Genomic DNA, 144179 nt, shown 5'->3' on the forward strand with positions numbered 1-144179 from the left:
CGCCCCCTAGCACCGGCTTAAGCAGTATTCAATCTTCAAATCTAAATGAGTTGAAATCAATGATCCCGAAGGACCAGAAAATATAACAACACTGAGATGAAAACAAAGAAAATTATCAAACAGGGAGTGCCACGCACCAAAAGCGCAGCCTCCTCAAAACGAACCCCCCAGCACGCAAACGCGTGCACCACACACACACTCAAAGCTTACACATTAGGACAAAACGAACAACACACACACACACACACACACACACACCCACACACACCCACACCCAAAGCCAACACATGAGGACAAGACGAACAATAAGCATACACACACGCGCGCACACAAAGTCAACACACAAGGACAAAACGAACAAACAAAGGAACACAGTGGGGCACCACCTTGGAACGGTCAGTGGCAAAAACACCACTGGGAGCTTAAACCGGTTTATGGTGCGCACCCAACCTCACTCTTACCCCCACCATGTTCCAAAGACATGGGACAGTGTAAATAAAAGTAATCCCCTCTAGGTGAATCTCTAACACACGTAATGGAAACAAAAAGGCATGGCATGTAAAACACAAAAATGCTCGTGTATAAATATATAAAAAGCAAACCTTAAGAACCAAAAACGTATGTACTCAATGCCTTTTCAGAAGACAGAGCAACAAGAGAAACACCCTTAAGGGCCCGACGAAACAGGCCAGAAGACAAATATCAAAACAGTTCAGTCCTGGTAGGATTTAAAAACTGCTCATCATAGAGTCCTCCCCCTCTTCCGTCAGACGCAATCAAAGAGGGAAGCGTAGTGTCCAACTGTAAACGGGTTGAACACTAAACATGCGTTATGTCTCAAAACAGTTGGGTCGTAACCTCTTTTAATAAAACGTTTGATAATCTTTTCAAATACATTTGGAAAATTACCATGACCCAAGATCTTACGATGTTTGTAACCCACATCCCCATAAAAAAAGGGTTTAGAAATACCTTCTCGCAGAAGTGTCTTTAAATTACTATTGAATTTTAAAACTAAATCAGAATTACGATAATAAAATTTAGTAAAATATTTACGCCATTTGTAATAATGGTAGCCTTGCTGAAGAAGTTTACTTGTAATATATTGATTACGTTCATTGAAATGCTTGACATGACTACACGCTCTGGCAAACCGAATTAATTGAGAAATATATACCCCATAAGATGTAGCCTGAGGTACATCCCCATCCAAATGGGGAAAATTTACAATACTAAAATTAAAATCATCCCTCTTGTCATAAATTTTGGTATGTATAATATTGTCATAAATAGAGAGATGTAAATCTGAAAATGAAGCATCAGTATCCGAATTGTTAGTTTTAATTAACTGAAGCTCCCTAGGATAAATAGTACCCACCAAATGACCAAAAAACGGATTATCCATATTAAGAATATCATCCAGATAGCGTGATGTATTATTAAATGCAGTTATAATATCTGCTTGCGTATCTGGAGAAAGGCTCAACATAAAGTCTCTTTCATAACAATATAAATAAAATCTGGAAAGTAGATCCCTCGGAAGCGCCGAAAACAATGCAAACAGTGAAAATTGCAGACTCGGTTTGATTGAGTCTGTTCATGAGCAGTAATGGAAAATGCAACACTGCCCACGCCAAATCTGCGACAAGGGGTGCACAATTTGTTCCCCTGGGAATACCAACAACTTGTCTAAAAACTGCACTCCCAAACCTGATGTAAATGTTGTTCAATAAAAAGGAAAGGGCTTTACAAACTTCGTCACAGGTCCACATAGTATAATGTTTAATAATATTGCTAGTAAAGAAAGCTTTATCAAAATTGCAAGCGATAAGTGTAGCATTCTCTCTGGCAAAAGTCTTTTGAATTAGGGCAGTTAATTTGTCATTTATTAAGTCATGTGGTAAAGTGGTATACAAAGTAGAAAAATCGTATGTACTCACTGACTGTAGATACCTTGTAATTATTAATTTTCAACTTATCCAGGATTTCGCCAGAATTTTTAATCGACCAAAATAAGTGTTTACCAGAGTTTTCGTATACTTTATCGCAGTATCTTTCCACGTGGGCTTTCACAGCAGTTAGACATGATGTTAATAGTTTTGAAATATTTGTAGTTGTACAAAAGCTTGAATTAGCGATAAAGCGAGCTTTATATGGTTGTTTATGCAATTTAGGAATCCAGTACATGGTCGATAGTTTAATTTGTTGATCGTCTATACGAACTTTTAAATTAGAAACTTCAGTGATGTGATCAGTAACCAATTTGTTTTCAACAGAAGGACCCAATGTATAAAAGGGGCGACTTTTTACGGCCGCCACACAGCACTTAACACCCGCTGTTGTGAAGTAAATAAAATCTGGAAAGTAGATCCCTCGGATTCACACCACACAGATTCTGAAAATCTTCCATATACAGTAGTCTGCTGGTATAGCGTCTTTCACGAATATTGCTACTCCCCTAGCCGTATCACTCACTTGTCCCATGAAATATTGATGTTCATAAATTTTGTATTCTTGGCTATCTCATTCTGTCATAGTAGGTTTAACGATTTTTGAAAACACTTCAGTCAATATAATGATATCTGGGTTTAATAACTCTATTGTAACTTATGGTTCATTCATTTTGTTTAATAAACAATCAGCGTTTGTGTTTACTTTCAAAATTGCATTGTTAACGTATACATGTGTACATTTTTTGTCACTACTATTATCAAAGTTACTGGTTGGCGGCCCAGATTCGGTCAATTTTACAACCTTTTCAGCTGTCATATTTTCATTTTTAATGCAAGATCCATGAAATGTTACCTGAATCAAGTTCAATTCTGCGGTTTAGCTCAGTAGGTAGAGTGTCGGTCTACGGATCGCGGGGTCGTGAGTTCGATCCTCGGGCGGGGCGTATGTTCTCCGTGACTATTTGATAAACGACACTGTGTCTGAAATCATTAGTCCTCCTCTTCTGATTCATGTAGGGAAGCTGGCAGTTACTTGCAGAGAACAGGTTTGTACTGGTACAGAATCCAGGAACACTGATTAGGTTAACTGCCCGCCGTTACATGACTGAAATACTGTTGCAAAACGGCGTTAAACCCAAAACAAACAAAAACAATTCTGCGGTGTCACAAAACGCGAATTTGTTTGTATTTAAAACTAAACTGAACACGTCACTGAGGCCCGAAAGAGGGTACGTAAATTTAACGTTTTTAGTGTGTTGCAGGACCTAGAAATAGTAGGAAAAACGCTACTGTGTAATTCTCGCAGAATCACTTTTAGGTCGGTGTTAATGATAAAAAGCCGTTTTACCTCGTTTACATTCAACTATTAATGTTTGATATAAGGCTGTCGAGAGTTTCAGCTGGCCTATATACGACACAAAATTTTGAAATGAATAATGGCTCTTATCTTCTGGAAAGCTTTATTTAAACCTAGTACTATCTACCCATTTCGATAATTTCAAAATGCAATTTTCTCGTCTGCATTTAGCAGATTGTAGATAAGCACCCCTTGAATAATGTAGGGGCCTCAAAACAAGTATGCGCATGCGCACTAAAATCACATGCATCTTCCCCCAGCGAGAGCAGTCACAACATTTCGTAAAAAATGTAAATATTCCAATTGTGTAGGTTTATTAAAAGAGGTTATGACCCAACTGTTTTGAGGCACACCGCATGTTTGGTGTTCAGTCCTTTAACAGTTGGACGCTACGCTTTCCTCTTTGATTGTGTCTGACAGAACAGTTGGAGGACTAGTAATTTTTAAATCCCACCAGGACTGAGCTATTATGATTTCCGTCTTTTGGCCTTTTTTCGTCGGGCCCTTTAGGGTGTTTCCCTTGTTGCTCTGTCTTCTGCAAAGGCATTGAGTACATGCGTTTTAGGTTCTTAAGGATTGCATATATATATATATATATATATATATATATATATATATATATATATATATATATATATATGAGCATTTTTGTGTTTTACATTACATGCCTTCTGTTGCCTTTGTGTATGTTAACCTGGCGGGGATAACTTTTATTTACACTGTCTTGTGACTTTGCAACATGGTGGGGGTAAGAGTGAGGTTAGGTGCACCATAAACCGGTTTAAACTCCCCAGTGGTGGTTTTGCCACTGACCGTTCCCCTGTGGTGTGCGTGTGTTGATCGTGTGTGCCTTTCGGGAGGCTGCGGTTTTGGAACTTGACTTTACCTGTTGGATATTCTTCCTTGTTTGTTTTTGTTTTTACTTTTTACTTACCGATTTGCAACTGTCGCAGTGGATGTTGCACATAAAATAGAAAAAGTGGAAACTCCGCAGGTCGCTCAACTCAACAAAAACGAAAATGTTGCAGGCTCGGTTTGTTTGAGCCTGTTCATGGACGGTAGTGGAAATGCATGCTACCGTCCACGCCCTCTAGCCCCGGGTTGAGCAGAACTTGACATTTACACATGCTAAAAGTACAAAAAACAATTTAGAGACATCCACAGATGTGTTAATACGGCGATACACATGGAATTTTCAATGCTACACTAGTGTGTAATACCATGAAAAGCGGCGTATGGTCCCCAGTTAAAATAATGGGGTTGCCCTAAACGAGAAAACAATGGGCAGAACTAAACAAACTGGAATTTAGAAAGGGGATCTGAGGTTATGGAGCCTGCATATCACAGGAACTGCCAAAAGACAAAATTAAAAAGCAGGCACCATATCCAAGGGGTGATTATACAATACTTAAAGCTGTGAAAGCGGGAGTTGTGAAACCACCCAGGCCGAAATGTTCATGCTGAGAAACTAAACAGTACCAATAACACGACATAAAAGTCGTGCTGAACGATCTGAGAAGATCGAAATATAACAGCCCTGATTGAATGTACGGGGAGACTTTTTATGGCCGCCACACGGCACAAACAACGCTGCTGTGATAATAAAATAGAAAAAGTGAAAACTCCACAGGTCGTTCAACACAACAAAAACCGAAAATGTTGCAGGCTCGGTTTGTTTGAGCCTGTTCATGGACGGTAGTGGAAATGCATGCTACCGTCCACTCCCTCTAGCCCCGGGTTGAGCAGAACTCAACATTTACACATGCTAAAAGTACAAAAACAATTTAGAGACATCCGGAGATGTGTTCATACGGCGATGCACATGGGACCTTCAATGCTACACTAGTGTGTAATTCCATGAAAAGCGGCATATGGTCCCCAGTTAAAATAATGGGTTTGGCCTGAACGAGAAAACAATGGGCAGAACCAAACAAACTGGAATTTAGAAAGGGGATCTGATGTTAAGCAAGCATCTATGTACTTGACAACAAATGATCGAAAAGAACGCCGAAGTAAGCGTTTACGCCAGTCCGGGTTTCTGGGTCGTCCGAAATTCTGGGTCGCCAACCAGTAGTGAAAAGAGCCCCTACCCTTGCCGCCGAAAAGCTGGGGAAAACCTCCGCCGCTACCTCTAACCCTAGGACTACCACTATCCAAGGGCGTACCCAGGGTGATATGAAATATACACACAGGAAAGTGGGTGAGTGTGGAAGGGTGTGTCCCCGTCCCGCCAATTGGGGTACGGGGGACCTCCCCGGAAATTGTTTGAAATATTGACTATAAGCTGGTTCCTATTGTGTGTAATAGTAGTTACGCCCTTGCGTGCCTCTAGCACATAGACTAGGACTATGCGACCGTGCATTCTGTCTTGTTGCTCTGGGACATACCAAATCTCGAACCGTTAAGCATTCCGCATTAGTTCTGATTATGAAAACAAAGTATGGTGGAATATGATCCCAATGGCATTTCCAAATCCTATTATTGTAGTTACTGATTACTTAGATGATGTGATAGAAGGTACTCTTGAATGGCCACAGACAATATAAGGAGGAACATGCTCAGTTTGAATACATTTTTCCTCAATGTTATAGATACATTCTGGCCTGTCCATTAAATTATTGGCCCCAAGAACGGCTTGAAAATTAGTGAAATAATCACTGACTGCTGCTTGGCTTATAGATGCAGTCCTGTAGTTAGTGAGGGCTCTAGATTTAATAACACATATTTCTTACTCAGATACACTGCACAGTTGCAGGCCTTATCTACTACTTCACTGATTGTAAGCCATAACCTAGCTGAGCCATGGTTTTGATGTGATCTACAAATTTGACCTCTTCTCCCTGACTGAAGACTGGAGCAGGACAAGGTTTTAAAGTTTAAGGGTTAATGTGTCCCTTAACACGATCACGCAAGGTAGAATGTGGAATACCCTACTGTCTAGCAGCAGTTTTTTTTATGGGTATGCCAGTTTCCTCTACAAACTTGTAGGCGTTGTACAGGGCTGTAGGCGAATATCTACCATTCTTCAAGACTCTATTTTTTACAGTATGAGGCTTCATTTAAAGTAGGAAAGAATAATGAGAAAACAGAATGTTTACAAGAAATGCACATTGCAAATTTTGTAGAACGTAAGACATGAACTGGACTGTAAATACACTACGGAGCTATAAATATGATGTTACATGATTGTCACGTGACTTTTAAGCAGCAGATAGCAGGCTGTCAGCCAACACCCCTCCCACTAATGGTTTTTTTTTGTTTTGTTTTGTTTTTCAAAAATTTATATTCTTGGTCAGAAAAACAAACAGGGTTAATAGGGATGTAGAAGTAATAGTTATCTTCAGATTTTTTTCATAACAAAATAAATAATCCGTTCGTACTGCTCGGGAGCCTCACTGGCCAGTTAAGGAGGAACCACACTATAACTTTTTCAGAGCCCACGTTATTGACTGGTACCAACAAAAACTGGAAGATATTTCTGATTTAGATCTGTGTATATTTTTACGTTTAATGACCACTTCGCGCACTTTTGACGTCAGATATACGGGGACAAAATCTGCCTTGAAATTATTGTACCGGCAATGTTTTTTAACGTAAACCCATAAATTATATAGTTTTCGCGTGATAAAATGGAGCCTAAAAACGAGTTTTCTTTTTACTTAAATTTTCCACAGAAAAATAGCTTCGCTCATGCTAAACAAATAGGGTAGGTAGCTAAAGTGCAGCCAGTTTTTATTTACAAATTTACAATAAAATGAGAGCCAAAAAACGAGTTTTCTTTTTACTTAAAATTTCCACAAAAAATAGCTTCGTTCAGCATTAAAAAAATATCCATTCGTAATTTTTTGGTTAAAACTGAATATGTTTTAGTATGTTTTCTGAATAACAGTCAGAATTTAGAAAGTTCTGCGGTGTCATTTTTAGGTAATTAGCTGTTATGCGTTGATTCTAGGTCAACAAATTTACGTTTTCTCGACGTCACCGTTTCAAATTGTTTTTGAAGAATTGACAATTTACGCAACGCTCAGATAAATGTGAAATTGCATTAGTTATCCCATTATTTAGTAATTGTGGTAGCTTTTATGGAATGTGTAATCACACAGACGGTAACACTATCATTAGTTAACATACTGCCAGATCCGAATATCTACCGTTCATACCCGAAATACGGAAATATTATGTTTCTGCGAGGATAAGTACTAATTAAAGATTAGGCTGAGACTATGGCATTCGTTTATAGTGATAAGAATAATTATCACATCAGTGGAAACACTACTTTAGGTTCCTTTTAGTGACCTCATTATCTGCGTGGTCATATTCGAAGTTATGGAAGATAATAAACATGTATTATTTGAAACTCTTCTAACATATACAAAATTATTGCTAATACATTTTCCGCAAAAGAGAGTTATAGACCTGAGTCTATTTAACAACGCAAATAGTTAACATATTTTATATACTTTGTATAAAGCGTACCATATTTATGTAGTAATTTTACAGAAATGACCGAATTTGTATATAATAGCATAAAATATTTCACATTTGTTCAGAGCAAATTGGCCGATCAAATTGGTCAATGACGTGGGCTCTGAAAAAAAGTTATAGTGTGGTTCCTCCTTAATTGTCTGTTTTCGTATTAAGACATCCTACTGTATGTCAAAATATGTATTTATATGTGCTGCTAGCCTTCAAATGCTGCGGGACTTGTTTTGTTTTCAATGACTGCAGACATGGCAGGATTATCTCAATACGAGTCTGTCGTTTGTTAAATGTGTAACGGATTTATTTTTCAGAATTCATTAATTCCCTTGTTTCAATATTTCAGGTCGTACCCACATGCTATTGTTATGCTGAGTATCCTTGTGTCCTTGACAAACCCTTTTCTTGCACCTGCCGTAATTTACTTTATTCTACGTTCAAGAAGAAGTTGGTCAAAGTGCCTATATACCATGACGTACAGACATGTGAACAAAGCTGCTGGATTGGCATTAGTCGGAATAGTTGTAGCGGGGATAGCGTTGGTGACTTTTGTTCTTTTCTGTGTCATAATTCCGATAAACAATAAAACTCCGAACACTCCGAAGACTGTTGCTGTAAATGTAACGGAATCTGCTTCAACTGCAATAGACGACATAATGAAAGAGGTGGATAAGGTGCTTCAGCATATGACATTAGATTATGGTACAGGTGTTGTGTATGAAATCGATATTTGGAATGTATCAGAGCACGTAACTAAACACTATCTGAATGATACACACGTGCTTTTAAAAGATGGAACAACTAATACAGAAACAATAGTAAGTTTTCTTGAACGATTGACTAAATGGGTTTAACACCAACGAAGCTTGATCAAAACATCAAACACATGATGTTGAACATTTATTATTGTTTTAGACAATATTATAAACAGCTTATAAAACAACAGGTTTGTGAAGCGCCAGAGTGAGAAAAAAGGTCCTTATCACCTATCATTTGCGTCTCAATATATAAACAACGATACATGTACCATAGTTTTTCATTCAGAATTAACCCGTAGTAATGCTGTGATTTTTAAAAGATTTTATTGTTTACTAATGTCTATGTATAATGCAATTTAAAACATCATTAAATATTGTGTACAAAATTACATTGCCACTCTAAGCCGAGTTATGAGACAATATGATATCACAGACATAATTCATCTACATACACCAACATAGATAAGCGTTTTAAAATTATCTAGATTATCTATATCGCTCCCTTAAAGACCCACCACAACCTAATGACCTACTATTTTGTCCCGAATGAATTTCGTGAAAATGATTCTAATAATACTGATATACAACAACCATATTACAAGATTTAGGCCCTCCCTGAATTAATGTGTTTTCACAACTTCATCTGCAAACTAATTCAGCCAATCTCTTTTCAGTATAGTATTTATACATATATACTGTGCATACTGCTAGATAAATCTGATACAATGTTTAAACATTTTAACACGATGTCTTGGCCTCATATATGTCACAGTCAATTTATAAGTAGATACTTGTATTTCTCAATTTCTTTTCATGCAAATCGTATATAATTGTCATCGTGGAAATACAGTGGAAAACGATATTCTATGGCGCATTTAGTTAAGGATCGTGGTACACGCTCTTAGAATTCAGACAGGGAGATCAGAAATAGAATACTTAAATATGAAAGATATTGTCAATGCTGACACTCTGTAGACTTTAGAAAATGAATTTCATTGTATCATTATACGCCCTTGCTATTTAGAATCACGCAATAACATTATAATATCACTGACATATAAGTTGTGAAATATATAAACATGTTATTGATTATGTGGATTTTTTGTATTTGTAAATACAATTTATGCTACCTATGTATGTATTGCCGATGATGTACCTTTTGCAAGTCACCATAAATTATATTCTGTTCTTTTACCTTGAAGTTGCTTGAAGTTATTCCGCTGAAATCAGTCAAAGCACAAAGGTTTTTTAAGCCAAGGCAATCAGCCGGAAGGTCTTTAAGGTAATTTAGGTTAATGATGTTCTTTGTCGTTAAAGAACGTAAATGATACAGAAAATAATATTCCAGCAAAGTTTATGTATACATGCTCCTTAGATGCCAGACAGGTGACATAACTTTGTGCTAAGTGAACCTTTTGAATGTCATACATTTTGTATTAGCAAAAACTGCTTTATGATCATATTTTATTATTGATAATTCTTTAAATTTCACCACATGAAATCACGTATTATTGTTACCTGAAGAACCCCGGAACGCGAATTAATCATATCATACGAAGTGACGACTGGATTGATTAAAAATAAAATCTGCAAGGTTCAAAAGGTGCACCTGATATTATAATGCAAGGTTATGAGACTTTGCTTGTGGTGAAATGTACTTTTCATGAAAAATCCCCATATGAAAGTGTGAGAAAAGTTTGATTAAGATTTTAGGAAAAATAAAAGAAATAGACAGTGGAATTGTTTATTCAAATACATGCTTGATATCATTTTAATGCCAGTTTTATGTATGTCGTTTGCATTTTGCTCATGATAAAGATCAAATTTATATCATTCATTTTGTATACTAGTATGCTATCGTTATAAAAAGTGCACTCGTTTTTTTGCGGAATAATATTGCACTCCTAAAGTCGCGCAGTATTTTCGCGGCAGGACTCTTGAATATATCTCAATACAAATCAAATAACCTACAACGATTGTTTTCCAAAGTCGCATCGAGACTACTTTGATCATAATCTTTGGATTCAGTACACGGGGGAGGGGATGAACTCACGCGCTCTAAATAACGATACAGTGCATGTTTGACTGGCGAGTTGAACATGATATCTTGCTATAAGTAATTAAAATGTGTTTGCTTTTCTCTATTGATTGACCATAACACAAAACAGATAAAGAGGCATCAGTAATATTCTCGGGACACGATCAGGCTGGTTTTACCCTCCCGCATATAATAAAGCGTTCGTTCATTATACTGCCACTCCTACTACTAGGTCAGACATGCTTGACTGATGAGACATCTACAGATATTAAACTGCATTACTTCCCGATTCCTTTTTATGCCAGACATTATGCTGACCGTTACATAACTAGCTGGCGACTCACAAACAAGTCTGTCTTCAAAAATAAGGTAAAAATACCTGCTTCTGGCAAGACTCAAACTTCGCCCACATGATTGCGGGACAGGCGCCTTATACATTATGTCACTGCAGCTGTATATATCAAATACCCGTGTGTCCATACCTTATCTTCTGTGTAATATATTACACATTGAAAGAGATACGGGTTATTTGTTTATATATATTAGTTAAAGGTCAATTACTAAAACCCGAACGAGTATTATATGAAAACCAGAGTTTGTAGCTGAGACTTCCTATTTACTGAAAATATGGCCCACTGCATCGGTTCTGACCAAATAGTCATGAATATGTTCAAGAATAACTAACAAATAAACAAAAACTGTTGCCTATGTCAAACCGGAAGTATGCTTTCCGACTGCTTACGAACCCGTCGAGCATCTTCGGACTTTTTCGGAAAAATCCTCCGAAACGAGGCTATAATTTATAAATAGATGCAAAATATATCATATGCCCAAACGATTACGTGATTTTTACAAACTTAGCACATGGAATTCAACAATTTCGTAACTCACAAAAACTTCATGAAAATCATTCTTATAATACAGGTAATATACAGCTATACTACAAGTTTTCATAAGGACAATTCAGGCCCTTCCCAAATAAGTGTTTTTACAACTTCGTCTATAAACTTTTTCAGTTAATCTCTTTTCAGTATAATTCTAAGAATATAAATGAGTAACTGTCTTACACTGCAGAAACAAAGTATGATTGAAATTTACCTAGATACACTTATTTATGTACACATGGCTACATTAATTTAATAAGATTTTAGACATTAAACACATTGTCTTGGCCTAATATATGTCACTGTCAATTTTAAATTTAAATTTTATACATCTCATATTTTTCGTGCAAGTCGTGCATAATTACCATCATGGAAATACAGTTATTTTGTTGCGCGTCTTAAAGCCCTGCTCCCGCCCTACCTTTTAACCTTGAATTGTCACTGAAAAAGCATGAAAACTCTGACTATGAACAGTGACACTTGTTAAAATAGAGTCTATTTTATACTAAAATTCTATATGAAATACCTGTGGTTTTGCATGCTAAAGTGTGGCACGTGGCCGTTAACTGTTACCTATTGTAATCATGGGTTGCATACACACGAAAGAATTTGAATAGCCGGGGAGCAGGGCTTTAAATGGATATTCGTTTGAAACAATTTTAAAATCACGTGATCCCGAAGAATTTCCGACCGATTACGGAAAAGCGATAAACACGAAAGTAGGACAAAATGACCCCCCCCCCCCCACCCATGTCAGTCTAAGAAAATACAGAAACAATCATTTGTTTCTCTGTACATGTGTTGATTTCAAGGGAATATTGCACGGCTATCGTAATGTTTAGTACTATATTTCAAAATGTGTAGTCTTTTTTTAAGATTCATGTCTATTCATTTGTCTTTATTTTGCACCTTTAAGTACACAACCAATATACAGACATCAGACAGTAAAACAAATTAATTTTAGCAACGTTTAAAAATGGATGTGTTCTTCTGTATTGCATATAAAGAACTAAATTTTTCCATTTGATTAAAACAACAAAGTGTTAAATCAACAGTTACCGTTCTTAAAGTAACAAAAGCAAAACGGAACGAACAGAAAAAAGGCAAGAACACCAACTCGAAATTATTTTCTGTATATTCTCGTTATGGCGACATCCGACGAAGTTCATGAGGTTGCAAATATTTAATGTTTATCTACGATTGTGAATATTCGTGTTCATTTTTTATAGATTGTCTGAGTATATATGAAAATCATAATAGTATCTGATTCTTTGGGAGTACACATAAAATAAGGCTCATGATCTTTCCAAACAAAACACGAATGATATTAACACTATCTGCGTACTTTGCCTAATCAGGAGGATTTTACTTTTTATTTTAATGTTTTTGCATTTTTCCCTGAACGTTCGCAAACTTACGCAATGGAGAGAGTGCATGTCTATGGATCGTCGGGTCAATCGTTCGGTTCTCAGACGAGGCATAATTATGTTCTCCATGACAGTTTGATTGAAGACATTGTAAAACCATTCTTCCTCCACTAAGAACTCTTGTAGGTTTAACTGCCCAACGACTCGTAAGGAGATTAAATCAAGTGTTCAAAAATAACGCTACGCCCAACACAGACTAACAAAATTTCCCTGAAACTGGTGAAATTAAGTATTTCTAGTCATGCAATCATCGGTTTACATATCTTAGCCATTTGTTAAAGGATTGTTAATGATCTGAATCTACATGTAATTCAACACTAGTTTCAAAATTACCATAATACAATTATTGTATGTCTTTTTAAATGAGGTAGATACGACCTTTGTCAATTGTCATTATATCAATCATCTATTATATCTAGCATTTCCATGTTATTTGTGAACAGAGTTATCATTTTCTTTGTAAATTTGCCCCGTGGTTTAGTCTTCACATATTATGTAAGATGTGACACTGTCACAACGTCCCGCTGTTTTTATACCATAGCAAGTTCGCATCTGAGGATTTCAAACCGCTCAGCTAACAAGTTAATACGATGTTTGATTAGTGCGCATGGGACTACTTTAGAACAATGGAAAGATATTGCTGTAAATTTAATACGTTACGGCTTTTTCTGTTTACTTGTCAAAAATCAGGTAATCGTATGCAAAATTATGTAAGCTTAATTTTGAGCATTTTGTCCATTGCTTAAAGAGAATTCCTATAATTTTTTTCCTTTCATAGACTTTTTTTTTCAAATTCACATATATGATAGGAAAATTTGTGCTGAAAACAATGAACAAATAAAAACAATGGATCACCAGGCTTGTTTTCATGACAAATTGTTTTGAACACATCCACTGTTGCTGAAACTGTCAGCGATTTTTCAACATTTTCATAATTTTCTGCTTTTTTATAAATACCAACTCAAACAGCACAATAAAGTTTATTCTTTTACATATTTTATTATATACTTATTTGATATCATAGTCATATTTGTTATACTATATCCTAACAATAATTGGTACAAATGAAAAAAAAAAATCTTGTTTCTGAAATTCATATTCACTTTTGTGAACTTTTTTTTAATGAAAAATACCCATAGTGAAGAACATATTTTTAAATTTTGAAAAAACTGTTTCATAGATTTTTCCCTGTTTTTCTTGTGTATAAATAATTGTATTGTGAGCATAAAAATGGCTAAAAATGTATGGGTCACCAGGCTAAATTTTATGTTAAGACCGCTTGAACACAACACCCGTTCGTGCGAAAAATGGCGCGATCCTGACCAAATTGATTACATGTATATCTGCTAGAAGTTAAAAAAAGTTTTAAAAATTCTTAATTCTTTAATAGTACAGAAGTGGTGGGAGCTATATCCTCAATTTTGGAGCCAGTATCCTCAATTTTGGAGCCACTATCCTCAATTGAGGTTAAAATGTAGAACGTTAGCAAACTGTTGTAATGGGAGATTACTACAAAGAATATTTTCATACTATAATCAAGGGGTTGTTTCCCTTCGTCTATAGATAATATTAACCCGGGTGGGGAGGGTTTACTGAAATTGAACCTTTGCTGCGCAAGTTATGGAGACATACTTTATCTTCTGAGTATGTCCTTAAATGTGATAGTGTGTGTAGTCTTACATTCATTCAATTGAAATCAGTCAGCATGAATACGTCTGAAAAAGAGAAGCTATTGAATAAATACTATTACAATGCGAAAAATCCAGCATCTTATAGTGGTGTAGCTAAATTGTTTTATGCACTGAAGAATGATTATCCTGGCGAATTCAGTCTTCAGTTTATTAAAGACTGGTTGAACAAGCAGGACTCTTACTCCCTTCAGAAACAAGTTCCTCATCAAATCAAGAGGGCTCAAGTTCGTGTGAGTCATATAAATGAAATGTGGGATATAGATCTGCTTAGCATGGAGAATTTGTCTAAAGAAAATGATGGCGTGCGCTTTCTACTATTCTGTATTGATGTGTTTTCCAGAAAGCTACGGGTTAAACCTTTAAAAGACAAAACTGCGAAGTCAGTGACAAAAGCGATGAAAGAAATTGTTAAGGATGTGAAACCATTAAAAATTCGTTCAGACAAAGAGTCTGAATTTGTAAATCAATGGTTTAAAAAGCTCATGAAAGAGAAGGATATATATTTTTTTACTACGCAAAATTCACCAAAAGCTAACTTCGTTAAACGCAGTCAGAGAAGCATAAAAACCCGGCTGTACAGAATGATGAGACAAAGACGTTCCTATCACTATATAAGTGATCTGAATAAAATAATAGCCAGCTATAATGACACGCCTCATAGGAGCTTAAACAATTTAACGCCCAATCAAGTCAATAAAGAAAATGAAGCTGATGTGTGGGCTTACATGTACTTGAAAAAATCTGGTGTTCATAAAAAGGCGAAGCCAGTATACAGCTTTAAAACAGGTGATCTAGTGCGTATATCTTTTGCTAAGCATCCATTTCGCAGGGCCTATCAAGAACAGTATACTGCGGAAGTCTTCAAAATAAGTAGAAGATTTCTACTGCAGGGCATTCCTATGTATAAGTTGAAGGACTTGAATGATGAATCAATCAAGGGTAATTTTTACACGTCCGAATTAAAAAAGTAGACAAAGACATTGACAGTCTATGGTTTATTGAAAAACTATTAAAACGTAAAAGAAAAAACAAGAGGCTTTATTTTTTCGTGCAGTGGGAGGGCTTTCCAAAGACATTTAATAGCTGGATTCTGGCGGATGAAGTCAAAGATACCACAGGAACCTCGGCATAAACACAATGGATCGTTATGTTTATATTAAAAGTGATGAAAGTAACGACTACTTTCCAGATAATGAAGTGTATAAATTTAAGATTGTTTTACCAGCTAGAATGTCCTTGCAGGGTATGTGGAAAGTAGCACTCGTGGAATTTCAAGCGAGTCAAAACTCTAAAGCGAAGGGAGTTATAGATGATCAGGCCCTTTACATTTATATAGATATATGTGCTGAAAGTGTAGTCCATGGACATAGACTTCCTTTATTGAGACGACTTGAAAAGACAAAAAAATCGTTATGGCAATATCAGATTGATTCACCATTCTACCTTCCTATTAAAAAGAAGGACTTCAAAGAGATCGAAGTGAATATAAAACTGGCGAGTGATAAAACTCCATCAGATTTGATTTCACCTTTGTATATGACACTTCATTTTAAACAGTATCCTTTCTTCAGTGATTATGAATTATTCTAAACCATATGTACCAAATCCACAAAAGCGGGTCTCATTTTTTGATAAAGTGAGTAAGGGCCTAACATCAGTTAACCAATCAGGAGGCGCCAGACGGGCACGAGTGATATCAGTGGAGTCTTCAAGTGGGAAACAAAGTACTACTCAATTGCCTATAAAAGTAGTATCACCCTCAGAACAAACTGTACAACAAGCCAAAAGTGAACTAGAGAGAGAGAATATAAAACCATCTGCTGTAGTAGATATGATTCAGAAACCAAAAAACCGTCGACAGCGAAGTACTGCTAAGAAAATCAAAAAGATTGGCAGACTACAAACAGGAGGTGCTAAAAAGTGGAAACAGAGGACAATTAAAAAGAAAAATAAGACAAAAAAGAGTGGTAGGAAATCTACAACAAAAAAGAATAAAAAGCACAAAACAAACCGGAAGATTAAAAACTCAACTATCAGAAAGAAGGATATCTTTGGAAATTAAAATTGATAAAAACAGCAGTAAAATAATACGAAAGAATCATGTCAGTGTTTAATCCTGAAAGTTTTCACGAGGGACTTGTGTCAGAACTGGCTTTGTTTGATTTACCCAGTACACAGACTGGTGTCACAGATATCTACTATGAAGAAATTCGGCCCATCTCCCAAGTATCAGACAGCATAAGTCCCATTGAGTTTAGAATAAGTGGACAAAACTCTATGGACTATTTAGACATGAAAGGCACACAGCTGCATGTAAAGTTAAGAGTAAAAACGGCTGCAAATGCTGCCTTAGTGGCTGAAAAAGTAGGACCTGTGAATTTATTTCTCCAGGCCCTGTTTTCATCCACTGAAGTCACCTTACAGAATAAGGCCACAATCACATCAAACTACAATCCCTATAGGGCCTACATTCAAACGATTCTGAATTATGGACAAGGTGCCAAGTCCCAGCTTCAGTCTCAAATCTTTTTCATGGACACTGTTGGAACCTATGGTGTCACAAATCCTGGCGGGGCAAATAAAGGTCTTTTTGAAAGGGCTAAACGTATAGCCACTTCGAAAGTATTGGATCTTCAAGGGCCAATATTTCACGATATGTTTTCCATGTCACGCTATATGTTAAATCAAGTGGACGTCAAATTAAAGTTCTATAGAAGTTCGCCAGAGTTTTGTTTAATTAGTGATGAAGCATCACCAGCCTTCAAAATAGAGATAAAGGACATTTACATTTTAGCCAAGAAAATACGCGTGAATCCTGCTGTCATTTACGGTCATGCAGAAATTCTAAAAACACAGAATGCAAAATACCCGTTCAACAGAGTAGAATGTCGTACTCAAAGCATACCTAGCGGAAGCTCTAGTTTCAACTATGAGAACATGTTCCCAGATCAAAGACCTAATAAGGTCGTTGTAGGCTTTGTAAATTCAAAAGCTCTGTCTGGTGATTATAAGCAGAATCCTTTTAACTTTCTAAACTGTAACATTCGAAGCATATGTCTATACTGTGACGGTTTACCAGTTAATGGAGCTCCTCTGAAACTTGACTTCAACTCAACCACTGGCGTGACGGATGTGCGGGCCTATGTAAACGCATTTACATCTACGGGGAAATGGAGAGAGGATGAGGGTAGTATGCTAACAAGAGAAGGATTTAGCTCTGGTGTAACACTATTCGTTTTTCAGTTGGAACCAAACTTCTCCCATCACGGGGAGTATTTGACACTAGCAAAGACTGGTACTGTGAAATTGGATGTTCAATTTGCCAGCCCCCTTTCAGGTGAGAAAATTATCAAAACATTATTTTTCTTTATTTTTTTAAAAAAAGATATTAAAAAAAAGATATAACACTTCACACACACACACACACAGACACACACACACACACATTGAAAAAATAGCTGCTTTATTTAAAGTTTTTAAGTGTACTACTTAAACAGTTATGTTTTTATAAAGATATTACCTGTCTTATATTTGTAAAAGGAATATTATTTTGTTTGTATTGATAGATATTGTTTTCATTTATATTTTCCAGACACTGTCAGCTGTGTGGTCTTAAGCGAAATTCCTTCTTTTTTTCAAGTGGATTCTTCCAGAGATATTGTATTGGAATAAACATTTAAAAAGCAATGGATACATCAGAGCTTCAGTGTTGTATTAGTTGTGATCCTGTTATAAGTGTAAATGTACTAGGTGTATATGCCGCTGATCAATTACCTGTGGGCTTTTCTACTTTACCAACTGCGTTTATAGCTAATAGTGATATACATAGCAGAGAAGGGACACATTGGTCTGCATTTTATATAGACAAAAATAGACAAGTGGAATTTTTTGATTCTTATGGTAAAAGTCCAGTCTACAATTCTTCTTATTTTGATAAGTGGATAAAGGACAATGCATCGAGTATAAGATACAATGCCATGCAAATACAAAGCAGTTATTCCAATGTTTGTGGACTATATTGTTTATTTTATCTTCGTAATAAATTCAATGGCATGTCATTAACAAATATACTAAACATTTTTAGCCATACTTATTTTTCTCTTAATGATTATTTTGTATATAATCATATGTCACGCATATATTCAGATTGTTCAAAAAATAATTGTGTGTATAATCAAGTGTGTAAACCGCTAATAAAAATTATATAAACTTAAATGTTTTTTTGTTAATTTATTGTTTATTTAAATCCCTATTTACATAAGCTGTGGAAAAGAAAACAAAGAAAAAAGACTATTCATTTTCTATCCTTTTAATATAGTAATAAACTGTACTCTGTTCTTTTACAGAAAAATATTTTATATTAGCATACATTCAGTTTATGATATTTTATTTAAATGTCACGGGAGTAACACTACAATCTGCTATAAAAGATCTCTCGTCTTCAAGCAATGTGGGAGTACTTGTCAAATGTTCCAATTTGTATGTCAAAGGTGTGACCTTACAATTGTCTATAAATAAACTTCCTTCCTTTGGTAATATTGAAGGAGTTCTTGCCCTTTCCTCCTCTACCTGTGACTGTCTCAAAGAATAATGACCATAAGCAAGACTGTCTGTAGCATTAAGCAGATACCGTTTGTCATCAAACGAGGACAGTCCAATTTTTGTCATTTCATTACAGTACAACTCGTGATTTTCATTTCTAATTGACGCTATTGTTACAACATTCTGACCTTCTGAAAACAAGATATCTTTATAGTTTGTGAATCTAAGGTCTCTTTTCAATGTGGCTTTTGCAATTCCTTTTGCTCTTTTCTCTTCTTTGTTATTATCACACTTAAAACTGTACACTTTACTTCTAAGACAGACAAAAGCAGAGATCGGAATTCCAGACATTTCATCCTTCATACTACCCACTTTTTTCTTATTCTCCTCACTATATAGGAAATGATTTTGTGGATAGTCCGACGTATCAAACAAGTGAATGTTTTCTTTCATGTACTGGTATACGTCAAATGATTCCACATAACATAAAATACTGTCTGTATCTGTAAGCAACAAGGTCATCTGATCACCAAATGTGTTTTTCAGTTTGTTGTAATAGAAGTCATGCATGGCCCATTTACTCAAGTCTATAACATAAAAAGATAACACATAGATAGCTCTGCTCTTTTTTTTTCTCAAAAAATGATACATTTTTAAATGATAAATATAAACGTTATTAATTCGAGGGTGAGTTAATTTAATCTTGTGTAGATTATGAAATTTAAGAAAAAAAATCAATTAAAACTATTTACCTAATATACACATGCCACTGTAGATTGGTTTATTCATTAACACCCTCACTCTATAAAGTTCAACGGCTGTAAGGTCTTCGTTGAATATTGTTGTTGGCTTTTAGGTTGATTTTGAACTCAGTTTCAAAAGACGTCTTTCATTATGCACGAGCTCAATGTTTTTGTGTTTTCTGACATTTTCCATCGTCTGTTAAAAGAGGGGGAAGAAAAAGATAAATAAGAAGCTTAATATTATATATTAAGTGTGATAAAAATTAATATTTATTAGCGAAAGTCTGTTTTTATATCTATCATCCTCTCTTTGAATATCTAAATATAAACACAATGTTACATGTTGCTACAAACTTTAACTTACTGAGGTAAGATCATTGCACTAATCCCTCAATGTTTTAATCATTCTAGTTAAACACTTTTCGAAGAAATGAAAAGACGAATAAATATACAAACCTTGCCAAAACAGCTGTTATTCATGAGCTTGTAGAAGTTTTTGGCAAAGGCAGACTTAGCTTTCTTTCTTTGTGCAGTGTTGAAGTCAATGTATGGTCTCATCCAAGCATATTGCGTAAATTCAAGTACTCTATGAATTTCCATTATCTCCAACCCCAGCTCTAGGTAAAGCTGAAGATTTCTGTAGTGTACCACGTACTTCTCTTTATCCTCTAACGATGTAATCAGTTTTTCAACTTTAACTCTCGGTGGTAATGCTTCATTTTCTGTCTTGTTATGCAGTTTTTTCCATAAGTATTGTGCATATGGGGAAAGCATATCATCTGAGATAGCTTTTCTTTCCGGTGCTAGTGGATAGTCGTTGTGTTTGTCATGAAGTTCAGGGGGATACCTCAAATTGACTTCAAATATGTAACCTTTCTTCCCCTCCGCTGGAATATTCCTAATGTCTAATTGATTTATTTCTCGTTTCTTTAAAAATTGAAAATCTGATGTTGGAAGTGGTTGTTGCATGGCGAATCCATACAAATTGCACATATCTAAATATAGAATGTGTGACAATTTCTTTTCACTATCATAATCTGAGAGAAGCGGATTATTTGCTTGTTTATATCTATTCGAAATTTGTGATATTCCACCTCGTATGCCTTTTTCAATGAATAGCACTTGATCTATGTCCGTCATCAGCTCTAGTTGCACACCCGTCATCTTCAAACAACTAGCCCAACTTAAGCCAGGACTGGTATAAAAATGACATGGATCCAAACCATATTGCTCCATACACATACTTCTAAACGTTTCAAATACGCAACATAGAAGTATTACATCACATTTCAAGTAAAGGTCGTGATAAGACCCCATGCTTGTCATTTCAAAATGGGCAAACACATCACACGCGTGCTCGTAATCCTGCTCAGATATATGTTGTTTGGTTAAAGCGTTATAAAATGCTTCTGCTGGTGGTAAACAATGTTCATCAAATTTACTTTCACAGTCCATATAATCATATGGATACACCCCTTTTTGTAATAGCAACTTGACATCATCAGAATTTGGGAATTCCTCAATAAGGTGTTCAAAGGCATCCTGTCCATCACACTTTAAATTTTCCACCAAACTTTGCAATGAAGAGGGTAGAAACTGTAAGCTGTCAATGAATCTCAAGTTACCGAGGGAAAAACTCACATAGTTTTCTGTACTTTGAGCAATACATTTAAGATTTTCACCCTTAAACTCACCAATACTTTGACAGATGATGTGCGCATCAAACTTCTTCAAGTTGTGAAAAATGACGCACGTATGTTTCGCCTGCTTGCATTTCAAATTGCATTGGTTGTGAGCCATTCCAATAAAGTCTCCCGTTAAATGATCATGATGTCTTACTATAGTGGAGTGCACTTTTTCATAAGGAGTGAAGTCCTTTTGACATAAACAACACTGCGAAGCGCGACTTATTTGCTCAAAATCGTCACTCGTAATGATCATTGGTTCTATATTAGAGAGAATATTTTCAATTTATTTTTGCTCTCGCAGTAAGCTTGTCATAAATTTTTGTGATGCATCACTCCCCCTATACACCACCGTTGGTTTAGTATATCTATTGTCCGCACAAACTACCTTGTACGCGAAACCGCAAACTTCAAGTTTTGTGGTAGACATGGTGCTCGAGTGTGTAGGTTCTGGAAGACATGTTGAAACCCGTCTATTTAAAGTTTCAAAATCTGCATAAATCGTGAATGAAACTTTAAGTTCTTTTTCAAAGTCCTTAAATTCCAGTATAGCACTGTCACCAACTGCAGGTAGTTCTACCTTTTGAGCTTCATTTGTACAACAGTATGTGATATGATTTTGTAGAGACTCATTACCTACAAAACCATGCAAACAGTATGGGCAGAAAAACATTCTTTGGTTATGTGACTTGCTTCTAAAAAGAAAAGTATTCAAGTCTCTTATGAGAACGTAATGAGAGACTTGACCATATTTGATCCATAGCAAATTCACATGATGTAATCTACGTGGATTTGATGTGATTTTCAATGGAACAATTTCATTTTCTTGAAAGGTGAATACGTTTATTGAAATATTTTCGTTTTGTTTTTCAAATCTATCGATTTGTGCTAAAGATACTGGATACTGTAAACCACTCATGCTCAATTCATTTGTAAAGGGACAATAAGTTTCAACTTTTACAGCATTCCTTTCTGAGGGATGTAAAGAAGGGAGTTTTTAAAGAACCACCAGTGATGATTTATTACTGCTATGGCGTTTACCAGCCTATGTATGATCAAATGAAAGAAGCTATTTCAAATATAGAATTTTATGAAGAATTGCCCACAATTGAAAGTTTGGTGGAAAATTTAAAGTGTGATGGACAGGATGCCTTTGAACACCTTATTGAGGAATTCCCAAATTCTGATGATGTCAAGTTGCTATTACGAAAAGGGGTGTATCCATATGATTATATGGACTGTGAAAGTAAATTTGATGAACATTGTTTACCACCAGCAGAAGCATTTTATAACGCTTTAACCAAACAGCATATATCTGAGCAGGATTACAAGCACGCGTGTGATGTGTTTGCCCATTTTGAAATGACAAGCATGGGGTCTTATCACGACCTTTACTTGAAATGTGATGTAATACTTCTATGTTGCGTATTTGAAACGTTTAGAAGTATGTGTATGGAGCAATATGGTTTGGATCCATGTCATTTTTATACCAGTCCTGGCTTAAGTTGGGCTAGTTGTTTGAAGATGACGGGTGTGCAACTAGAGCTGATGACGGACATAGATCAAGTGCTATTCATTGAAAAAGGCATACGAGGTGGAATATCACAAATTTCGAATAGATATAAACAAGCAAATAATCCGCTTCTCTCAGATTATGATAGTGAAAAGAAATTGTCACACATTCTATATTTAGATATGTGCAATTTGTATGGATTCGCCATGCAACAACCACTTCCAACATCAGATTTTCAATTTTTAAAGAAACGAGAAATAAATCAATTAGACATTAGGAATATTCCAGCGGATGGGGAGAAAGGTTACATACTTGAAGTCAATTTGAGGTATCACCCTGAACTTCATGACACAAAAACAAAGACTATCCACTAGCACCGGAAAGAAAAGCTATCTCAGATGATATGCTTTCCCCATATGCACAATACTTATGGAAAAAACTGCATAACAAGACAGAAAATGAAGCATTACCACCGAGAGTTAAAGTTGAAAAACTGATTACATCGTTAGAGGATAAAGAGAAGTACGTGGTACACTACAGAAATCTTCAGCTTTACCTAGAGCTGGGGTTGGAGATAATGGAAATTCATAGAGTACTTGAATTTACGCAATATGCTTGGATGAGACCATACATTGACTTCAACACTGCACAAAGAAAGAAAGCTAAGTCTGCCTTTGCCAAGAACTTCTACAAGCTCATGAATAACAGCTGTTTTGGCAAGGTTTGTATATTTATTCGTCTTTTCATTTCTTCGAAAAGTGTTTAACTAGAATGATTAAAACAATGAGGGATTAGTGCAATGATCTTACCTCAGTAACTTAAAGTTTGTAGCAACATGTAACATTGTGTTTATATTTAGATATTCAAAGAGAGGATGAAAGATATAAAAACAGACTTTCGCTAATAAATATTAATTTTATCACACTTAATATATAACTATTAAGCTTCTTATTTATCTTTTTCTTCCCCCTCTTTTAACAGACGATGGAAAATGTCAGAAAACACAAAAACATTGAGCTCGTGCATAATGAAAGACGTCTTTTGAAACTGAGTTCAAAATCAACCTATAAAACTACAACAATATTCAACGAAGACCTTACAGCCGTTGAACTTTATAGAGTGAGGGTGTTAATGAATAAACCAATCTACAGTGGCATGTGTATATTAGGTAAATAGTTTTAATTGATTTTTTTTTCTTAAATTTCATAATCTACACAAGATTAAGTTAACTCACCCTCGAATTAATAACGTTTATATTTATCATTTAAAAATGTATCATTTTTTGAGAAAAAAAAAGAGCAGAGCTATCTATGTGTTATCTTTTTATGTTATAGACTTGAGTAAATGGGCCATGTATGACTTCTATTAAAACAAACTGAAAAACACATTTGGTGATCAGATGACCTTGTTGCTTACAGACACAGACAGTATTTTATGTTATGTGGAATCATTTGACGTATACCAGTACATGAAAGAAAACATTCACTTGTTTGATACGTCGGACTATCCACAAAATCATTTCCTATATAGTGAGGAGAATACGAAAAAGTGGGTAGTATGAAGGATGAAATGTCTGGAATTCCGATCTCTGCTTTTGTCTGTCTTAGAAGTAAAGTGTACAGTTTTAAGTGTGATAATAACAAAGAAGAGAAAAGAGCAAAAGGAATTGCAAAAGCCACTTTGAAAAGAGACCTTAGATTCACAAACTATAAAGATATCTTGTTTTCAGAAGGTCAGAATGTTGTAACAATAACGTCAATTAGAAATGAAAATCACGAGTTGTACTGTAATGAAATGACAAAAATTGGACTGTCCTCGTTTGATGACAAACGGTATCTGCTTAATGCTACAGACAGTCTTGCTTATGGTCATTATTCTTTGAGACAGTCACAGGTAGAGGAGGAAAGGGCAAGAACTCCTTCAATATTACCAGAAGAAGGAAGTTTATTTATAGACAATTGTAAGGTCACAACTTTGACATACAAATTGGAACATTTGACAAGTACTCCCACATTGCTTAAAGACGAGAGATCTTTTATAGCAGATTGTAGTGTTACACCCGTGACATTTAGATAAAATATCATAAACTGAATGTATGCTAATATAAAATATTTTTCTGTAAAAGAACAGAGTACAGTTTATTACTATATTAAAAGGATAGAAAATGAATAGTCTTTTTTTCTTTGTTTTCTTTTCCACAGCTTATGTAAATAGGGATTTAAATAAACAATAAATTAACAAAAAAAACCATTTAAGTTTATATAATTTTTATTAGCGGTTTACACAATTGATTATACACACAATTATTTTTTGAACAATCTGAATATATGCGTGACATATGATTATATACAAAATAATCATTAAGAGAAAAATTAGTATGGCTAAAAAAGTTTAGTATATTTGTTAATGACATGCCATTGAATTTATTACGAAGATAAAATAAACAATATAGTCCAAAAACATTGGAATAATTGCTTTGTATTTGCATGGCATTGTACCTTATACTCGATGCATTGTCTTTTATCCACTTATCAAAATAAGAAGAATTGTAGACTGGACTTTTACCATAAGAATCAAAAAATTCCACTTGTCTATTTTTGTCTGTATAAAATGCAGACCAATGTGTCCCTTCTCTGCTATGTATATCACTATTAGCTATAAACGCAGTTGGTAAAGTAGAATAGCCCACAGGTAATTGATCAGCGGCATATACACCTAGTACATTTACACTTATAACAGGATCACAACTAATACAACACTGAAGCTCTGATGTATCCATTGCTTTTTAAATGTTTATTCCAATGCAATATCTCTGGAAGAATCCACTTGAAAAAAAAGAAGGAATTTCGCTTAAGACCACACAGCTGACAGTGTCTGGAAAATATAAATGAAAACAATATCTATCAATACAAAAATAATATTCCTTTTACAAATATAAGACAGGTAATATCTTTATAAAAACATAACTGTTTAAGTAGTACACTTAAAAACTTTAAATAAAGCAGCTATTTTTTCAATGTGTGTGTGTGTGTGTGTGTGTGTGTGTGTGTGTGTGTGTGAAGTGTTATATCTTTTTTTTAATATCTTTCTTTTAAAAAAAATAAAGATAAATAATGTTTTGATAATTTTCTCACCTGAAAGGGGGCTGGCAAATTGAACATCCAATTTCACAGTACCAGTCTTTGCTAGTGTCAAATACTCCCGTGATGGGAGAAGTTTGGTTCCAACTGAAAAACGAATAGTGTTACACCAGAGCTAAATCCTTCTCTTGTTAGCATACTACCCTCATCCTCTCTCCATTTCCCCGTAGATGTAAATGCGTTTACATAGGCCCGCACATCTGTCAAGCAAGTGGTTGAGTTGAAGTCAAGTTTCAGAGGAGCTCCATTAACTGGTAAACCGTCACAGTATAGACATATGCTTCGAATGTTACAGTTTAGAAAGTTAAAAGGATTCTGCTTATAATCACCAGACAGAGCTTTTGAATTTACAAAGCCTACAACGACCTTATTAGGTCTTTGACCTGGGAACATGTTCTCATAGTTGAAACTAGAGCTTCCGCTAGGTATGCTTTGAGTACGACATTCTACTCTGTTGAACGGGTATTTTGCATTCTGTGTTTTTAGAATTTCTGCATGACCGTAAATGACAGCAGGATTCACGCGTATTTTCTTGGCTAAAATGTAAATGTCCTCTATCTCTATTTTGAAGGCTGGTGATGCTTCATCACTAATTAAACAAAACTCTGGCGAACTTCTATAGAACTTTAATTTGACGTCCACTTGATTTAACATATAGCGTGACATGGAAGACATATCGTGAAATATTGGCCCTTGAAGATCCAATACTTTCGAAGTGGCTATACGTTTAGCCCTTTCAAAAAGACCTTTATTTGCCCCGCCAAGATTTGTGACACCATAGGTTCCAACAGTGTCCATGAAAAAGAGTTGAGACTGAAGCTGGGACTTGGCACCTTGTCCATAATTTAGAATCGTTTGAATGTAGGCCCTATAGGGATTGTAGTTTGATGTGATTGTGGCCTTATTCTGTAAGGTGACTTCAGTGGATGAAAACAGGGCCTGGAGAAATAAATTCACAGGTCCTACTTTTTCAGCCACTAAGGCAGCATTTGCAGCTGTTTTTACTCTTAACTTTACATGCAGCTGTGTGCCTTTCATGTCTAAATAGTCCATAGAGTTTTGTCCACTTATTCTAAACTCAATGGGACTTATGCTGTCTGATACTTGAGAGATGGGCCGAATTTCTTCATAGTAGATATCTGTGACACCAGTCTGTGTACTGGGTAAATCAAACAAAGCCAGTTCTGACACAAGTCCCTCGTGAAAACTTTCAGGATTAAACACTGACATGATTCTTTTGTATTATTTTACTGCTGTTTTTACCAATTTTAATTTCCAAAGATGTCCTTCTTTCTGATAGTTGAGTTTTTAATCTTCCGGTTTGTTTTGTGCTTTTTATTCTTTTTTTGTTGTAGATTTCCTACCACTTTTTTGTCTTATTTTTCTTTTTAATTGTCCTCTGTTTCCACTTTTTAGCACCTCCTGTTTGTAGTCTGCCAATCTTTTTGATTTTCTTAGCAGTCCTTCGCTGTCGACGGTTTTTTGGTTTCTGAATCATATCTACTACAGCAGATGGTTTTATATTCTCTCTCTCTAGTTCACTTTTGGCTTGTTGTACAGTTTGTTCTGAGGGTGATACTACTTTTATAGGCAATTGAGTAGTACCTTGTTTCCCACTTGAAGACTCCACTGATATCACTCGTGCTCGTCTGGCGCCTCCTGATTGGTTAACTGATGTTAGGCCCTTACTCACTTTATCAAAAAATGAGACCCACTTTTGTGGATTTGGTACATATAGTTTAGAAGGATTCATAATCACTGAAGAAAGGATACTGTTTAAAATGAAGTGTCATATACAAAGGTGAAATCAAATCTGATGGAGTTTTATCACTCGCCAGTTTTATATTCACTTCGATCTCTTTGAAGTCCTTCTTTTTAATAGGAAGGTAGAATGGTGAATCAATCTGATATTGCCATAACGATTTTTTTGTCTTTTCAAGTCGTCTCAATAAAGGAAGTCTATGTCCATGGACTACACTTTCAGCACATATATCTATATAAATGTAAAGGGCCTGATCATCTATAACTCCCTTCGCTTTAGAGTTTTGACTCGCTTGAAATTCCACGAGTGCTACTTTCCACAAACCCTGCAAGGACATTCTAGCTGGTAAAACAATCTTAAATTTATACACTTCATTATCTGGAAAGTAGTCGTTACTTTCATCACTTTTAATATAAACATAACGATCCATTGTGTTTATGCCGAGGTTCCTGCAGTATCTTTGACTTCATCCGCCAGAATCCAGCTATTAAATGTCTTTGGAAAGCCCTCCCACTGCACGAAAAAATAAAGCTCCTTGTTTTTTCTTTACGTTTTAATAGTTTTTTCAATAAACCATAGACTGTCAATGTCTTTGTCTACTTTTGTTAATTCGGACGTGTAAAAATTACCCTTGATTGATTCATCATTCAAGTCCTTCAACTTATACATAGGAATGCCCTGCAGTAGAAATCTTCTACTTATTTTGAAGACTTCCGCAGTATACTGTTCTTGATAGGCCCTGCGAAATGGATGCTTAGCAAAAGATATACGCACTAGATCACCTGTTTTAAATCTGTATACTGGCTTCGCCTTTTTATGAACACCAGATTTTTTCAAGTACATGTAAGCCCACACATCAGCTTCATTTTCTTTATTGACTTGATTGGGCGTTAAATTGTTTAAGCTCCTATGAGGCGTGTCATTATAGCTGGCTATTATTTTATTCAGATCACTTATATAGTGATAGGAACGTCTTTGTCTCATCATTCTGTACAGCCGGGTTTTTATGCTTCTCTGACTGCGTTTAACGAAGTTAGCTTTTGGTGAATTTTGCGTAGTAAAAATATATATATCCTTCTCTTTCATGAGCTTTTTAAACCATTGATTTACAAATTCAGACCCTTTGTCTGAACGAATTTTTAATGGTTTCACATCCTTAAGAATTTCTTTCATCGCTTTTGTCACTGACTTCGCAGTTTTGTCTTTTAAAGGTTTAACCTGTAGCTTTCTGGAAAACACATCAATACAGAATAGTAGAAAGCGCACGCCATCATTTTCTTTAGACAAATTCTCCATGCTAAGCAGATCTATATCCCACATTTCATTTATATGACTCACACGAACTTGAGCCCTCTTGATTTGATGAGGAACTTGTTTCTGAAGGGAGTAAGAGTCCTGCTTATCTAACCAGTCTTTAATAAACTGAAGACTGAATTCGCCAGGATAATCATTCTTCAGTGCATAAAACAATTTAGCTACACCACTATAAGATGCTGGATTTTTCGCATTGTAATAGTATTTCTTTAATAGCTTCTCTTTTTCAGACGTATTCATGCTGACTGATTTAAATTGAATGAATGTAAGACTACACACACTATCATATTTAAGGACATACTCAGAAGATAAAGTATGGCTCCATAGCTTGCGCATCAAAGGTTCAATTTCAGTAAACCCTCCCCACCCGGGTTAATATTATCTATAGACGAAGGGAAACAACCCCTTGATTATAGTATGAAAATATTCTATGTAGTAATCTCCCATTACAACAGTTTGCTAACGTTCTACATTTTAACCTCAATTGAGGATAGTGGCTCCAAAATTGAGGATACTGGCTCCAAAATTGAGGATATAGCTCCCACCACTTCTGTACTACTTTCTTTCTATAATTGAATGCTAAATAATCTGAAAGGAGATATTGTCTTACCAGTACACAGTCAATTGTCTGACATTATATGAACAACACTGTCTTTGTACTAAAATGTGATGTGAAAACACAGCCACAAAAATGGCAAGATACATGCATGTCAGGCATGATACATGTCAATATAACATAAACCAGTATCAACATTTTGATTACTGATAAAACTTATTAAAAACGTTATTTTATTCAAGATTCCTCATATTTAAGATTGTCTGTCACATGTTTCAACAAATGTTGACTTCACTTCATTTTTTCCATAGAAAGTGTCGGCTGCGCAGAAAGATGCGCATAAAAAACTATAGGAATTCCCTTTAAGAGAATCCCAAATCAGACAGTGACAGTTTAAGGATTTAGGAAACTGTTCGTAACCAAACAATCAAAATAATAGCAGTCTGGGTTTGATATTGTATGTTCATGAGTGCTTATGCAATGTACAACACCCCTTACGCCTGCTAGCAATACTAAAGCGGAATTATATTACTATAGCGAAATTGAATGATACCAATGTCCTAGAAAATAAAACAACACCAAATGAATTAAAGGTAAAGGTAGATTTCCTGGAAGCACAGAGCACCCCAAAAACAGCCATATAGAAATCCATTGCAAATTAGTCCTGTAACGGAAAAATATAGCAGACGGGTTAGCAAACTATGTCAAACAACGGGGAGACATGATACTTAAAGAGTTAAAAAATATGTGAAAAGATCCTTTGGAAGCAAAGAACGCATCAAAGCAGCATAATAGCAGACTCGGTTAGACTGAATATTTGATGGGGATAGTCTGCATTTAAAGTCATCATCAGGAAGAAATAAACTACTTTAGAAGCCTCAGCGGCCGGATGGTAAATGTTGCTGACTTGTGAGGAAGCTATCCAACGGGCTTACGGAAGGCCGATAGTTCTACCCATGTGCCCGCCCGTTATGATATAATGTCTGGAGGGCACATAGGGTCTTCCTCCTCAATTAAAAGCTTGAAAGTTGCCATATGACCTATAGTGTGTTTGTGTGACGTTAAACTTAGCCAAACAATAAACTACTATGGAGAAAGTTGCGCAATGGTTATCTTGAAACAACATCAGTTATTTCCATACAATATATTTATAGGCTTGTCAGAAGAATATACTTTTACCCTGCTCTTAAGTGTTTCTTGTTTTAACGTTTTCTATGTGTCCGTGTGTCCGTGTAGATGTCAGTTATTTAGACTGATTTTCATGATATTTCGCATTATGGAATTATGGGGAGGCTGCATTTTTGGACCGTGTTATGTTGTTTCAGTTATTTGTCCTTTTATACGAAAAAGAAGACGAGCGTTTTGGGAATAAACAGATATTATTTCACATGATAATGATGGAAACTGTTAAATTAGACTTGAAGTAGTTGTAAAAGAATAAGATTTACGATAGCTGGATAATAGCTGTTGGAATCGAATGCGCTGACTTTAAGAATTTGTTATTTCTTTGCTAAAGCTTGTGACGAGACTGGGTTTTTTTCTACAACATGACTGTTGCGTTATGTCTTCTCATTTTTTTCTTACCCACGTGTAAGTAATTTTTACTGATAAATCGAAATGTTATTATCAACTGCAACATGCTACAGATATTAGACACAAAACAGAAATCGAAATATAATTCGCACGGCTAGTTGTAGTTATCCAGTTTTTTTTACATCCATAAAAAGATATTGACCTTTAAAAACACTGAATTTGACATTCAACGGTTCTAAATGTAGTTCAACAGTTTCATGGCTTTCTAATAAAAAAACAGAGAATGTCAGTAATGGATTATACGTAATAAAGTGCTATTTCGGGTCCAGTGCCCTATATTATCTTGAATTTGTATGAAATATATCAAGGTTTAAACCAATTTTTCAATCCAACATTTATTTCTTACAAATGTTTCTTGTTTTCGTCTTGTTATATAACTTTCGCCTGTCGTGACACATATATGATAAATTTATCTACCGAAACGGAATAGGATATAATGTAAATATAAGAAATAAATAATTTCTAGTGTTCATTTTTTTCATCATGAAAAGGGCGCTATACAAATCTGGTAAAATAATATAATAATAAATAATATTAAAACACGATTATTTTGCGACATGGCGGGACGGGGTTTCGCGATGGTCCATTGCATAATTTTGCAGGATATGTAGTATATTCGGCTTTCAGTGGTCATCTTCCTTACATTGTAACCAATGTAGTGTTAAATGTTAGTCGTTGGTTACCGAAAGATAACGGAATTAAAGACCCACCACGACCTAGTGACCTACTTTTTTCACCCACAAAATCTTCATGAAAATTATTCTTATAATACAGGTAATATACAGCTCTACTACAAGTTTTCAGGTGGACAATTTAGATCCTTCCTGAATAAATGCGTTTTCACATCTTCATCTGCAAACTTATTCAGTCAATCTCTCTTTCATGATAGTTTCAAAAATATAGGTTAATAACTATCTTACCCTGTAGAAACAAACTATGATTGAAATTTAACAAAATACACTGATTTCTGTTCATATTGCTACAATAATTCAATACAATGTTAAGACATTAAACACATTGTCTTGGCCTAATATATGTCACTGTCAATTTGTAACTAAATACTTGTATATCTCTTTTTTCATGCAAATCATGTATGATTACCATCATGGAAATACAAAAGAATACAGTTATTTTGTGGTGTTTCTTTAAACAATTATATTGATCTACCTATTTTAGATTACCATTATTTGCATAAGTCAGAGATTAACTCCGCCCCGCAAGGTCGAATAAAACGCACAATAACATGTCTGGTTGGCGACAGTTATGTACTTTTTTCATTGATATTAGAACAACAGCTAAAGCTAACAATGAAAAGTAAATTTTTCATGTTAGAAATACATCTTTACAGATATGTATTAGATATAAGTAGTAAAATATTAGAACAGTCGAATGTTTATTACTTTAAGCATTTCTTAAACAGAATTACTACAAATATGTTGTTGTTGTTGTTTTGGGTTTAACGCTGTTTTTCAACAGTATTTCAGTCATGTAACTGCGGGCAGTTAACCTTACCAGTGTTCCTGGATTCTGTACCAGTACAAACCTGTTCTCCGCAAGTAACTGCCAACTTCCCTACATGAATTATCAGAGGTGAAAGACGAATGATTTCAGACACAATGTCTTTTATCAAATCGTCACGGAGAACATACGTCCCGTCCGGGGATCGAACTCGTTACCCCGCGATCTGTAGACCAATCCCTACTGAGCTTAGCGGGAGGGCTACTTCAAATATGAATTCCACACCAGTTTTTTTGCTGTTGATTATATTAAATCGTCAAAAAAAAGCTCAATATTACTGTTAAGTTGTTGGTTTCGCTTGTAAGACTTCTCAAAGCATCAACTGAACTTTGTCGTTGAGTATGTTGATATTACTCGTCTTTGGTTTCTTTCGCTCTTGCTGTCTCTGCGTGTGCCAACTAGAGATGATAAGCGGTATATCAACATAGATGCTGTGCTTTTAGTAAATCTTTTAATTGAGAGTCGTACCATTTATTTCTGAAATGATTCTGCTTTTAAGAAAAAACGTAGAATACAGAATTGTTCTCTTAAGAAAACATGATAGTTAAACTATTGAAATTTCAGCCCTTGAACAAAAATGGATGATTCATTTTCTGTAGATATAATGTATCAAATTTTATGTCCGAACCTTTAATTTGCAGCTTTTCCCAGGTGTTGGTTATTCATCTATAGGAGATATGAGTAATAAAAGTTAACAACTATCCCATTGTTAAATACCAGTTAGCGCCTGCATTTTCACAACTGCATTTATTCTCGGGTGTGAAGGGCTAAACCTTCATACAAATGCTGATCATTAGTAATTTTACTACCACCAGCTTTCTGAATTGCGTTGTGTTCGTATTTTATTATCTTTTCTAATTATATTTACAGATTCTTATTCTGTGATTTAAAACTCAACACGATCTGCGTATAAGCAGAACCAATAAAAACATTTGGCATTTCATCCGTAAGGACCTTTTGTGAGTTTCTGCACAAAATGTACATTATTTCTTATTTGGATGACGTTTATCTCATTTTTATGTAATGCATTTAGCTGAGGACATAAATACCGAAAGAACAGAGTTTGATTTTACTGAATTAAAAGAGATCGCATATAATTGGTTTATCAAGGAAAACAATAATTTCAGTAATGAATAAATAACACGAATATAAATGAAACAACTGAGGTTTTGACTATTCAAAATACTTTTCATAACAATTTAAATGTATGCGTTTGAATCTTGAAGATAAAGCCATGGACATACTCATTGATCAAGTATTGTACAAATATGTTTTACAATGCAAGATTAAACATTTGCAACGATTTGCGAAAAAGATGTGTATCTCACTTAGCTAATTAGATATCTGAGGATCGCGGAGTTATAAGTTCGTTCCACGGGCGAGGGATATGTTCTCCACGCCAACTGATTAATGAAAATTGTGTTTGAAATCATTCATCCTCCACCTCTGCTCGTTGTGATAAAGTTAGTACAGGTTAGTACTGGCACAAAATCCAGGAACATTGGTTAGGTTAACTGCCTTCCGTTACATAACTGAAATACTGTTAAAAACGGTGCTAAAGCTTTAGCAAATGAGCATATTAAGGATAGCTTAATTTATACTCTGCTTAAGAGTTTCCAACTTTAGTAAACATTTTTTTTCAGTGTTCATACAGATATACAAAAAACATAAAATAAATACATATATTGTGATATAAGGAACAAAATTATATACCGTCACATTAACGATGAGGGCTACATTACGAATATATATCAAATCAAATACAAACCATCAGCTTTGTCAAAAGTAATTGTTTACACAAACAATATGTTGTTGGCAGAAATACTAGACTTAGTAAGTTGATTCAGATCACTACCTTAGTCTAGACGTAAGTGGAATCAGACCACTACCTTTGTCTAGACGTAAGTGGATTCATATCACTAGCTTTGTCTAGACGTAAGTGGATTCAGATCACTACCATTGTCTAGACGTAAGTGGATTCATATCATTATCTTGTCTAGACATGTGGATTCAGATCACTAGCTTGGTCTAGACGTAAGTGGATTCAGATCACTATCTTTGTCTAGACGTAAGTGGATTCATACCACTAGCTTTGTCTAGACGTAAGTGGATTCATATCACTAGCTTTGTCTAGACGTAAGTGAATTGAGATCACTAGCTTTGTCTAGACGTAAGTGGATTCGGATTAATACCTTTGTCTAGACTAAGTGGATTTGAACATATAAATACCGAAAGAATAAAAAACGGCTTTGAAAATTGAAAGAGCTCGCATATAATTGGCATATCAAAGGAAAGGTAATTTCAGTAATAAATAACACGAATACAAATGAATCAACTGAGGTTTTGACTACATCAATGTAGGCGTTTGAATCTTGAAGTTAAAACCATGCTAGCGCTCACTGACCAAGTATTTTACAAACTTTGAATATTGCATAGTTACAATTAAAAGTGTTTTACAATGAAAGATTAAACATTTGCAACAATTCGTGAAAAAGGTGTATATCTCACTTAGCTAGGACCGCGATGTTGTGAGTTCGGGCGAGGGATATGTTCTACACGTCAACTGATTAATGACACTGTGTTTGAAAGCATTCATCCTCAAAATCTGCTCGATGTGGTGAAGTTGGCGGAGAACATGTTACTACTGCTACAGAATCCAGGAAAACTGCCCGTATATTCAATCAGGGCTGTTACGTTTCGCTCTTCTCAGATCGTTCAGCACGACTTTTTGTCGTGTTATTGTACTGTTTGGTTTCTCAGCTTAAACATTTCGGCCTGGGTGGTTTCAATACTCCCGCTTTCATAGCTTTGGGTATTGTATAATCACCCCTTGAATATGGTGCCTGCTTTTTAATTTTGTCTTTTTGCAGTTCCTTGTTATATGCAGGCTCCATAACCTCAGATCCCCTTTCTGTTTGTTTAGTTCTGCTCATTGTTTTCTCGTTTAGGGCAAACCCATTATTTTAATTGGGGACTATACGCCGCTTTTCATGGAATTACATGCAAGTGTGTCATTGAAGGTTCCATGTGCACCGCCGTATTAACACATCTGCGGATGTCTCTAAATTATTTTTTTACTAAGTCTTGTAGCATGTGTAAATGCTGAGTTCTGCTCAACCCGGGCTAGAGGGCGCGGACGGCAGCATGTATTTTCACTACCGTCCATGAACAGGCTCAATCAAACCGAGCCTGCAACAGTGTTGAGCGACCTGTGGAGTTTCCACTTTTTCTATTTTACTTAAAGACACCGATTCTGGTATGCGAGGTATGTGGCCTATAGGGATGATACAGGCGGTAAGGACCAATATACAAGACTGGACCATCGGTAGACTAGCTTCTGTTTATCATAATAAGCTACTGTATAGCTACTGTGCAGTACATAGATTGCATGTGATATTTCTCCCCTTTATAGCAAACCAGTTCTCATCTTTATAACGAGTTTAGAAAGCCTGATTAAATTAGGGATAAACAAACAAAGTGATAAGATACAAAATTAAATAATTTTATTTTTTAATAAATCAAATTTTATTACAATAATATCTCATTATTGCAGGATTTGTATTAAAAATAAAAGAAAATGCATTCAGACACCTTTTATAAATAATAAATCATGTGTATTTTGAACAATGATATCTCTTTATTGCTGGATTTTATTATAAATAAAAAATAAATGTAGGCCACACACGATGAACTGTTATTCCCAAATCACAGTTCTTGTACTATAATCAGACTATATAAATTCCTTCTGCATATTTCTTTTTTATTTATTAAAAATGCAACTGAACGCTTCTTTGATTTCTTATTAAATCCAACATTGATCAATTTTTCTGGTTTAATTTTGTTACTTAGATAAAAAAAAAAAAAGATCATAATAATTGAATAAAAAATACTTGTCATTTCTCTTATTCAGTCAGTTTAAATAATTATTTTATTTTTTATTAAATAAAGGTGAGAGTTTTTTTTAAAAGGGTGAGAATTGCTTTGCTGTAAGAGTTACAATTTAACTGTTTTGTGTGTGTGTTGGGGGGAGGGGGGGGGGGGGAGAGAATTGCTTTGCTGTAAGAGTTACAATTTAACTGTTTTGTGTGTGTGTGAGGGGGGGGGGGGAAGGGGGAGTGGTCACTTTTATTGGAGATTTTCTTTGCCATTAAAAACAACAGGATAAGCAAACAATTCACTTTATTTTTTTTAAAGAACAACAGCAAAAGCAATGTCAAGTAAATTGCAATTTAGAAATTATTTTTGTATGGGTAAACGTCGCACCGACACAATTATAGGTCCTGCTTCGAGGGTAGAGGAAGACCGCTGTTGCCCCTCCGTGCATTATTTCATCACGAGCGGGCACTTGGGTAGAAACGCCGACTTCCCCCAAGCTGGCTGGATGGCCTCCTCACGTGAAGTATTCAACGCCCAGAGTGAGGCTCTTAGAAATACATACGTGCATGCATACATTACATATATACAGTAGTATAATATTAGAACAGTCGTTTGTTTCTTACCTTAAGTATGTCTTAAAAATAATTACTATAATCATAAATCCAACACTAGTTTTGTTGCTGTTTACTTAAGTAAATTATCAAAACAAAAAGTTCTTTGTACGAGTGTTGTAAGGTTCGCCGCAAAACTCTAACATGAGATATGTCACTACTTGAGATGTTTTCTGTGTACTTCACCATTGTTTTTGTACCGTCCACTGCCCCCCCCCCCCCCTCCAGGCACGTGTCCAGGTGGGGGGCCAGGGGGCCCGGGCCCCCCCAGCTGGCTGCCTAGTTACGATTTTTATTACTATGGGCCCCTCAATTAACAAATTTATACACCAGCGCAACTGGCTTGATTTGACAGCAATACACAGGCTAAAGAGCCATAAAACCGTGTCCGGTAGAGGAAATTAGCCCCAGGCATGTCACAGGTAAAAGTTTATCTGTACATGCTTCATTGACCGGTACTTGATTGGGTAGTGGAGAAACTATTATGTTGTTTACTCTTTGGAAGTGTTATAAAATGATCAGAACATTGTTAGTTTTGTTAAGTAAATCTTAAAATGAATCTGAAAATTGAAACATTATGATGGTTGTATTTTGTTTCTACATTAAGGCACATTCCCCAAATTTATTAAATTGATAGATATTTATCCTATCTTTTTATTTTACGACAATTATGAATTTGAAACTACTGTATCAATTTTACTCTTTTGGGTCCAATAACCTTACTTAAAAACACCCATAGTTTTAAAAGTAGTTTCTCAGTAAATCTCACAAAACGCATCTAAAACTCGTTACTTATGAGGGGTTTTATACATAAAAATATCATTTAATATGTGCTGTGATGTTATAGTTTGTACAGTCAAAGAAGTATAAAATACACATCTATTTATTTTTATAGATCTTTGGTACAGTTAAGAGTTCATTGTCATTTGAAATCTATGATGTAAATAGTAATTGTCATAATACTTCGTTTGTTTTGTTGGAAATCTAAAAACATTTGGCCATTTTGCAAATAGGATACCCTTAATAATTAGACTAGCCACTAGACTGATAATTACGATATTTCTATGATTTTTTTTCTTTTTTATGTGCATAGAGACAAAAGCCAGTCTATTCTAGAGATTTTCTAAGAGGACTGATGTTAAAATTGTAATATTAGACATAGTATATAGACTGACTCAGTTCACTACATGAAATCATAAAAATGTGGAAAAAAATTATCATAGTCTAGGAGCTAGTCTTCTTAATAATCATCTTAAAACTTCAACATTTTTTTTCAACTGGGTATCATACAGAAAAATAAGTCCATACACTGTGACTGTACAATCATACATACATTGAAAAAGGCTTGATGAAATGATTAAAAAGTAGACTTTTCCTTAAATATATGATACATTCATGCATCCATAAAGGTGTTTCAGGTAGCAGGAAAATGCATCTATTCATGTGCCATATTAAAAAAAATTCGCAATCGGGAGGGGATACCCCTCCCGAACCCCCCCCAGGTTGGGCCCCCCCCCCCCAGCAAACAAATCCTGCACACGGGCCTGCCCTCCCCCCATCGTATTACAACTATATTTGACTTATCTGTCTACTAAAGTTTCCAGTAGCTTGTACTCCACAACTATTATTTTTCCAACGGCTTTAAATGTGTTGCTCTATAACGAACAATAAATTGTGTTCTTGAATTGATATTTGTATCATTGTTTATTTTTGCATTGGCCTGAACAGTTCGTTGCCTTGTCTCCTTCCATTTTCTTAAAGCATCAACTGAACTTTGTCGTTGTGTATGTTGATATTTCTTTTCATAATAAATTCTTCTTTGGTTACTTTTGCTCTTGCTGCCCGTGCTTGTGTCAAATAGAGATGATAAGCGGTATATCAACAAAGATGCTGTGCGTTTAGTCCTTTGTACGTAATTGTCAACCGTACTCATTATTTCTGACATGTCTGCTTTTAAGTAAAACGTAGAAAACAGATAATGTTCTCTCCAGAAAACATTATAGCTGTACTATTCAAATTCAATCTCCAGTTCCGACCTTAAATAGCAACTGATTTTTAATTTCCATGGACAATATGTACAAATTTGATATCCAAGTATTTATTTGCAGCTTTGGTTATCCATATATTTGATATGGTCAAATGATTCTAGCTATTATTCCATTATTAATATCATGTAGCGCCCACATTTTCACAACTGCGTTTATTTACGGGGCGTTGAGGGTGCAACTTTCTTACAAAGTGCGAATAGTAACTGCCGAAGGTAACAGACATTTGGAACATAGGTGGCTCTACGAAGTTGTTAGCTTGCTAATTGTTTGTGATTTTATCCAGTAGTTAACTTTCGGAACTTTTGTGGTTCAACCTAGATATAAACTTGAGGAGCGTAAGTGCTTCTACTCAGGTGTTAGCTTGCGGAACGTTTGGTGGGTCTACATAGCTGTTAATTGACGGAACATTGGTGACACTACCCAGGTGTTTGCATGCGGAACGTCTATGGCTTCTGCTCAACCCGGGGCTTGAGGGCGTGGACGGTAGCATGCATTTCCACTACCGTCCATAACAGGCTCAATCAAACCGAGCCTGCAACATTTTCGTTTTTGTCGTATTGGGCGACCTGGGAAGCTTCAACCTTTCTCTATTTTACCAAAGTGTTGCTTGAAGAACGTTGATGGCTTTATCCAGGTGTTAGTCAGTGGTCAGTTCTCCATTCAGTGTCAGGTGACCAGATAATCACTTCAGCATAGCAACTTTGGTCACAACTTTTGCACATGATTTCTCCATTTGCTTCCCAACGGATAAGCAGATGGGATGCTTAGACATTGGGTAAAAATGTATCTTATAGTACAAACTCGATCGACAGTGGATAAATTGCAGAAGATATTAGTACATGAAATCAATCATTCATTTATTAAATGATGTGCCAGCCAATAGTAAAAATTGTTGCCCGAGGTCTGAATAATTTCAGCTATCAAAATAGAAAAGTGGAAAACACAGGTCACCCAACATGACATAAATGAAAATGTTGCAGGCTTGGTTTGATCGAGCATGTTCCTGGACGGGAGTGGAAATGCACGATACCGTCCACGCCCTCTAGCCCCAGGCTGAGCAGAACGCAATATTGCAAATGTTATAAATACGAGCTTGAGACATCTGCAGATGTTTATACTTAGTATACGAGAGTTCACACACAACCTTCAATGATATCCAAGGGGTGATTAAACTATACCCAAAGCTATTAAAGCGGGAGTATTGGAAAACACACAAGCCGAACTGTTCAAGCTGAAATAATAATCAGTGCACAAACAGCACAATTGTCGTGCTGAAGATCTAAAGAGATCAAAATATTAAACCTAGAAGGTTGTATGCCAAAAACGTATTGATAGAAGAGAGTTTTGGCTTTACGTGTCGTAAAAATGCCATATTCCCAACGAAAAGACAAGTAAAACAAGACTTTGACAGGCTAAGATTGTCAATAGAGTAACGTTGTCATCTGCTTATTGTTTTGTTTATAGTTTGGTTGCCATTGAAGGTGGTCAATCACATTTGAGCAGAATTGTATGACATTTTTCAATTTTCATACATTATATTACAGATTTATTTAAGGAACAAAAAGACCCGTTACATATAGTTAGATCGCTACCGGAATTGTATATTTTATATTTTTTTATGAAAATTTGTAATTACCTCTCTTTAATATAAAAGTATTTAAGTTTGCAGTTCTTTTATCCGCCTAAAAGAAAAATAGCCATATAAAAGCCTTACGGACTGAGTAAATGTACAGTTACCTATTGTTCCTACAGCCACCGAAGTATGCAAATGCTGGTTCGGGAGGACGGACGGACGGGCAGGCGGACAGACAGGGGCTACTCTAAGTGCCCCCCTCTCCCAACACTAAAAAATGGGAGAGAGGGTACAAGAAAATAAGACAATACCTTATCTTTAAGCCCTGGCAGCTCCTAAAAAGGACCAAGCCATATCATTTCAACAAATAGAATAGGGGAGCATACAAGGGCATTCCATTAAGTTTCTCCTTCTATTTTAAGCTCCGACAGACCCTTAAAGAGGCGAAGATGAACCTTTTGATCATATTTCAAAGAGGTCCTAGCCAGGATGCTACTGACCAAGTATGGTGCACTTCTGAACAGCAGTTTCAGAGGAACATATGTTTATTAAGTTCAGTAGTTTCAGAGGAAAAGATGTTTAAGTAAAAATGTTGCTGCTGGATGACTGACTCAGGACCCTGGACGCTAGATCATCCACCTATACAAATGAGCTAAAAAGATCTTGAACATGTGGTGGTATACAGTATTTCTTTGTTCTAGTTTGAAATTATACTGTATAGGAGGGCCTAACTACAGTTTAACTTGTACTCCGTGTCACTGTTAGCAGTTTACTGATACATATAGTAAAGGCCATTTATGGCCAAAATGCCAAATAAAGGAAAAAACTCGCAAAGAATTGATTTTTCGTATAAGTATTATACAAGGTGTATGCAACAACATATAAAAAGTGTAGAAAAGTATCATGATGCAAAATGTCTATTTTTGGGGTTAAAATGTTTAAAATATTAATGAAACTGTGGATTTCTGGAATCGGCTCATAACAACAGATTTATGCATATAACGAGGTCCAACTTTTGCACTACATTAGATTACTATATTTTGCAAAATGTTAACTAATTACAAATTTAGAAGAAAACAAAATGGCGTCCTAAATCCAATATGGCCGCCATAAAAACTACATTTAAACCAGAATTGTTGTCGATTTTATGCCAAATTGTCTCATATCATTGCTTTTACATTATAATAACCTGATTATTGTTAGTAACAGTATGCAGTTTACCTAAGATGGAAAACATACTTCCAGCAGAATCAATATGGGGCAATAGTGAAGTATACAGACAAAATTGCCGAGTCATTCGGCAGTAGAAATTGTCGTAAAGCAGCGATAACTTCCTTATTTATTAACAAAATATATGAGTATGGTGGGTACTTTTCTTTCTTAGTAAGATCATTTCCCACCTGATAATCATGGTTTTGAGGCAAAATTACATTAAAAGGTGTTTTCAGTTACATTTTGTAATTTTCTTTTTCATTTAATAGGAAAATGGCACGAAAAATATGGTAAGTTCAAATAGTCCTTAGCCTTTTTCTTCCCTTTTTTTTTTTTTTTGCTGATTTTGCAATTTGTGTGTTTGACTGAAAATATTTTTTCTTGCATCAAACATAACCCCCGCTTTTCTTTTGATTTTTATTCAGCACTGATAATATTCTTCAAGAAAATGTACAGACATTCTAAATTGGTCCTGATGTGTGCAGCGGCCATTGGAAATATGTCAATTTTATATAGTATAAAGACGAACAGCTATTCAGTGTGTTATAACCTTATGAACGACTTGGGTTAATAACAGCCATAGCTGGATCTCAGCATCACACATTATGTTCTATACAATCGTATAGTAAAAGAGAACAAACTATTTGTTAGATCAAGTACTCGTGTATTCAATGTAAAATATGTTCGACTTTGGACCAATTAGAAACAGGAATCATACATAGCACCAGTCAAAGCACACCTCTGCTAGGGTATAGATAAGTAGATGAATTACAATGAAGTCATTCTGTATCCACACATCAAGGATGCAACTTATTATTTATCCCAGTACCTTGAAAAAAGAGCTGTTGTAGCTATACTGTCAGGGCAGATAAATTATATAAAAAAGACGTTTGAGACTAAAGAAGAGTTGCAGTATTGTTACTAGGTTTCGAGCGTTAAGGCCAGCGCATGGAAATTAAACCTTTACAGGATAGACGAGAGCAAATACAGGCTGATCATTGGAAATCTGAGACAGAGACGTTTGGTTTGGTAATCTTCTGAGTCAGTAAGACAACAAAGTTCAACGTTATCGGTGAAGTACAGCCAAGGCATTCGGGTCATTTTAAGGCTATATTTTATAGCATATAAGCGCTGAGCATCCAGGAGTTAGGGCAATCATACTGAGTTGCAGCTTCATGTAAGAGAATACCTGCTGAACATCTATGCGAAAGGATACTCGTATGTTGTCGATACAAAGACATTAGCTGACAGGAACTTCAAAAAAAAAAAAAAAAAAAAAAAAAAAAAAAGTCAAACACAGTATTCCCAGCCTATAGGAGTTTGAGCTGATTATCATTAGTTGAAGGTTGTTAGTTTGAAACATTGAGTGATTCGCCTGATCCCTGAAATCATTACAGCCATGAATCATTTAGGCGAGGTAACCAGAGAATCATTTATATGGTCTCACCAGCTCTACGTTTTAACACAGGACAGTCACCACAGTGACTGGACCCATTACATTGTTCAAGGTACTAAAGGCGTAAGCATTTTCCTGTGTCATAGAACTCGTATCCTGATATTTACATATGTTATGTGGAAGTGTTGTTATGATATAGATTACTATGCTATTGAGAATTGTACTTTAGTAAAATGTATTCAATTAATGTTTTTGTTAAAGGTTATGACACACTTAATAGCTGTTCTTTTTTTATTCTTTATGAAATTCACATATTCCCAGTGACTGCAGCGCACATCAGGACATATTTTAAATGTCTGTAACTTATATTTTCTTGCAGAATATTGTCAATACTGAATAAAATGAAAAAGGAAAGCAGGGGTCATGCCTGATGCAGAAAAAATATGTTCAGTTCAAACACAAACTGCAAAATTAGCTAAACAATGAGATCCCAAACTATAGTGGTAGTGTATGATCTAAGTCAACATGACACATTCTGTAGTGTTATTATTTTATTATGAAAATGCTGCCTACATGTCAAGCATAGATCTATCATTTGATTTCAGCAAATATTGCAAAGAAAATAAGGTAAATAGCTCTCAAGAGCAAACAATGAGGACTATGTGAATCAGTCATTATGCGGCTACGATTTTTTGACCATTTTCCTATTAAGTGTCTGTATGCCTATAGGAAAAACTTTTTCTCTATGATTGTGCCAGTTTCATTTAAAATGTACAAAAACCTAAATACAAGGTTTTAGTTTATACCAACAATTTCTAAGGTTTTATGGCAATTTCAGTAATGTGTGACAACTCGTCAAATTTTGGCAAAAATAGCTGTCACAGCATAATTTTCAATCAGTTATCATAACTGTAGCCTACTTTTGCCCTGTTTTGTCATTTTCTACTGTGATCTGCTTCACTGTCAGGGTAACTTACACATTTAAACTGTAAAATATGTTCAACTGTACCTCTAACTACTAGAAATTAGCAATCGTTAGGATACCAAAATGCAGTTTTGAGAAAAATTACTGTGCATGCACACAAATACATTGAAAATGTGGTCTTTTTGTGTTTATTAATATTAAATTTTAAAGCAAAAGTGCAATAAATTTGTCATCTTCTATCAAATTCTAGTTTAAGTAGACATTTTCCATCCTCATCTGGCCAGATTTCAATTTTTACCAATGTTCCCTTGTATGTTATAGCACAATAAATAGCTGTTCTTCATTATTCTATATAAAATTGTCATATTTCCAATGGCTGCAGCACACATCAGGACCTACTTTAAATGTCTGAATCTTACATTCTCTTGACGAATATTGTCAGTGCTGAATAAAAATCAGAAAACATGGGGGTCATGTTTGATGCAAGAAAAATATTTTCAGTCAAACCATTTTACCGCCATTTTCTTATTCGGGTCTGTATTGTCTAAATGACCCTGTGGCGGCCATTTTGGAATTGAGAAGCCATCTTGAATTTGTTTAAGACTGAAGTTTGTGTGTTTTTAAATAAAATGTGTGTATCTTCTATGATGCTGGTCATTTTTCACACTATTTGAACTTTGTGAAATACTTAAACGGTTTTCCTGTGTAATGAGAATTTAATGGCGGCCATCTTGAATTTTGACGGCCATCTTGGATTTTTTTTAAAATAGTCAAGAGCTTAATTTGTTTGTGTTATAATTCTCTACTACCATGCAAAATTTCGCTTTCTTAATAAAAAATATTAACATCATTATGGGCTGATTCCAGAAATTCACAGTTTCAATTATATTTTTAAACATTTTACCCCAAAAAATGCATTTTGCACCATAATAACAGTCTATACTTTTAGTATGCTGTTACATGCATATTGTATAATGCTTTCACCAAAAATCAATTCTTTGCGAGTTTTTCCCCCTTTTTTCATAAAGGGCCTTTACTAATATTGCAATGCTTCAGATTAAGATGCTACCTTCATTCTCATCTCTATTTATCTTTCATCTGACTTATAAGAATAGTTTGATTTAAAGTTGTCAATCCAATCAATGAACAGCGATCTAGGAAAGTAGGGGTCTTTCCATTGTTTTACTGATAAAGGGCAAGAAGTATTTGTTTTGTTCATTTAAAGATTACTGACATATTTCAGGTGATATCGCAATAATTAGTCCTTAACCTGCTAAACTTCGATAATGAACTTGTCTTGTCTATCTTTCAATTTGGACTGTACCTTTAAGTATTAAAAGGGATGCTTACCAAAAGGATACTGACTGAATGGCAAACAGTGCAGATCGTGATCAGACTGCATGGATGTGCAGGCTGATCATGATCTACACTGGTTACAAAGGCAGAATCAGTCATGTTCAGCATGACATATATCAGGTGATATTGCAAAAACACATTAGGAGTAACTCTGGTCATTATTTTATGCATTTGCGTAAAACCACTGACCTTCTAAAAGCCAGTTTGAAAGTTGGTGTAGTTTTCATGCCCTCTGTCTGATCCCTTACAACTGACCTGCTATGTCATTCTTTCAAGACATTGCATTTAATTCGGAAGAGATACTTTAAAAATAAATACTAGTAGATTTTATGAAGTTCCCACAAAACCATGTAGAGAAATGACATAATTCAAACACTGAGCACACACCATATGTATAGTATATAATAAAATGTGTATAGATCTATATACAGAAATAAGCCTTTGTTTTTGAGTGGAAAAAAATATTTCTCTCCTATAGTTATTCTGCAGAACTTGTTTATACTTTTCTATACAAAACTTGTTATCTATAATTGGTGGATATATCTAGTTAGCAAAGCCTTTCAACATTAAATAATTCACAGTTTATTAAGTGTATAAAGGTAAACAACTTTATCACTACATGGGCGCATCAGAGTAAATTACCGGGCAAGGTCAAACCTTGTAATAATATCTGTAAGACTGGTGCTCAAATCTACTGTAAAAGCACATATTTTCGCTCGGTCAAAATTTCGCGAATTTGAAATTTTGAGTATGTTCACAAGGTTTAATATTCGCGAAGTTGTTAAAATGGTATCCTACTTTAATCTGAATTATACTAATGGTAAATATTTACACGAGGATTAATTTTCACAAGATTTTGGGCCTCACGAAAATTAAACCCTCATGAAAATTTCTGTTTTTACAGTATTCACATCATTGTATTTTTAATGGAATTTTATAAAGCAGAAATTATAAAGAACTGACATAGAATGAAATACAATCCAACCTGTCTGAAGCAGCCAGCTCATGAAGTGACATAATCTTACTGTTTAAGGCAGATGGTTGCTTAAGACAGGTGATTACAGCAATGCTTAAGACAAGTTGAAAGTAGAGCAATATGTCAATTTGAGAAGTCAGCGGATTGGCTGCTTCAGGCAAGTGACTGCCAGATACAGGTGTCCAGTAAGGCGGGTTTAAGTGTACATGATTAGTACTGAGTACCTCCTGTTATCTAAAACTATTCCACTGAAACGTTCTTTTGCATCATGAAATTATATCTAATTAATTACTTGACAGAACTAACTTGCATTTTACAAGCATTGACTTTTTATGGTAACAAGAGATCACAGAGTGATCTTGGCGCCCACCAATGTGTCATTTTTGTGTGTTCCAAATTTCAAGACTTACTGACTAGCTCAAGGTCAAATTTCATTTCCGTACACAACACTGTGCATGTGGTCTAAATTCGAAAGCTGTAACTTGAGAAATGTGAAAGACGGTCACTAGATCAATTTCAAGGACAAAGTTCTTTGTACACAAAACTATGCATGTGCATCAATTTTGAAGACTGTAGTTTGAGAAATTTGAAAGTAGGTCACTAGGTCAATCTTAAGGTCAAAGTTTATTTCGGTACACAAAACTATGCAAGTGGTCCAAATTTGAAGGCTGTAGCTTGAGAAATGAGAAAGTAGGTCACTAGGTCAAAATCAAGGTCAAATTTCACTTCACAACACAAATCTATGCATGTGGTCCAAATTTGAAGCCTGTTCCTTCAAAAATGTGAACGTAGGTCACTAGGTCAATATCAAGGTCAAAGTTTGTTTCGGTACACAATCCTATTCATGTGGTCTAAATTTGAAGCCTATAGCTACAGAAATCTGAAAGTAGGTCACTAGGTCAATCTTAAGGTCAAAGTTCATTTCGGTACACAAAACTATGCAAGTGGTCCAAATTTGAAGGCTGTAGCTTGAGAAATGTGAAAGTAGGTCACTAGGTCAAAATCAAGGTCAAATTTTATTTCGGAATACAAAACTATGCATGTGGTCCAAATTTGAAGCCTGTACCTTCAAAAATGTGAAAGTAGGTCACTAGGTCAATGTAAAGGTCAAAGTTTGTTTCGGTACACAAAACCATGCATGTGGTCCAAATTTGAAGGCTGTAGCTTGAGAAATGTGAAAGTAGGTCACTAGGTCAAAATCAAGGTCAAATTTTATTTCGGAATACAGAACTATGCATGTGGTCCAAATTTGAAGCCTGTACCTTCAAAAATGTGAAAGTAGGTCACTAGGTCGATGTAAAGGTCAAAGTTTGTTTCGGTACAATTACCATGCAGGCAGTCCAAATTTGAAGGCTGTAGCTTGAGAAATGTGAAAGTAGGTCACTGGGTCAAAATCAAGGTCAAATTTCATTTCGAAACACGAAATTATGCATGTGGTCCAAATTTGAAGCATGTACCTTCAAAAATGTGAAAGTAGGTCACTAGGTCAATGTCAAGGTCAAAGTTTATTTCAATGCACAAAACTATGCATGTGATCCAAATTTGAAGGTTGTAGCTACAGAAATGTGAAAGTAGGTCACTAGGTCAAAATCAAGGTCAACTCATGTCAAGGTTCATCTTGCCACTCAAAACCATACATGTGGTCCAAATCTGAATGTTGTAGGTTATTGACAAGAAGTTTTTATAAGCTTTTCCCTATATAAGTCTATATGAACCATGTGACCCCCAGGGCGGGGCCATATTTGACCCTAGGGGGATAATTTTAACAAACTTGGTAGAGAACCACTAGACGATGCTACATTACAAATATCAAAGCCCTAGGCTTTGTGGTTTGGACAAGAAGATTTTCAAAGTTTTTCCCTATATAAGTCTATGTAAACCATGTGACCCCGCGGCGGGGCCATATTTGACCCTAGGGGGATAATTTGAACAATCTTAGTTGAAGACCACAAGATGATGTCACATACAAAATATCAAAGCCCTAGGCCCTGTGGTTTTGGACAAGAGGTTTTTCAAAGTTTTTCCTTATATAAGTCTATATAAACCATGTGACCCCCGGGGCGGGGCCATATTACACCCCAGGGAAATAATTTGAATCATATTGGTAGAAGACCACTAGATGATACTTCATACCAAATATCAAAGCCCTAGGCTCTGTGGTTTGGGGCAAGAAGATTTTCAAAGTTTTTCCCTATATAAATCTATGTAAATTATAGAAATAAACAAAGGGCCATAACTTACTAAATATTTGTTGAACCAAATCTGATTTTCAGGGGGACACAACTAGGGTACCAATACATCATTCTGACAAAGTTTGGTCAAAATCCCCCTGGTAGTTTCTGAGGAGATGCGATAACGAGAAATTGTTAACGGAAGGACGGACGGAATGACGGACGGACGGACGGACGGACGGACAGAAGGACGACGGACCACGGACGCAGAGTAATTTGAATAGCCCACCATCTGATGATGGTGGGCTAAAAATAACTTCTGTTTATACATCAATTACATAAAGATGAACGAAATGTTGTATATCTTAATATATTGTGAAATCATAAATATTTGTTCAGGACCAATTTTTGTTGATTTTACAGCTGAATCAACAAACCACATTATTGTCTTTAATTTAAATTTCTGATGGACACATTAGTCTGACACTTAACACTAGTCCTCAAAAAAGTCCATCTATTGAAATAAAAACTGTTTCATGATCACTTGAAAGCTGCTGTGTGTGGTTACTCGTTGTTATATGCGAATATTTCAAGGCTGGTATTCAAATATAGCTGCTGCTCCCATACCAGTTCCCATACACATAGACACCACTCCTAGCGACCTGAAATATATACCAATACATAATGATTGTTCTTTTAATTAGATACACATAGATACCACTCCTAGTGACCTGAAATATATACCAACACATAATGGTTGTTCTTTTAATTAGATACACATAGATACACCCCTAGCGACCTGAAATATATACCAATACATAATGGTTGTTCTTTTAATTAGATACACATAGATACCACCCCTAGCGACCTGAAATATATACCAATATATAATGGTTGTTCTTTAAATTAGATATACCTAGATACCACTCCCAGTGACCTGAAATATATACCAATACATAATGGTTGTTCTTTTAGTTAGATACACATAGATACCACCCCTAGTGACCTGAAATATATACCAATACATAATGGTTGTTCTTTTAGTTAGATACACATAGATACCACCCCTAGTGACCTGAAATATATACCAATACATAATGGTTGTTCTTTTAATTAGATACATATAGATACCACCCCTAGCGACCTGAAATATATACCAATATATAATGGTTGTTCTTTAAATTAGATATACCTAGATACCACTCCCAGTGACCTGAAATATATACCAATACATAATGGTTGTTCTTTTAATTAGATACACATAGATACCACTCCTAGTGACCTGAAATATATACCAATACATAATGGTTGTTCTTTTAATTAGATACACATAGATACCACCCCTGGCGACCTGAAATATATACCAATACATAATGGTTGTTCTTTTAGTTAGATACACATAGATACCACTCCTAGTGACATGAAATATATACCAATACATAATGGTTGTTCTTTTAGTTAGATACACATAGATACCACCCCTAGTGACCTGAAATATATACCAATACATAATGGTTGTTCTTTTAATTAGATATACATAGATACCACCCCTAGCGACCTGAAATATATACCAATATATAATGGTTGTTCTTTTAATTAGATACACATAGATACCACTCCGAGTGACCTGAAATATATACCACTATATTATTGTTGTTCTTTTAATTACATATACATAGATACCACTCCTAGCGACCTGAAATATATACCATTGTGTAACTGTTGTTCTTTTAATTAGGTACACATAGATACCACTACTAGTGACATGAAATATATACCACTACATAACTGTTGTTCTTTTAATTAGATATATATAGATACCACTCCCAGCGAACTGAAATATATACCAATACATAATGGTTGTTTTTTTAATTAGATATACAGAGATACCACTTCCAAAGACCTGAAATATATACCACTACAAAATGGTTGTTGTTTTTTTTTTAATTTTCTAAAATCACTAAGTACTGTCTGACCACTCAAATCAGTAACAGTTTTATTTTTTTTGTGTGACTTGTAGCTACATTTTGCAAGATACAGATTTATGTTATATATCATTCTAAATGGTGGTAGCAGAAGCTTTTCAAATTTTTAATATATCTTCAATAATGAAAATTCTATGTCCAAAAATGTATTTTATCCTCTGTAAATTTCTAGCTTATGAACAATTTTGATATTTTGTTCCAGAATTCTAGAAATGTTTTACAGAGAATGGCTGCTTTTATGCTGACTTAGATATCCTGACAGGTGTATAACCTTCCAGCAGCAGATGACTTGTAATAGTTTTTGGGCGTTAAATGGCTGAAATTTACCAAAGAAATCATTTATGGTGATAAATACAAAACTAATCGAAGACATTTTGAACTTTAATTGTTCCCATTACCACTATTTATGTTCTGTAAGTTTGTCCTTGTGAGACCAAGCATTTTTATTTATTGAGCAATAATTGAAACTAGAACTGCCACAGGAGTGACTTATACCCCCACAATACGGTCTTGTCACAGAAGAATGGCAACCATAAGAAATTTTAAAAATACTTTTAATACTTAAAAAAAAAATTTAATTCGTCTTTGGAGTACTTCATCCTGGGCTTCCGCAGTACATTAAGTAATGCTATTATAATTATGTGCCCAGGATGAGGGATGAGGTAAATATAAAAATCTCTAATATTAGAGATACACTAAAAGTGAATACAAAAATATGTCTTACCGACACAGAAATATGTATTTACTTTTTACATAGGACTAATAATAAACAAGAGGACCATGATGGTCCTGAATCGCTCACCTGTCCCCACATTACCCAGTTTTGAACTGAGTATGACGTCATTTTTTTCTATTATTTGACATAGTGACCTAGTTTTTGAGCTCATGTGACCCAGTTTTGAACTTGACCTAGATATCATCAAGATAAATATTCTGACCAATTTTCATGAAAATCCATTGAAAAATATGGCCTCTAGAGAGGTCACGAGGTTTTTCTGTTTTTATAACTACTGACCTAGATTTTGACTGCATGTGACTCAGTTTTAAACTTTACCTAGATATCATCAAGGTGAGCATTCAGACCAATTTTCATGAAGATCCATTGAAATATATGGCCTCTAGAGAGCTCACAATGTTTTTCTATTTTTAGACCTACTGACCTAGTTTTTGACCACAGTTGACCCAGTTCCGAACTTGACCTAGATATCATCAAGATGAACATTCAGACCAACTTTCATATAGATCCCATGAAAAAAATGGCCTCTAGAGAGGTCACAAGGTTTTTCTATTATTTGACCTACTGACCTAGTTACTGACGGCACGTGACCCAGTTTCGAACTTTACCTAGATATCATCAAGGTGAACATTCTGACCGACTTCCATAAGATCCATTCAAAAGTATGGCCTCTACAGAGGTCACAAGGTTTTTCTATTTTTAGACCTACTGACCTAGTTTTTGACCACAGTTGACCCAGTTTCGAAACTGACCTAGATATCATCAAGATTAACATTCAAACCAATTTTCATACAGATCCCATGAAAAATATGGCCTCTAGAGAGGTCACAAGGTTTTTTTATTATTTGACCTACTGACCTAGTTTTTGATGGCACGTGACCCAGTTTCAAACTTGACCTAGATATCATCAAGATGAACATTCTGACTAACTTTCATGAAGATCCATTGAAAAGTATGGCCTCTAGAGAGGTCACAAGGTTTTTCTATTTTTAGACCTACTGACCTAATTTTTGACTGCATGTGACCCAGTTTCAAACTTGACCTAGATATCATCAAGATGAACATTCTGACTAACTTTCATGAAGATCCATTGAAAAGTATGGCCTCTAGAGAGGTCACAAGGTTTTTCTATTTTTAGACCTACTGACCTAGTTTTGGACCGCATGTTACCAAGTTTCGAACTTGACCTAGATATCATCAAGATGAACATTCTGACCAACTTTCATAAAGATCCCATGAAAAATTTGATCTCTAGAGTGGTCACAAGCAAAAGTTTACGAATGCACGGACGGACGAACTGATGGACGACGGACGCTGCGCGATCACAAAAGCTCATCTTGTCACTTTGTGACATGTGAGCTAAAAAAGTTAGAAAATACCTAAAATATTGAAAATCTAAAAATAGAACTTCTTTAAATAGACTAATTCTTGGAATTTAAGGGGAAGTAACTCAGTACAAAAAATAAAAAAAAAAGGTTACTTCCCTTTGGCTCTAAGCCAATTGAATTGATATATAGTGAAAATGCATCAAAATCAACCTTAAATTCTAAGTAAAAGGGGCATAATTCATGAACAAGAGGGCCATGAAGGCCTTGTATAGCTCACCTGACCTACTGACCTAAAGATCATCAAGATTAACATTCTGACCAAGTTTTAATAAGATATGGTCATAAATGTGGCCTCTAAAGTGTAAACTAGCTTTTCCTTTGATATGACCTGGTGACCTAGTTTTTGACCCCACATGAGCCAGATTCAAACTGGACCTTGAGATCATCAAGATTACCATTCTGACCAAGTTTCATGAAGATACAGTCATAAATGTGGCCTCTACAGTGTTAACAAGCTTTTCCTTTGATTTGACCTGGTGACCTAGTTTTTGATCCTACATAACCCAGATTCAAAATGAACCTTGAGATCATCAAGATTACCATTCTGACCAAGTTTCATGAAGATACATCATAAACATGGCCTCTACAGTGTAAACTAGCTTTTCCTTTGATCTGACCCGGTGACCCAGTTTTTGACCCTACATGACCCAGGTTTGAACTTGACCTAATGATAATCAGGATTAACATTCTGACTAAGTTTCATGAAGATACATTCATAAGTGTGGCCTCTAGAGTGTTAACAAGCTTTTCCTTTTGATTTGACCTAGTGACCTAGTTTTTGACCCCACCTAACTCAGATTTGAACTTGACCTAAAGAGCCTCAAGATTAATATTCTAACCAACTTTCATTAAGATATGGTCATAAATGAGGCCTCTACAGTGTAAACTAGCTTTTCCTTTGATTTGACCTGGTGACTTAGTTTTTGATCCAACATGACCCAGATTTAAACTGGACCTTGAGATCATCAAGATTAACATTCTGACCAAGTTTCATGAAGATACAGTCATAAATGTGGCCTCTACAGTATTAACAAGCTTTTCCTTTAATTTGACCTGGTGACCTAGTTTTTTATCCAAGATGACCCAATATCAAACTCGTCCAAGACTTTATTGAGGGTAACATTCTGACCAAGTTTTATTAAGATTGGGCCCAAATTGTGACCTCTTGAGTGTTAACAAGCTTTTCCTTTGATCTGACCTGGTGACCTAGTTTTTGACCCCAGATAACCCAATATCAAACTCTTCCAAGATTTTATTGAGAGTCACATTCTGACCAAGTTTCATTAAGACTGGGCCAAAAATGTGACCTCTAGAGTGTTAACAAGTTTTTCCTTTGATTTGACCTGGGGACCTAGTTTTTGATCCCATATGACCCAATATCGAACTCTTCCAAGATTTTATTGAGGGTAATATTCTGACCAAGTTTCATTAAGATTGGGCCAAAATTGCGACCTTTGGAGTGTTAACAAGCTTTTCCTTTGATCTGACCAGGTGACCTAGTTTTTGACCCCAGATGACCCAATATCGAACTCATCCAAGATTTTATTGAGGGTAACATTCTGACCAAGTTTCATTAAGATTGGCTCAAAATTGTGACCTCTAGAGTGTTAACAGTCAAATTGTTGACGATGACGACGGACGACTGACGACGGATGACGGACACAGGGCGATCACAAAAGCTCACCTTTGAGCAGTTCGTGCTCAGGTGAGTTAAAAATTGGTGTCAGAGTTATGCACCTTGTGTCACATGATGTGGGTGATGAGGTGGAACGTCTATTTTAAGTTTGAATCAAATTCATTTAGTAATAACTGAGATATAGTGAAAATACATCAAAACAAGAGCTGTCTGTAAGACAGCGCGCTCGACTTTTCTCAGTGCTTGACTCTGAATTAGAACTTTGCCAGTAAAAAAAATACAAGTTAAAAAAGGACATAACTCTGTCAAAATTCAAATCAGAGTTATGGGAACTGTGTCTCCTGGTGTAGACTTTGACAGTAAATAACTATTTTGAGTTTCAAGTCAAAAGCTTTAATAGCAACAGAGATATTTGACTTTATCAAAAAATTTAACAAAAAATTGTAAGTTAAAAAGGGACATAATTCTGTCAAAATTCACATCAGAGTTATGGGGATTATTTCTCCTGGTGTAGACTTTGATGGTAAACAAGTATTTTAAGTTTCAAGTCAAAAGCTTTGATAGTAACAGAGATATTTGACCTTATCAAAAACTTTAACCCAAAATTCTAAGTGAAAAGGGGGCATAATTCATTCAAAATTCATATCAGAGTTGTGGGGATTGTTTCTCCTGGTGTGGACTTTGATAGTAAATAACTATTTTGAGTTTCAAGTCAAAAGCTTTGATAGTACAAGAGATATTTGACTTTATCAAAAACTTTAACCAACGGCGACGGCCGACGCAGGGGTGAGTACAATAGCTCTACTTTTCTTTCAAAAAGTCGAGCTAATTAACCTTAAATTCTAAGTAAAAGGGGACATTATTCATAAAAATTGGTGTCCAGAGTTATGCATCTTGTGTCACATGATGTAGGTGATGAGGTTGAACAACTATTTTAAGTTTGAATCAAATCCATTTAGTAATAACTGAGATATAGTGAAAATACATCAAAATTAACCTTAAATTCTAATTAAAAGGGAGCATAATTCATTAAAATTGGTGTCAGAGTTATGCACCTTGTGTCACATGATGCAGGTGATAAGCTGGAACATCTATTTTAAGTTTGAATCAAATCCATTTAGTAGTAACGGAGATAATAGATTTCGGGCCAGGACAGGACAAAACTGACTCCTTTATAGCCCCCACAAAACATGTTTGGTGGAGGTATAACAAAATGATCTGCATAGCGCCAGAAAGACCAAAAAGGTAGACCATTAACATATATTCGCTCTATTCTTCTATGAAGGCAAGGCATAACAAAAAAATATCTCTCTCTCTAAACTTAAAATGAAAATATCTTATTAAAGACTGGAAATATATCTGCCTGGCTTAAATTTTTTTGTCTTCTTTTTCTTCAAAAAATGAAGCCTATAAATTTGATCATATTCCATATTGTTAGCTCTAGCTGCCATCAATCAAAACACTGTCATTTGTAAAATGGTCTGAAGGCGTAGATATATTACCTTTTTCCTCGTCTCTTTTGTTCATGTACCAGGGTAGCGATCATTCTGGCCCCTGTAGCACCAAGTGGATGTCCGAAGGCAATGGCTCCTCCTTTAGGGTTCACTTTTTCATGTGGTATTCCAAGTTTATCAACACAGTATACAGCCTGGCTGGCAAATGCTTCATTTATTTCATAAATGTCTATATCATCAATTGTAAGTCCTGTTAAAGTGACAAATATAAAACTTTATCGTATACTTTTGTGATAATATAATAAACTATAATAAATATAGTAATTTCTTTTCAAGAAATGAGTTTACATATCTCAAACAATGACTTTATAGTACAGTCAAACTTCGTTAACTCGAACTTGGATAATTCATACACCACCCTTCTCTCGAACGCGTCCTCAGGTCCCTGTATAATGAACAACCGATCACTCAAACAAATTTTGCTGGTCTCGTCGAGTCTGAGTTAACGAAGTTTGACTGTATTATAAGATCACTGTTTGGAGTTACGATTTAAATCATTACATCACAAGGGCTGCTTACGATGTTTTCAAGAAAAAATTATGGAGAGTGACATATTGTTTCGATTTCAAAACAACATCAATGATACCTATATATTTACATCCTTGGTGGCATTCAATAGAAATTGCTTATTTTGTATCATATTCATTTTCAGGGCACCACTATGACATAGATCTGACACTATGATGCAATTTACTGTGAAGTATAAACAATGATTTTATCACGTTATAATGTCACACTTTTGGTCTTCTTGGTTTAAACATATCATTATATTACAATAAAATATTACTGCTATACCTTTTATGTACCTAGGTGAAAAGATAACAGTATATTTCCGACCTTATAATATATATATAGTAAGCACATACATTTTTAAGTTCCATTTGGATTTGAAAGATAAAAAAAGACAAACCTACAAGAATTCATAAAACAAGAAAAAAGCCATAACATTTTGTACAATATACTAAAATGTTCTAACATCAAACTCTGAAACACTTGGAATTTTTGACTGTTGGTTGTAAAGAAATGAAGAGGGACTACTCCGATGCCCCTCAACCAATTAAGATACTGACAGAGTTATCTATGCTTGTATATAAAATAGCATATATAACAAAATAGACTAAATGTTGTTTGTTTGCTCTGAACTTTTTTTCATCAGAATTTTATTTATGCAATGACAGGTAGTTAACCTTCCCTGTAACCCAAATATTTTTCAAGAATTTTGCTAACATCATGAACTCATACCTACAAATGTATGAGTAATTTAAGCACATGTCACTGCTAATGATAAACACTAAACATAATTTTGCAGAGAAATTTTGCCTGCTTAATTTCCCTTGTCAAAAAACAGCCTCACTAACCAGCCATTTTCAGAGCCTCTGGTATAGCAGCTGCAGGTCCGATACCCATGACATCTGGAGGTACTCCTGTAACTGCGAAGGCCCGCAAGGTACCAAGAATTGGAAGTCCACGTCTTTCTGCTTCAGCGCGACTGGCAACCAGCACTGCTGCAGCACCGTCACTTGTCTGGCTTGAATTACCTGTCAAGCAGATAGGAGTCGATTATAATATATGGATTACAACTAAAAAGGGCGATAAACATTGTAATCTCTACCCTTACCAATTCTATGCTCACTCTATCATATATATGCACATGCAAACCAGAATTATGTCTCTGATTCAGATTCAGCTTTCCTTAAAATTTATTATCTATTGTTTGTTTTCAGTTCTGTGCCATTTTTCAACAGCATTTCAGTTATGTAACAGCAGACACTTAACCTAACCAGTGTTCCTGGATCCTGCACCAGTACCAGCGTGTTCTCCACAAGTAACTGCCAACTTTTCCGCATGAATTACAGACGGAGGACAATGATTTCAGCTTTTATTAGTTGTCAAACAGAACATATAACCTGATCTGGTAATCAAACTCACAATCATGCGATCTGTAAATATGCACTCTGCCAGCTGAGCTAGCTTTTGAGTGTGTAAATCACTTCTGTTGAACTTGAATACTATGTATTTTGGAATTTTGCTAATCTCATAACCAATGACTATGTCTTCCGCTTGAGTGTGGGTTTGTTGCATGTGACATAGCATCATTTCATTGGTTATTAGGAACTAATAAAGAAAAATTTACCAGTCACTGATATTATATATCGACATGTATTACTACATTTTTACAGCACCCCTTTTATGATAAACACATTCAAACGTGCTTTACATACAAAGTTAGCTATATAGGGTGCCAAATTCATCCTCTGCTAGTAAGAAACAGAGATCTAACCAGAGGGACAGAGCAAGAGAAAGTCTCCAGAAGAGGGAAGGATATATTTTTAGGCACAGGCATGACCTAGCTCTTTGTGGATAGACAGCTGGTTCTTTGATATGTCCAGTGTATGGCACTGATACATCCAATATCCTCTTTCATTTGAAGAACCAGTACTGGCTTCTTGAGTGGGAGACACTCAAGAGCATCTCTAAAATTTCCAGTGCTTGGACCTGGACTTAGATCTCAAGTTCTCTGAATTGACAGTATAGTGTGTTACAATAACACCACCTGTTTTAGGAAGCAATAACCTATGCCAGAAAAGATATTTGACTGTTTAAAGTATTTTCAATGATTATTGTCTTCTCTTCTGTTTTAACACTTAAAAATTACATCATAGTTTTCAATTTTAACATCCCAATTACTCTAGGGGTCAATTCAAATATTGTATCCAATTCATCTTCAATTTAACCTTTACCCTGCTAAATTACAAAAATGGACAGTTCCATCATTCAGTTTGGGCAGAACCACTTATTATTTGAAGGGGTGGTCACTAAACATTTACTGACTGAATAAGCAAATAGTGCAGACATGCAGGCAGATCTTGGTCAGCAATGGTCGCAAAGGCAGAATCACTTGCCGCCAGCAAGCTAAAGGTTTTAATCTGCTTCAACTAAATCTGAGTGTATAATTAAGCATCTTAACTACATTTTGTTTTATTTTTGTACAACTTTCACCATACCTGCAGTAGTTGAACCACCCTGTTTAAAAGCTGGCTTCAATTTTGAAAGAACTTCCATTGTAGTGTTGGGTCTGATTCCTTCATCCTGTGTTACCTGTTAGTGACAAACATCATACATTATTCATGGGGGTTTCTTTCTTGATTTTGCGGTTTCATCAATCCATAAAATTTATTACCAACAATCCTCCAATTCATATGTCCACAAAATACCCATTTTGCTGAAACATATGAAATTTAATACAAAATTGTCATTTTTGCTGAAACCATGAAATTTAATTCAAAATTGCCATTTTTGCTGAAACCATGAAATTTAGTGTTCACAAAACAGCCATTTTTGTTGAAACCGTATTATGCTCACCTAGTTAAAGAGTTTGCAGTAAGTTTCAATGCATTTAATTTCACACAATTAAGCATTATATGACCTCTTAATTTTACTTACATAATTTTCTAGAAAGAAAACTGTCAAAATGGTATTCCCAATATAAACTCCTACTTACTGTTATAGTCTTCTCATCACCATTCTTGTCTGTTACCTGAACCGTTACTGGAATGATTTCAGCTTTAAAATGACCTTCTTTTGTTGCCTTAGCAGCCCTGAAATATCATGTAAATGTATTTATTATACAATGGAAGGCTTATGTTGAGGTTATTGCGTAGATTTTTCACCTTTCTGAAAGTAATAGTGACTGAGGACATATCAATATTACATTTGGCCAGGAAACTAGTCTGAGACAAATATTACTTTTGACTGAGGACTTAGTCTAAGACATTGTGTGAGGTCAATATCACTTTTGACAGCAGGCATATTCTGACATCAAAATTAACTTTGACTTCTGACACAGCTTTTACATGTAAATTCTTGCATGCTAGACTGTGTATTTGACAGTGTTTTGGCCAGTGTTGTAAAAACTTGTCTTACAACCTGGGGTGTAAGATGACTCATGCGCTGAAATTCATGAATGAATGCATAAACTCATAAGCTACTATAATAAATCAAAGCCTTGAGATGTCTCGGGGTTGCTGTCAATGGAAAGGAAGGTCAAGTGCACCATTTCGAACTTTAACAGCTGTTAAATAAAATAGTATAGCCGAGTAAAAATCAGTCAAGGTGAACAAAGTATTTATCAAAATATTTTACAGGGTATACAAACATACTCACTACACTGCTTAGAAGTACAGTCAAAACTCGGTATCTCGAATTTCAAGAGACCATGCTTTTTATTTCGAGATAACCGAAATTCGAGTTATGAGGAGGGAAGTATATGGACGAAATGGGTACACATTATGAAAAGATTTAATAAAAAATAAAAAGTGTTTCCTTGATTCCGTGTATACGCTGTCGGCACTTTACGCATACATGATCCCGTTCAGTTTGTATTTATCAAAGGTTACAGTTTTTCGAAGAATAAATATGATACTAACCTCAAATGTGTTTGAGTCAGGTTTCCTTTTAGTACCACGTTTCTTTCCCGGATTGACAGCATTTTGATCTGACATTTTGAATGAATTATGCCTTCCCCCAAGAAGTTAATTTTAATACAGTCTCATCGCAATTACCTCTAATTAATCCATATTAAAGATCCCAACTGTTCAAACGAATTAATTCATTAGACTAAGTTTAAATTAAAAGCAATTTTCATATTTAAAGTCTAATAAGAAATAACTGCTAATTAAAGAAATCTAATGTTTACATCAAACAATTATCATTATGGCACGTGCAAACAAGTATAACATCATCTCACTTTAATAATCGCCGCACCTATGATATTGTTGGCATCACGGCTTTCTGGTAGGCAATAAACATGGACATGTGTTAAAAACCAAACACATTCACAATGACATGTGTGAAATTTTATCGCATATTATTCTCACTTCGACTTACCGAGTTTACAATGCACTTGAATTTTAATGACGGTACTGAAAATCCCTTTCGACACATCCGGAGTCTCTGTAAGTCAAATTTTGACGTAACCGAAGTTGAATTACATATATAAAGAAGGAAATTTGACGGAACTTGAAAATTTCTTTGACTTAAGCGGAATTTCGAGGTAAGTGAGTTTGAGATACCGAGTTTCGACTGTATATGGTCAGAAGTCTATAGAAATTATGTAGCACTTACAATCTTATATTTCTAAGGCAACGATTTGATGCAGGGAATGAATATATCAAAAATAATCATATATGTCGATGCTAGAACTCCCTTGAATAAAAACATACAAGACAAGGTATGATTAGGTTTCTTCCCACTAATCTACCTTGAGTGCAATGAAAACTTGAAGGCTCTTTCACTCTAAAATTTCCTTCCAGAAAAAAAGTACAAACTAGGACTAGCCACACAATACGCCACAGACATGCCCCCATCCCTTGCAAAGTACATACCTCAACTACTAAAATGAGAGGCTGACAATAACCGGTTAATTGTATATAACAAACTTACTTTTGATGTGAAGCCATGGAGAATTTATCCTGACGCTCTCGTGTAACACCATATCTTTCTGCAACATTCTCTGATGTAATTCTGCAAACAGAAATATTAATGTGTTGGTTATTAAACAATTTGCATTTAACAGCATTTCCAGACAAAAAAGAAATATATCTCTGCAGGACATTGGTGCCACCTTCTCCATTCCCCTATCCATGCAAAAAAAGCACTCTCACAGTGTACTAAAATCTGTATTGCAATTTTAAAAAAGTACCATGAATCTGGGAATTATGACCTCCTCTTTGTTTATGTACATCTACAAATCTGTGTAAATTTGAACCAATATGCCACCTAATAAGAAGTTGACAAACATGTCTCTGCTAAACACATTCTTTTGGCACAGGCCTGTATTAAAGGAACAGACCTTGCAACTGGTTAGGGATGGAACAGAGCAATGTTTATCATTAAGTGCCTCCCCTGATTTCTTGTCAACATAAAGAAAACAAAATATCCTTAAATATCTTTGGAAAGCACAGGAAAAAAATCCTAGGCCCAATTTACATAACGACAGCAAATGTTGATTGGGCTATTAATGTTTTCTACAGAAGCATGAAAAAGCATAACATAAAAGATAACAAAGAATAAAACTCCTCTTTTTATATACATGTACATATCTAAGTGAAATCAATCTGCCCAAAGCCATTATATAATAAAAATTAAACACAGTCAAATTGGTTGGAGCCACTATACATCAAATACTAGATTAACACTTACCCTGCTAAATTTCTATAATAAACTTGTCCATCTTTCAATTTGGACAGTACCATTAACTGTTTAAAGGGGTGCTTACCAATACTGCGAACAGTGCAGATCATGATCTGACTGCACGGTTGTGCAAGCTGATTATGATCTAAACTGGTCGCAAAGGCATCTAATCAAGCATGCCCAGCATGATAAGGGTTAAAATGTCAGTCACTCAGAGTTCTTGTTTTAATTTTAACACTAGTCATTTTGCATAAAATTATCAAACAATAAAAATGAAAAAAAAAACAAAAACATATGTATGCCATAAAAATTTTCTTACCCCATAGGAATAAGGCAATTTTTAGCATCTTCATAATCCATAACCTTTGAGTTGAGCTCCTCAAATCCTTTACCGATTTTATCTTTGGTCATCATCTCCACACTGTTATACACAAACATTACTTTGTTCTCATCTGAGCTCAAGCATCACAAATTATATTATTGATACAAACTGAAAATGACCTGGTTGTTCAGAGACTATTTAAAACAAGAGCTGTTTGTAAGAAAACGTGCTCCACTATTTGGCGATTTGACAGTAAAATGTATTTATGACCCTGCAAAACTTTATTTGTATGCTTGATAATATTAATGTGAACTTACAGTAAGATATAAGCAATAGTAACAACAAGAGCTCGTCGAACACGAAATGCCCCCCTTGATGCATTCAGTAATTGCACAAGGAACAGAAATTATATGCTCACTGTAAACAAAAGTTCTACCATTCTGGTTTAATCTGACCTTGACATTTAACCTATTAACCTAACAAGAGATTACATAGTGATCTTGGCGCCATCCACTGCGCCATTTTTGAATGTTCCAAATTTCAAGACTAGCTCAAGGTCAAAATCAAGGTCAAATTTCATTTCGGTACAAAACAATGTGTATGTGGTCCAAATTTGAAAGCTGTGGCTTGAGAAATGTGAAAGCAGGTCACTAGATCAATTTCAAGGTCAAAGTTCATTTCGGTAGACAGAACTATGCATGTGCTTCAAATTTGGAGGCTGTAGCTTGAGAAATGTGAAAGTAGGTAATAGGTAAAAATCAATGTCAAATTTTAATTCAGAACACAAAAATATGCATGCGGTCCAAATTTTAAGGCTGTAGCTACAGAAATGTGAAAGTAGGTCACTAGGTCAAGATCAAGGTCAACTCATGTCAAGGTTCATCATGCCACTCAAAACTATACATGTGGTCCAAATTTGAATGATGTAAGTTATGGACATGAAGATTCTAAGTTTTTCCCTATATAAGTCTATAATTATGAACCATATGACCCCTGGGGCGGGGCCATATTTGACCCTAGAGGGATAATTTGAATAAACTTGGCAGAGAACCACTAGATGATGCTACATTACAAAATATCAAAGCCATAGTCTTTGTGGTTTGGAGAAGAAGATTTTCAAAGTTTTTCTCTATACAAGTCTATGTAAACCATGTGACCCCCAGGGCAGAGCCATATTTGACCCTAGGGGAATAATTTGAACAATCTTAGTAGAGGAGCACTAGATGATGTCATATACAAAATATCAAAGCCCTAGGCCCTGTGGTTTTGGACAAGGTTTTTCAAAGTTTTTTCCTATATAAGTCTATATAAACTATGTGACCCCCGGGGTGGGGCCATATTTGACCCCAGGGAGATAATCTGAACAATCTTGGTAGAGGACCACTAGATTTTGCTACGTACCAAATATCAAAGCCCTAGGCCCTATGGTTTGGGACAAGAAAATCAGAAACCGTTAAACTGTTTCTGGCCAATGTGACCTTGACCTTTGACCTTTGACCTAATGACCTCAAAATCAATAGGGGTCATCTGCTGGTCATGGCCAACCTAACTATCAATTTTCCTGACACTAGGCCCAAGCGTTCTTGAGTTATTGCCCGGAAACCATTTTAGTGTTCCTGGTCATTGTGACCTTGACCCTTGACATACTGATCTCAAAATCAATAGGGGTCATCTGCTGGTCATGACCAACCTCCCTATCAATTTTCGTGACCCTAGGCCTAAGCGTTCTTTAGTTATCATCCGGAAACTGTTTTACTGTTCAGGGTCACTGTGACCTTGACCTTTAACATACTGACCTCAAAATCAATAGGGGTCATCTGCTAGTCATGATCAACCCCCCTATCAATGTTCGTGACCCTAAGCCTAAGCGTTCTTGAGTTATCATCCGGAAACCGTTTTACTGTTCAGGGTCACTGTGACCTTGACCTTTAACATACTGACCTCAAAATCAATAGGGGTCATCTGCTGGTCATGACCAACCTCCCTATCAACTTTCATGATCCTAGGCCTAAGCGTTCTTGAGTTATCATCCGGAAACTGTTTTACTATTCAGGGTCACTGTGACCTTGACCTTTGACATACAGACCTCAAAATCAATAGGGGTCATCTGCTGGTGATGACCAACCTCTCTATCAACTTTCATAATCCTAGGCCCAAGCAATCTTGAGTTATCATCCGGAAACGGATTGGTCTACATTCAGACCTACCGACAGACCGACAGACCGACCGACCTCCTACCAACCGACATCTGCAAAACAATATACCCCTCCTTCTTCGAAGGGGGGCATAAAGATAAGACAGAAAAACAAAGGTTGCCGAAAAACTTTAACCTTAAAAATAACCTAAGTATAACACCTTGGTGACCTTGCCCTTATGTATTGCCCAGCCCCTGCACATACTTTGTTTGCATGCTGGACAAGGTTTATGTGAAGTTTTAACATATTGTGAAATCTTCGTGGGCATGAAATTTTGTTGTCTCATGCCTATTTCATGGAGAAAAGAGTTCATGGATTTCCAATTCTAAAGATGCAGTAATTGGGTATCTTCTTGGTTTGTGAAAAATTAAATTTTGTGGAGTAAAGGTGGTCAACCACATTTGAGCAACATTTCTGACATTTTTCAGTTTTTACACATTCTGTTAGAGATTTATTTAAATTAAGGAACAAAAAGACCCATTACATAGAGTTGGATCCATATTGAAAATATATATTTTATTACTTTTTATGAAATTTTGTAGTTATTAAAAAGTATATTATTTCTTTTGATTTCAACATAATTTCTAGTTTTACATTTGATAAATACTGGGATATTTCAACTACCTGAAACAAAAGGGAAGTTTTAAAACAGTGTTTAACTTCGAAATTAATTTATTTTCAATCTTGAGCTTTGGAATTAGTTTATTTTCAATCTATATTGGTTGCGCAACCAAGACAGACAAAGGGAGGTAATAATAATTTTATAAACTTGCATTTCTAATGAATTTGGCAAAATATGTACATGTCAATACAAATCTTTGAAAACTTTAATAAAACAGTGTTATATTCATATCATTCCTGAGGCAAAATGCGTTTTTAAATTTATATTTATGCCAAAATAATGCTATCTTGGTTGGGCAACCAGGATAGGAAAATCAAAGATTAAAAATACTTCCAGTGATAATCTGACATGTAAAAATAAATCTGAACACAGATAAGTGTAAATAACCAATTGGTTAATTTTTGAACAATTCCATTACTTTACCGAAATCTAATTAATTAACCACCTTTAATGCAAGCATGAAAACAAAGAAAGTTAGTTCCAGGGTTTTCATTCATTATCAAAGTAGAAGGTGGAAGGGGGCAGTGGGAGGTCGAGAGTCCAAAAGTCCATCAATTTAGAACTCTACTTACTACAGGAAAAGTAGAAGGGGCTTCAAACCACTGTAGCAGGGGAAATCTGCCCCTTCCCCCCGCCCCCTCCCCCCTTCCCCACCCCCAGCCTGACCCTTAATGAAACTCCTGAATCCCCAATGAATATTAGCTGTTTCACATATTTCACAGTATTAGGTATAGTTATCAGAATTAAATATTTTGTATTAATATTCTTCCCTGAAGATTCAGTGAATTATCTTTACTTTCTTTATCAAAAAAGAAACAAGAATAATAACTTCCAAGCATTTTGAAAGTATTTTGGTAAAGTTTTGAGACATGTTAACTCACTATCAAGTCACATCCTTGGGAAAACTGGAACTACATGCATGTTATTTTAGGAAGTATAGTGCAATATTGTAAAACTAGAGAAGACATGATCTCATCTGTGAGCCGCTAACACAACCACTCACTTTGAAATAGCTACAAGGGATCAACAAGTGTTTGTTAATTAGATAATAACATTACCCTCCAGCCAGTCCTAAAGGATATGCTTTGTTCTTTATTCCACCGGCTATATTCATAAACGCCTGAAGACCTGACCCACACTGTCTGTTCACTGATGATGCAGGAACTGTGTAAGGTATACCACTGAAATATAAATACATCCTTTAAAATCAATTTAGTTTCCTTAATAATAAGATTTAACAGATACCTTTATGCATGTATCTTATTAGTTTAAACTTCATTGTGGTTCATTCTAACATTTTAAGGATTTTCTTTTGTATAAACAAAAAGAAGGATTTTACCGTGTATTGTCTTGTCAATTAAAACAGGTTTCGCAAAATGGCCTACTTCTGGCTATTTCGCCTAAAAAAGGATTCCAGATTAGTATCCCTTCCTGGAGTAATTCAAACATGTTAGAATTTAAATATATCTTAATTTTTCGTGCTTTGTTGGCAAATAAAATCGTTTTTTCTTTCGTTCGGATGCGTCATAATTAATCATTCAGGCTTTCAGCCTTCGCGATTAGATTACTACGCATCTGAACTCAAAACGTGTTCTTTTTGCCAACAAAGCACGCAAAACTAAAATCTATTTCCCAAGTATTATAATCAAAGTTATAAGAAGACTTTTTGAAAACAAAATGAAACAAAGCAAGAAAGTAGCAAAATAAGTTGAATGAATCTGTTCTTGAGAGGGAATGAAATGTGCAGCATCCCCTATTTTACATTATAACACAATCATTGTTATGCTTAAATTTACTTAAAAATATGCTCTGTTAGTAACATATGAAATTTTCAGACTTATAGGAGGCCTTCTTTCAAAAACGTTTTTCCTTAATCAATGTAATACTATCCAAAAATTGTAAACCTGGGATAAAACTTCATGTGTAAACATCATGAAAACTTTATCTGATAATATTTTTATAAAAACTGCATTACGTAGAAATCTTATACTATTTTTTCATACAGCCTTTGATATACACTTTTAAACAAAGGAATACAGAAGAAACAAACACTTAAAAAACAAATGCATATACTGTTTGATAATACTTCCACCACCACTTGGATATATATTTTCAACAAGTGGGACATAGTGACTATTCAACTTTGAAGATATCAAAAGCCAAAAGGGGTCAAAAAACCCTCATTTGAACAAGCTATGGACAAAGCTTAATGAATATCAGCAAAGCAGTTTAAAGGAAAAAACATTTTTAAAAATATATTTCTATTTTTAGCTCTAATAGCCCCTTATATTATACCAGATCCATTAATGAGAAAAAGGTCTTTAATGGTATTTCTCTAATGGCCCCCAAAAATGGGCTTTACATTGGCTATTTGTGCTCCCCCCACCCCCACCAACATCTTCATTTAAACAACATGAAGAGTGGACCTTATAATCATGCTACAGATGAATATTGAATTTAATGAAGATGCAACATGCTGTTCACAAAAAAAATTGTATAAATTTAAGGTTTTAATATTTTTAGCTGCCCCTCATCTGAACAAATTTGAGAGAGGACCTTATTAAATGACGCCACAGACAAAGTTTGATGAAGATCCATCATGACAAGACGTCAGTTAAAGCTATTTCTATTTTTAGTTCTAGCACTTGAATAAATTAAAGAGAGAACATCATAGTGATACTACAGAGATGTTTGATAAAGACCCATCATTGGACCATGTATACAGCACATCATAAAAATTACTAGTTTATAGTTTTTTTCTACATTTAGTTCTAACAGTCTCTAAAAGGCTCCAAATGCCCAATTTTAGGGAAAAAGGGAGAGTGTCTTAAACCTATGTTACAAACCAAGTCTGATAAAGATCCATCAAGCTGTTAATGAGAAGAAGTTGTTTAAAGGTTTTTCTGTTTACCTCTAGCAGTTCCAAAAAGGCCAAGTGCCCCCATTTAAAAAAAAAAGTTGGGAAAGGACTTTACCCTTACAATGATGCTAACGACCAAATGTGATGAAAAGCCATAAAGCAGTTCATGATAAGAAGTTGTTTAAGTGTTATTCTTCTTTTTAAGCTCTAAAGACACCTCAAAGGGACCAAGCACACGTGTTTGAATAGAGTTTGAAGAGGATCTTACAACAGTGCTGGGGACCAAGTCTAATGAAGGTCCATGAAGCAGTTCATAAAAATAGTTTAAAGCTTTTTGTATTTTTATCTCTAGCAGTCCCTAAAAGTGAACAAGTGCCGCCATCTGAATACATTTAAGAGATGACCTTGACAGAATACTACAGACCAAGTTTGGTGTAATACTGACCAGCAGTTTCAGAGGACAACCTGTTTAAGTGTAAAAGCTCATGATGGACAATGGAAAATTGATGCTTGACAATAAACACAACAAGACAAAGGATGCAGGACAAAAGAAGTCCAACCATCTACCTATACTAATAGACCTTAACCTGAACTGTTGGCTCAGGTAAGCTAACAAGGAAAGTGTAACATAGTTTCCTCCACCATAATATCATATTCCATAACTCTTGTTACTAAAACAAAATCTCTGGCTAAATGTCATGTTCTCTCATCATTTAAATAAGACATTTTTTCCCCTTCTGCAACTCAGATTACACATTTCCATGGTTACAAGTTATCACTTCAAACCTGTAGAACTGAGCAAATCTAACTGTAGTTGCACTTTTACCATCCCCGCAATTTCCAATGCCGATATCACCTACTTCACTTGGCCTGATTTTAACACTATTAAAAACTCCAGTGAAAAATGTGATAAGAGCTCATTTCCATGAGTGTCCTGGTGAAATGTAAAAATGAGCCGCATCATGAGAAAACCAACATAGTGCAACTGCGACCAGCATAGATCCAGACCAGCCTGCACATCTGTGCAGTCTGGTCAGGATCCATGCTGTTTGCTTTCAAAGCCTATTGCAATTAGAGAAACCATTAGCGAACAGCATGGATCCTGACCAGATTGCGCAGACACGCAGGCTGGTCTAGATCCATGCTGGTCACAAATGCACTACCGTATGTTGGTCTTCTCATGGTGCGGCTCAAATGTGCTAGAAATGTCTATGTATTACATGTGTATTTTAAAGCAGATCTGATTGCCTCCCCTTGTACATGACTTTCCCTAGACATCTACAAAGGAATCACACCTACACAGACAAGGCTCTGGAATAAAACTGACCCATAAATTTCGAGGATTCCACTTTTCCCAGATTCATGTTTGGAGGGGTTCCACTGTAAAGTTAAAAAAATCAAGCATAGTGACAAAATTATGCTGACAAACCTGTAAAACTGAGCAAATCTTGCTGTTACGGAGCTTTTTCCATCATTCACATTGCCTATGCAAATATCGCCAATTTCATCTGGTTTAATATCAACACTCTTGAGTACTCCTGTAAAAGCTGCTGACAGCAAATCATCTCCATGTGTGTCCTAAAAATAGTAGGTTATTTTGTTCAAATCAGATACTCAGAAATAAATTATTCTGCTTTTCTTAATAAAATCACAATCATGAGCAATTTCATCAAAAATATACATCTTATAGCCTCTAAACCTGTGTAAACACCTGAAAGTCTTTAGAAACATGTAATTCAGGCTGCAATGAATGAATACTAAATTTTAAACAATCCAAAAGGCATTATTAGACAATGGTATAATATATTTTATCACTTGAACTATTTTGGCTGCTATATATGCTACCAACAACTGAATATAAAAGCTGGGATGTTGACGAGGACAGTGGGAATTTTAAAGTAAGGTTTCTATCTACATTTAACATGTATGTAGGCCAAATTTCTCTAGCTACACTGTGATATCACTATGGTTGTGCCCACAATTCCCTTCTTCCCGCACTGCTGTTTTGCAGTGAATAATGTTCCCCTAATGTTCAAATAACCATTCAATTAGCCAGTGCGATTGAATAAGATTTTTTTTAACTACAAAACTCTTACTAGACTGGATTAATTGAAAAACAAATGAGCACATTTTTTTAAAAGGCACTGACATTCAGATCATATAACAACAAAAAGAAAAAGTTTAGATATAAATATCACAGAAAATTATTGTCATACTTCTTTAAGGCTTTGAAGCTTAGTTTCAGACAGATTACATGTTATGGAAACACATAAGAATTAAAAACACTCATATTAGCTTGAATCCCAATACACCAGTGTAATAGTGAGCTTGAAGCTAGCTTTAGGATAACATGTGTATATATTCTGTACACTGATGGATCTGAGAAATTGCAGATTGGAAACTGAACTGTTGTTTTTCCGCAGTGAAGAGAGAAAATTCAGGTGCTCAAAATTATTTATCTCTTCAAAAATCCAACAAGACAGGTTTCCAATTAGTTGAAAAATAAATTAAAATACACCCCTGAAAGACTCTGCAAGACTTAGTGTTCATGAAATTTTTGTGATTTATAGCATCTGATGAGACACTGCAAGTGTTCATGAAATTTTTGTGATTTATAGCAAATGATTGTCATGTTATGAATGTATCATGACATAAGCGCCACAGAGTACATGTATTTGTGGAGTATATTCACTCTAACTGTAATAAACAGGTTTGACTGACACCAACTTCATCTAATCATCATCATCATTTATAGTAATGGCAAATGTTCAATATTGATACATTATTTTTCAAAGTTAAACTCGGATGTAAATGGTTTACAAATACCAGGGTTCACCCGACTGTTTACATTTTCTTTTGAAACCTTAATAACCGAGGAACTCCAAATGTATACACTGTTTCATTATGATCAATTTATTGTAAAGTAACTCAGTTGATAAAAGATTATCAAATGTATCAAACCCTTATATGATTTATATTCAGTTTATAGAAATTTGTTTTAGCTCTATTGTGATGAAAGCTTAAAGCTTATTGTAACCACTCTTGAGTCCACTTCCTGGAAAATCCAGTACTGAAGTCATATGAGATGTCATGGTCGTGACCCCAGTGGGGCTCGAACCCACGACCCCTGGACTGAGCGGCCGACTACCTTATCCACTAGACCACCGCTCCCCTTTAAATTAATTCTGAATTATGTTTGAAATTTAGCAGAAAAAAATTAATTAGGCACAGTAATATGCACCTACTTATGTTATTATTTTACAAGATATAATGATAATCGGCACGGAACAAATTGTTTTACAATCAATTAACTGACACAAGTAAAAGGAATCATTTGTGAATTGAATCATCCCATGTACCTAGTAACATTCACCAAATGTTTGGAAAAAATAAACACCCTAATAATTATTAAAAAAACAGCTTGTCACAACGTAATTAAACCTTATTTGTTTCATCTTAAATCTATTTTCTGCCAGTTTGCATCATCATGACTTATTTCTATTTGGTGTACCTTTGTTATTTACGTTTCGAAAAGAAAATGTAAACAATCGGGTGAATGCTGGTATCTTTAAACCATTTCGATCCAAGTTTTAGGTGAATACTGATCGAGTCTGATTTGTTATTTCATTTTGAGCAAACTTTAAAATGTAAATGATCGGCACTTAATCTCTGGAAAACAGGGCTCTTACCCCTAGAAAACCCCTAACAGTTTTGTCTACCGGTACAGATCCATACCTCTAGAACCAGATTTATACATTTAGAATCAGATTCTAGAGGTACGAATCCATACCCCTAGCCAAAGAAGTATAAAATACAGCTCTTTGCCCTAGCCACTTCCAAATATATCTGCCTTATTTAGATATGTTATTCTACATTGATTGACAAATTGAAATATACCTTGAAAAATCCCCTCCTCGATTTACCAATAGGAGTTCTGAGTGCCGACACTACAACAACATCATCAGGTTTATTTGGAAACCTAGGCGGTTCTCTGGAGCTGCCTGTATCTTCTTGAACTATCCTATTTTTATCTGAAACTGAAAGGTGTTTAGCAAGAACGTTAATTCTCTCCATTTTTTGCGGATGACAGTAAATTATATGAACGCAGATGTAGTCAACCTATGTTGAAGTGCAAAGTTTATAAGTAAATGACATTCAATTCATTTCTTTATCTATATAGGACGTCAAAATGTCAAGAATTAGGTTGCAAAATATTTAGGACGTTTCACCGGATGTTTACATTCACGCAATAAATCTATGCTAAATAATCGTATACGGTACATTTCGGATAGTTGTACCGTATATTCGATTGATGTTAGTTTTTGATGGCCTTAGTTTGATTGCTAGATCTACATAAAGAAATATAGGTAAAAATTCTATTTAAAGTCGGTGGTAAATGATATTGTTGTTACTTTGCTTGATATTGAACATATTTTCATGTTCCAATCATTGTGTGCAGACGTCACTGTTGTTATTGCTAAATCCAAAGAAGTATAAAATTATAGACCTAGCGCTTTGCTAAATCCGAGGATCAGCCACAGGATGCTGCGAAGGGCTGTGAAGGCTATGTATATTGTCAACATTGAAATTAAAAGTGAAGCCCGAGCAAAAGAACGGTCCTTGTATTTTAAATTAAACAAACCTAGATCTATTTCCTTTAAAGTATGAAAATTTGTCAACGGTTGTTCACGATTATATTTCGGGTAACTGAGCCACCCTGGTAACTGATCGAGCCACTTACCGATTATACCCGAATTTTTTCCGATAACGGTTGTTTCCACTATGTGAGACACAAACTTTTGCAGGCGGGAAAATTCAAACTTTGAAAACGAGGATCGCAGTCTGGTAAGTACCACGTTAGCATTTGAAGACCTGTGGTTTTCGAAACAAACTGCTTAAAAATACGCGCCTTCTCTGTAAGTGCGATGTTTCGTGGCGTTGGTACTCGTCTAGCCACCACTCTGGACTGAATTCGTAAATGCTTGGTTTAAACGGACTGAACGATATTTGGCTTAAAAATGTGAACAGCTTGTATAATACGGCATAGGGAAACTTTGGGAGATCATCACAAAAGTTAACTATTTTAAACAAAATGTATAGAATTTGAATGGTTATAGCATGGTAGGTTAAAAGGTATAATTTTGTGGTGTGTTTCCATATTATGCCTAAAACATACACTCAAGAGATTCAGGAAGATGACACAGTCCTAAACAAATTAAGAATCAACATGATAAAGGTGGCTCAGTTACCGTAACTACGTTGGGTAACTGGGCTATTCGGACAATTCATCATATTGCGTTTCCCGAAAACATTAAAGTGGCGTTTCGGGTACATTTGCCCGAAATGTGATATTAACATGTATCCAATTGCTGAAATAATACTACTTGAGAGATGCTGTCATTTGTTAGCAAGAAACAAGCTTCAGTAACCCGAATTTCCCTTAGGCCTATTTACTTGGCCGATGAATTTTGCTAGAAATGGTAGATTTGATATAGTGAAAATGTATTGTTAGAATGTGGCTTTTTGTTTCTAGAATAATGAAGGTTTGTTACTTGTCACAAAATAGTGAGAGTTGTAGTAAAACTAAAAGACTGGTCATATATGTACCAAAATAATACAACCAGTTCTCTGTGAAAACTTGCTTAAATAGACTGGCATTTGTCAGTATTTCATTGAATAAAGATATCAACAACAAAAAAACCCCAATTAAATTTTGTGACAAATTCTTTATTATCAGTCTAGTGGCTAGTCTAGACCCAGACCTACATTAGATCGATAAAACAAATTATTTAACTGATTTTGTTATTGGACCTGGTGTCAGTATGATAAAGTATGTTAATTTGTTAACGCTTTATAATACTGGATCATGGAGAGTCACTAACGCTATGTGTACAAGATATAGAAATATTCGATAATGGGGAAAGTTGCTATAGTAACACCGGAGCTATGGCCTTTAAATAAGTCTAAATTATCTTATGTCACATTGTAAGCACTTGATCTAGAGGTCACATATTTTATCCGATTTATATAAAGTATACCGGGTAAAATTCGATTGTTCATTGTAGAAGCTGAACACATAATCAAGGTTTTCTGTTGCAATGTTGCCTGTCGTGTTACTGTGGTTTGGAACCCCCGGGCCCTTGATCGAATCTATTGATGATCATGATATGAGCAAAGAGACATGTCAAGTGCCTCGCGGTACATATCTTAGGCTGTCTGGTGGTTCTCATGAGGCGCATTACCGTCGTCATATGGCTCACCGAGGTTATTGTTGGAGGCCACCGATCGTTTTCCCATAGACTTCCATTATAACATCATGGCGTGTACGGCCTTCCATAAATCGAAACATGTATAAATATCTAATTACATATTCTTGAAGAACTATATTAGTTCAACTAAAATAACTGACAAAAGCATATAAATTGTGATACTTTATTTGAATATTCTTCACGCGAAAGATATGACTTCACCCCCACCATTTGTATCGATGGCATTGCGGGAGAAACCCATTTCAAGAAACTTTTTTCAATGTCTATATAAATGTAGATGTATAATAAAATATCGTAAACGAAGTAAAAGGTTAGCAGTTTGTAGGCTATGGATGTCTCGGCTTATTTCCTTTTTCAGTTTTACATGTAGGTATCCCGTTTAGGCGACTACTCTACACTTAATGCACTGTGTCCAATGAACTATCTACACTTTATTTCCACGTATTGCATCTCCGACAGCCAGGTGGAAAACACTTATCTCCAAATTTTTGCTAAAAATTATCTTTCTTAAAGTTTGGTCATATTATGAACATTAGAATATGAGGTTTTGTCTCTAAACTATCTTTAGAAAAATCCAAACTCAAGAAAAAAAAATGACCGAGTCGGGAATCGAGCCTGGGCCGCCGCGGCAATAAGAACTTTCACGCTGTCACAGAGGAATATGTATTTAACGATATTTGAGCCGTGCCATGAGAAAACCAACATAGTGGCATCCGCGCAGTCTGGTCAGGATCCATGCTGTTCGCTTTCAAAGCCTCATGACATCATGACAAGGGCGTGAACATTTTATAATTTGAAACTAAATATACATGGATTTATACATGTGTATATATAAATAGGAACTTTGAAAGCGAATATACATACATTTTTATACAGGTATATATGTGTTATGCCAAGGTTTTCATTTAAATATTAGTAATTTATAAAGCCATTTAGGGAAGAATTCACTGGTATGAATTACACCTACCATAGTCTGACTGACTTACCTGCCCTCGTTGCAGTAGGGCATAATTTGAGTAATATAGATTATTTTACAGTAATGTAAACATTACATTAGTTTGTTTATAAGTAACTAGAGGTGTACTGGTCAGGAACCCAGGCAATCCTTGCGTGTATCAGTGCTATACACTGGGCACGTTAAAGAACCAGGCTGTCTATTCGCAACAAGCTAAGCTTAGTTAGCCGGACAATCCTGTATCGGATTTCTGATCTCTCTCTCGTGGGGGCTTTGTCTCACTCTGTCCCTCTGGTCAGATCGCTCTGTGTCTGTACTAGTATAGGATGAATTATGCGCCCTGCGTGGCTGCGTTTTAACTATGCAAAGCGCCTTTGAATGAAAAGGGCGCTATATAAATCTGGTATAATAATAATGATAAGAATAATAAGAATAAGTAAATAATACCTTGATTGTATATTTTGATATGTTTACCTCGCACCTTCCTTGTTTGTTATTACAAGACCATGTCCTAGATTTTGACATAGATCTACATGTATTTTGGATGGTATATTTTCTGCTACTTGTAGACCCTATCTACTGCAAAGGAAGGTTTGTTTAAGAAGTTCTAGATTAATTTGTAATGATTACATCTCTGATAATGAATTATTGTTGACATTAAAGTGTAATAGGCCTCTCGAGTATACACATTTGTCAGTATCGAAGTGCTCTTAATCTATTTTATGTTAAAGGCACTGATTTCCGGATTTGGCTAAAAAAACCTTTCTTCCAAATTGGAGCTGGTCATATTATGAACATTAGAATATGATTTTTTGTTTCTAAAATATTTTAAAAATCCCAAATCAAGAAAACAAGATGACCGCGTAAGTTTGTCAGTAATTCAGTTTTAAAGCCTTCTTAAGAAATATAGCATTTATTTCAAGATATCTAAACATTTTTTTTGTTGTCGAACGATCTGGAGGCATGCCGCTTTAATTTGTAAATAAAGTCTCGTGCTTTTCAGTTCATTGGATTGCGCACGTGCAACGTCCAGTGATGTCCACTTTTTGTTATAAAATTACTCAATCATTTCTTTTACGGACGTTATGTTATGTTGCTAAGTGTTTTGACCAATGATTTTACGTGCTTCTTCAATTAGACGAGAAAAGTGCCTATATATGGTCGCTTTCATGTCATCTCGGAGAGGAGCTTTTGCGCTGTGTTAGTGGGTGTTTCACCCACTCTTTTTGTTTTGGGACATATCGATTTGTTTGCTTAATTGTTTTCTTCATTTTTTATAATAACATAATAATGTTGTAAATTTTCAATTGTAGTTTTTTGTTGTAGATCTAACTCATCCCAAGTCGGGATTCGAACTCCCTCAAGCCCGTTACAAAAGCATAAATTTGCTTCGCTGACATTTTTGAATGTATATTTTGTGTTTTGTTTCTGCAGTTTAGTGTCAATTTCAGGAACGTTCGAGCACAGGAAAAATAAAGGCCCAACATAATTATATATATTTCGTTACTATAGTTATAAAATTATTCAGGAATGCAATACCAGAACAAAATAGCTTCTACATCAGAACAAATATGATAGATCTATATAGTACCATATTTCGATATGAGAGTCATATTTCGATGGGAGAAATATGCACGAGTTCTACAGCTGAAATATTGCTCGACTTTATGAGCGCAATATTCAGGCTTCCGCGAAAGAACGAGTGCATATTTCTCGATGCAAATCTAATAATCTTTTTATTACATACACATACTACCCATATCATATAACTGATATTGATTTGTTTTTTAACTTGATAAAAATTGAAAGTATCGTCAACATGGTCAATAAAGAACTTTCAAACGCGACGCCACGCATGAAACTGACGTCACAGATGACGTCACGGACCCCGATATGAAATTCGAACGTCAGTATAGAAAAATATTGACGTTTCAGGTTCCATTGCAACTTTAAGGAGTTTATAATTGAGTATGTAATAACTTTTCATTATTTGCATAGGTGCTATTCATCGGTTAGTATGAGTTTTCGGGTTTAACGTCTTTTTCAACAAATTTTCAGTCATATAAATCAGTGAGGTGGCCTATGACACCTCTACTGTATACTGTATGTAATAAATACCGACCGAAGTGGAGGTTTACATCGCTATACTCGAGGTTAATATGACGATGCATACCGACACTGAGGCTCGGTATCTGATTTACCGCATGATCGTGTGTAGGCCTAGTACACATGTATGATACAGAACAGCAGATGAAGGTTGCGGCATGCTGAAGTAAAAAGTGTATGAATATCATCATTCACACTATGTTGATAGAAAATTTACTAGATCTACATAATTATGGTTTGCATGCTTAACCTTTACCAAACTGCTTGTTATTGCTACTATTTCATATTTTTTTCCTGACACTGACAGAGTACAATTCTTTAATAGAATCTAATTCAAATTCTATACAAACACGTAATACAAACTATTTGAATGCTTCTAGAGCAATCTCTACCTCCTACTTAACAGCCAGTCTTCCTAATCGGCTCAGTAAGCTGTTCGATCACAAGACTTTGAAAAAATATGTCACAAGTTCGTTTACCCCCGATCGTGACATGTGTTCTCCTTGATTATTTAACATAAAACAGGTGTGCTTGAAATTGTTCGTTTTAGTAAAAACTATATGGAGAAAATGTCAGTTGCTTGCAGAGAACAATTTAATACTGGTGCAGAATCCAGCACCATGTGTAAGTGTAAATGACCGCAGCTCAGTCGGGAGAGTGCAGATGTACAGATGGCTGTCCTGAGTTCAATCCTCGGGCGTATGTTCTCCGTGACGATTGATAGAAGACATTGTATCTGAATTTTTTCTTCCTCCGTCCGTTAGTCATGTAAGGAAGTTGGCAATTACTTGCAAAGAACAGTTCAATATTGGTACAGTATCATGAAAACTGCCCGCCGTAAAATAACTGAAAAACCGAAATACTGTCGAATAACGGCTTTAAACCCCAAAACAAAGCATAACCGTTACAGATGAAAACATTTGTTTAACATAAATCAAATCAGCTAAACAATAGTGTTTCCTGTAAGTTACTTTTTGCTCATAAATAAGGCTGGGAGTATCTTCGAAGCCAATCTGACTAAAATACCTGATATGCCTAACGAAGCGTGGCGTTAATTTGTGATGATTTTAATCAGATTGAATTAAAGCAGAATTGTGTTGCTCAGTATTTTTTTTTTTTAATTTCTCAGTATTCAACATTAGGGGGCATGCCTTCAGAAATTTGGATGTAACACGTTACATTGTAATACCAAGGTATTTAGAACACATGTGAAAGTCTAGCAAATATGCCGACAATATCAACGTATTAAAATTGATATAAATTCTGCGTTTCCATCGCAATAGAGAGCTTCGTTTTTGTAGACATGCTTAAATTCACTTAATAATTTAGTTGTATTTTATCATTTAAATTTACAAGCAGTTAAAACTAGTACAAATATGTACTTTCTACTGTTTTCTCAAGAAAACAGAGCTTAACTTAATATAAATTTTTTGGTGGTGTCGTTTTACATAGTTTTAGCCGTTTTTTCCACATTATTTCAATAACAAAACGGTGGTCAGTTAACCTAACCAGATTTGTGGATTCCGCAACAGTAGTGACTTGGACTCGGCCGAGTAGATAAGGTCGCCGACTTCGTATCTCTTGCCAATAACCTCTGTTGGTCCGAAACCTTGCAAAGAGTAAAGAATTGTTTCTTCTTAGAAGCCGCCCAGCTGGCTTATAGAAAGTCGGTGGTTCTACCCAGGTGCCCGCTCCTGATCAGCTTATGCCCGGGGACCATATGACCTATAAATGTGTCGGTAAAAAATTAAATCAAGCTATAAACATGATAAAGTAACTTAGGACTACACATTCATATGACTCGAATATCGAGAACGACAACACACTGTCATCTTTCAAATCGAGCGTGGGATCAAAGTTGCAAACTCTGGATGGATGCAAAGCACTGTGTTTTACTTTATTGAACTAAACATGTGTTTACATGATAAAACGAAAATTTTAAACAAATGTTGCTTATGCTGGAACTACATTATTGCATGGAACTAAATGTACTGGTCAGTACGCCTCTGTATTCACATCCTTTTTCAAAAGTGTGATATTAAACAGGGAAATTATCCGCGTACTTTTATACGTAATTGTTAAAACAAATTTGATTTTGTATAAGTGCGCTTGCAAAGCACGAGCGCAGGTTTGTATTAAATACCTAGTCGTCATCTTAGGGACCTCTGTGGCCGAGTGGTTAAGGTCGCTGACTTCAAATCACTTGCCCCTCACCGATGTAGGTTCCAGCTTCACTCGGGGCGTTGTATTCTTCATGCGAGGAAGCCATCCAGCTGACTTACGGAAGGTCGGTGATTCTACCGAAGTGCCCGCTCGTGATGAAATAATGCACGGAGGGGCATCTGGGGGTCTTCCTCCAGCATCAAAGCTGGAAAATCGCCATAATTATGACCTATAATTGTGTCGCTGCGACGTTAAAACCAACAAAAATTAAATAAATAAATAGTCGTCAGGTTAGTAATTGGATACCAACCTGCGCTCGTGCGTTTTTCAGGTTGATACGCTCAATACTAACTCGACCAAAATAAAGGAGTCATGCGATAAAATTCAGGGAAGTCTAAATGTACGCCAAAAACAAATTTTACCCATCCCGCCTTATCCAAGTTACAGTTCAATTACTAGGTCATACGTGTTTACACGTTTTCAACCCAAAATTTCTCTACTTACAAATAAAAATGACCTTTCTACTTTTTGATTATGTTTTGTTTTTAGCTTGAGCTCACGTTTTTCTTATACAAGACACACTAAAGTATGGAACCATGAGTTTAGGTTACATAACGCAATTTTTAATGTTTACAAACATGATGTTTACGAAAACGAACTGTAGCAGTTATTTTTATCGATCTGACATATGATATACATATTGACATTTTGTATTTTGAAATCGAATATAAATAGACCTACTAGATTGTACGTTAGTATGCATTTTGAAATCGAACATGCATACAGGTATATATATAAGTGCGTTTTGTCGAGATATTAAAAATACCGGGATTTTATACAGCAACTAAACGTAAGAATTTACCACTTCCTTGTTTGTTATTATTTACAAGAACATGTCCTGGATTTTGGCGCATGTAACTATTTCAGGGTATCCGCTGCTGATTGTATTTTTCTGCTACATGTAGGTCCAATGTGGGTTTATTTAATATAACTTCTGCATCTACTACAAAGGAAAATGTGTCTAAGTACTTGGTCTAGATTAAAAACTAAATTTCATAGGCTAAGGTCCCATTTTACTTTTGGAAAGTGTACAATTTCCAATCTGCTTCTTTTTATATATCAAAAATCACCCTGTATGCTGTGCAGCTTGAGCAGCGATTATCTTTTCAATGTCATGATAACGCAAAAGTTATTTTTCCAGTGGTTATTGCTACTTACATCTCACATGAACTTTATAGCACCCTGGCAAACACCTCTCTCAAGTTTGTTCAGATAGTTAGCTTGGTTCCTTTTAGGGGCTTCCAGAGCGGAAAGTAGAAAAAAATATTCTAATAGCTTGTCCTCATGAACCATATTTTGGATCTTCAGCGAACATGGTTTGGAGCATCAATCTATGAACCTCTCTTAATTTGGTACAGGTTTCATGTCGCCCCTTTTCATTTGTTCCATTGGTTGTGACTGGCCACTTTCTGGATCTCCAGAAAACGACTTTTCCACTCCAGAGTACTTGATAGGTATTCCTAGAGACTGCTTAAATGACTTGTCTTGAACCGCTTGATGAATCTTCAGCAAACTTAATCTGTAGCATCCTTGTGTGGACATTTCTTAAACGCATTCAAATGATTTAGTTTGAAAAACCTTTAAACAACTTCTTATCATGAACCACTTAATGGATCTTCACCAAACTTGCTCTTTGACAGCCTTATGTAAACCTTTGTCTATTTTGTTCAGCTGACCCTGCTTCAAGTTGTGAAATAATGGCAAAATATTTAAATGATTTCTTCTTATGAACTGCTTTATGGATCTTCACCAAACTTGTTATATGATTTTCTTGTATGGCCCTCTCTCAGATTTGTTTATTTGTTCAAATGGTTCAGTTTAGCTGAAATAGAAAAAAAAACTTAAAAAAGGACCTCAGTCAAATTGATTTCAAATGGTTTATCTTTTACACCTTTAGGAGCCACGAAATCTCTTTAAATCCTTTAAACGACATTTTCGCACTAACCACTTGATAGATTTTCACGAACTTTGGTATGTAACATTCTTTTATAATCTTCTCGTAATTTTATTTAAAAAATGGCTTTGCGTTGCCCATTTTAGGGGCCACAAGAGGTAAAATTTAAAAAAAACAACACTTTTTCTTATGAATCCCGTGATGGATCTTCAGCAAACCTGGGCTATAGATTTTATGGTCCTCTTTCAGATATCTTCAAATGGTTCCGCTAATAAAGATCTTTTGAACGACGTCTTGACATACATTTGCTTGATAGATCATCACCAGACTTCCTGTTTAGATCTCTTTAAAGTGTGTTCACATGGTTCCGATTGACCTTCTATACGATCCACTTCCGCTAAAATAAGAAAACCTTTAAACGACTTCTCATGAACTGCTTTATAGATTTTCACCAAACTTGGTCAGAAGCGAAGTGCTAAGTTCAAGGTCCTCCTCAGATTTGCTACTCAGTGCCGTCTGGGCCTCTTGTTTCCAGATAAGGAATTTTTATCTTTTCACTTTAAAAATGACTGAAAGAATTATTTTACTCTGTTGCGTAAGCAAATCTGTTAAATTGGCATAATACATATGTAACTTTTTAACTGCTATCTGCTAAATTTTATTTTTCTTAGTAGTCACTTGTAGTAAGCAGTCACTAAACCCATTTAAAAACTCGATCTAGCATAAACTAAGTTCCGTAACTGTTAATGTCATTTAAAAAAAATACATCCCTTTTTGGACTTAGACATTTGGTTCAGAATTGTCTGTGGGACCCTGAAGAAAAATGCTTAATAACACTTACTGTTAAAACCGTTGCAAAACACGAAATTTTGTTTAAAGATAACGTGTATTACTATCAAAATTGTATTTAAAAATATATACCGATACTATTGAATGATTTCAAACATTAGATAAATATCAGTTAAACGTTTATACAGATATCAGTAAACTGTTTGTCGTTTTCTGTTTTCTTTTCGCTCGTTTAGTAAGGACGAAATATAAGAGGGTGTTTATCAGCAATTTGAAATATATGAATATATTCAGTCATTCGGAAATCACGCTGACCTTAATATGATATCATATTAAGATAAAGATAACGTGTATTACTATCAAAATTGTATTTAAAAATATATACCGATACTATTGAATGATTTCAAACATTAGATAAATATCAGTTAAACGTTTATACAGATATCAGTAAACTGTTTGTCGTTTTCTGTTTTCTTTTCGCTCGTTTTGTAAGGACGAAATATAAGAGGGTGTTTATCAGCAATTTGAAATATAGGAATATGTTCAGTCATTCGGAAATCACGCTGACCTTAATATGATATCATACATACAATACGTATCGAGGTAGTAACCCGCTATGCAAATAATGAAAAGTTGTCCCCCAAAAAGACTCTGGTGAGCTTTTTAAGATAAATGGGGCGTCGGGGATTATACCTATTAAAATGGAAAGACAGCGAAAAATCACTCACAGGAAACTAGTTTGTTTGTTTTGACGCGGAAACAGTTTGGTTCCAGTACTGCACTCCGGAATCAGACTAGCAGGCAAAATATGTATGTTGGGCCTTTCTTTTCCCTGTGCTCGAACGTTCCTGAAATTAGCAACGATGATGAGCATTTCCTTGACCAGTTAAACTGAAAAATTGACACTAGTGCCCATCCATTCTTCGACTAGTAGCGAGTATTCACACCTGTTCATATTCAGTGCCATGTATATAAACACGTCAAGAAGACAGAACGAAGTATACTATTTATATTTATTGGATAAGTTAAAACATATAAACATATAGATACAGTTTAATACATAATTTTGGTATGTATTTGTACTGCCAGTCTGAAAGAATGACTGACATTTTTTAACATTATGTCTTCTTAAAGATTCAACTGTCATTTGTTGTTCTGGTATGTTGTCACCTTCTTGTGTTTTTCTCCGCGCAAAGAAGTTGTCATATTAAATGGTTCACTACATGTATCCTCTCCAGAATGTATCATTAAGGCTCACTGGTATAATCTGAATTTGTGCAGTGGCAATGATATTTCTCAAAACAATAGAGTTATAGTAATTTTTCCATTGTTTGATAAAGAAGAAGTATATTTTATCACAAATAGACATAATGCTCCCCTGCATGCTATGTTTGGGTGTTTTTTTTTCTTTGAATTTATATTGTTTATCATTTTCTAAAATACTTTTTATGCCCAACTTCGAAGAAGCGGGGGTGTATTCCTTTGCACCTGTCGGTCGGTTTTTCGGTCAGTCTGTCGGTAGACTAAATGGTTTTCGGCCAATAATTTGAGAACCACTTACTTAATAACCTTCAAACTTGGTAGTATGATTGGACTTATGAATTTGGTGGGTTAGTAGGTTAAAGGTTAAGGTCACAGGGTCATGAACCTTTAGAACGGTTTCTGCTCAATAACTTAAGAACCACTCGACCAGAACCTTCAAACTTGATAGCATGATTTGACTTATGACATAGATGACCCTTATAGATTTTTGGGTCTGTAAGTCAAAGATGAATGTTACGGGTGTCTGAACATTGAAAACTGTTTCTGCACGGAAACTTGAGAATCACTTGACCAAGAACCTTCATATTTGACAAATTGACTGGGCTTAATGAAGTAGAAGACCTCTATAGGTTTTGGGCTCAGTAAGTCAAAGGTCAATGTCATATGGGCCTAAAACTTGAAAACCGTTTTCACTCAATGACTTCAACACCACTTGACCCAGTATCTTCTTACTTGTAAGCCTGATTAAGTTTGATGACCCTTTTTGTTTTGGGGAGTAAATAGCCGAAAATAGGTCATGGTCAAATTGATCAAGAGACTTAAAATGGTAAACCGATCATAGGGGCATACGTTTTTTTTTATAAAAAAACCCTCTTATTTTATTGATATTAAATGTGAAGTTACTTCACATAAAAACAGGTCATACATGTATCCTGAGTTTATTACTTTGCTCCTACATTTTGTTGTTTGTTCTTTAATATTGTATTGACGAAGCAGTCATATGCATTTCATGTTTCATAATTTTGATTAATTTCGGAATTACACGTACGGGCTTCTGGACTATAAAATCCTAGACGGCACAATTAGCATGCTGGAATGTTATATGAACTAGCAGTGGATTTTGAATTTACCATTTAAAAGTAATATTTTGATTTATATAAGTAATGTAAATACTGGAATTATTTGTTTGCAAGTAATCTATAAGCAAGATTGAAAACATATTCAATAATTAAAAATTTATGTTGTATAGGTAATGTTCGTCCATATTATCAATTTAAACGTAAAGTCACTGTTCGAAATGAAAAAAATCAATAAAGTCTCAGTTTTGCAAGGACAAAGATGTTCATTCTAATAAAAATTCGCCACAGTAGAAGTGATGATGGTCGCATGTAAGTTTGTAGTTGACACAACAAGTAACAGAATGTGGATATCTGATAGATCAATGCACTGTTGAGATGTGGTCGGACGTAAAACGTTGATAAAACCAAATTATGTAAAAAGTCACTTCGAAAATTTCAGAACCTTTCCACAGACTTTGTCCGGAGCATATCTTCTACATGCATGAAGGGATTTTGATGAAACTTGGCACAGTTGTTCACCATCATGAGACGGAGTGTCATGCGCAAGAACCAGGTCCCTAGGTCTAAGGTCAAGGTCACACTTAGAGGTCAAAGGTCAAATTCAAGAATAACTTTGTCCGGAGCATATCTTCTTCATGCATAGAGGGATTTTGATGAAAGTTGGCACAATTGTTCATCATCATAAGAAGGAGTGTCATGCGCAAGAACCAGGTCCCTAGGTCTAAGGTCAAGGTCACACTTAGAGGTCAAAGGATACAAGAATGAAAACTTTGTCCGGAGCATTTCTTCTTCATGTATAGAGGGATTTTGATATAACTTGGCACAAATGTTCACCACCACGAGACGTAGTGTCATGCGCAAGAACCAGGTCCCTAGGTCTAAGGTCAAGGTCACACTTAGGGGCCAAAGGTCAGATACAAGAATGACTTTGTCCGAAGCATTTCTTCTTCATGCATGGAGGGATTTTGATGTAACTTGACACAATTATACACCATCATGAGACGAAGTGTCATGCGCAGTTCCCTTCTTTAGAATTACTTCCCTTTGTTGTTACTATAAATAGCTTATATTGTAACTTTTTCATTACTAGTCGTAGGGAAAAATCGAGACCACTTTTCTGTAGTACAACATGCATGCTACATCAAATTTTGAGGTGTATTTTGACCAGTCTCTACCTGGTAAAGATTTTTGTGTGGACTTACAATTTTTTTTTTCTTTTTTTTTTTTAAGATTAACTTCCCTTAGTTGTTACTATAAATAACTTATATTGTAACTTTTTTATAATTGACCGTAGGGAAAACCCAAGACCACTTTTCTGTGGTACAACATAGATGTTTCTTTCCAATTTTAGATGTATTTTAAGGTATCTCTACCTGGTAAGGAGTTTTTTGTGGACTTAGAAAAACAAAACACTTACAGTTATTACTAAACAACCACAAAATTAAAATTCCATTTGCAAATACAGGTGCTAGAGTAAAGAAATTTGCTGTGACGGGCGTATATTGTGACATTCTTGCACTCTTGGGGTTTTTTTTGTATTTCCTTGGATATATGTGAAGGTATCGGACCACTTCAGCTCTTGTACTTGTGACAGGAGGTCTTAAAGAAACAGGCTTAATTAACCAAGTTGGTCAGTCACGGTTGCAAACTGGCAGACATTTGTGTTTTGCTTTATTAAAAGCACCAGTCTGAGAGCATGGAAAAAGATGTAAGAACACTCGTCAACGATTGTGCTAACGAATGTTTTTGAAATAGCTCTATTCCAAATACATTTTGTGATCAGCGGTCAGACTACCTGATTAGAGTGTGAACTCCCAATTATTACACTACGTTAATTGCGTGGTATCTTAATTATCGCCGGTTTTTTTCGCAATTCTATAAAGTAGCTCTGATATTGCCTTTCTCTCTTCGTAAACCAACAGTGTGATATTGACCTATTTACAGTAACTGGGAAGGCGTTTCATATATTTCTTCTTCTTCTTCTCGTTCGCGTTTTCATATATTTAATCTACCGTCCATATTGATAAAAAGTATCGCTGAACAGAATATTATTTAACAGTTTACTGGTAGGGTACATTGACCTACACAGTTTACGGAGCAGCAGGTCATATAAAACAGGTCGTTTACAATTATCTTATTTGGACAGAGCTGTAAATAAAAGACTTAACACGGATATATAAGTATTGTATACAGTGTATTCAAATTATAAGGATTTTAGATTTTTAAGGTAAGTGAGTTCATCGTTTTTTCACCTGCATGGTAGACAAAGTACTTCGTTTTTCCATTCTATTCCGAGCTGACGTTAGTCTCAATTTGACTGACATCTACTGGATATAGACCTAAGCAAAATTTATAACAGTATTGCGACTCTTATAAATTGAAGGATATATTTATCTGGGTTATACAGATTGTATTCATCAAAAATTCTTGGTGTCAAATGCTAGGACATAAGCGTATTTATCGGCTTGTTTTTATCAGTTTTGAGGTCAGCGATGTTTTTTGTACTGAGTTCAATGACTCGCCTGTCGATTGATTTTCTTTACCTTGTCTTGCGGTTATATTTTTTAGTTGTTTTTCGTTGTACTCTTCTATTGATTAGAGAAATCAGCACTCCGATCAGTAATTTTTCCTCAGTGAAAAATGTAAGAGGTGTAATTTATATTAATTGATATTTAGTTGTTTTTATTCTGTATTCTACTAAATTGTACATTTTGAAATCGAACATACATACTTATATATATATAAGTGCGTTTTGTCGAGATATTAAAACATACCGGGATTTTATACAGCCTTTAAAGGTAAGAATTTTCTGATTTACCGGTATGAGTTCTTTAGATAGTAGTCCGAGTTACTTACCCACACCAAAGTACACAGGAAGTTGCTAGTATAAAACAATACCAAAAAAGCAGGATTTGAGTTGAAATATATTATTAGACAGTAACATACGTGAAGTGATTATGCTTTTAACGACATCTTCTCACTAACCACTTGATGGAACAAACTTTAAAGCGGTCTGAACAGGAAGTCTGGTGATGATCTATCAAGCAAATGTATGAAAAGTCGTTCAAAAGCTCTTTATATATATTAAGATCTTTTGAACGGCCTCTTTCATGGTTTTGATTGACCTTTTATACGATCCACTTCTGCTAAAATAAGAAAACCTTTGAACGACTTCTTCTCATGAACGGCTTTATAGATTTTCACCAAACTTGGTCAGAAGCAAAGTCAGAAGTTCAAGGTCATCCTCAAGTTAGCGGCTCAGGGCCATCTAAGCCTCTTGTTTCAAGATAATGTATTTATTTTTAATCTTTTTCACTTTAAAAATGATTGAAAGAATTATTTTACTTTGATGCCTAGGCAAAATCTGTTAAATTGGCATAATATATATGTAACTTTTTAAATTATAAACTGCTATCTGCTAAATTTTATTCTTCTTTCGACAGCTGTATACAGTTAAACCTGCCTTAGTGGTCACCTGTAGTAAGCAGTCACTAAACCCATTTAAAAACTCCATCTAGTATAAACTAAGTTCCGTAACTCTTAATGTCATTTAAAAAAAGAAACCTCCCTTTTAAGACTTAGACATTTGAATCAGATTTGTCTATGCTGGCATGGAGAAAAATGCTAACACTTGTGCTTAAAAACACTTAAAGTTAAAACCTTTGCAAACACGAAATTCTGCTTAAAGATAATTGTATTAATGATTTCAAACATTAGATAAGTAGCAGTTAAACTTTTATACGGATATCAGCAAGCTGTTTGGCGTTTTCTGTTTTCTTTTCTCTCGTTTTGTAAGGACGAAAGATAAGTGGGTGTGTAACAGAAATCACGCTGACCTAATATAATATCATACATAAAATACGTATCGAGGTATTAAAGGCCATCTAACCAATGAGTAGCACCCCGCTATGCAAATAATGAAAAGTTGTTCCTAAAAGAGACTGGTTTGTTTTTAAGATAAATGGGGCGTCGGGGAGTATACCTTTTAGAAATGGAAATACAGCGAAAAATCACTCACAGGACTAGTATATGTTTGTTTTGACGCGGAAGCTGTTTGGTTCCAGTACTGCACTCCTGAATCAAACTAGCAGGCAAAATATGTATGTATGTTCCAGAAATTAGCAACGATGAGCATTTCTTGACCAGTTAAGCTGGAAAATTGACACTAGTGCCCATACATCTTTCGACTAATAGCAGATTGTGCGAGTATTTACACCTGTTCATATTCAGTGCCATGTATATAAACACGTCAAGAAGACAAAACGAAGTATATTATTTTTTGTTACTTGTATAACGATTTTCAGAATGTATATTAGGGATTTTTATGTAATGCAATCCTCTTAACGTCATTCTTCTATTTTTCATAGGTTTCAACATTAGATAATGGATGAAAAAACAGACTTGCGTGTTGCAGATGATAAAACGGCTGGTGTAAAATCGGGAACATTTCTAAAATCGAAATGTAAGTGAATTACAAACTTTTATGCCTCCTTGATTCTGTCTGTATTTTATGATTAACTGAAAATTATGTTCAGCTTCAATAGAATATGCCCGCGTAGCTCAGATCTACGGATCGCGGGTCAAGGCATTATATATGTTCTCCTTGATTGATGAATTGCATTTGTCTGAAGTCATTCGTCTTCCACCTCTGATTCATTTGGGAAAGTAGGCAGTTAATTGGGGAGAACAGATTAGTACTGGTACAGAATCCAGAATACGTGTTTAAACCTTTTAAGATTGAACAACTACATTTCAAGTTTTATTGTGCATTTTTCTGTTTCAGGTCTGCTTTTCCTTCTAATCGCAATTCATGTGCTTTGGTTTGGTATGGGAGTGGCGAAAATCCTTATTGGTGAGTTAAATTAGTAACCTTAAAACATGCATAGACAGTAGCATCACACTTTATTCTGTACATTTTTGTAAGACCTCTATTTGAAAAGTAATACAGCGGGTTGAGCAAAGTAAGTGGCGTCCGTACTGATAGGTTGACTTCAAATAGTTTTTGATACAAAGACATGATGGTAAATGTACATCAAGACAATAACATATATATTGTATATACAACAGCAAACCAACATTACATCAAGACATATAACACTACAGTACATTACGATACATTCGGTAACTTTGCAAAGGTGTGATAATACAAAAGGGTTGTTTTACCAACATTAGAAATCGGTCCGTCCCTGTATATGTACATAAGTTTCAGTCCCTTCCAACAGAAAGTAATACTTGAGTTTCAAAAGTCATACATTGTATACACAACAGTGCTGTGACTGCCTTAAGTGGGGCGGGGGGGGGGGCCGCTGAACCCGGGGTTGTGGGTTCGAACCCCACTTGGGTCACGACTAGGTGTTTTCTTCACGGTCGAGCTAAAATGAATTAATATAAATTAATCGGATTAGGGGAATAATGTCCCACTTGCTTTCATAGTACATGTTCTATAATCTATATCAACATACACAGTAAAGTTTAACTGTTTAAGGTAATACTTTTGTTCTTAATATAATAAAAACGTGTCTTGTATAATGTAAACAAAACGTAATTATGCACGATCTTTTCAGGTGCAATGTATATTGATGATTGCGACCGTTTACAAATGATTCCAATCTGGCTAATTGTGGACGCATTCATACCAATCCTCTTTGTCGTCGGATTTGTACCTTATTATAAAGAGAGTACTAGTGACACTATGAGACAGTATGGCCGGATTTGTCTGATCGTAGCGTTGATTGTGCACTTAGCCTGGTTAGCTTGTGGTAAAACATGTTATATTTCATTATCTCCATTCTGCATTAATCATTATAATAAGTTATGCTACTTTTTTGTTTTTACCAAATATGACTTTCGAATTCTTTACTTGAGATATGGTTGTAGCGGATCTGATGTAAATTCTGATGAATTTGAATTCATACATACGAATTGAATCTATACTTTTTTTATATAAAGCTCGGTATTAATCTTTGATTTGTACTTGTACCGGTACTGTCTGTCGAACACATACATTGAATATTTTAATGTCATTTATACATTACGTACATGTACTAAATTGAATTCAGTAAAAAGCTAATATTAAACAGTCCATAGTTATATTCAGCCACTGGAAAATATTTTCGTTTCTTTCAGTTTTATATGAAACACATAAAATTCTATCATATTATATATGCACGTGTATCATTTTTGTTTTCGATTGTCATTCTTGTAAACACTCTTTTTCTACTGTACAGGTTGCATACTGATCTTTCCGGACTGGAATGCAGACGAGCACTGTGACAATGTGCTAGAGTCATTTACCAAAGCTGCGGTTATCGTCAACTGCAGTGTGATCGGCTCCTGGGGTCAGATTGTCTTTCGACTGATCTTTGTTAAGTGTTGCAGCAAAAAGGTAATCTTGAGCAAATGAATACTAGACAATCGCAGTCCAGCATACATATATCAAAATGACGAAAATGACCGAGAACTTCCAACTGATCATTCGTATATATCTGCCACCACCATAAGTGATAAGACACTGATCGATTCGTAAACATTTATAAGATTAAGTATTGATCACGATTTATAGAAGTACTTAATATTATAATGAAAAATGTAGCAGTTATTACATACTACATGTACTATGGTAGCTAAGCAGGTTACTAAAGATTGAATGAATATCGCACAATAAGAGAACATGTATATGTATACATATAGAATGCAGACAAGTAGATCTTATGTAAGGTAACGCTGTGGTTATTGATAAAACAGAAGTAACGTTTCAAACACTCGCTCATTCATATAAAATAGATGACCCTTTTTTCCGGGGTCAGTAAGTTAAAGGTCAAGGTCACAGGTGTCTGAACGTTGTAAATGATTTACACACAATAACTTGAGACCCACTTGACCAAGAATCTTCAAACTTAGTAGTATGATTGGACTTACGAAATAAATCATATTTATTGTTTTGGGGGTCAGGAAGTCAAAGGGTAAGCCGGTAACAGGTGCATGAACCTGAAAAACGGTTTGAGAGCAACTTGACCCAGAACCTTCAAACTTAGTAGCATGATTGGACTTCTGAAATAGATAACCTCTATTGTTTTTGGGGTCAGGAAGTCAAAGGGCAAGTCCGTAACAGGTACTTGAACCTTGAAAACGGCTTGAGAGCCACCTGACCCAGAACCTTCAAACTAAATAGCATGATTGGGTTATGAATTAGATGACCCATATTGTTTTGGGGGTTAGTATGTCAAAGGTAAAGGTCATAGTGATCATGGCATGGGACAATCCATCATGAAGACCATGCATGTTTTACCAAACAGCTCTTGTTTTTCGCAGAATTGATTTTTGAATCGTTACAAATATAATGATCAGACATCTAATTGAATATACATACTGTTAAAAGCCTTTCAAAAAATATCCGCTGATCTGTAGTCTAGATCTAGTCTAATCCCTTGGTGAGCTATTGTGATCAACGCTGTGTCCGTCGTCTGTCGTGCGTGCGTACGTGCGTCCGTCAAGTCGTCCGTCGTCAACATTTGTGTTTAAACGACATCTGCTCCAAAACCAATGAATGGATTTTAATGAAACTTGGCCATGATGTTCCTTAGGTGGTCCTCTACCAAAGTTATTCAAACGGTTCCGCTTGGTTGCACATAGTGGCTGCCAGAGCTAAAAATAGAAAAAATCTTCAAACGACATCTCCTTAACCGATGGTCCAGTTCTGAAATAATTTCACACAAATGGCCCTTATGTCACCCAAGATTGTTCATATTGTACCGATTCGTCAAAAAACATGGCTGCTGGAGGGCGTGGTCACTTTTCCTTATATGTATATAGTGGAAACTTTAAAAATCTTCTTGTATGAAACTACTTGCCCGATTTTAGAATAATTTTACACAAATGGTCCTTGTGTGACCCTCTACCAAGATTGTTCAAATTATTTTGATTCGTCAAAAACGTTGGCCGCCAGAGGACATGGTCACTTTTCCCTATATGTATATAGTGGAAACTTCAAAAATCTTCTTGTGTGAAACTGCTAGCCCGATTTTAGAATTTTACACAAATGGTCCTTGTGTGACCCTCTACCAAGATTGTTCAAATTATTCTGATTCGTCAAAAAACATGACCGCCAGAGGGCGTGGTCACTTTTCCCTGTATGTATATAGTGGAAAATTTAAAAATCTTCTTGTTTGAAACTGCAAGCCCGATTGTAATATAATTTTACACAAATGGTTCTTGTGTGACCCTCTACCAAGATTGTTCAAATTATTCCGATTCGTCAAAAACATCCTTCGTAAACATAACGGGGTAGATAATAACTTCTTAGATACAAAATATACCTATCTTAATTTGCATAAAATAGTACAGAGGTCTGGAGTGATAGAATTACAATACAATATATGTGGATTTTATACAAGAACGAACTCATGATAACAGTCTAATTTCTCAAATAACTGAAATACAAAAATGTATATAGTTTATGAATACAAAATCTTTCGATCATATTAAGAATATATTACATACATATACTCGTCTGGAGTTTCAAATTAATGTATGTCTAATTATTGTGTTGTTGTTTTTCAGACGACAAATTGTGGATCTCAAAACTAACAAGACATTACGGAGGATGGTCTTTGAAGACTTCTTTTTTCTATACCGTACTCTTACGTCAAAGCAGCCGTGGATTATCTGGTTTTCATTTACAACCGACGATATATGAGATCATTGGCTTTTTAAGAGTGTCAGAAAAGGACTGCCGTTGCCTGATTGTTAATTCTTATTGGATAAGTTATAACATAACCATATAGATACAATTAAATATATCATTTTGGAGGGTCAGTGTTTGTACTACCTGTCTGAAAGAATGACAGACATTTTTTTAACATTATGTCTTCTTAAAGATTCAACTGTCATTTGTTGTTCTGGTATGTTGTCACCTTCTTGTATTTTTCTCGGAGCAAAGAAGTTGTCATATTAAATGGTTCACTACATGTATCCTCTCCAGAATGTATCATTAAGGCTCACTGCTATAATCTGAATTTGTGCAGTGGCAATGATATTTCTTAAAACAATAGATTTGTAGTGATTTTTCAATTGTTTGATAAAGGAGAAGTATATTATATCACAAATAGACATAATAGTATCCTGATATATTTGTTGGTATTTGTTTCTTTGAACTGATTTTGTCTGTCATTTTCTAAAATTCTTTCATGCCCAACTTCGAAGAAGCGGGGGTATAGTCCTTTGCACCTTTCGGTCAGTCTGTCAGTAGAGCGAATGGTTTCCGGCCAATAACTTGAGAACCACTTAATTACGAACATTAAAACTTGGTAGTACTATTGGGTTAATGAAATAGATGACCCTTATTGATTTTTGGGTGGAAAGCTACGGGACACTGAACATTGAGAACTATTTATGCACGGAAACTTGAGAATCACTTGACCAAGAACCTTGAAATTTGACAAATTGACTGGACTTTATGAAGTAGAAAACCTCTGTAGTTTTTGGGCTCAGTAAGTCAAAGCTCAATGTCATATGGGCCTAAACTTTAGCACCACTTTACCCAGTATCTTCATACTTGAAAGCATGATTGAAGTTGACGACCCTTTTTGTTTTGTGGGTAAGTAGGTCAGGGTCAAAGTGATCAAGGGTCTGTAAATGGTAAACCGATCATAGGGGCATATGTGTTTTTTACAAAAAAGACTTTTTATTTTATTGATATTTAGTGTAAAATTACTCCACATAAAACAGGTCATACATGTGTTCTGAGTAGATTACTTTGCTCCTACACTGTGTTGTTTGTTCCTTAATATTGTATTATATAAGTTTTAGTGACGAAGCAGTCATATGCATTTCATGTTTCATAATTTTGATTAATTGCGGAATTACACGTACGAGCTTCTGGACTATAAAATCCTAGACGGCACAATTAGCATGCTCGAATGTTACATGAAATAGCAGTGAATATATATAGACATTTGTACATTGTTTGAGTTAGAATAAATTTTGAATTTACCATTTAAAAGTATGTGTTGATTTATATTTGTAATGTAAATGCTGGTATTATTTGTATGCAAGCAATCTATAAGCAAGGTTGGAAACATATTAAATAATTAAACGTGTATGGTGTATGGGTAACTTTCATCCATATTATCAATTAAACGTCACTGTTCGAAAAGAAAAAAAAAATTCTCAGTGTCGCTGGGACAAAGATGTTCAGTCTGATAAAAATCGGTCACAGTAGGAGTGATGGTGGTCGTAACTGAATGTGGATTTTTGATATGCACTGTTGAGATGTGGTCGCCGTAAGACGTTGATAACCCAATTTAAACCAATAAGAGAGCGGTGGTATAGGCCGCTCAATCCAAGGATCGTGGGTTCGAGCCCCACTGGGGTCACGACCATGAATTCTCATATCAGTACTGTTTTTTCCAGGAAGCGCACTCGAGAGTGGCTACAATAAGCTTGAAGCTTTCATCACAATCGAGCTAAAACAAATAAGTATAAACTAAACCAGTTTATGTAAATAGTCACTTGGACAATTTTGGACCTTTCCTGGATATATGTGAAGGTATCGGACCACTTCAGCTCTTATGCTTATGGCAGGAGGTACTAAAGAAACCAGTTTAATCAACCAAGTTGGTTAGCTATATATAGCTACGATTGAAAGCTTAGACAGACATTTGTGTTCTGCTTTATTATTTTAAAAACACCAATCAAACATAGAAAACGCTGTAAAAACACTCCTCAACGCTGACCAGTGCTAATGAACGTTTCTGAAATAGCTCTTTTCCCAGTGGTGTACTGTTCTGCTATCTCCAGACCGCTGTAAGCAATTCTATAAAAAAAAAAACTCTCTCGTTCCGTGCCCGCGTTACCGGTTAAATAGTGTGATATTGACCTATTTACAATAACTGGGGGTAATCTACCGTCACGGTATGCCGAACCGTTTTCAATTGATAAAAAAAAAGTTGTTGAATACACGGATATTTAAGTATTATATACTACCTATATTCAGATTATAAGGATTTTAGATATTTAAGGTTAGTGAATTCACCGATTTTTCACCTGGTAGACAAAATGAAAGTACTTCATTTTTCCATTCTATTAATTTAAAAGAAATCGGATTGAGCTAACGTGACAATGATCATATTTACATTAATTAGATCCAGAAACTTTCGTACAAATCCCGAATTCTCTTATAAATTTAAAGATATAGTTTTTCACCTTAAATTATATTGATGTCAAATACTAGGACATATGCGTATTTATAGGCTTGTTTTTAGGTCAGTGTTAAGGTCAGCGATGTTTTGCTATGGAACGCCGCAGCTGTCTTATGTCGGGAAATTTCATGTTATCATGTCAGGGTGTGGTCTTAACTTGTCAAAACAGTGCTTTATTATGTTAAAAAAAAATATGCATTCATGTCAAAGTATGGTGTTAACTTGTCAGAACAGTGTTTGATTATGTTCACTAGTCATGTTATCTTCTCAAAGAAGCGTGGTGTTAACCTATCAAAACAGTGTCTTATTATGTTAAAAAACTATACTATCATATCAGAGTGAGATTTAATTTGCCCAATTAGAGTCTTATTATGCCAAAAAGCTATGTTAATATGTCAAAGTTATGTGTGGCGTGTTATTATGTTAAAAAAGCTAGACAAGATCAAATGATACTTTAACAAGATAACATAGGTTTGTGACACAATAATACCGTGTTCACACTAGCAGAACGGTTTTATTTTTATTAGGCACTAATTGGCTATAATTGGTATTTGACATTCAAACCCCATCAAAATATAATCTAGTTTGCGTCCACACTAGGCAAAGAAATGTGGTTTAAATATATACATGCAATGTTAGAAGTTAACAAATATCTTGCAATAAGCAAAAAAGGTTACAAAGAATTGAGGCTAACAGAAACAAGAAGGGGTGATCAATATTTAAACTTCTGTGTTCATCTAAGAATTTCTGTTCATTCCATCTATTGTCCATTTTGAGCATCAGTATGACTCCATATCGCAATTTAATGTTTTTGTTTCAACAACAGTCCAATTACTTTTGCCAGCCACAGCATCAATTGTTTGATACAAAAGAGAAACACATGGTATTCTTCCTGCAAAAGGTAAGATCTGTGGATTTGGGATTGTAAAACCAGTTATAACCCACATTTGCGTTCACATTTGTAAAATAATGTAGCATTACTTTTTAATGTAGTATTAAAACCACCTCCCGAGGTAGTTTTAATGCTACATTACAGAAACCACTTGACCTTTACAAAATTCACGTTTTACACCACATATAGTGTGGACGCAAACGAGTTTAAAAAATAAACCCAAGTTAATGTAGGATTAAAAACGTAGTCTGAACACGGTATAAGACACTGTTTTTTACAAGTTAACACCACATTTTAACATCGATGGTAAAAACTCGAAACTATGATGATGAAAACACGATTTTTTCCGTGTTTTCATCATCGTTGTTTCGACTTTTCACCATCGTGGTTTCGTTGTTTCGACTTTTTATCATCGTAGTATCATCCTTTCGTGCATTGGGTGTAATTTTACGCGGCGATGGCCCTAACGTTGTTCCGACTTTTCAATATCGTGGTTTCGAGCGTTATTTTACATTTAAGCTCAGTAACATTCCATAAACTTATTAAAAATTAAACAAGACAAAGTAAAAACTTTTTACTCAACATTATAATCTATCAACTGCAACAAGGACACGACGGTTTATTTTTAGACCAGTAGAGTTAATTGACAGGGATATAATGTTATAGAGAACCTCCCATAAACTCTTGCTGGTATACTGCAGCCTTACATTCTTTGTTCAAATATATCATTTGAGAGAAATTTATATATTTTCCCCGAGCAGATTAAAGTGTATGCACGTAGATCTACATGACCAGTGTACGCATAGGCATTCGGCACATTTGTTTGGACAATAATGATGCTCTATATAATAAAAATATGTATAGATAGTCCAGCTGTCCACTGATTTTTTTTTTTTCAAATAATTATATATAGCATCATTAGTGGCCATACAACGTGCCGAGTGCCTATGATTAAAATGGTAAATGAAAGTTAGTGCGCATGATCAACAGGAAGTCGAAACAACGATGGTGAAAGGTTGAAACTATGATGGTGAAAAGTCGAAACCACGATGAAGAAGTCAAAACAACGAAACCACGAAGATGACAAGTCGAAACAACGATGGTGAAAAGCTGAAACAACGAAGATGAAAAGTCAAAACTACGATGATAAAAGGTCGAAACTATATCGCATTTTCACTATCGTTGGTCCGTAATTTCGAGTTTTCACCATCGTAGTTTCGACTTGTCATCTTCGTGGTTTCGTTGTTTCGGCTTTTCATCATGCGTTCGGGCTTATGTGTTTTATTTTACACAGCGATGTCCCTAACGGGACACCGTACTTTGATCATACATTATATTAAAAACTTAAAAAAAAAAAGATATAAACGCAATTCTTCATATACTTAAATTTACCAGATATAAGAGTTTATGAATTCACAAAACTCTACGCTTAAAGATGAAAATTTAAAAAATAAAATACATAAAAAATAGCGACTCCTTCGGATATCGAACCCACGCTCACAAAATACGAACATTACAATGCATCTATTTTATAAGTATACTTATATTACCTAAATAATGGACCGTTCCATTATCAAAAGTACAAAAAGTTCACTGACCTAAACACAAACTACATGCACTATGGTATACTAGTAAGTAGTATTTATTCTCTACATTTTCATCTTGAGCATATTGCGTGAAATAATGTGGATTTTTTAGGTTAAGTGCGTGTGCTTATCATAGTAACTGTAGACTCTAACTCCAGGAACCCACCGTCACAGCTGATATAACTACAGATACCGCCAATGAAGCATTATGAATGGTATTTCGCATTTGAATGAAATTTACTTTCTCATGACAATAATAATGATAAACAATATTTACAAAATAACATTAAACTTATTAAATGAACATAATTACAACTCAAACTTTTTCAATGAAAAAAAAAACAAACAAACGTCGCCGGGGATTTGAACTCCACCTGCAAACCTGAAAGGCCGCGCCACTTTAGTGTTTATAGTAGGCAGTAATAGTGCATAATCTAAATAACGTAAAGCAAATCATGCTGATTCCCCTTACCGTCAGACGAGTCTATAAATTGAACTTTCAAGCGTCCAAATCAAACTATACAACATCTGGATGGTTTGTCTAGGAATGAAAAGTAAATAAATTAAAGTTCCTGATTCCGATTGTTAAGCTTCGAAAGTTGAATGAGAGAGTCTGTGTTTTTACATCTGTATAGACACAGGGGTCACAAATTTCATCAATAATACTCTAGAAGTCTATCTTTCAATATATCCCTGATATATTTGTTTATTATTATTCTAGATATGAATGGGGGTATTATTTTAAAAGATAGACTTCTGGTGTCTTATACGCCTGTGTTTTAAGGTTTAGATCCCAAATTAGATTGTTCTGCTGCGCCACCCAATGATCATTTGCAACCCAGTCATTTCAAATCAGAATAAATGCGGTATTTTGTATTTATTTTAAAATTATTCCGGCCCGTCTCGACGGAGTGGTATTACGATTGGACAACGAAAAAGAACGAAGCCATTGAATCCCGTTGAGGCATATTTTAATTATGCCCCAACATTTATGTAGGTGATATACAGCGTAAGTGCTGTCCACGTACGTACCAATCTTGTGTATCCAACTCCTCCAAAACTATTAGTCTGATTTTCTTCAAACTTTCGCAGGTGAACAAGCTTGATGTGCGGATGACCGGAATAAAAAGGGAATTTTTGCCGTGACTACTTTTACCACAGTTATGGCCCTTAGATACCTTTGCCATAAAGAAACTAGAGAAAAATCTTGTTTGTCCTTAATTGATGTGAAGATGACCATAAATAACTGACTTTTTGTGTGTGGCCATTTTTCTAGAATCGTTGCCGTTTATTAATTTTACAAAATAGGCCAAAGTGGAGAAATTTGAGGAATACAACTTCTCATAGACTTTTTGAAGGAATGGATTCAAAGTTGATCAGATGCACAGCCATGTCTGAATATGACCATAAAGGATGAGCTGTGACCATTTTACCAGTGTTATGACACTTATGCGGGGACATACGTGTTCTATGGACACAATAGGAGCGATCGCCCTGACGTCACGCATCAACACCTGTTTATCTGGTGGTAGGCAAAACAACATGTTTTACATCGTTTGTGTATAGGATCGGAATTTTCAATTTTTAATAACTTTTTCGTTCATTTATGGATTTTAAAAATTCAAAAAGTTTTGAATTGCTTACGATTTTCATATTCAAATATCTTTTGAAAATGATTAACCGTTTTAAATGACATATGATTTTAATAGCGGCGTAGCGATGATCCAACTTTTAGAAACAAAACACTGTAAGTTCAGCGTTCATAATTAATCCATTTTATATCAAAATAATAATTAAAAGTTATCAATAAATTGCTTGTTTTATATCCTTTCCATTGATCAAAACATTATTGATATCATTTGTGTTTTAAGAAGAAAAACATCACTGTTAACAAAAAAACATTGACGCTCGGCGTCTGCCCACCCGATATATGTCTTATCAGTTCTAAAAATAGAATATACAACGGATTTGTATACAACCACGATCTGTCCTATTCTAGTTGAGATTGCGAGATTGAGAACCAGTGTCGTTTGAGAAACCGAAAGGATTTTCATCTTTGCGACTTACAAATCATTCGTCGTTGACTTGTTTATAATTATATATGACAGTCTGTTGACTTGACTACTTTATTTCTGATGAAGATGTCATGAATTTTGTAATTTCTTTTTAAATACGAAATTTGAAAGTAACTGAAAACGTCAAATGGAATTCCTTTCCAATTTCTACATGATTTCAGTGAGAATACAATTTACCATACAATAAAATATTTTATGTAAGTCTCACTTCTCATGACATTTCAAGACATCCATATTCATAAAATATTCATGAAAACCTTTCTAAAAGAAATATGAGAGACTATATATTTTAAAACAAAAATACAGGGACACATAAAACATGAAATATTTACGTTTAGATGGCACTGTAATATAGGTATTAAAGGTTATCCTTTTCCAAACATCAAAGTGATGACTATTTCATATAAGATATTTAAATGGTTTTACGGTTTTATATGACCTACACAAGACATACTCATCAGTCAGCCCGAGAATAGTTCCCATTCTTACATTATACAATATTCACATACATTATACTTTAAAATAATCTGCAAGAGTTTCTGGGGGTGTGTGTCGGGGGGGGGTGGGGGGCGAGGAAGAGGGGGTGGAATGAACTAGTTATTTGACTGAACATCAACCTACTCTACTTGTAACGCCTATCTAACCTTAACCTGGCCCAGTTAATTTGATATATACCCAGCAGACCTTTGGATCAGTGTGCCCATACCACGTGACTTTGACGTCATTTTCTGGCTAAGACGGCAAGCCAAATTCCGTCGATTCGATTCTTCAAAGTGGCGTAAGTTCTTTATTTCTTGATCAAATATGACCAAATAAAGCGCAGGCTAAGGAAACAATTGAGTACTTCACTCACAAGTAAACGGTTTTATCAGCAGATGAACAGTTTTGGCCTGAAAACGGGAAAACTGTTTTGTTTAGAGAAAATGAGCATGGTAAGACGGCAAGCAAGATCCCTTTTTGACAGAAAAACGGATGATTGTACACATCAGAGATGTCGCACGTATTACCGATTCACAGGAATTTAATGCCGGTTCTGTGGAAGGCCTTAATTGACAAAAATGTAGCAGAATTATTTAAAAACTTTTCAAAAATCCAAAATATGCTAAGACGGCAAGTCCGCTAAGACGGCAAGTCATTTTTTATTAGATATACCTGGTTGCACCAACTTACGTAATTCAACACTTCCGTGGTTACAGGCCGTCCATCCTTCTATCAATCCGTCCGTCAGTAACATTTTTACTATGTTTCATCAATGCTTGTGAAATAAAATAGAGAAAAGTGGAAACTTTACAGATCGCCCAACACGACAAAAACGAAAATGTTGCAGGCTCGGTTTGATTGAGCCTGTTCATGGACGGTAGTGGAAATGCATGCTACCGTTCACGCCCTCTAGCCCCGGGTTGAGCAGAACTCAACATTTACCCATGCTAAAAGTACAATAAGCAGTTAAGAGACATCCGCAGATGTATTCAAACGGCGGTGAACATGGAACCTTCAATGAACACTTACATAAAAGTTCAGTGACATTCATTGATCATCTTTCATCTTCTCCTTGAATCACTAGTGCTGGGCAAAAGAGATATGAACGGTTTATCCTCACTGTTTTCTCATTAAGGCAAAACAATTATTTTAACTTTGGACCATACACCGTTTTTGGTGGAATTACACACTATCATTGAAGCTACCATATGCATCGCCGAATGAATACATCATCGGATGTTGCTAAATTGATTGTTAGGTTGAAACCACGAAGTGGTTGAGACCTATAATTACCGTATTCCAGAGCTTGCAAAAATATCAGACTAACCATTTTCACTGAAAGACAGATTAATCCGCAGTAAGGTTTTTTGCCCGTTTCTTTCCGGGCGAATCTACAGATATTCTTATTGATGTTTTCTGAACATTGTTCTACAGTCGGTTGATATTTTCATACATATGTAAATACAATAAGGTTAAAGAATGCGTCATTTCGTATTGAAATTATGTTTTTAAGTCTGTTGATCCATCGAGCATGACTAAGTTGAAAAGCGAAGGTGTATTCCTTTAAAACAATTCAGAAAAACCGCAGACGTGACCGAAGCGCATGAAAATATGCCGTGAAAAAAATAGTTCAAAACGTATAAGAAAGATTTCTCTAGTTTAGCCTTAATACATAATGCACTCGTCAGTAATAAAACAGCATATGATCTTAATCATTTTTTCTAGTTCTATAGGATATAGATCTGCATGCGATTCTTTCTACCTGCCCTGATTCGAATGACAAGGGAGATCACTGTGTTGGAGTAAGCTAAATGATAAACTGCTTTATTTAATTTAAAAATAGATTTTCTTTCTGAATTACTTCCCTTTATTCTTACTTTATCCTTATTTTTGTACAGCTTTTATAACGACCGATTCATATTATTTATTGTTTAACATTTTACTTTATCGTTTTAATATCTCTGTAAGGCTGATGCAAAACTGAGTCAAAATATTTGTTTAAAATTCTTTTTTATAAATAATTATATCTGTAGTATATTAATTGCTACAGTGTTCCACTGTTACATGGAAAGGTACACGTTACAGGTTAAAGCCGTGCTCCGCGGCTATTCAAATTCTTTTGTGTGTATGCAACCCATGATTGCAATAGGTAACAGTTAACGGCCACGTGCCAACCTTTAGCACGCAAAACCACAGGTATTTCATGTAGAATTTCATATACAATAGACTCTATTTTGACAGACGTCACTGTTCATAGTCAGGATTTTCATGCTTTTTCAGTGACAACTCAAGGTTAAAAGGTAGGACGGGAGCAGGGCTTTAAGGAAAATGGTTGTGCTGCAAGTAGACGTCTGGTTAACTTACCTATTTGTCTCGATATCTAATGTAATAACCTATATTAATACTTACAAGATAAATAATTGACATTCCTTGCAAATCCTGAATACATTAAGATGTTAGGGGTACTTTACTATGACTTTTAACAACATTACATCAGTTCCGGATTATTATAATTGTTATTGAATTGAAAAATTTACATGAAAGTTGTCATTTTGATAAACGTTAATAAAACAGAGTAAAAGCTACAGAGTTTTTAAAATAGATTATGAAGCAAAATAGAATCAAAACAGTACATAACGAGAATTTATAGTCGGTTAAAAATCTCATCAGAGCTAATGTTACTTGTAATTTGACTTTCCGACTCAACTGATAAATCTTATCTTAGTATATCAAATGTTGATGTTTGCCTGATGTGAAGTTCCTAAGTATGTGTGCCATATAAATGAAACTGTTTGATTTCTTTTAAGCAAAATTGAATCAAAGCCTATCAACGGGGCATTTGCGTCTTCTCCCGATGATTTTCATGTGTATAGTTCTTTTTCTTATCTCAAAACTGCACGGAAGTCGAAACAGCAGGATCTTGGGGTAGATACAGGTCTAGTTTCCAGTTTGGCGGACCCCACTGACTTCTACTGTTGTTGTAGCAGGGTCGGTCGTTTGTACAAACATTTTAACAAGGTAGTGGAGTTTAAAGACAACAACCCATGAATTAAAGAAGTAGGGTTGCAACATTTTTAATGTTTTGGTGTCACGATTACTTAAGTCGTGACATCAGTACATTTTATTTTATTAGGCTCGGCTAAACAAGAAGTTGATTTTGCAGAAATGTGTAGAATTATACAACCCTTTCTCCAAGAATTGTAAAAGTCGGTGTATGTGTGGGTGGTTCCAATACTCTCGCTTTCATAGCTTTGGGTATTGTTTAATCACCCCTTGGATATGGTGCCTGCTTTTTAATTTTGTCTTTTGACTGTTCCTGTGATACGCAGGCTCCATAACCTCAGATCCCCTTCCTAAATTCCAGTTTGTTTAGTTCTGCCCATTGTTTTCTCGTTTGGGGCAAACCCTTTATTTTATCTGGGGACCAAACGCCGCTCTTCATGGAATTACACGCCTCAACACGTGTATCATTGAAGGTTCCATGTTCATCATAGTTTGAATACATCTGCGGGTGTCTCTAAATTGCTTTTTGTACTTTTAGCATGGGTAAATGTTGAGTTCTGCTCAACCCGGAGCTAGAGGGCGTGGACGGTAGCATGCATTTCCACTACCATCCATGAACAGGCTCAATCAAACCAAGCCTGCAACATTTTCGTTTTTGTTGTGTTGAGCGACCTGTGGAGTTTCCATATTTCTATTTTAATATGTGATATCGTGTTAAATTTTGGGGGAAAAAATAAGATTTTTCTATTCTACTCAATACTTTGAACACAGCTACATAGAAATACTTTTTAAAGCATGTCTTCTTGCTTATAGACTGAGTTATGAATAAGATTCTTATTTTTCAAAACATTATTCTATATATCTGAAAATTGTGTTTTTGATTTGTGGAAGTCGACAAAATGACTCTTCTTAATAAGTAGCCTTATTTTTTAATACATAACGATTTGTCAAGAAAACATTCACTCAAACATTATATGTACAACAGACTTGTGAACATATAAAGTAGTATTGAGTAGGTCAAAAATGTGTATTATTTGTTGTTGCCTGCTGCTAACTTTATATTTGTTCTTTAGTTTTCGAAACGTTATAACATACTTTAATCCAAAGACCGACACGCAGAGGTACATCCAAGATGGTATACATGTGTAGCTTTTGAATTCTTAACCTTTCTAGAACAGTTCTCACTTATATGCCAATCCTGCTAGAGCAAATCATAATTCTCGTTTAATTTATCTATTAAGCCTCACAATTTAGCAACTGTACCAAAAAAAAAAAAAAAAAAAAAAAGCATATAACGTACAATGTAGTTCAAAACATCATATGACTTCACTTATATAACGGTTCTTTGATGTTTTCCTATAGTTTTGGCAAGAAGTAGAATGATCTACTATTGGTAAACATCCAATGACCGCTTGTAGAGAAGTGCGACTCCATAGACGATATTACTATAAAAAATGACTTGCCGTCTTAGCGGACTTGCCGTCTTAGCGTATTTTGGATTTTTAAAAAGTTTTTAAATAATCCTGCTACATTTTTGTCAATTAAGGCCTCCAACAGAGCCGGCATTAAATTCCTGTGAATCGGTAATACGTGCGACACCTCTGATGTGCACAATCATCCGTTTTTCTGTCAAAAAGGGCCATTGCTTGCCGTCTTACCATGCTCATTTTCTCTAAACAAAACAGTTTTCCCGTTTTCAGGCCAAAACTGTTCATCTGCTGATAAAACCGTTTACTTGTGAGTGAAGTACTCACTTTTTTCCTTAGCCTGCGCTTTATTTGGTCATATTTGATCAAGAAATAAAGAACTTACGCCACTTTGAAGAATCGAATCGACGGAATTTGGCTTGCCGTCTTAGCCATAAAATGACGTCAAAGTCACGTGGTATGGGCACACTGTGGATTGTACACCAAGGTTCCAAGGTTGGTCTAATCTATACAATAATTATTAAAGTAGGGAATTCTTCTCTATACCTACATACTTCCTGATTAATTTATTTATAGGTAAGGTCGCAGAACGTCAATGAAAATCAATTCATACCATTTTAGAGAATGTAATTTAAAGGAAAACATTTCTGTATTTAGGTTACATCACACTAATTCAGTTCCATATTTATTTCATGTAAACAAAAATATGTAGACCTCATTGTTCAGTACTTTAGAGCATTTCAATGATATAACAACCATATATAACCAATTAGTATAACATGTCTTCTAATCTTATTAAAAATAAAAAAATATCGAGATGTTGTTTACATGTAAGAAACATAATCTGTTCTGGACTGATTACACCAAGCCGGAAGTGAAGTAGTTCAAAATGTAGTTCCATGCTGTTTATGAAATCCGGTATAATGAATGAGTCATACGAGGATGTGACAGTTATATTTTTGGTTTAGTTTTATTGCTAGAGCATTTTTATTGTGAATTTTCTTGAATAAGTTTTATTCTTTGAGAAAATGTCTACATACGCGTAATTGCTAAACGGCTATTTTCATGCGAGCATTTTAAGAGGGTGATGTTTCTCAGAACAGATTTTTGTTTCTTATATGTAACATAACATGTCTTTAATAAGAAGACGTGTCATATTAAATGACCATATATGGTTTTCATATCATTGAAATGCTTTAAAGGGCTGAAAAATGAGGTCTGGATATTTTATTGTTTTTATGAAATAAAGAAGAAACTGAATTGGTAGAATGTAACCTTCTGAAAAACAACACCCTCTGAAAATGTGACCAAGCAAAAACGCGTATGTAGACATTTTCTCAATGAATAAAACTAAAACCTACAAATTCACATTGAAAAAGGTCTAGATCGTTTCTCAATACAATAAGCAGCAAAACATAGCCGAACAGCGGCATCCTTATATGCCCAATACATATGTAATTACCGTATTTCATCAACAACAAGGAACTACATTTTGAACTACTTCACATATATAACACTGAGAAATAAATTCCTATTTGGCGTAAACAGTCCTTTAGAATACCTTATATTTTGACGTGATCTTACCAAAGAAAAAAATCTTACTAGATTAACACTGGAATTACAAAAATAAACCTATCAAAGTCCAATACAATGAGATCAACATATCTAAACTAAATAAAACCGTTGGCCAATCAGAGGAGGCGAAAAAAGATTTTAAAGGCAGAAAAAAATTATTTCTCAACAATTACCCGGTTTCAATAAAACAATAGAATCGTCTAAATTGTAATTGCATTGGAAAATTGAGAACCAACTATTGCAATATAAAAACCCAAAGAGACTCTAATTCTATTTTATGAGACTGCTCAATGGTATCCCTTTATTTTGTACTTCACAGATCTTTCAGTCTTAGTTATGTTTAGCTTAGCAAACAGGCCACTGACTAGTTTTTATAAAAAGATAACCTTGTTTTAATTTACGAGAAGTTTTATCTCCTTTAAAAAACAATTATCAAAAGGTTGAGCTAAAGCAATCTTTTAACACCTTTTCTTACTATCTACACAAATGTTGTCGCCACTATACCCTTACCTCATCGAAAATGTATTTTATTAATTGCTGCAGACCTAACGGATGGATTTTCTTTTCTGGTTTTAGCTCACTTGAGCACGAAGTGCTTATGGAGAGCTTTTAGAATCATTGGATGTCCGTTCGTCCGCCCATCTGTTGTCCACAATTTCTTTAAAGAACATCTCCTAATCCACTATGCCAGTTTAAATCAAACTTCACAGGAATGTTCCGAACTATGTTCCCCTTTCAGATTTCTTCGAATATAGGTCATCCATGCAGAATCTGGTTGCCATGGCAACCAAAATGAAAAAACCTGGAAAGTCTTCCCCTCAGAAACCGTTGGCCCAACTTCGAAAAACTTTCACAGAAATATTCCTTTGGATACCCTCTTTTAAAATCCTTCAAATCATTCTGTTTCAATAAAAACATGGCCACAAGAATGCAAGACTATGCTGTTTCCCTATATGGAACAATTTTAAAAACTTCTATGAAATCAAAATAATTTCACAGCAGTGTACCTCTGTCAAATTCCTCTAATCATTCTGTTTCGTTAAAAGTCTTGACTGTCACGGGGCGTAGCTATTTACCCTACATGGCTATGTGGAAAAATTTAAAAATCTTATCCTGCGACACCGCAAAATAATTTAACAAAACTGACCCTTGGGATTGTCTGCCAAACCTTTTCATGCCATGTTGATTTGTTGAAAACATAGCTGCATGGTGCGGGTCTAGTTTTTTTTTCTATATGGCTATACGGAACACTTAAAAAATCGTCTCCTCTGAAACTACTGGTCCGACTTCAAAAATTTAAAAAATTACAACTTCAAGTTTCTAACCCATGATTCCCCTCTCCCATCCTACTACCACAAAACTTTCTTTAGTTTTGTGTATTTCTTGATAATGTCTCTTAGTATCGCCTCATCACCTTCCCCCCCCCCCCCCCCCCACCCCCCTCCCCCTATCATCCCGCCAGTTTTTATCATTTTTTCTATTTACGTTTTCGTGGTGTCCTAGGTTATTATCCCCACCCCACACACATTACCCAACCACATTTTTTTGTTCTTATCTTGTTGTCGGACAACACTGGCCCTATTTCAAAATAATTTCACAGATATTTTCTTTGTATGACCCTCTACCAAAACTATTCAATCATGCTGTGAAACTCAGATGACGATCTAAGGCTACCGTCGGCCTTCTTTTTTAATCCAGGAGCAGATATGGGCAAGCTATTTGAAATCAGTGACCGATACCATAAGTGTTACAATACAATTCAAGAGAAATACATGTAGAAATGTCAATTCAATTCATTAAAGGAGATTGTGTGGCACCTGCGTCAAATGATCACCTCATCATTAGGATGTGCAGAACTCATGTCAGACATATTGGCTCAAGGTCAAGGTCACAAATCAAGGTCAAAGGTTTTAGCCTTCCATTATGTGTCCGCTCTGTATTTCCTAAACCCCTTGAAGGATTTTCATGAAACTTGGATCAAATGATCACCTCATCAAGACAATGTGCAGAACTCATGAGCCGTGTTGACTCAAGTTCAAGATCACAACTCATGGTGAAAGGTTTGAGCGTTCCATTTTGTGTCCGCTCTGTATCTCCTAAACCCCTTGAAGAAGACTTGATTGTAATATTCCCCTTATCAAGATGATGTGCAGAACTCAAAATTCATCCATGCCAGCCCAAGGTCAAGGTCACAACTCAAATGTTTGAGCCTTCATTTTCCTGTCCCCTCCTTTTCTGTTAAACCACTTAAAGAATTTTCTTGAAACTTTGGCCAAGTGTTCACCTTATTGAGATGGTTTGTAAAACCCATGAGTCAGCCGTGCAGGCTCAAGGTCAAGGTCACTATGAAATATACTTAACAACGTCAATGCTTCCACCCAATACCATCAACCCTTTCACTATCCATAACAGCGGCGGGGGATATAGCTGTCTTTCAGACTGACTGCCTTATTAGAAATTGACTTGTTCCGAATTTAATGTATCAGTGTGAACTTAACCAAATTTCCGTAACATGTGAGCATTAAAGGTGGTTAAGCAGATTTTCGTCAAGTAACGGCTTTGTTTTAAACTTTGACATCTGACTGTACTCATTTTTCACTTTGTGCTTTATACAAGTTAGAATTTTACTTGAGGTTCTCTTAAAACTTGATTTTCCAAAACAGGATAGGGTAATTTTAGCATAAGTATGAATTTGATAAACATACTTTGGAATGATATAGAAATGAAACAGATATAAGACTTGTTGTATTATTTTGTTAAAGATTTGCATTTACTTCTACATATTTAGCTGAACTTCATTGAAAATGTTTGAAAACTATTATTTTACATTCCTTTGCCTATCTTGTTTGCACAACCAAAATAATTTGGAAATGATGTATATCAAGGGCCACCTGAACCGATTAATAGCGCCCATGTAAATAAAAAAAAGTCATCTAAATTTACATTTGCAAGATATAATGCTCTTAACGTCAATATTTTAGTACAATCTGAATTACATTCCTGCATCAATAAATCACCTGGTTTATATTGAATGGTCCTAAAATTCATCGACTGATAAATCTTGAATAGCGGCGACAGAAGCTCAAATATGGCCTGAATCCTAGTCTGGTTACCGACTAGGTAATCTTTTTGATTTTTTCTCTTATCTTGGTTCTGATTATCTTGTGTTTTGAGAAGAAAAGGGACATAATTTTTAAAAATTTGAAGAGCCTCAGGAGTTATCTCCTGTGAACAAAACATAGGGTCTGAACTCATACAAGCAGGCTAAGTACTTATCCGTATTACTGGTACAGTGGAACTTCCGAAAACCGGACCTTCTAAAAACCGGAAGCCTTTGAAAACCGCATTTTACAATATGGACTTTTAACTGCACTCATGTCTTTTTTTTCAACAGGTTTCACCATTTCATCATTTGAGTAAAAACCAGAAATGGGTGCAGGAGAAGGAAACCTTGCAGTCAGCTCGCGTACATTCTATGGATCAAAATGTAAGTGGCACCGAAAACTTAACACTCCTTTAGCAGCAATATTATACCTCATTGATTTTCAGTAGTGTTGTTACGATTTCTGCGTGGCTGTATCTTCAGTAAAAAAAAATTGGCTCCAGCATACCCGTGCCAGGACCATCATTTCAGAGTTTTTGAACTAACTAGTTAAAAACAAAAAAACTTCAAACACATTTTTACTGTTCATAGGATCGTTTTGATTAAATATGATTATTGTTAGTTTTTCACCACCTTCGTTTTCCTGTGATCATTAAAGATGTGTATAAAACGATGTTTCTTTCCTAAACAGCGTCTATAAACCTACCTTACAGTGCGCATGCCCTGTCGATAAACCAACCTCTCAGAAAAAGCGCCCTGTCGATAAACCTACCTCGCAGAAAAGTGTCCTGCCGATAAACCTAGCTCTCAGAAAGAGTGCCCTGTCGATAAACCTACCTGTTAGAAAGAGTGCCCTGTCGATAAACCTACCTCTCAGAAAGAGTGCCCTGTCGATAAACCCGCCTCTCAGAAAGAGTGCCCTGTCCATAAACCAACCTCTCAGAAAGAGCGCCCTGTTGATAAACCAAACTCTCAGAAAGAGCGCGCTGTCGATAAACCAACCTCTGAGAAAGAGCGCCCTGTCGATAAATCTACCTCTCTGACCGAATGCCCTGTCGATAAACCTGCTTCTCAGAAAGAGTGCCCTGCTGTTAATCCCGCCTTTCAGAAATCTACCTAAGAGGGAGTGCCGTGTAAAGTCTCACACGAAGAGGTTATGTCCTGTCCATAAATCATCCTCTCAAGAGGAGTGCCCTGCCATTAAAACCCACCTCTCAAAGGGAGTGCCCCATATATCCACCACTCAAAGGGAATGTCTTGCCGATGAACTCGCCTCTCAGACGGAGTGTCCTGTCGATAAATCCGTCATCCACAGGGAAGGCTCAGAGTGCAAAAGGGTCGCCAAAGTTTGTTTGAAGTCTTTAACACTTTGGTCGAAATCATCTACCGGTATTACCTGCCGTAAAATATGTTCGAGAGATCGGTTGAAAACACAACATTGACCGAATCCCTTTTGTACATATGATTCGTCTTTGTAGAGGAATTGTCGTAAAATTGTCAATTTGTTCGACTAACTTTCATTGTTTTCAGAGGAATTGTCGTAAAATTGTCAATTTGTTCGACTAACTTTCATTGTTTTTATTTGTTTCAGTTCTGTTTTACCTTCTTGTTGCAATTCATGTGATATGGTTTGGACTTGGGGTGGCGAAAATTGTTATTGGTGAGTAAAACAAATGGATAAATGTAACGAACAGACACTAAAACACAAATGTTGACTACATACTAGCTCTACATATAAATCCCGCACGATAAATCAAACGATAACATGTTTGATAATTATGATTTTTCTTCATTAAAACGTTTCAGTACAGAAAATAGTTTTGTATAACATTACAGTATGCACTTAACTTCTATCATTGACATCCTTTTTGAGTTCAACGATGCATGAGAACCATAACAATATCACGATAATATAAACATGTTGCCGTTTGAATTATCGTGCGGGAATAGTACTTGCTATATTTGTATGTTTTGCTCTGGCCAGGTCGTAGTTAGCTCCGTATGGATAGGTTCACGTAAGTTTCCGATACACAACACATAACACCATTTCATTTTCACAGTTGGCTACGTACACATTTTGTTCAATTTTAGTAATGTTTTGAATTTCGAAAGTACTTAATTGTGCGGAACAAACTACTTACATAAAGAGAAGATCGCAACTCTGGAAAACAAACGACGGTTGTAAACTGGCTCTATATGTGGAGTCCTGTGGCCGAGTGGTTAATGCCGCAGGTTTCAAATTACTAGCCTCTGCACTTGTCCCAGCTGCTCAGGTTGGTGATTCTACCAAGATGTCCGCCCGTGCCTGAAATAATTGACGGAGGAGCACCTAGGGTCTTCCTTGACCATCAAAAACGGGAAGTCGCCATATGACATGAAACTGTGTCAAAGGTCGTAACGTTAACCCAACAAATCGAAACAAAAAGGTTCATTAATTCAAAAGGAAATGATATGTTTGTTTAGATATAATACAAAATCATTTTGCTGTGGACATAAGTGTATTTGTAAACGGTAAAATGCAATGATGCACGATGTTTTCAGGTGCAATGTACATCAACGACTGTGACCGGGAACCGATGATTCCAATCTGGCTAATTGTGGACGCCATCATACCTCTCGCCTTCGTCATCGGCTTTGTACCTCATTATAAAGAAGATAGCAGTATGAAGAAGTTGGGACTTGTGTGCCTGGTGATAGCGATTATTTTGTCTATTGGATGGTCAGTTTGTGGTAATGCGTGTTATATTAGCCTATTTTAGTCTTAATTCTCAATTCAAATGTGAAGATGCTATATTAGCTGTATTTAGTCGCATTTTAATTGTGAAGGTCACAGATAAAAGATTTCAAAATGTATTTTCAGCAATCTTTAAGATGTCAGCTCAACAAGCTGTTGTTTGATCATAAGTAAGCGGTACTGTATATTTGCAAAATGCATTAATAACATTTTAAGACACCAGGGTTTATCAGTCATGTTAAGCGATGCTTTCGACAAAGTGAATATCGTATGTTCTAAACAACATATACATTTTAATATAAATAAAGGTGCCGTCGCCTTCATCTATCCAAACTGGAATAAGGAAGAAGGGAACTGTGACACAGTGGTTGCGAAATTTTCCTTCGCTGCAATTACCATTAATTGGTGCATAATTTGGATGTGGAGCAATCTAGCTGGTCGGATGCTGTACTTTGGATGTCGCTAGAAGGAACAGAAAAAGGTAAATATATTACCTTGTGACCAACAAAATTAGCATCGGTTATCATAGAAGCTTAAGGTTTCCGTAGGTCATTATTAACCCTTATCATGCTGGACACAATTGATTCAGTCTGATCATGATCTGCATTGTTCGCAGTTCAGTCAGTATCTTTTTTTTTTTTAGCTCATCTGTCACAAAGTGACAAGGTGAGCTTTTGTGATCGCGTGGCGTCCGTCGTCCGTCGTCCGTGTGTGCGTCCGTCAGTCCGTGCGTAAACTTTTGCTTGTGACCACTCTATGGGTCACATTTTTCATGGGATCTTTATGAAAGTTGGTCAGAATGTTCATAATGATGATATCTCGGTCAAGTTTGAAACTGGGTCACATGTGGTCAAAAACTAGGTCAGTAGGTCTAAAAATAGAAAAACCTTGTGACCTCTCTAGAGGCCATATTTTTCATGAGATCTTCATGAAAATTTGTCAGAATGTTTACCTTGATGATATCTAGGTCAAGTTCGAAACTGGGTCACATGGGGTCAAAAACTAGGTCAGTAGGTCTAAAAATAGAGAAACCTTGTGACCTCTCTAGAGGCCATATTTCTCATTGGATCTTCATGAAAATTGGTCAGAATGTTCACCTTGATGATATCTAGGTCACGTTTGAAACTGGGTTACGTGGGGTCAAAAACTAGGTCAGTAGGTTAAAAAATAGAAAAACCTTGCGACCTCTCTAGAGGCCATATTTTTAAATGGATCTTCATGAAAATTAGTCAGAAGGTTCATCTTGATGATATCTAGATCAAATTCAAAACTGGGTCACATGGGGTCAAAAACTAGGTCAGTAGGTCTAAAAATAGAAAAACCTTGTGACCTCTCTAGAGGCCATATTTCTTAATGGATCTTCATGAAAATTGGTCAGAATGTTCACCTTGATGATATCTAGGTCAAGTTCGAAACTGGGTCACATGCGGTTAAAAACTAGGTCAGTAGGTCTAAAAATAGAAAAACCTTGTGACCTCTCTAGAGGCCATTTCTCAATGGATCTTCATGAAAATTTGTCAGAATGTTCACCTTGATGATATCTAGGTCAAGTTCGAAACTGGGTCACGTGTGGTCAAAAACTAGGTCAGTAGATCTAAAAATAGAAAAACCTTGTGACCTCTCTAGAGGCCATATTTTTCATGGGATCTTTATGAAAATTTGTCAGAATGTTCAACTTGATGATATCTAGGTCAAGTTCAAAACTGGGTCATGTGCGGTCAATAACTAGGTCAAAAGATCTAAAAATAGAAAAACCTTGTGACCCCTCTAGAGGCCATATTTTTCAAGAGATCTTCATGAAAATTGATCAGAATGTTCATCTTGATGATATCTAGGTCAAGTTCGAAACTGGGTCACGTGCGGTCAAAAACTAGGTCAGTAGGTCTAAAAATAGAAAAACCTTGTGACCTCTCTAGAGGCCATATTTCTCAATGGATCTTCATGAAAATTGGTCAGAATGTTCACCTTGATGATATCTAGGTCAAGTTCGAAAGTGAGTCATGTGCGGTCAAAAACTAGGTCAGTAGGTCGAAAAATAGAAAAACCTTGTGACCTCTCTAGAGGCCATTTTTTCATGAGATCTTCATGAAAATTGGTGAGAATGTTCACCTTGATGATATCTAGGTCAAGTTCAAAAGTGGATCACATGCCTTCAAAAACTAGGTCGTTAGGTCAAATAATAGAAAAACCTTGTGACCTCTAGAGGTCATATTTTTCAATGGATCTTCATGAAAATTGGTCGAAATTTTTTATCTTGATGATATCTAGGTCACATGTGCTCAAAAACTAGGTCACTATGTCAAATAATAGAAATAACGACATCATACTCAGTTCAACATTGGGTCATGTGGGGATAGGTAAGCGATTCAGGACCATCATGGCCCTCTTGTTTTGGTAAGCACCCGCTTTAACAGTTAATGGTACTGTCCAAATTGAAAGATGGGCAAGCTCATTATAGAAATTTAGCAGTGTAAGTGTTAAAACTGACTGTGTCTTATGGGTTACCATCTGTTCTAACCCGTGCTGGTTAATGCCCAATTTCAAAGTCTTGTCGTAATTATAATGTAGTGGTAAAATATAATTTATAGCATGCAGGCAAGCATATCAATGAAATTAAGTTTTAAACGTTCGGATATTACTTGTGAAAAATTGCTCGTTAATGTATTTATCACTGTTACGTGTATTTGCATCTAATACATTTGTACTGAAAAGACACGCAAACTTTATAGTTAAATGTTTGGCTTTTTTGCAGGCATATCAAATGGCAAGATATTCTGGAGGACAAGTGAACTATACGCTGTCTTATAATATATATATAACCTTGTTCACCGTGGAAGGCATTCGAAAAAAAAATCTCAAGATCTTAAAAAAGTGATCATTTTATACGAACAATAAATGATTTAGTTATATCAAAACGTACTTCGGCCATATGAGAATGAGAATATATAACTTTATTTTACCTATATAGTTTTTTAGATAATTATTATATGTAAATTATGTATTGTAGAGGGTTCATTTGTTTTAGGGATTGGCGTAAAAGTTACTCTTGACACAAAAATAGCATATACATTGTATATACAACAAAAATAAAACTGTTGCACTTCGCTATGAAATATGCAACCTTTTACGGAAACAGTGCCTTAAAGTTGGGGGCATCTTAATAATTATCCATAACATGGATTTTGACCAATATTTTAGAGCATTGGGTGTACAGAATTAGTGTGCTGAAAAGATCATTTTTACTTACTGAATAGTAGAAGACATGTGTGAAATAGGGGTTATTTTAGTCCAGATACGCGGGTCCAGATATTGTGTTACTATGGTAGTTGTGGGTGATTTTAACCCAACACAAACAACTCAGGGCGTCAAACCGTGTTGACAATCTTTCCGTGATATGATAGCTATTGTTCATTGTAAATTTTGCTTAATTTAGAAATGTGCCATTAAGTCAGTAAACATTTTGTAAAAGCCTACGCACGCTATAAAATTTTTAACCATGTTCTCTATGTCGTGTATTCCATCCTGTTACACAGAATTAGTATTTTGTTGTTTAATTTAAATTTAGCAATTTTTGCTGACATAAAAAAATCCTGTATCAAAACATACAATTATAAACAGTGTAGTTAGTAAATTAATGGAAAATTGTGTAACAGAATGGAATCTTGCTACATAGTACATTATAAAATGTTTAATGCTTATACAGTTGTTGTGTAATTGTTTTATAACCTGAGGAAAGTAAACTTGATATAATGTCCTGTTTAGGTTCATTATCTACCTCCTATATATTATTGACTTGATGAAATTCAACATACGTGTCCTGTTTAGGTTCATTATCTACCTCTTATATTATTGACTTGATGAAATTCAACATATGTGTACGGTTTATGTTCATTATCTACCTCTTATATTATTGACTTGGTGAAATTCAACATATGTGTACGGTTTATGTTCATTATCTACCTCTTATATTATTGACTTGGTGAAATTCAACATATGTGTACGGTTTATGTTCATTATCTACCTCTTATATTATTGACTTGGTGAAATTCAACATATGTGTACGGTATATATTCATTATCTACCTCTTATATTATTGACTTGGTGAAATTCAACATATTGTCCTGTTTATGTTCATTATCTACCTCTTATATTATTGACTTGAGAAAATTCAACATTTGTCCTGTTTGGGTTTATTTTCTACCTCTTCTGTGTTCAACTCAATAAATGTACAAAACAACAGTTTTGTATAAAACCGATTGGAGTGTATGGTTGTATATTGTATGGTTGTATAGTGTATGGTTGTATATTGTATGGTTGTATAGTGTATGGTTGTATAGTGTATGGTTGTATATTGTATGGTTGTATATTATATGATTGTATATTGTATGGTTGTATAGTGTATGGTTGTACATGCTACCAAAGGACCAATAATAGATTTAATAATTAAACTTTACCAGCGGCAATATTTAAATGCCATGATCTTGATATCAGTATCAGTACCACTTACCTGTAGGAGTGAGAAGTCATAGGATTATTTTAAAATGCTGCCTAAAAAAAGATATATTGTTTGTTAGTGGCCAAATTGTATTTTGTGCCGTCAGTAATGAGTGTGCCAATGGTAAAATTTCCTGGTCACCTCTAGCAACCAGAAATTGCTAGGTCAGGTTTTAAATGAAGCAAGCTAATTAGAGAGAGCATCGGGCATTTGAAAATGGTAAGTACTCTACATATTATATTTTAAATACAGTTTTGACGTAACCCTTTGTCCGTTATATATGGTTTTTTTGTTGAGTTAAACGTCACATCGACACAAAGTGAAAGAAGAACCAGGCGCCTTTCCGGGTATTATGTCATCACGGCCGGGCACCTGGGTAGAGCCACCGACATTCCGTAAGCCAGCTGGATGACTTTCTCACATGAATTATTGTACGCGAACCCACATCGGTGAGGGACAAGTAATTTGAAGTCAGTGACCTTAGCCATAACTACGGAAGCCAGTTAGTGCAACCGAATGTGGTGTGTCCTGCTGTGTCGCGCCTGTGGTATACTATGAAATGTGGTAAATATCGAGTGAAGCACCAAACTGTCGTGTGTCGCGCCTGTGGTATACTATGAAATGTGGTAAATATCGAGTGAGCACCAAATGTGTGTGTCGCGCCTGTGATACTATGAAGTGGAAATATCGAGTGAAGCACAACTGTGTGTGTGCGCCTGTGGTATATAGAAATGTGGTAATATCGAGTGAAGCACCAAACTGTCGTGTGTCGCGCCTGTGGTATACTATGAAATGTGGTAAATATCGAGTGAAGCACCAAACTGTCGTGTGTCGCGCCTGTGGTATACTATGAAATGTGGTAAATATCGAGTGAAGCACCAAACTGTCGTGTGTCGCGCCTGTGGTATACTATGAAATGTGGTAAATATCGAGTGAAGCACCAAACTGTCGTGTGTCGCGCCTGTGGTATACTATGAAATGTGGTAAATATCGAGTGAAGCACCAAACTGTGGTGTGTCGCGCCTGTGGTATACTATGAAATGTAGTAAATATCGAGTGAAGCACCAAACTGTGGTGTGTCGCGCCTGTGGTATACTATGAAATGTGGTAAATATCGAGTGAAGCACCAAACTGTCGTGTGTCGCGCCTGTGGTATGAAATGTGGTAAATATCGAGTGAAGCACCAAACTGTGGTGTGTCGCGTCACATTGTCCTGAGTTATATCGAGTGCCATGTCGAATGCCTTGCGTCCCGGTCAGAATGCTACGCAAGACAAGACACGATACGACACGCGATAATTTGACGTGAAACTATGGAAGGTCGGTGCGCCATGCTTATTGCCAAATGCCAAATGTTAAATATTAAATGCTGAAAGCCAATTCTAGCATAGCTCGATTTGCCAGTTGATCAAAGAAGAAGGTCAAGCTCTGTATATTCTGCGATAAACAACGGCTGACACATGGACCGGTAAGAGAGCATTATGGCGTCAAATTGCCGTATGACGTCCGGTTCGTTACTCCTCAGGGAAAAGAAGTCCAGTATTATTTTTATCAAACAGTCAAAGCCTTCTTGTGGTTTATCGTCTAATTAACCACGGTTTATCGAACAGATGCTTCAGTATTTAACCAATAACTTAATGCTTAATGCTGCGTACCAAATGCTTTATGCCGTATACTTAATGCTAAATGCCAAGTGCTAAATGTCAAATAGCTAATGCTAATTGGTAAATGATAAATGCTAATAGTGGAATTCTTTAATTTTTTTATCTCTTAATCTAATGAATGCAGTTTTTAATTATTTAAGACATATAATATTCTACCAGTCTGACTTGAAACAATAACATGTTTTGGCGGTCATAACTTTCGGAAAATTGGACCGAAACTGTTTACTCTTAATAAAATGTTTAGAAAAACAAGTTTTTATAGAGACAAAGTTATGTATCAAATGCCGATGACTATTTAAAGGATGCATTTATATGTTGATATATTCAGCTCTTCATTTTTAAATAAGTATTTGGCATTTATTGTTTTGCATCTCTCAATTAACAGTTAACATTTATCGTTTGGCAATTTCCGTTTTGCAGTCAATATTTGACATTTAGCATTTGGCAAATATCATTTTGCATTAACTATTTGTCATTTAGCATTTGGCAATTAGCATGGCGCACCGGCCTTCCGGCCTTCCATACCTTTGGTATGTGTTTCATTAGACAAGAAGGAAATAACGTCCGTAAACGGAAATGACGTCATCACGTTTCATGGAGGTCAAACAGCGAGTATTTCAGTTTTAGTTTTATTATCTTGAGCGTAACGGCGTATATTCTTCGTGATATATAACTGATTTTCAACCCTAACTTATGCTAATAGCAACATAGTACAACTATCAAGGCATTTGATTTTATACAGTATATAGTCTCTTGTACATATTATATAGAAACTGAAAAGCTGTAAATTATTATGCCAGTAGATGCCAGTACCCATCAAAATGACACACTAAACTTTTCTTACTATATTATAGGTAAACATGTAATAAACAGGTAAATGGTAGAGCGGTGCCTTTGAGTGATAATGGAATGCTAGACTAAAACGTACAAAGAGAAAACTTCTGATAATTCCTTTCGTAGATGTCTTTAACTCAGGTTTACGTTGAAGTTACGTAATTCGGGTCATTATCCATATCACCTTCCGGCCCGGCTCTGTCGTGTGTTAACCTCTAACGCGCCGGTAAAAATACATAATCACTGGGTGTGGCTCGTAAAGCCGCCGAAACAGCACTATTTTTTCGTTACTATATACACAGTAACATAAGTAAAGTTAACGTAAGTAGCAGTAACATAAGTTAAAAGGACATTTTTTTTCAATTTCAAATTCAAAACAGCCGTATATTTTTACGTTTGAAAAAAACTTAAATTTACGATAATGTGATTCTAAAAATTAATTACAGAACAGAACAGAACATTTTTTTATTCACCCAGGTACATGGTATTATAGTACAACATGGGGTAAACTAGCATGATTTAACAGTGTTCCGGTGCAAGATAGTCAATATAATACATGTTACAGTTTTAGAGAAAAGTTTAGATAACAGTAATAATAAGCAGATACTTAAAAGAAAGAAAAAAAAGACAAGAGATACGAGGGAAATGCTAGAATAATAAATAACAAGAAACGCGGCAATGCCACGAAACCAGGTTTTCAACACTTTTCATAAGAATAAACAAGAGTGCCAGAATGTCACAATATACGCCCGTCACTGCAAATTTCTTTACTCTAGCACCTGTATTTGCAGATGTAATTTTAATTTTGTGGTTGTTTAGTAATCATTGTAATTCTTTTGTTTTTCTAAGTCCACAAAAAAACTCCTTACCAGGTAGAGATACCTTAAAATACACCTAAAATTAGAAAGTAACAACTATGTTGTACCACAGAAAAGTGGTCTTGGTTTTTCCCTACGGTCAGTTATAAAAAAGTTACAATATAAGTTATTTATAGTAACAACTAAGGGAAGTTAATCTTAAAAAAAAATTTAAAAAAAAAAAAAAAATAAAAAAATGAAAAAAAAAAAAATGTAAGTCCACACAGAAATCCTTACCAGGTAGAGATAGGTCAAAATACACCTCAAATTCGGATGTAACATGCATGTTGTACTACAGAAAAGTGGTCTCGATTTTTCCCTACGTCTAGTAATGAAAAAGTTACAATATAAGCTATTTATAGTAACAACAAAGGGAAGTTATTCTAAAGAAGGGAACTGCGCAAGACACTTCGTCTCATGATGGTGTATAATTGTGCCAAGTTACATCAAAATCCCTCTATGCATGAAGAAGATATGCTCCGGACAAAGTTTTCATTCTTGTATCCTATGACCTCTAAGTGTGACCTTGACCTTAGACCTAGGGACCTGGTTCTTGCGCATGACACTCCGTCTCATGATGGTGAACAAATGTGCCAACTTTCATCAAAATCCCTCCATGCATGTAAAAGATATGCTAACCCTAACCCTAACGCTATTTTTAGTAACAATGACCTTGACCTTGATTCCAGAAACCCCAAAATCAATCCCAAGCTACAACTTTATATAAGTTTTCTATACACCAAGTTTCATCATGATAGCTCATTCCTAAGTTAAGTTATTGACCGGAAACCCTTTTTCTATTTTAAGTAACAGTGACCTTGACCTTGACCCCAGAAAACCCCAAAATCAATCCCAGCCTTTGTCTTGATATAAGCTACATACATACCAAGTTTTATTCAAATATCTTTACCGAAACAAAAGTTATTGACCGGAAACCCTTTTTCTATTTTAAGTAACAGTGACCTTGACCTTGACCTCAGAAACCCCAAAATCAATCCCAGCCTTTGTCTTGATATAAGCTACATACATACCGAGTTTTATTCAAATATCTTTACCGAAACAAAAGTTATTGACCGGAAACACCAGTTTGACGCCGCCGCCGCCCGCCCGCCCGACCGACATCTACCCCAATCTAATAACTCAGGTTTTCGTTGAAAACCTGGTTAAAAAAGATTAAAAAAAAAAACATCTAGGTATTTCTGAATACACATTTGCTATGTGTATACACTGAAAAACACCTCTTAGAAATTCAGTTTCCTCACAGTGAAACAAGTGACTCAAAATAAAGATAAAAAGCACGATTTCCATGACAAAAGTGCGGAAAGTAGTCCGGTTTTGATGAATGAAATTCCATAGTATCGTTAAATGAACTTACTACTTTTACCTGATTGGCTATTGTCAAATGTGTAGTAATCAATCATTGGCTGGATTACTGAAGCATAAAGATTAGCGGGTGCATTCTATTTATGTAGATATTAGGTTATATTTATAAACAGTATTATTTCGAGAATAGTTTCTATTCGATTTAAATTCATTGGATTTAAAAAAACACACACACACACACACACAACAAAAAACAAGAAGTTGGTAAGTGTCTTAGAATTAGGTATTGCTTAGTATGAGATATTTAATTATACCAATGTGTTTTATCTATTTCATGTCTCTCAGTGAAATATCGAAATATTAGAGCGAAGTATATCTGGTAATTTCACAGTGTATAAGAATCTATAAATGGGTAAGATTTAGTAAAAAACAGAGTGACATTGTAATTAATTTATGCTTTTGTCAGCAAAAGCAGCAAAAAGAAAAGCAATGTATGATATAAAAAAAATGTGAAATAACATAATTATGTATCCAAAATGAGAAGAGAAAGAAACAGCATTTAACATGATAATTTCAGGCAGACATTGTACATAACCATAGCAAGTACTCATTGTACATAACAGTAGCAAGTACTGAGCCTCATTGCACATAACAATAGCAAGTACTCATTGTACCTAACAATAGCAAGTATTCATTGTACTTAACAACAGCAAATGCTATTAACAGCAATATGATTTCCACTATTAATGTTTGCAAAAAAAAAAAAAAAAAAAAAAATAGATAAAAGAAATATGTTAAGAAAATAAAAGACTATAGGCATAGCTGGGAGACACTGGTATTTATCTATTGAAGGATTTAGTTATAACATTTATGAAACTGCACACTTTCTTCAGGATGCTTTCAGAAGTTGAGGTTAATAGGGTTTTGAAACCATAGTCGGTACTTTCGGGAATATTAATATTTCTTAAATAAGTATTTCTTTGATTTTGGAAAAAGTCGCATCTAAGCAAGTAATGCCTCTCCGAGCCTATCTCCTCCCTATCGCATAAATTACATTTCCTATCCTGAAAAGCAGTCCCATGCCATCTGCCTGTTTCTATAGGGAGCCTATGGTTTGCTGTGCGGAATTTAAACAGTGTAATACAATTTCTCATCGGTAAAATTTTAAAATATTTTTCGATTTCCGGGCTTTCTTTAAAACTGCTATAAATTGAACCTTTATTTGATTGCTGTAGTTGTGCGTGCCATAATTGTTTAAATTGGTCTACAAGTGTTTGTTTGATTGATCTGTACATATATCTGTCAGTAATATTATGTTGATTTTGCCAGAGGTCTGGTCTTCCCACAGAGTTTAAGATGCTTTTAATCTTCTCAATCCATTTAGATTCAAAATTTGTTTGATTTAAGATGTAATTATAAATTTGGTATGCCAGTTTATGTTCCTTTCCTAATAATAGACGGTTCCAATATGAAATCATGCGACCTTGTACAGTAATAGCAATAGGGTATCTCCCCTATTCACCGTAAATCATATACATTGTGGTACTTTTCCTTGCTTTTGTTATTTTTCTAAGAAAATCGTTGTGAACTTTTTCGAGTAAGTCTAGATTTTCGAATCCAAAAATTTCTGAGCCATATGTTAGTATCGGCAGAACCGTATGATCAAAAAGTTTCAACATTAGGTCTATTGGTAAGTCAGCGTTATTTGATTTTGTTAATAGGAGATACATTGCCTTTGTTGCTTGTTCAGCGACATGTTTTCTTGCGTTTAAGAAAGATCCATTATTTGTAAAGGTCACCCCCAGATAGTGGTATTTATTTGTTATTTCAATATCTTGAGTACCTAATTTGAAGTTATAATTATTTATGTTTCTAGCACCAAATATAATTATTTTTGTTTTATTTATGTTAATATTTAGTCGCCAGGTTTGACAATATTCCTTGAATGTATTTAAGCAGTTTTGGAAATCCGTCGGAGAATCGGAAAGTATAATGGTATCGTCCGCATATAGCAAAATAAGGAGTTTAAGCCATAGGGTCGAGTCATGTAAATCTTTGAGCTCTATGCCAACGTTACCATTTTGTTGCATATACGACTGAAGATCATTAAGGAACAGCGAAAAAAGTGCCGGCGATAAATTCTCACCCTGTCTAACCCCGAGTTCAGATACGAATGAAGATGATGTTTCACCATTATGTAAAATGCAAGACTTAATATTTTTATACATATTGTGAATAACTTCAAAAAATTTCCCATTTATAAAATTTTGCAAAAGTTTATGCCAAAGACCTACTCTCCATATCTTGTCGAAGGCCTGAGAAAAATTCACAAAGGCACAGTAAAGCTTCTGTTTCCTTTTTTTAAGAAGATCTGTTAAGAGATGTAATGTAAAAATATGATCACTACACGAATAACCTTTTCGAAAACCTGCTTGGTTTTCAAGTAGTATTCCGCTATCTTCCAAAAACCGTGTCAATTTCGCATTCAGTACTGAGGTGAAAAGTTTACCTAGGCAGCTTAAAATAGTGATGGGGCGGTAATTAACCGGGTCTTTTGGATCTCCTTTGTTCTTATAGATAGGGATAATAGTGCCTTCTAACCAGCTGTGTGGTAACATTCCTGTATCTAGAACACAGTTGAAGAGTTTAACATATATTGGCATTAAAATAACCTTTGTACTTTTTAGGTACTCGTTTATGATATTGTCAGATGGACTGGGAGTCTTACCATTATTTAGGCTACTTATATATGCATTTTATTATCTCAGTTTCTGTTATGGGCGAATTAAGAAATTCGTTCGATTCTTGAAGGAGAAGTATTTCATTTTCATTAGAGAGATCAGTTGGTTCTTGAGCTATATCAGTATTTATGTATTTGAAATGATTATACAAATCCTGCATTGAGGGCGATGGACTATTTTGCTGTTTAGGTTTTAGATTTTTTAGGAACTGCCAATATTTTTTGGGACTTTTCTCTTGGAGTGACCTTAATCTATTAGCATTTGTAAGTTTGTTTTTGTTTATAAAATAGTTCATTGTACGTTTGTACATTTTACTGGCATTCCGTAAATTTATCTTATTATCATTATTTGGTATCTGTCGGTATTTTTCTCTAGCATTGTGGTAATGTTCCCTCGCTTTGTGACATTTAGGGCCGTACCACGGTTTGTTAGTTGTATTATTAAAGTTTTTCTTATTATGGGATTTATTTTTAATTGATGACTTTTTAGGAAAGGTTTTTGTCTGCAGAATTTGAGAAGAGTAATTGTAATTCTTCAGATATGAATTCAATAGTGTTTTGTGACTGGGGATACGAATTCAGCTGTGTCTTTTTATTTTCAAGTCGATTCAAATCGATATTGTTATTAAAAGCATTTGCCAATTCGTTATCCCAGAATGGTCGGAATACAGTTTTAGTATATTGTTCATTATCAATATTTATAGTTTTAGTTTTTAAACACCAGTGCAAGGCGTTATGCCCATCAGAGAAGAGAGAATCAGTTTCTATGGCTTCGAATTCTGACACATTGTTAAAGCATTCAGCTGTTGCTATAACATAATCGATGACGGACTTCTCCCTAAAAGTATAATGGCCTATATTTCTATCCTTGCCCATTCGAATATTTAGTATAAAGAGATTATTATTTCTGCATAAATCTATCAATCTGAAGCCATGAGTGTTCGTTCTGTGATCGCTTGAAATACGACGAAGAGGAACTGATAAATTTTCTAAAATCGTATACTTATCAAGAAGAGACTGAAAGTCTGCATCAATTTCGAAAATATCATTAAAGTGCGGGTCAGATGGGACAAAATCATGAAGTTGAGCTACCCTAGAATTCATGTCGCCAGCTAAATACACGTGCTTAAAATTGCTACACATTGATGTAATTTCATTTTCAAATTCAGATAAATCATCTTCATTGAAAAATCGCGAGTTTTCAGGCGGTAAATACACGGAGCCGAGGACTAAATTTTCATTTAGGCCAACGATTTCTTTATTTATAGAAAGCCATAGAACATATTCCGAATTACCATCTATTATTTCAACATTCGGGAAAAAATTGTCTCGTATATAAATACCAATGCCTCCCGATTTCCTTTTGTACTTTTGAGACCGATGTTTTGCTAAAAAAGAGTAACCATCAATATCTACGATATCATGCATATCAGTATTTGTTTCTGTAACACAAAAAAAGTCATAATTATTTATAAATTCAACAAATTCTGGATAATTTAAACGCCGTTTTAAGCCACTGACATTCAGTGAAGCAAATGACAAATAACACTCATGTACAATACTTTGGACTTTTCCCCTTTTGTCCTAATGGGATTTGGCAGGGACCTGCTGCATCGGGGGGAGCCTGTTTATCCTGGGTCCACGGACGCTTAATTTCGTTTCGAGTGGGAGCCTGCCGGCGCTGACCACGGTTCGACGGCGGAGATCTTGATTGCTGTCGCCTTGTAATGGGAGGAGAGTCAGAAGTTGCACAGTTTTGTTCAACTTTTTCATTTGCACAATTTCCAGCGTACTGGGGTGTATTGTTATTACTAGCCCGTGAATCACTCTTGGCGGATTGATCTGTATCGTCCAGTATGTGTGTGGCTCGGTTGCCGCGCATAATATAGTCCCAGTTCGGGAATGAATTTCTAATGCTGTGTGCGTGAACTTAGAAGTGATTATTAGTGACTAAAACCTGAGGTCACGGATTAACATTTCTGAAAAAAATAGTATGAATCCTTTAATTTATTTGTTTTAAACATGTTCTTTTTTGGTCTATCCCTAAAACATAAGATGTTTTCTATGGCAAACCGCGTTATACTTTCTACTTAAACAAAAAAAAAAAAGAAAAAAAAAAAAAAAAAATTTAAGTCAGGTCCCTGTAACTTTCACTTTAAGTGGAAGGTTCCTGTTGAGGCACTTAGTCATGTCATTGTGTTAAGTTAGAATGCCGTAGCTATTACACTTTATTACCTGTAGTCTGGAAATGCGTTTCAGTCTCCCGGTTAATGTGATCTTGACCTTTGACCTTTTTTGTCCCAAATGCAATTAGGAATCCTCTTCAAGTGGCCCAGGTTGTGCTAAGTCGTCATATACAGTTCAAAAGCTGTAGCTAGTACACATTGCTATTTAACGTCTGGAAACTTAAACATTACCAGAAATTTTGACAGATCTCTGTAACCTTGACCTTTGAGCATGTGGAACTTCCGAAAACCGGACCTTCTGAAAACCGGAAACCTTTGAAAACTGCACGAAACTCAAGGTCCCGTTTTTTTTCTGTTCTTTATTTCTATATATTTTAACCCCTGAAAACCGGAACTTCCGAATTCTGAAAACCGGACGATTTTTGAAACACCGTTTATATTTTAACACTAAAATTGACTTCCGAAAACCGAACAGCAAAATATTTGCCAGATTAAAAGTGTCACCTGTTAATCCAAAATGGCCTGTGGCAAGTTGTCAACATGTTCTTTTGTTTATCTTTTAGTAGCAGTCATTTATTTTGGCATGCTTTGTAATCACAATGATCTTTTGATGCAAAAGTAAGAAAGTAATCGGCGATTACTTTCATTTCTATTCAATTCATGAAAACATGATGAATTAAATATCTTATGTGTGAAAAACTTTCTGATGTTTGAATGAAAGAAAGGATGATAATCTTTTTCATCCTACATATAAGAAAACATAACTCTTGTGCCCCACGACCACTTTGCCTACAAATTTTCAAACTTCTGAATTCCGGAAACTTCCAAATACCGAACTTTTAGGCTGGTCCGGAGGTCGTTCGGTTTTTGGAAGTTACACTGTACCAAAATCAAAATAGATCTTTCTCAATTAGTAATTAGTCACTGCGTAATGTTACATAGACATTGTAAAGTATGAGCCCTGTCGAGTCATTTTGATAGGATTAAACCAGAAAGGGTGACAAATGTGTTTGATAACATTTATGTTGATGTTAAAACGAGGATGATGATAATTATGATGACGACGGTGGTGATGACGACGATGATAAAATTTTGCATGAATCTATTCAAATGATGTTGATTACGATCGAGTTAGGCAGCTTTCAGGGTGCCATTTATCGACTAGCTTAATGTAGTATTATATGCCTAGACTATTACACTGTACATGCTCGTTCTTAAAAAGTCTAAACTTTGGGAGCGTCCATTCCATGCCTTCCACATAATGCTACCGTGAAGATTTATGCGGAAGAGTGGTATGCATTACGCTCCAGGGGAGCTTTATGCGGATATGAAATACGCGTTACATTACTGGGAAACTTCAAGTGGATGCGAGGTACGCGTTACGCTCCTTGGGAGCTTTATGCGGATGTGAGGTACGCGTTACGCACTTAGGAGCTTTATGCGGATGTGAGGTACGCGTTACGCTATTGAAGAGCTTTATGCGGCGGGAGTTACGCGTTACGCTCCTGGAGAGCTTTATGTGGAGGCTAGCTACGTAGTACGCTCCCGGAGAGCTTTATGCGGATACGATTCACACATTACGCTCCTGGGGACTTGATGCGGATGTGAGATACGCGTTACGCTCCTATGGAGCTTTATGCGGATGTGAGGTACGCGTTACGCACTTAGGAGCTTTATGCGGATGTGAGGTACGCGTTACGCTACTGAAGAGTTTTATGCGGCGGGAGTTACGCGTTACGCTCCTGGAGAGCTTTATGTGGAAGCTAGTTACATAGTACGCTCCCGGAGAGCTTTATGCGGATACGATTCACACATTACGCTCCTATGGAGTTTATGCAGATGTGATTTAAGCGGTACGCTCCTAGGGAACTTTATGTTGATGCAAGTAACGCGGTACGCTCTTGAGGAGCTTTATCTGATAATGTAAGTAACGCGGTACGCTACTGGGGAGCTTCATGCGGATGTGAGTTATGCATTACGCATTATAACATTTTCCTCAATTTCACAATTTAATAAAACAGCTGATTTCAATGTAATGTATTTAAGATCGTATACTCAATGTCTGTCTTCATTGTGTGTAATTCATTTGTAAGGAGAGGAACTATTATCGTTCCAACCCTTTCCTATTGTGTGTATATTTGTCAGTTGTCATGCATAAATGTACATTACGTAATACGTATGTTTAAACTAAAGTTATTTTGACAAAGGTAGTTCAAAACAAACCTGTATGTTCTTGTTTCGTGCACTTTACTATTGACACTTTAAAGCTATTTACAGGATTATTGTAAAAATTGAATTTGGCTGTCCTAAAATTAACTTGGCAATGATTCAACATTTGTTCAAATCTTCAAATCAGTCCAGTATCAGTTTGATATTAAATCATATCTATGTACAGAACATGTTTAGACATTCGAAAATAAAAAAAGTCGCATCGACATAATGCATGTTATTTGCAGCTTTCAAATGTTTATGGTGGAGGAAGACTTAGATTATTTCAGGCATGGGCAGCCACCTTGGTGGAACTATCACCCTTCCGTGAATTGAATTTGTCACATAACGCAGCCGTCGTAGGCTAATGCCCTTCCTGGTGCACACACCCCTGTCTGCAGTAATGCTCGGATTATCAAATATGTTTTTTTATGCAAGCTCCGTAGCATAAGCTCCATATAACCAAGGTATATATCTTACACTCACTTTATGAGCTCTGTTTGATGATGTAGTAAATCAAATCAAAACCCAACACGTATCTTTGATTGAAATCTGTCATTTAATATCTAAATGACGAATTTGAAAACACAATTAACAATAAATGGTTCTGTTACAGCATCATACATAATATGTGATAGGTGACTAATTTTATCAAGAAAAGACAAATATTAACAGTTGATATGCATCATCAAAGGTGGGGATCTAACCTTTATGCCAATAAGCAATGAATGATAGTCTTACATCTAGGAAAAAACTGAAATACATATCCATTAATTAACAATGATCAGTATAATATTATGTTGAATGTCAGTCTTATAGTCAAAAAGTAATGGCACAATAACTAGCATAATAATAATAGCACGCTGAATGTCAGCCTTATAATTAAAAGTAATGATATCAATATATTTATATTTACATGTGAAGTATCAATACAGCATTTATAAATGTATGTTGAATGTCATGCTAACAATTAAGAAGTATGAGAAATATCTATTATAACAATGACTACCATTATGTTGAACATCATTTTTACAATGAAACTGTAATGACATATCTATCAAGACAACAAAAATGACTGGCACATGTCGAACTATCTACAACTATAGGTATACTGAGCATACCAGGGATGGGAGGGAGGGTTTGAAGTTCTTGATAATTTGCGCGTAAGCTTTTCGTGCTACGCAATTGAATAATATTAAAACCCGTACCGTCCCGTACCTGCATAAATATATTTATTTTTCAATAAATCTGTATTTATGCAAGCTCCGTAGCATAAGCTCCATATAACCAAGGTATATATCTTACACTCACTTTATGAGCTCTGTTTGATGATGTAGTAAATCAAATCAAAACCCAACACGTATCTTTGATTGAAATCTGTCATTTAATATCTAAATGACGAATTTGAAAACACAATTAACAATAAATGGTTCTGTTACAGCATCATACATAATATGTGATAGGTGACTAATTTTATCAAGAAAAGACAAATATTAACAGTTGATATGCATCATCAAAGGTGGGGATCTAACCTTTATGCCACATATTGCAAAAACATAATAAATGGATTTCATTTATTAAGTTGTTAGCAATAACCCCATCCGAAGAAGGTGAGTGTATCATTTATTTATCAACAGCTTACTCATGTGTTGTGTTACACCCTCTAACTTGCAGAAATTGTAGAAAATGGTATATTTAACATGATAAAATAGAGGTGAGCAACCCTTGGCACCATCACTCAAGCAAAGTATCAGTAACTCATAAAAACATGCAAAATTGCCTACTATTAAACTTTATGTAACATGATAAAATAAGTGCGAGAGACCCATGACCCCATCGCACCATTAGCAATGAGAATTATAAACATAAGAAAACTAAATATTTACTTGATAAAAATCATCCATCCCAAACAAAGGTGTATGATTTCTAAAATCCAATACTGATATTTGTCTTAAGAGGATAACAGAAGAATACTTGTTAAAGTGTAACACTCTCTAACATGCAGAAATTGTAGAAAATGGTACATGTATATTTGACATGACAAAATAGAGGTAAGCATCCCTTGGCACCATCACACAAGCAAAATATTAGAAACTCATAAAAAACATGCAAATTTGCCTACTAATAAACTTTATGTACATTTAAAATGATAACATTAGTGCGAGAGACCCATGGCCCCATCGCACCATTAGCAATAAGAATTACAAACATAAGAAAACTAGATATTAACTTGATAAAAATAATCCACCCCAAACAAGGGTGTATGATTTCTAAAATCCAATACTGATATTTGTATTAAGAGGATAACTGAAGAATACTTGTTGAAGTGTTACATCCTCTAACATGCAGAAATTGTAGAAAATGGTACAAGTATATTTAACATGACAAAATAGAGGTGAGCGCCCCTTGGCACCATCACACAATCAAAATATCAGTAACTCATGAAAACATGCAAAACTGCCTACTAATAAACTTTGTGTACATGTAACATGATAACATTAGTGCGAGAGACCCATGACCCCATCGCCCCATTAGCAATAAGAATTACAAACATAAGAAAACTAGATATTAACTTGATAAAAATAATCCACCCCAAACAAAGGTGTATGACTTCTAAAATCCAATACTGATATTTGTCTTAAGAGGATAACTGAAGAATACTTGCTAACATGATAATCACAAGGTGAGAGACCCTTGACCCCATCACATTTGTGACCATGATGTACCTATATTATTGGAGCTTTGACCCCATCTAATTTTTCTCCCATAGGAATGCGAATATACTTTTTATAAGCGTTTGAAAACCACCTGCCAAAAGGTCGATTTTCTGAAACTCCCCATAAACCTCTTTGCAAGGCCGCACCAATGCGGAAACTATGACCTTTGTAAAAGTCATTACTATAACCTAACCGAGTGAGTGACATTTGAAGCTTGGTACAAAAGAAATATCTTGTCACTGGATGATTATCAAAAACGAAAATAGTGGGCCAAGTGGAGCGTTACTTAATGTATAATACGAGTACAATGCATGCAAAGGGCACATACCTAATTCATAGTGACAACATGAAATATGCAGTTTATGGGTCTTGCCTCGACTATATTTATAGCTTTTCAGAACCAAGTCAAAGCTATTTAGTTCGATTGAATGTTATATATACATGTTCTACTACTATAATATACGAGTCAGGAGAGGAAGAAGTAAATTCTCCAACTCGAAGGAAAACATGAAAGGTCAATAAATAAATGGCTGTTAGCAGTATACGTAGAAATTGCGAATTGCAAACTACGTCCATTGACCGTATTAAGTTATGCAACTGGCAAACGTGTGTCTGTTTTAGGAACTAAATTATGATAACCTTGCAATGCTTTTAAAATGCGTGTCTTAAAACAAAAAGATATATTTCAAACATTGTAGAACTAATCTTTTGACCAGGCATATAATACTTAGGTCCTGAGATGTTTACCAAGCCTATAACTGAAATGGAATGATTTTAAATGCATTTTGGACATAAAGTTTGACAGAAGCGAACCAGGTCCAATAGTTTTCACAAGTTCTACTGCATCATCAATATTTTGATATTGAACAAAACACAATTCTGATGGGATTCCAGCCTTAACAGTTGACCTTCTGAAAATGATAAATAATGTATGCCACGAAATTCACCGGGTTCCTGATTTGGTACTAAACCCAGAGTTGAGGTCATAAAGTTGCTAAAAGGTGGTTCATTCAAAGGACCCGGAACACGACCCGCATCAATTTCAACAGTGATTTTATGCCCTCTAAATTTTCAGTCGCAGATTTGAAATTCCCAGGAAGTTTATAAGAATGAATACCTGTAAAAGGTATTTTAAAGCCCTTTGAGAAGCCATTCATCAAATATTCAGTTAATTTCAAGTCGTACCTTGGAGCCAGTATCGTAGGTTATCAGAATTAATTGGTGTAACAATATGAAAAGTAGTCTTATTTAAGACTGCAGGCACCTTGCATACGGTTTCGTTATCAGTTCTTTGACTGGAAATTTGATTGCACCTTTTTAAAAACACACAATTCGTCCATGAGGACCGGGGCACTTTTGACATCTGTGCTGAAAGATGCACGATTTTCTGGCACTAGACCCGTTGTTAAAATCAAAGCACGGTTTGTTTTGGTGGGATCTTGCGCCAAGAATGGACTGTTTTTGTTTTGGTTTAATTAACCCCATGACCAGTGCCTGCGTGTATAACTGGGTATCGATTTCCCCATATGAAATCGAAGCCAATCTTGCTTCTTTTAAGACACTAAATTGCCTATCGTAAAAATGGCAGCGGAATCCCCCGATTGCTTTGCAAGTTTACGAACTGTGTCGCAATGTTTCATTAAAGTAGCAGCAGATGTTGGGTGTCTGTCTGTGTAAACAATTGTAAAAATATGAAATGTATTAAACCTTTGATCCAGCGTTTTTATACTGGTCGACGATTTAAAACTTTTTTGAACGAGAGTTCCCCACTGCCATTTTCTACTAAATGGTATTGATAATCGCCTTTATTTTATATGGAATCTAACTCCACAAACTGATCTGATACAATCTTAGCTTTGATTTTTTCATCAATACCAAGAAAAAGTGGATGCAAAAATGTGGCAGAATTTTGATTCAAAACTGAAGCTGGCAAAGTCGGTGTTGGAGCAGATACTGAAGTGCTTTGTGTGGATTCCAAAGGTATCTGTTCTTTTCCGAAGTTTTGGTTCTGAATAGTCAGGCGGTAGTACCTTCAAGTCTTTTAAAACCTACAACATACCTTGCGTGACAGCAGGAACAACATTTGATATAATTGTGTTCAAGTCTTTTTCTGATAAATTATATGTGTTAGCTTCTGAAACCTGCTCCATTTGGTTTGTTCTTCGTTCAGTTTTAGCAGCTTCCCCAGCTGCAGCAGCCTTCGCGGTCTTGGTGGCATATGAAATAGAAAACCATATACGAGAGCATGTAAAGATCAACTTCCACAAGAAATACTGTATTTACAACAATTTCTTCTTGTAACATTTTACAAGTGTATGGCAGTCATCCTGTGTTTAACCATATAGTAAAAATAATCCATCGACTAAATAACGTAGTCCATATGACTACATATAGTCCATTTGACTATACGAAGAAGTCCATCTGACTATACAAAGTAGTCCATCTGACTACACTGTAGTCCATTTGACTACATCAATACGGACATAATATCTGAGTAACATAGACTTAGTAACCCATTTGACTCCATGCAGCCCATTTGACTACATAAATGTAGACAGCTGTCAAGTACAATCATTTTTTGTTGTCCATTTGACAACTTGCGGTGTATTTGACTACAGATTGTCTGTAACCATTATTTATATAGTGGAACAGAATATAAGAAAAAAAAGACAATGTGTCTAGATTTTATAATTCTACTAGACCATTTAACTACATTTAAACTAATCGGCCACAAACGTATAAACAGATACAGACAATCTGTTTAGATTTTATAATTTTATTAGTCCAGTTACTTACATTTAGTCTTTTACTACAAACGGGCAGAACATTTGTGATATACAAGATCTGCCATGTTCATAAGCCTGCAGAAAGTCTTGTTTATCTAACTGATATGGTTCTATCATATATGACAGGCTAATATACTTACTATATCTATAGTTATTAAAAGAGCATGTAAAGATCAGCTTCCACGAGATAATACTGTATTTACAACAATCTCTTCTTGTAACATTTTACAAGTGTATGGCAGTCATCTTGTGTTTAGCCATACAGTAAAAATAATCCATCGATTAAATAACGTAGTCCATATGACTACATATAGTCCATTTGACTATACAAAGAAGTCCATCTGACTATACAAAGTAGTCCATCTGACTACAATGTAGTCCATTTGACTACATCAATACGGACAAAATATCTGAGTAACATAGACTTAGTAACCCATTTGACTCCATGCAGCCCATTTGATTACATATATGTAGACAGCTGTCAAAAACGATCATATTTTGTTGCCCATTTGACAACTTGCGGTGTATTTGACCGCAGATTACTTGTCTGTAACCATTATTTACATAATAGAACAGAATATAAACAAATACAGACTATGTGTCTAGATTTTATAATTCTAGTAGACCATTTAACTACATTTAAACTATATAAACAAATACAGACAATGTGTTTAGACTTTATAATTCTATTAGTTCATTTAACTACTATAAGTCTTTTACCACAAATGGACAGAAAATTTAGGATATACAAGATCTGCCATGTTCATAAGCCTGCAGGAAGTCTTGTTTATCTAACTGAAATGGACCCCATATGGGTTTGGTTCTATCATATATGACGGCTAATATACTTACTACATGTATGTCTATACTTACTGTTATATGATAATATAGATACAAATGTGCCACCAATTAGAATACAGTATCTTCCAGTACATGTGTGAATTAATTTACATATCTGCAATGCACTTCAAAATCATTTCTCTCACATTGTGGAAATTTTTCAAATCCCAGGTTGTTGAAATGAACACCATCTATCTGTAAAATGTTAGCATTTAAAAATAGAATGTTTCATTCCTTTCAAATTCCAGTACGTTAAGTATTCCAAGTTCTTGCTTAAACACCCTGTTTGCTTTTCTCAGTAATAATAAAATCATTGTACTGGTTTGGAACCATTTTCCGGACAGGACCAGTTTCGAACATGTAATATCGCCTTACTTCGTTGTATTCATGTAATTGTTGCTCAGATCATTTAGATGTTGTTCTTCATGCTACACAACTCTTTATTATAAGCTGTATAATGTTTGGTTTTGATGTATAACTAACCTGCGTTACAAAACAACTTTCTGTCTAAGGCATGGGATACATTGCGCATGCGCATCGTCACACTTGCCGAGTATCAAGTGGGAAAATAATTAAACTACATAATTTGCCTGTTGATAACATTTCACTTTAATTTCACGCAAAAGTTACGTAAGATCAGGACTGTCGATGTTTGCACTAATTTATTCTATATTTATTGGAATTATCAAGAATTCGTATTAGACGAAATTCAAGTTTTTATAGTCAACCTCGATTTGTTTTCGTAGCTGCTACTGAACGTCGGTTATGTGCATGTGCAATTTTGAAGAGGTGAAAGATAAAGAATGTGTAAATTGTTTAATTACTATTTGATATTAAGTAAAAGCAAAACCCGTCAAAAATTGTCCGTTACGTGTTTACTGACGGGAAATAACTCTTTAGTGACCCATTGAGCCTTGGAACCATATTTAGTCAAAGTGATGCTGATTACAACATTGGATGCAGAGGAGCTGAAGTTTGTGCATGTGGGCTTCATTTATGTCAAATATTTTTTTGGGAGTTATAGAGCGAAATATGAAATTGTGTCCGGAAATGCTTCCAACAGTATATGTCGCTGGATGGCGTGTGTTGCCTAGATAAATTGGCAATAATCTGCATTCCATATCAATCTTGAAAGAACAGGACATGGTCGAGTTTGTAAACCGCCATTAATTCCACAGAACTTCAAGTCAATTGCGAATCAACATTAAGTAAATCAATCTTGCAGTTTTCAATATACACCACAATTGACTCTATGGAACTCAAATGAACAGCAAGTCATCTTAGCACAAGTAAATATTATGGGTCGAAATGACCGGTACGAATAAAGAAAATTAAACATACAAATACGATTGTCAGTGTTGTCACTGCGCGATGTAGCAGCATACATTACATGTGTTGGACATCAAATTGTAGTAAAACATCAAACTGTACTGCTAGAACTCTTCTATGACAATTATGAAGTTCTTGATAATTTGCGCGTAAGCTTTTGTGCTCGCAATTGATAATATTAAAACCCGTACCGTCCCGTACCTGCATAAATATATTTATTTTTCAGTAAATCTGTATTTCTCAAATGCCGTCATAATTGTGACATTGACCGTCGCTGTAACTTTGAACCCTACAAAAGAATAAAGACTTGGCTAAAAGACAAAAAGTTTATTTATATTGCCAAGTTATTTGTACTAGAAAACCTGCAAGTCATTAAATATATCAGATAGAATTTTAAATACGGTGCGTGACTTATTTATTGATCGCTAGTTATTTTTAAGCAAGCTACAATTATACGGATCGCCAAATTAAGGAAACGCCAATTTAACTTAAACATCGCTCAGTTTTTTTTTTTTTTTTTTTTTTTTTTTTTGTTGTTGTTTTTCAGACTCTGAATATACAGTTGCTCACTCTAAATAAATTTAAAAATTCAGCATCTCTTTTACTCTAAATAAGTTTGAAGTTCAGCCTCCCTTTCATTCTAACGAAGTTAATGTTCAGCCTCGTCGTCATTCTAAATGAATTAATATTCAGCGTTTCTTTAACTCTAAGTAAGTTAGTGTTCAGCCTCCTTGTCATTCTAAATGAATAAATATTCAGCGTTTCTTTCACTCTAAACAAGTTTAAAGTTCAGCGTCTCTTTCACTAAATAAGCTTAAATTTCAGCCTCTCAGTCACTCTAAATAAGTAAATGTTCAGCTTCCTTGTCATTCTGAATAAATCAAAAGTTCAACGTCTCTTTCACTAAATAAGCTTAAAGTTCAGCCTCCCTTTCACTCCATATAAATCAATGTTCAGTCTCCTTGTCATTCTAAATGAATGGGGGAGGATGGGTGTTGTGGTGGGCTTTGTTCATTTAAATTACGTATAATGTCATGTTTATTTTATAACATATTTTACAAATGTACACAGATAAGGTGTAAATGGTTTACCTCTAGCAAATATACCGTACTCAACCGAATGTTGTTGCTGGGTTGCGTTCTGCGCGTCCATAGGACCTGGTACAGTTTTCATGAACTATGAGAACAGTCTGTAAGTGTTATATGCCAACTGAAAAATATTTCTCCGTACTTGGATGTAGTGTTGTTATATGTTCCGGTCCTCTCAGATCAAGAGTCCATTCAGTGTTTGTGGATGATAGAGTTCCGCCTTAGCTGGTGCTAAGGAGCATGAGAGAACAGACTCATTCTAACCTGTCTGCTATTGTTTTGGTTTGTTTGCGTTCTATGTATCCAAAGGACAGTTTTTTCTGGCGCCCTAGAAATGATTTACCCTATTTATAAATCCCGTTAATGCCGTGATAGGGTGGTGGGACAAAGACTTATCCAACTAACTGAAATATTATATTAAGTAATGCGATTTTATAGTATTATATATGTGCATTAATGAAAACATACACTCACATCAAGTATTTGATAAAACAGGTATCTTCACATAAGATAGTTAACTCGACTTGTACATTTTTCGAGTTGCGTCTTTTAAGAAGTATCAGAAATAGTAATCTGATATTTCTATATGAATATTTTGCTCAAGTTATAATACATGTACTGAAAATTGTGTCAAAAATAGTACAGAATTGTCATATTTATTCGAACATATAAGTCCATATTGTAATTTATTTTTAAAACTACATCAGTTAAAAGTAACAATATGAAGAAGATCATATGAAATGGTTGAATAACCTCTCGTTACACCGTTTTAAAAGAGACAGATTTTATGAATATAAGCCCAAATATTTGAAAATGTAATACATTTAGTTGGATACTCGCGTATCTTATAACATTGCAAAATAGTAAACGCAAACAAAGAATAATAGAAAAACTGTTCTGCTGATAAAAATATGTCAGAAAGCATTTATATTTGTTCAACAAATACCAAATTCTCGATTATCTGTTTACTTAATTACAGTTAAACCTGTGATTATATCTTAGTCTTAATCATGTATGTTTCTGACTTATCAATATGGACAAAAAAACAACAGGTATATTTCGTCGATACACCTATCATATAGAGTACAACTTGTATTAAGAGGCCATCTATTGGAGGAGGCAAAAATGGCTTCTTAACGCAAATGACCCCTGAATACAGTATAATTTGTTTATCTAACAATATAAATGGGAACAAAAAGGTGTCTGTTAATGCACGTTGTCTCTTTATAGACGTGATTTCTCGAGAAGATGTGGCTGTATAGATTCAAAGTAGTCTTCGATTTAATCGATTACCCCTCTAAGTATTACTAAAGCGGTTAAACCATTTCTGGATTTCAAATTCTGTTAATCTGGCGTTCCATATAATTAACTTGTCACGTGGTGGAGAAAAAAAGTAATGTGGGTTTGTACTAAAGAAATGATATTTTGAAATAATATTATTTCGAAATCCAGTATTACTGAAATACAACGGGATATATAAAGACATAACTTTTGTAAAATATATTCAGATAATAAAAGGAATTTATACATGTAGCGACTACCGGTAGATATAATTTAATAAATTTAAATTGTTTGTTTTGAGTTGTTCTGGGTTTATCATGAATTTGCTTGGTGCCAATTACTAGAACATGAACTCATGGTGTTCTGATTCCATCTATCTGTATTCATTCACAATATGCTTCAGTGTTGATGACAAAATAACTGTCCCCATGTTTAATACAGAAAACTATGTTTATCATACTATTGATAAGGAAAAAACCCACACTTTATTTACTTTATTCAGTCATACTGTTTCATTATGTGACCTGACTTAAATAAAAGTAATTGTTGTGGTTGTTGAAATTTTTAGAGTGGCAATATTATTATATTTCTTCAAATTTGACCCGTCTGCTTATATACCATTATTGACATTTTAAAAATGACTAAAATATATTGGAAGAAGTTGTTTACCATATTCAGTTTTACGACCAAAATTTATGATGAAGAAGTTTACCTGTTAAAAAGACATAGGATATCAGAAAAAATCATTGTAAATATCTTTGAGGTCTAACAATCAAGAAATGCCAGTAGGTTCGTGTTTCTGTAAGTTATACATTTATATGATAGTCTTTACAATACTATTCATTAACATTTACCCTGCTAAATTTCTAAAATGAACTGGTCTGTCATTCAATTTGGGCAGTACTATTTATTATTTGAAGGGGTGTTCATTGAAAAAATACTGACTGAATAGCGAACCAGTGCAGACCATGATCAACCTGCATGGATGTGGCTAATCATGGTCTGCACTGTTCGCAAAGGCAGACTCACTTGCCACCAGCATGCTCAAGGTTTGTTTACTCATTGCAGCATCCATCATTAATACTGACACCAATATGTCGTATAGAACCAATACTCACGACCCCGGGATACTCAAACGGCGGCAATGCCTTCGCAGTGTTGTACTACAAGTGACATAAATAATTTTTCTACCCTTTTTTACATGTTTCAGCATACCATTATGGAGGAAAAATCAAAACTAGATGTTGAAAAAGAAAGTAACTCTGCCATAAATTTGAACTCGTTTACATTCCTAGGATCAAAAGGTAAGTGATCAACGATCAATGGACAATCATGTAGGTCAAAGAAATGTCACGCCTCCTTCTTTTCGTCCAACCGCTTTTATAATATTTGTGGGTTCCAGGACAACCTTACCAGGGCTGACATTTCAGCTTTATAGGCTCGTTCCTTCTTCACACCGGAAATATACTTCCCCTGAACTTTAGTAAACCCCTGTCCTCAACAGATCACAAAAAGTGTTCTTATTTGATTTTTGAAACAAAAGGTACATAGAAAACGATTCTCTCTTCCTAAACAGTGCAGACAGAGGGAGTTCCTAGTATAAGAAAAGGATATAATGGTTGTTGTACATATACACATGTCATCAACACCGTGTAGGACTCGTCTGCTGCTATATTTGCATACCGTTAAAACATATCTTACAGTTAACACATGTTGCCGAACAGGTGAACACACTACTTCTACTACTTGTCTTACAGGATAAGTTACATGACTGGCTTTTATACTTTGTCAAAATTTTGCCCATTTTAACTTCTATTAGAAACTTTTTGGAAGTATAGCATGTGAGCAGGTTTCTTGGTAATTAATTACTCTTAACGAATGATTTCAAACTCATAACACGTCTTTGACATTAAGAGATGATCTGAAAGAATAGGTTTCATAACTCAATGTTACATTTTGTCAAATTTATGTTTTTTTAACATAAAAACCTTACGAAAGTTTTACATGTAAGCAAGTATCTCAGGAACTGCTATACTGACTGCTCTCGGGATCTTCAGAAATCTTCGGTATCATAATATTACCATTCGGAGTCAGGTTCTGCAATCTGACTAAAGTACATATCCTATTACGCTACGCTTAGGATATGAACACGAGCTATTGATAGCCTCGTTCTGACGACCCTTCCGCTAGCCAATCAAAAGCTAACTTACAACATTCTGCAAGCTTAAAAAAGCCTTAGTTTTTATATCTACAATTCTTATGTCGTAAGAGGTCAGATAGCCGGTTAGCTCAGTCGGTAGGGCACTTGCTCTGTAAATGAGGGCCCCGGGTTCGAACCTTGGACTGACTGCAAATTTTTCTTACTCTTTGACATTCAAACAAGTCGTCTGATTACTTCAAATAAAAATAGATTTTCGAAAATAAAAATAGCAATATCCAAAATATACAGAAGACCAATGTGAATGGGTCATTCTCAGATCTTCGTTTAGAAGATCAAGTACTTTAGTCAGATTGCAGGTTCTGTGTCTGCGACTTATAGTTTATAAAATTTTATCCCCTGTTAAACGCAGAAAATGTTGGTAAAGCCTTTGTATCTAAATTAAGCAGGATCTCAGATAGTCAAGACCGCCGTCAGTAAACAGTGCGGATAGATAACTTAAGAATTTTAGTCAAACTGAATATTGGTTAAATGCGTCTTTTATGTAAACTTTTAAAATGTCTCATAATAATATTCTGAAGTGAATGACCATATACACGTTTTATGTTCGATTTTAACTTATATATCGTGTGTTCTTTTACTGTATATTATTTGTATATGTATATGGATGATACACATATAAACTATAAAAAAGCAAACATTCATTGAAGTCGCGAAAACTAATCCAGGTGTATCGAAACTATGTGTGTGTTTTAGCATTTTAAATGGAATTGCCTATTAAATCAAATAGTCGATGTCCTTTTTCTTTGCTGGAACATCCTCGTTTAATAATGAAACATTTTCAAATAGTAACTACGTAATTTTGATATCAACGAGGCAAAAGTAGACATTGAGTGTTTTATTGTATAGAATCTGCATTCAAGCCTTTTTATACTCATTTGAATTACTTTCAATGTACTGTTTTTCTATTTCAGATTTGTTTTTTCTACTGGTTGCAATACATTTGTTATGGCATGGGCTCGGGATGGCAAAAATTATTATTGGTGAGTTAAATAAATAGATGGTGTATACATGTATGTAAAGTATAGACTTTCAGTTCATATTTTCTTTGTTCTACATACATGCTGTGATGAAAATATAGATAAAACTGCATTCCATGCACGGAAAACTTACATCCACTTCCGTTTCCCAGTTTGTTTAACGTACCATTATTTTCAAATTTACCTAATATTTTGAAATTTAATTTTTCTGATTTATGCTAAGCACAAGAAGACAACCCTGGAGAACATCGTCGTTTAGGCATGAACACACAAAATAGCTGACCTTTATAAATTGACAAATTTCCGTTGGCTGCAGCACACATAGGGACCCATTTTAAATATCTGTAACTTACCTTTTCTTGAAGAATACTGTCAGTGCTAAATAAAAATCAAAAGAGAAGTGGGGGTCATGTTTGATGCAAGAAAAATATTTTCAGTCAAACACACAAACTGCAAAATCAGCTAGTAGATGAGACACCAAATTGAAGTGGTGTTGTATGACCTACGATTCCATGACAAATTCTGTCAAGCTAGCATTTCATTATGAAAATGCTTCCAAACTGCCAAGCATAGATCTGTCAAAATTAGGAAAATAGCTCTAAAGAGCAAAAAAACAAACAAACAGAACTATTTAAATCCGCAATTATGCGACTATCATTTTTTACGCGCCATTTTCCTATTTAGTGTCTGTTTACCTTTAGCATGTTTTATTAAAGTGTTCCTAAAGGCTGCCTTCTTGAATCTCACATTTCAGCTTTATCCCTGTGTGTTGATAAAATAACGTATATGCTATTTCAGGTAAAAAGTACATTGACGAGTGCGACCTTGAACAAATGATTCCAGTCATGGATTTATACCATGTTTTTTCGCAACTGGTTTTTTACCTCATTGTATCGACAGCAGCGGTAAAGCTTTGAAAAAATTCGGACTTGTTTGTCTGGTGATTGGGGCATTTTTGTCGATAGGATGGTCAATATGTGGTAATGTTTATTATATAAGCTTCATTTATTCGCAATTTAATTCTGACTGAGTTTTAACATTCTGAACAGTTAATCAAGAGTTGCATGTTCGATCCTACGTTGTCCTGATATAGATAAATGTTGCAACTAAATTGTTCATCCCAGCAATTTATAAAGATGGTGCCATAGTGTCATCAAACAAATTGACAAAATGTCTGAACATAAAAACTTCTACGTAAACCAAATTTCTATTGCCTAGGAAAGTCAAATTAATATTCATATTATTCATATTTGACAATTGTCACGTGAATATGTGCACAGTTGAAGGCGGATAGCACTACAGTAAGCTTACTATATATTTTGGATGGTGATTAGATGATTGTAAGAACACGAAAGAGTAAATATAGGATACATCTGTTTCGAAAATTGAATAAAAAATCAATTTGGACAGTACCATTTACTGTTTAAATGGATGACT

The 144179-nt window shown here is 35.2% G+C and overlaps 5 protein-coding genes across 7 annotated transcripts; 3 read left to right on the forward strand and 2 right to left on the reverse strand.

Annotated features, from left to right (window-relative positions):
- The first annotated feature begins 17140 nt into the window (after positions 1 to 17140).
- Positions 17141 to 18559, forward strand: LOC128546854 (uncharacterized protein F54H12.2-like). Its single transcript, XM_053518251.1, has 2 exons — positions 17141 to 17923; positions 18179 to 18559. The coding sequence occupies exons 1-2, from the start codon at positions 17242 to 17244 to the stop codon at positions 18256 to 18258; spliced, it is 762 nt and encodes a 253-aa protein (XP_053374226.1). The 5' UTR covers positions 17141 to 17241; the 3' UTR covers positions 18259 to 18559.
- A 7701-nt stretch (positions 18560 to 26260) lies between these two features.
- On the reverse strand, positions 26261 to 27439 carry LOC123530790 (uncharacterized protein F54H12.2-like). The gene has a single exon (XM_045311563.2). The coding sequence runs from the start codon at positions 27437 to 27439 to the stop codon at positions 26261 to 26263; it is 1179 nt and encodes a 392-aa protein (XP_045167498.2).
- An 18899-nt stretch (positions 27440 to 46338) lies between these two features.
- Positions 46339 to 72786, reverse strand: LOC123531470 (3-ketoacyl-CoA thiolase B, peroxisomal-like). Its single transcript, XM_053518681.1, has 10 exons — positions 72444 to 72786; positions 69976 to 70124; positions 66745 to 66867; positions 62867 to 62968; positions 61798 to 61878; positions 59858 to 59954; positions 59361 to 59454; positions 57714 to 57893; positions 56344 to 56545; positions 46339 to 49758 (listed from the first exon to the last, which is right to left on the reverse strand). The coding sequence occupies exons 1-10, from the start codon at positions 72618 to 72620 to the stop codon at positions 49686 to 49688; spliced, it is 1278 nt and encodes a 425-aa protein (XP_053374656.1). The 5' UTR covers positions 72621 to 72786; the 3' UTR covers positions 46339 to 49685.
- Positions 72787 to 80735: 7949 nt separating this feature from the next.
- On the forward strand, positions 80736 to 95124 carry LOC123531258 (uncharacterized). 2 transcript variants are annotated; one of them, XM_053518682.1, is made up of 6 exons: positions 80736 to 80889; positions 89492 to 89586; positions 89908 to 89976; positions 90689 to 90883; positions 91352 to 91509; positions 93684 to 95124. In XM_053518682.1, exons 2-6 carry the CDS (start codon positions 89508 to 89510, stop codon positions 93708 to 93710), a joined length of 528 nt encoding a protein of 175 aa, XP_053374657.1. In that variant the 5' UTR covers positions 80736 to 80889; positions 89492 to 89507; the 3' UTR covers positions 93711 to 95124. The 2 variants fall into 2 exon arrangements, with proteins under 2 accessions (XP_053374657.1, XP_045168001.2); XM_045312066.2 differs by lacking the exon at positions 80736 to 80889 and adding an exon at positions 87873 to 87922.
- Positions 95125 to 95986: 862 nt separating this feature from the next.
- LOC123531259 (uncharacterized) lies at positions 95987 to 117454 on the forward strand. Of its 2 annotated transcripts, none has more exons than XM_053518683.1 (6): positions 95987 to 96142; positions 110755 to 110847; positions 112055 to 112123; positions 113005 to 113193; positions 113506 to 113678; positions 115950 to 117454. In XM_053518683.1, the coding sequence occupies exons 2-5, from the start codon at positions 110790 to 110792 to the stop codon at positions 113661 to 113663; spliced, it is 474 nt and encodes a 157-aa protein (XP_053374658.1). In that variant the 5' UTR covers positions 95987 to 96142; positions 110755 to 110789; the 3' UTR covers positions 113664 to 113678; positions 115950 to 117454. The 2 variants fall into 2 exon arrangements, with proteins under 2 accessions (XP_053374658.1, XP_053374659.1); XM_053518684.1 differs by lacking the exon at positions 95987 to 96142 and adding an exon at positions 106239 to 106280.
- The last annotated feature ends 26725 nt before the right edge of the window (positions 117455 to 144179 follow it).

Source organism: Mercenaria mercenaria, chromosome 11 (genome assembly GCF_021730395.1).
Source record: "Mercenaria mercenaria strain notata chromosome 11, MADL_Memer_1, whole genome shotgun sequence".
NCBI classification, from domain to species: Eukaryota; Metazoa; Mollusca; class Bivalvia; order Venerida; family Veneridae; genus Mercenaria; species Mercenaria mercenaria.

Excerpts from the sequence above, each read along its gene's own strand:
- LOC128546854 (XM_053518251.1), top strand. The coding sequence starts at position 17,242 with ATGTTTTCCATGTCACGCTATATGTTAAATCAAGTGGACGTCAAATTA. Across the intron at positions 17,924-18,178 it reads ATTTGCCAGCCCCCTTTCAG|ACACTGTCAGCTGTGTGGTC; the intron begins GTGAGAAAATTA and ends TATATTTTCCAG.
- LOC123530790 (XM_045311563.2), bottom strand. The coding sequence starts at position 27,439 with ATGTCAGTGTTTAATCCTGAAAGTTTTCACGAGGGACTTGTGTCAGAA.
- LOC123531470 (XM_053518681.1), bottom strand. The coding sequence starts at position 72,620 with ATGGAGAGAATTAACGTTCTTGCTAAACACCTTTCAGTTTCAGATAAA. Across the intron at positions 62,969-66,744 it reads CCTTTAGGACTGGCTGGAGG|TGTGGAGATGATGACCAAAG; the intron begins GTAATGTTATTA and ends TGTGTATAACAG. Across the intron at positions 57,894-59,360 it reads GGGTGGTTCAACTACTGCAG|GTAATTCAAGCCAGACAAGT; the intron begins GTATGGTGAAAG and ends TCTGCTTGACAG.
- LOC123531258 (XM_053518682.1), top strand. The coding sequence starts at position 89,508 with ATGGATGAAAAAACAGACTTGCGTGTTGCAGATGATAAAACGGCTGGT. Across the intron at positions 89,587-89,907 it reads AACATTTCTAAAATCGAAAT|GTCTGCTTTTCCTTCTAATC; the intron begins GTAAGTGAATTA and ends TTTCTGTTTCAG. Across the intron at positions 89,977-90,688 it reads AGTGGCGAAAATCCTTATTG|GTGCAATGTATATTGATGAT; the intron begins GTGAGTTAAATT and ends CGATCTTTTCAG.
- LOC123531259 (XM_053518683.1), top strand. The coding sequence starts at position 110,790 with ATGGGTGCAGGAGAAGGAAACCTTGCAGTCAGCTCGCGTACATTCTAT. Across the intron at positions 110,848-112,054 it reads TACATTCTATGGATCAAAAT|TTCTGTTTTACCTTCTTGTT; the intron begins GTAAGTGGCACC and ends TATTTGTTTCAG. Across the intron at positions 112,124-113,004 it reads GGTGGCGAAAATTGTTATTG|GTGCAATGTACATCAACGAC; the intron begins GTGAGTAAAACA and ends CGATGTTTTCAG.